The following is a 144179-nucleotide window of genomic DNA, read 5'->3' as shown; positions in this document are numbered from 1 at the left end:
AGGTATTGTCTCTAGAGACATCAATTAAACCAGGTGAGGTCACCGCATGTGTGGGGGGTGGGACAAGAGGGTTAGCTGAGGCATATTGAGCAGGGCTGGAGGCTCTACAGTGAAATAAGACAATAATCACAAAAAAAAACAGCAATGGACAAGGCATATTAACATTAGGGAGAGGCATGCGTAGCCGAGTGATCATAGGGTCCAGTGAGTAGCTGGACGGGCTGGAGACACGGCGATTCAGACAGCTAGCGGGCCTTGGCAAGCAGGCTAGCAGAAGGGCCTTAGAGGGATGTCGCGATGGAAGAAGTCAGTTGTTGTAGCCCCCTCATGCGTCGGTAGACCAGTCGTGCTGGATCAGCAGGTGTCCGTGTAGTAAAAGGGTCCAGGCCAGTTGGCAAAATAGGAATAGTAGCCCAAGAAATTGACTGATGGGCCACTACAGCTAACAGTCCGTTATGCTCTAGATAGCTAGCGGGCCGCGGCTAGCAGGCTAGCAGATGGGCATTCAGTGGACATCGCAACGAAGGAACCAGTTGAAAAAAACCCTTGGGCGAATTACGTCGGTAGTCCAGTCATGATGGGTCGGCGGGGCTCTGTATCGGCAATAAAATTAGTCCAGACCAATTGGCAAAATAGGTATTGTAGCCCAAGGAGTGGCTGATGGTCCTCTCAGCTAGCCGGGAGATGGGCTTAGCATAGGCTAGCTCCAGGCTAATTGGTGCTTGCTTCGGGACAGGGACGTTAGCCAGGAGAAGCCAATCGGATAGCAGCTAGCTAGCTGTGGTGATCCAGGTGAAGAGGTTCAGAGCACATTGGGTGAGGTGGGTTGCAGGAGAGTATGTTGCGAAGAAAAAATATATAAAAATATATATATAAAGATATATACACGGGACACGACAAGACGAATACAAAAGATGTCTGAATGCTACGCCATCTTGGATCTTGGAACTTGGAACATAATGCTGTGTTCATAACCAAGTTGGAAGGGGGTAATTACCAGTTGTGAAGTCGTCAATACCAGTTGGATGCATTCACATGCTTTGAACTCGTTGAGAAACATCAATTGCCTAATGACCAACAAGCTGTGCCAACCATAAACTAAAACTAAAGCTATCATTTTTTTTAACAATATTTTTAACTAGGCAAGTCAGTTAAGAACATATTCTTATTTACAATGGCCAAACCCTAACGACGCTGGGCCAGTTGTGCGCCGCCCTATGGGACTCCCAATCACGGCCGGTTGTGATACATCCTGGAATTGAACCAGGGTCTGTAGTGATGCCACTAACACTGAGATGCAGTGACTTAGACCGCTGCGCCACTCGGGAGCCCACAAATTATAGTGTTAAAAAAACCATGCAAATAGTTTGCTTTTCATAAATACTGTTTTGTTGTTAGATTTAACTGCTGAAAACGCTGTTATCAAGGTTATCAGAGGTCAGCATGTGGGAGAATTCAGAGCTCAGGGATGATTTCCCACTAGTAATTACAAGTTGGAGAGGCGTATAAGTGTATTTTTCCCAATTATATGTGGTAAATACCCCCTGGTACCACTTGGTAATGAACGCAGCATAAGGGCATTGCTAGCCTCTATCACAGGCTTTCACCAATTGTGAGTAAAGCCTGGGAGGCTAGGGCTTTGCTGTTCTTGGAAAATCTTCTGGGGAATTGAGAAAAGACCACACAATGGTAGCCTGTTGTAGTACAACTAGAATCGCATATACTGTAGTAATCTCATCACTGAAAATGGAGCTTGATTCATGAGCCTTTATGTACCTATCACATTAGAGAAGAATCATTTAAAATATGATTCCACAAAGAGAAACCATTGACATCCCTGTAGCATGGTGGTAACATCATTATGTGTGCACCCATACAGTACAGCAGTACCAATGAAGTTATACATCACTACGCTGTTGGAATGCCTTACAATGGGGACTGTCTGTATTGATGTTCATCAATTGGATTGCTTAAAATCTCACAAATGCAGAGTATGCTTATCCCGACACAAGGCGAGACCCAGAAGCAGACACAGGAGGCAGATGGTTTGAGCTCTGGTATTTATTATAATCCAAGGGATAGACAAAAGCCAGGTTGGGGACAGGCAAGTGTTCATAGCCAGAGCAGAGTCCAAAATGGTACAGGGCAGCAGGCAGGCTCGAGGTCAGGGGCAGGCAGAGTGGTAAGGCAGGCGGGCTCAGAGTCAGGACAGGCAAGGGTCAAAACCAGGAGAACGAGAAAAAGAGAGACTGGGAAAAACAGGAGCTGAGAGAAAAACGCTGGTTGACTTGGCAAACAAGACAAACTGGCACAGACAGACAGAAAACACAGGTATAAATACCCAGGGGATAAGTGGGGAAGATGGGCAACACCTGGGGGGGTGGGGCGTGGAGACAAGCACAAGGACAGGTGAAACAGATCAGGGTGTGATAATGCTGCTGTGTAATTAAGGTACCTCCATACAGTACAGTATGTCATTATCTTGAACAATGGTAGGTTTCATGATAATGTGAGCTTCTATTACTGTATCTCTATGAGCTATAGACAAATGTATCATTTGAGAGAAAATATTGAATTCATCTAACTACTATGCATAATCTTGGGGACATAATGGTGGTCATGAAATGTATGGTACATAATATTGCCTAGCCATTTGAAGAGAGTTCTATGGCTGCTCTGCCCTCGCCATGCTCACACACAGCCTATATTTTCTGATCACTGTTCTCTCTACTCCACCTCATCCTCTTTTAGAAGATGCCAATCCTGAATTCCATTCTCTCTCAAACAAACATGGTTATTGACTACTTAAATGACTACCGACCCGTAGCACTCACATCTGTAGCCATGAAGTGCTTTGAAAGGCTGGTAATGGCTCACATCAACACCATCATCCCAGAAACCCTAGACCCACTCCAATTCGCATACCACCCTCACAGATCCACAGATGACACAAATCTCTATTAGACTCCACACTGCTCCTTCCCACCTGGACAAAAGGAACACATTTACATTTAAGTCATTTAGCAGACGCTCTTATCCAGAGCGACTTACAGTACTGAATGCATACATTTCATACACACGTGAGAATGCTGTTCATTGACTACAGCTCAGCTTTCAACACCATAGTGTCCTCAAAGCTCATCACTAAGCTAAGGACACTGGGACTAAACACCTCCCTCTGCAACTAGATCCTGGACTTCCTGACAGGCCATCCCCAGGTGATAAGGGTAGGCAACAACACATCTGTCATGCTGATCCTCAACACGGGGGCCCCTCAGGGGTGCGTGCTTAGTCCCCTGCTGTACTCCCTGTTCACCCATGACTGCGGGGCCAAGCATGACTCCAACACCATCATTAAGTTTGCCGACGACATAATGGTGGTAGGCCTGATCACCAACAACGGTGAGACAGCCTATAGGGAGGAGGTCATAGACCTGGCCTAGTGGTGCCAGGACAACAACCTCTCCCTCAATGTGATCAAGACAAAGGAGATGATCATGTACTACAGGAAAAGGAGGGTGAGCACGCCCCAATTCTCATCGACGGGCTGTAGTGGAGCAGGTTGAGAGCGTCAAGTTCCATGGTGTCCACATCACCAACAAACTACCATGGTTCAAACATACCAAGACAGTTGTGAAAAATGTAGAAAATAGTAAAAATAAAGAAAAACCCTTGAATGAGTGGGTGTGTCCAAACTTTTGACTGGTACTGTATATTTTACGTCAATTACCTTGACTAACCTGTAGCCCCGCACATTGACTCTTTACCAGTACCACCTGTATATAGCCCCGTTATTGTTATTTTATTGTTACTCTTTGATTTTTGAACTTTATTTTATTTAGAAAATATTTTTTCAACTCTTATTTTTCTTGTAAGTAAGAATTTTACAGTAAGATCTACACCTGTTGCATTTGGTGCATGTGATAAATAAACTTTGATTTGAGTTATTGGGCTACTTTTTCCATTTTTGGCAAACATCTCTTTTCCATGAAAGAAAAATAAGTAATCTGTGCTAGAAGGTCATGACTGCTTGAAACACTTAAGCAAATCAATATGCTTATTAGTTTCTCCTATAGGAGGTAGAAGATTGAATCATATGAATTCTGTGACATTCAATGTTGGCACAATACAGGCATGTTACTGGCAAGCTGAAAAATGTCAAAGGCTCACAGCATAGGTAGAGGAAAACTAGATTATCCTGTTACCTCAGGGATGACGAAGGAAATCAAGGTTTATTGTAGCAGTATCCAGAAACAGAAAGAAACTCCTACTATCTGGTGTAGAATGTATAATGTAGCAGGTGAAAGAAGTAGAAGAATAACATTGTTAAGATAAGTTAAGAAACAAGGCAGGAAGCTCAGCCACAAGGGTGTAGTCCAAAAGTAATTATAGAAGATAATAAAACAACTATTCGGCATGTGAACCTACTCAACCTGAAACTATATTCAACCTGTGAAGACTTGTCAGCTCCATGACTGACTTGCCTGTTCTTCATACTCAATTTGAATCCTGAGCATTTGGAAAAGTAAAAGGCTAAGTGAGACACCGACAGGTTAAATTCCTCATAGATATGCAGCTCTCTTGTTTCATCATGGTCAGGCCTGTACAGCACAATCAGAGGCAAACCTCCATAGCCTGCAATCAGCTCCAAATTCCTCCATTCCATGCACCAACTACCATCCAAATCATGGTAAGAATAATATCTACACTGAGGGAAAGAGAAAGACTGCATCCCAAATTGCTCTCTATTCCATTTATAGTGCACAAATTCGGACCAGGGCTCTGGTCACAAGTAGTGCACTATATAGCACTAGGGCCTGGTCAAAAGTAGTGCGCTAGGGGATAGGGTGCCATTTCGGATGCAGACCATGTCGATCTTCTGCCCACTCAGTAAATGTTGCAGCATCATTATTTTGAGTGAGCTGTGGTCTCCGATGCCAGCAATGCAATTCTCTTCGAGGCAAATTAAATGTTCTGTAATGACACCTGTTGTGTTTTACAATGTTAAGTCATATTGGACGGCAATTAAGCATACGATTTTCACAGATTACAGACAACAAAGACACACAACAAGCAGTGGTGTAGTGGTGCCTGGAGAAGTGGGTATACTCAAATTTTGCCAAAACTTTACTGAACGGCCCGCCCGGCGAAGGAAAGGTGCCCGGTGTGAAAAAGTCTATGACAAACAGTAACACTCTGAATAACCTAAAATGATCAATCGCATATTGTTCTTTCAATCAGGCTAATCCAAGCTGCACTGTGCGAGTAGACTAATAGGAGGCCTACTATTGAAATAGATAAATGAGGCTGTCAACTGAGTCAGAGGTTTCAGGTTTTTCCCAAAATGTTCAGGTTTTCCCTCTCAAAGTCACACTTCTGTAATATATATATATAAAAATAAGTATGTTATAACTCCACAACAATGCTTAAACCACACCAGGAGACCACTTTTGAGGTCTGGGAAAAATCTAAGATAGATTAGATTTTTGTTGTGTTGTTACTCTTTAATTCAACTGAGCAGGCACCTACCACTGTTCAAATCAAATTCTAATCAAATCAAATTTTATTGGGTATATACACATGGTTAGCAGATGGTTAGCAGTTAATGCGAGTGTAGCGAAATGCTTGTGCTTCTAGTTCCGACCATGCAGTAATATCTAACAAGTAATTTAACAATTTCACAACAACTACCTTATACACACAAGTGTAAAGGAATGAATAAGAACATGTACATATAAATATATGGATGAGCGATGGCCGAACGGCTTAGGCAAGATGCAGTAGATGGTATACAGTACAGTATATACATATGAGATGAGTAATGTAGGGTATGTAAACATTATATAAAGTGCATTGTTTAAAGTGACTAGTGATACATTTATTACATCCAATTTTTTGTTATTAAAGTGGCTAGAGATTTGAGTCAGTATGTTGGCAGCAGCCACACAATGTTAGTGATGGCTGTTTAACAGTCTGATGGCCTTGAGATAGAAGCTGTTTTTCAGTCTCTCGGTCCCAGCTTTGATGCATCTGTACTGACCGCACCTTTTGGATGAAAGTGGGGTGAACAGGCAGTGGCTTGGGTGGTTGTTGTCCTTGATGATCTTTTTGGCCTTCCTGTGACATCGGGTGGTGTAGTTGTCCTGGAGGGCAGGTAGTTTGCCCCCGGTGATGCGTTGTGCAGACCTCACTACCATCTGGAGAGCCTTACGGTTGTGGGCGGAGCAGTTGCCGTACCAGGCGGTGATACAGCCCGACAGGAGGCTATCGATTGTGCATCTGTAGAAGTTTGTGAGTGTTTTTGGTGACAGGCCACACTGTCTGTGTGGGTGGACCATTTCAGTTTGTCTGTGATGTGTATGCTGAGGAACATAGAACTGTCCACCTTCTCCACTACTGTCCCGTCGATGTGGATAGGGGGGTGCTCCCTCTGCTGTTTCCTGAAGTCCTTTGTTTTGTTGACGTTGAGTGTGAGGTTATTTTCCTGACACCACACTCCGAGGGCCCTCACCTCCTCCCTGTAGGCCATCTCGTCATTGTTGGTAATCAAGCCTACCACTGTAGTGTCGTCTGCAAACTTTATGATTGAGTTGGAGGTGTTCATTGCCACGCAGTCAAGGGTGAACAGGGAGTATAGGAGGGGGCTGAGAACGCACCCTTGTGGGGCTGCAGTGTTGAGGATCAGCGGGGTGGAGATGTTGTTTCCTACCTTCACCACCTGGGGGCGGCCTGTCAGAAAGTCCAGGACCCAACTGCACAGGGCGGGGTCGAGACCCAGCGTCTCGAGCTTAATGACGAGTTTGGAGGGTACTATGGTGTTGAATGCTGAGCTGTAGTGAATTAACAGCATTCTTACATAGCTATTTCTCTTGGTGGGATAGGGCAGTGTGCAGTGTGATGGTGATTGCATCGTCTGTGGACCTGTTGAGGTGGTATGCAAACTGAAGTGGGTCTAGGGTGGCCAGTAAGGTGTAGGTGATATGATCCTTGACTAGTCTCTCAAAGCACTTCATGATGACAGAAGTGAGTGCTACGGGGCGGTAGTCATTTAGTTCAGTTATCTTTGCCTTCTTGGGTACAGGAACAATGGTGGCCATCTTGAAGCATGTGGGGACAGCAGCCTGGGATAGGGAGCAATTGAATATGTCCGTAAACACACCAGCCAGCTAGTCTGTGCATGCTCTGAAGACGCGGCTAGGGATATCATCTGGGCCAGCAGCCATGTGAGAATTAAAAATGTTTTACTCACGTCGGCCACGGAGAAGGGGGGGGGGGCAGTCCTTGTTAGCGCGCCATGACGGTGGCACTGTATTATCCTCAAATTGGGCAAAGAATGTGTTTAGTTTGTCTGGAAGAGTGACGTCAGTTCCCGTGACAGGGCTGGTTTTCTTTTTGTAGTCGTGATTTCCTGTAGACCTTGCCACATATGTCTCCTGTCTGAGCCTGTCATAGGGGTCGTGGAATGGAGACCAAGACGCAGCGTGGATAGTGCTCATTCTTAATTCTTTAATGAAAACACTTCAACAGCAAAACAAGAAAACGACCAACAACAGTCCCATCAGGTACACTTAGACTAAAACGGAAAACTACTACCCACAAACCCCAAAGGAAAACAGGCTGCCTAAGTATGGCTTCCAATCAGAGACAACGAAAGACACCTGCCTCTGATTGGAAACCATACCTGGCCCCACATGGAAAAACAACACATAGAAATAGAAAACTAGAACACTCCCACATAGAAACAGAAAACCCAAAAACCCACACAAAACAACCCCCTGCCACGCCCTGACCATTTTACTATGGCAAATGACCTCTTTACCTGGTTAGGACGTGACAGAGCCGTTGAATTGTGACTCCACTTTGTCTCTGTACCGGCATTTCGCTTGTTTGATTGTCTTGTGGAGGGAATAACTATACTGTTTATATTCAGCCATATTCCCAGACCTCTTTCCATGGTTAAATGCGGTGGTTCGTTCTTACAGTTTTGCGCGAATGCTGCGATCCATCCACAGATTCTGGTTAGGGTAGGTTTTAATAGTCACTGTGGGTACAACATCTCCAATGCACTTCAGCGTATAGATCGATGTTGTTCTCTGAGGCTGATCGGAACATATCCCAGTCCGTGTGATCAAAACAATCTTGAAGCGTGGATGCCGATTGGTCAGACCAGCGTTCAATGGTTCTAGTCACTGGTACATCCCGTTTGAGTTTCTGCCTATAAGACGGTAGGAGCAAGATGGCGTCGTTGTCAGATTTGCCGAAGGGAGGGCCGGGGAGGGCTTTGTATGCATCATGGAAGTTAGAGTAGAAGTGATTGAGTGTATGACCCCCGCACGTAGTGCAATCAATATGCTGATGGAATTTAGGTAGCCTTGTTCTAAAATTTGCTTTGTTAAAATCCCCAGTTACAATAAATGCAGCCTGAGGATATATGGTTTCCAGTTTACATGGAGTCCAGTGAAGTTCCTTGAGGGCCGCCTTGGTGTCTGCTTGAAGGGGATTGTACAAAGCTGTGACAATAATTACAGAGAATTCTCTTGGGAGGTAATATGGCCGCCATTTGATTGTAAGGAATTCTAGGTCGGGTGAGCAGAAGGACTTGAGTTCCTGTATGTTGTTATGATTACACCATGAGTCGTTAATCATGAAGCATACACTCCCACCCTTCCTCTTCCCAGAGAGGTGTTTATCTCTGTCGGCGCGATGCATGGAGAAGCCCGGTGTCTGAACCGATTCCGATTACATGTTTCTGTGAAAAAAATATTACAATCTCTGATGTCTCTCTGGAATTTCATCTACCTTGTTGTCAAGAGACTGGACATTGGCGAGTAGTATACTCGGGAGCGGAGGGCGATGTGCACGTCTACGGAGCCTGACCAGGAGGCCGCTCCGTCTGCCCCTTCTGCGGCGCCGTTGTTTGGGTCGGCTTCTGGGATTAGATCCATTGTCCTGGGTGGTGGTCCAAACAGAGGATCTGCTTCGGGAAAGTCGTGTACCTGGTCGTAACGTTGGTAAGTTGACGTTGCTCTTACATCCAATAGTTCTTCCCGGATGTATGTAATAAGTCTTAAGATTTCCTGGGCTAACAATGTAAGAAATAATACAGAAAAAAAAACAAAATACTGCATAGTTTCCTAAGGACTCGAAGCGAGGGGACTATCTATGTCGGCGCCATCTTGTTCCTTTGGGAACTTTACAGTCCTATTCGTCAAACAACAATGAAAAGGTAGGCTCTCTCACCCTCTGTTGCCTATGCACATCAGCAACAACAAGATCAATAGCTAATGTTAACCAGAGTGAGTTGAACTAAAATCTAACGATAGATTAACCCTCAAACTTTTTTGGGTTGGCCGTCAAAATTGCACTGATAAATGATGGGGAATAGTAGCCTGCTTGCTCTTCTGCAGCTTGCCTGTCATTGCATGCTTGTCCCAACCCACGTTTTGACAACCGAATGGGAACTTGCCTGCGTGCCTGCCCGCTAGTGATGTGAAGTTTGCGAACAATTCTTTATTTTTGAACGACCCTTTTTACTGACTCTAGAGACATGATTCATTTTTTTCAGAGTGACTCTTTCATTTTTGTATTTCATTTGACCTACTGGCCACAATGAATTCAATAGCAGGATTAAAAGCCAATTTATGCTTGCTCTGGCTGTCACAATCTTCACCTTCATCTGAAGATATCTCGAAATCACTGTCAGACCAATACGCAGCGGGTTGCGTGCTCCACATCATTTTATTTAAATATGATGTACATGAAAAAAAACAATAAACACGACAGATGACAGTTTCACAGGCTGAACAGACAGCAATGCAAAAGATAACTACCCACAAACTACAAACCAAACACACACCTACTTATAGGACTCTCAATCAGAGGCAACTAGAAACACCTGCCTCCAATTGAAAGTCCAGCACCCAAACCTACACATAGAAAAACTAACCTAGAACATACTAACCCAGAACATACACCCAAAACCCAGGAACACATAAATAAAACACCCCTCTACACCACACACAAAAAAACACCATACAAAACAAATATACCTCTGCCACGTCCTGACCAAATATAATACAAATAATACCTAAATACTGGTCAGGACGTGACACTGGCCATGCGATCTGGAGGCTCCTTATGGAGGGTGTGAAGCAATTTCAGAGCCTCCGGAGGTGGGGGCGGGAGGCACTGTATAAGCACAAACTCACTTCCTTGACAACTTCCTTTGCAACAGTTCTGCTCTGCGAAGCGCAAGAAGTATGACTGCCCTGACTTCTTCAGAGGTCGTATCGCTGTAAATGAGGTATGGTCAATGCAGACTCCGGATTTACCATGCAGAGCCTTTAAAAATGCACGACTACGGAGATGTGCTCCGACCAGCAACTGTCCATGTGTGCAAGGGAAAATAGATCATGCTGCAGCACAGAGAAGAAAACATACATATTTGGAACTAATAATTGATCACATGGTGCAAGAATGAATGCAATTAATTGATTATTGAATGTTATGATGGACACAGCTTTGTAGAACCACAACATACAAAGCCTCTGCTCAACAACTCGAACTCGAGAACAAATCGTTTGGGGGGGGCTGCAATTCGCAAAAAGTATTGTGCGTATCACTCAGTCAAGCAATGCCAAGTGTCGTTTAACAATCTAGTCCACAAATAGACCTAGACAAATAGACCTAGTTTAAACTGTGTCAAGTAGGGCTATCCCTGAGAAAAAAAAGAAGTTTTTTTTTTTTTTAAATGTGTATTTTTCCATATATCAAATCAAAATGTATTTGTCACATGCACCGAATACAACAAGTGTAGACCTTACTGTGAAATGCTTACTTACAAGCCCTTAACCAACAGTGCAGTTCAAGAAGAGTTAAGAAAATATTTACCAAATAAACTAAAGTAAAAAGTAATACAATAACATAATAATATCAAGGCTATATACAGGGGGTACCGGTACCGAGTCAGTGTGCGGGGGTACAGGTTAGTTGAGGTAATTTGTACATGTAGGTAGGGGTGAAGTAATAAACAGCGAGTAGCAGCAGTGTACAAAACAAATGGGGGGGGGTCAATGTAAATAGTCCGGCGGCCATTTGATTAGTCATTCAGCAGTCTTCTGGCTTGGGGGTGGAAGCTGTTAAGGAGCCTTTTGGTCCTGGCGCTCCGTTACCGGAGAGAAAACAGTCTATGACTTGGGTGACTGGAGTCTCTGACAATTTTATGGGCTTTCCTCTGACACTGCCTATAATATACACTTGAAGTTGGAAGTTTACATACACTTAGGTTGGAATCATTCAACCACTCCACAAATTTCTTGTTAACAAACTATCATTTTGGAAAGTCGGTTAGGACATCTACTTTGTGCATGACTGTCACAGGATCCAACGAAAGTAGCGCCCCTCCTCAGTCGGGCGGCGCTCAGCGGTCGTCGTCGCCGGCCTATTAGCTGCCACCTATCGTTGTTTCTGTGTCATTTAGTTTTGTCTGTCTGTTCCGCACCTGTTTTGTGTCTGTCATTAGTGGGGGCTTATTTAATGTGTGTTTTCAGTTGGGGTTTTGTGCGGGATTGTTTATTGTCCACTCAGGACGGTGGGACGTATTTTTGTACATTGTGTTTCCGACAGTTTTGTCAAAAGATTTACCGGTCTGCGCTCCTTGCCTTTTGTGCCGTGGAATATATACCTTTTTGTGTTTTATGGGAATGTGTTTTTCCCAGGCAAACTTTGTGTATCGCCCTGTGCTTTACGGCCTTTGTGTGTGTAATTTCATTAAAAGACACTCACCTCCAGCACCTCTGTCTCCTGCATCTGATTCCGCCTCTACACCAGTCCAAATCAGTCGTGACAATGACACAAGTAATTTTTCCAACAATTGTTTACAGACAGATTATTTCACTTATAATTCACTGTAATCACAATTCCAGTGGGTCAGAAGTTTACATACACTAAGTTGACTGTGTCTTTAAATGGCTTGGAACAGAAGATTCTGATAGGCTAATTGACATCATTTGAGTCAATTGGAGGTGTACCTGTGGATGTATTTCAAGGCATACCTTCAAACTCAGTGTCTCTTTGCTTGACATCATAGGAAAATCAAAAGAAATCAGCCAAGACCTCAGAAAAAAAATTGTAGACCTCCACAAGTCTGGTTCATCCTTGGGAGCAATTTCCAAATGCCTGAAGGTACCACGTTCATCTGTACAAACAATAGTACACAAGTATAAACACTATGGGACCACACAGCCGTCATACCGCTCAGGAAGGAGATGCGTTCTGTCTCCTAGAGATGAACGTATATTTTGGTGCGAAAAGTGCAAATCAATCCCAGAACAACAGCAAAGGACCTTGTGAAGATGCTGGAGGAAACAGGTACAAAAGTATCTATATCCACAGTAAAATGAGTCCTATATCGACATAACATGAAAGGCCGCTCAGCAAGGAAGAAGCCACTGCTCCAAAACCGCCATAAAAAAGCCAGACTATGGTTTGCAACTGCACATGGGGACAAAGATCGTACTTTTTGGAGAAATGTCCTCTGGTCTGATGAAACAAAAATAGAACTGTTTGGCCGTAATGACCATCGTTATGTTTGGAGGAAAAAAGGGGATGCTTGCAAGCCGAAGAACACCATCCCAACCGTGAAGCGTGGGGGTGCTTTGCTGCAGGAGGGACTGGTGCACTTAACAAAATAGATAGCATATTTCAGAATCTTCAAATAGCCACCCCTTGCCTTGATGACAGCTCCAAAGCACCTCTCATTCACATGGCTCTCCATCGCGTTATTGGGTCGTTCTCACAGGCTACAAGTGAAGACAGACACATCAGGGACACAACTGCGGGCGTCCTTATCCAATTCCGAGGTGCGTATTGAAGATGTTGGAAGAACTGTCCACATTTACTTTTCATCAGCCCACAAGATGAGTAGGCCTAACGAACAGCAAAAGCACTAGTCTATGCTATTCTATTCTGTGCGAGAAATACAAATATTCCAAACATAGTCTGGGACAGTTATGGGATGTGATAGATCCCAAAGTAATACATCCACTAGCATAAAAAAACTGTTTTAGACAATGAAGCTGAGGGCTAGGCTACATGAGGTGTGCGACAATGATTAGAAAAAGTCACAAAAAAAGTTGCTAGTCTAATATTGTCACCCATCAGACTATTATAGATTTAATCTTGTCTTTACATACACTACTGGTCAAAAGTTTAAGAACACCTACTCATTCAAGGGTTTTTCTTTATTTGTACTATTTTCTACATTGTAGAATAATAGTGAAGACATCACAACTATGAAATAAAACATATGAAATCATGTAAGTAACCAAAAAAGTGTTAAACAAATTACTTTAAGACATGAAGGTCAGTCAATACGAAACATTTCAAGAGCTTTGAAAGTTTCTTCAAGTGCGGTGTCCAAAATGTTGTGTGTGTGTGTGTTTTAGTCAAGCAGGAACAAATACACAAAATCTCGGTCGACCAACAGCCTAACGACCAAACAATTGACCAGTCGACTAATTGTATTTGTATGCCTAGCAATCAATCATTGTTTAAAGCACACTTTTACAAGTCTCAGTCACAAATGACAGCTCAAATAAACCCTCTATGGTGAAGGACGTGAAAGAGAGGCTTTGTAGAATCAATCAAGTTTTCAGTTCATCGTTAGCCGGTAGGGGGTGCTGCGTGCTCTGGGCATTACCGACTCAAATGAACAAAATAAGTCAAATGATTCGTTGTTTTCACAGCACATCTCAAAAAGATCGGTGTAAGTAAAAAGAACCAAACTGTCCATCACTACTGCCCTACAATTTCATCGATGCCAAATACCTTTGATTGACAATTAAGAGACATGCAAACAGTGGATAACAGTTGTTCAAGTTCAGCATAGCTAGCTATAAAAGTGATTCATATTTCTTGCTAGCTAACCAAATGACACCTGCAGTTCTAGCTGTAGTCACAGAAAAATAATATGGGGGAGAAAGTCTGCCACTCCAATAACAACATCCTCCCAGCAGTTAGCTAGCTAACATTAGGCTCTGTGTTTTCAGCTTGCTAAATAAAAAGCTACATAAATAAATAAGCTAGCCTATTAGCCACATTAAGACTAACTTGTCATCATTGCCCTTGCTAGGTTGATTGCATTGACATTCCCAGCCTTGGTTACTACATTTTGTTTTTGTCCAAAATATTGAGTAATTGAAACAGTGCATCCCGAATGGCTGGAGGAAGAAAACAATGTAACAGGTTGGCTGTGATTTGCAACCTGATAGAAATATTTGTTGGACTACCAAGACATACTGTATATTGCTGAATTGTATTAATCATGCATTGAACATCTATCTATTCAGCCAATAAAGCCTTACTCTACGTCATACATTTACTCTATGGCTACTTTTGACAAGGGCCCATAGGGCTGTGTTCAGTATGGGCCCTGGTCAAAAGTAGTGCACTATATCAGGAATAAGGTGCCATTTCGGAAGCAGCTGGTGTGTTAAGAGACGTATTTTGAGTCTCTTGAGACAGAGGCCTTGAGTGAGAGCAGTGGTCCTGAGAGGGATCAACTGTACACTCTGCTCTGTCTCTGCAGGTGATGCAGTATTAACTATGTCAGTCTCTACGGTCATCTCACCACCAGGCAGAGAGGAGTGATGCAGCCAATAACTATATATGAATGGACAAAGCCATTGATCACGTGACACCGTTCATTCCTATGTGAAGACTCAATAGCGCATTGAAGCCAAATGAAGTTGGTTAAGATAGAGACATAACATGCCCAGTTTAAGCTACTCCAGGAAGTGATGTTGCAGGCTAGCTCAGTGCTGCCCCCTCTCACTGAGAGGCAAATGTCTTCACTGACATTTTCAACCTCTCCCTGTCCGAGTCTGTAATGCCAACATGTTTTAAGCAGACCAACATAGTGCCTGTGCCCAAGAACACCAAGGTAACCTGCCTAAATGACTACTGACCTGTAGCACTCACGTCTGTAGCCATGAAGTGCTTTGAAAGGCTGGTCATGGGTCACAATCAACACCATTATCCTAGAAACCCTGGACCCACTCCAATTTGCATACTGCCCCAACAGATCCACAGATGATGCAATCTCTATTGCATTCCACACTGCCCTTTCCCACCTGGACAAAAGGAACACCTATGTGAGAATGCTATTCATTGACTACAGCTCAGCATTCAACACCATAGTGCCCTCAAAGCACTATGGTGGGGGGGTAGGCAGTTGTTTTCTATGGGGGGGGGGGGTAGGCAGTTGTTTTCCCCTGCATGCAGCTGAAAGAGAGGATGAAGGGAACTGGGGGAGATTGGATGAGATATGGATGAGTGACTTTGGCCATGACTTTCAAGTGGTTTTCTTGGCTATACATCACAGTATATGTTATAAAATTCCACCTAACCTTGAGTAGTGACTCAGTGTTTAGGCATATAGTGACGTCTTTATACATTTATATGTGTGCCTATGGGAAGATCGCCAATATCTGACTCACCGTAGACAACCTTTGAGTGCCATTGAATAATGACATTTTTTTTGGTGTTCTCATGTAGTTAACCTGGTTGGTGCGCTGCCTGGAAAGTGTTGAGACTAGAATGTCTAGTATAGGCTAGTGCTCTGACACTTTTGTTGTTGTTGTTGTTGTCATTTTTGAATTGCAAACCCTATCCTAGGCTAATGGATGAGTCAGCCAATTTTGATAATGAGTATTTTACTCATCCAGTTACTTTATCAGTTAAATGTAAACATGCCCCTTCCATCACTCTCTCTTTCCACCAGCATTTTTTGTGAATACTCGTCTTCCTGGAATCAATCAGTGGGTATAATGAATCCCTCGCTCTCTCTCTCTCACTCTCTGCTTTCTCACCCTCTCTCTCACTCCATGACTCTCCTTCTAACCTCAAAGGAAATTGCAGCCATTTTCATGTTCAATTTGCACACTCTTTCTCTCACTCTCAAGAAAGGATTTACCCCGGTGTTTTACCCAAAAGGCTCAGACTTTTCTGTTTCCATCTATGCAGGTCGGCACCCATGTCTCACTTGGCCATGGCTCCGGCGGACCTACTCGAATGTGGAGACTTTTCTCATTGACCAACATTTAAGGAATTGACATAATATGTACATAAACCTTTCAAATTACATTACATCCTTGCCTTACCTTTCATTGTGGTTGACAACAGTGACATTCTTGCTCTGCAAATTGCAAGACCGTAACACAGCTAGCCAGCTAACTGTGCTAGCTAGTAACGTTAGCATATCAAAGATGAATATAAAATCTATAACCCCTCCTATATAAATAGAAACGTACATTTTTTACTTATTAAAGTTATTTTTAAACAAACTAGGCTTCATTCGAACAATATCTTGGAATTCAGGTGATAAGGATCCAAGGCAAAGCCAAGGCAAGGCCCTGGTTACTTTTCAGATTGCATTTACATAACAATGCCTAACTTGAACACCTTATCACAAACCAACAATCTTGAATGATGCGGAGGTTGTTGGTTCTGCTCGCCACAAGTCTTTAGTGTCACTCTCCTGACGGAAACACAATAACACTAGACCTACATTAACATAAAACACTGGCGGCCCAGTGTCTCAATGGAAAAGCAGTGACTTCATTTGCTTGGATTTTTATTTTCTCTCCTTCTTTCCAGTCTTTCTCAATTCTTCTTTCTTCCTCTCACCTTCCTTTCAGCTCCCACTCTTCCGTGTTGAGATTTAGTGCCTTGGCTTGTGTTCTACCCAGAGCTTCCCTGGCCCACAGCCAGCCATGCAGGGGCTCTCGTAGTTAATTAATGCTATTTCTTCCCCTTGTCTCTTCAATCTGCTTAATGTAATTTCACACACAGTTTTGCGGGAATCCGTATGACGTGAATGCATAAGTGTGTGTGTGTAGGTTTTTTTGGGGGAAGGAGAGAGTCAGGCAACTCATCCTTTAAGAGTGTGTACCCAATTTGCATAGCTTCTTATCAGTCTGAGGTTTGGTCATTTTAGGATATTTGTCTCTCGGTCTCAGTGTGTCTAGCCTACTTCAGTCCACTTAGGCTACACTACAGTGGGAGACAGAATAAATAAGAAAGGAACTAAGGTTCCGCTGTAAGAGACTTGAATTAGGCCTATATCTTTGAAAATAGAGCCTTTAATACATTTTCCGATGTTGGGCGGGGTGGTGGTGGCTGTCAGTAGTGAATGGACTAAAGTAGGTAAAGAGCGAAGAGGCTTGCTCTCTTAGTGCAGAGTGCCTTTCTCTGTAATTGAGAATCAATAGGTAGGCCTAGGTGGTGGCAATTGTTGGTTGTTTTTCTTTTCTTTTTTGTGAGCGTTGCAGAAAGAAAGAACTATCATTGAGTCAAAGCTTGTGTTCCAAATGGCACCCTATTCCCTATGTTGCCTTTTATAGTTCCTTTAATTCACTATAAAGGGAATAGGGTGCCATTTGGGATGTAGCTTAAGTGAACTAGCAGCCCACCCTGCCCTGGTTTTGAAAGCTCTCAAATGGCACTCTAGGAGCTAGTCAAGTGGGTTGTTTTATACTAACGAGGGTGATGTCGCAGCAAGACAGGAGCTAGGCCCACCATTTTCTGTCCTCTCCTGTCTCCCTCATCTTCTGTTCCCTATTTGCCAACTTTATTTTGGGCAGCAGGGTGTGAGCAGGAGCACTAGCAATAAAGCCTGTCTTCGTGTTTCCTAACTGACTACAAGGAACAGGGAAATTACGCTACCACTAGAGACAAAGACATTGGTTCAGTTCCCTATATAGTGCAGTCATTTTGGCCAGGGTCTATAGGCTCTGGTCAAAGGTAGTGCACTATAGGGAATAGGGTACCATTTGGGGCTCATCGATGCTCTTTTAAAGATGTCCTTGTTATTTGAAATCAGCTACGGGTTTATAACGCAATCCAAGGCAAACGGTAGCTTTGAACATGACAGTTGGCGCTGAGCAATTAGTGCTTTTTGTGGTTGGTTCAATTTTTTTTTAAGTACTCACGTTTTTATATTTTAATTTTTTACATTAAATGCTCTATGCATTATGTGGGTTTAATTATGTAACAGAATAAAACAATGATTAAAAGTCCCATGAAGGTAGTGACTACCCATTACTGCTTATCACTTATTAACCATGATTTATTTATTTATTATTCACATTACTTTAATAAAATATGTGTTTTATTTGAGGACATTATTATTTCATTCCAAGTCATCATCTCATCTCTATGCTATGCTGTCTGACAAAATCAACATTTTGGTAGTTCTTCAAAGTAAATAAGGCATACTTTTATGACTGCTGAATACCAACTATCAATCACTTTGATCATGTATTTTCAGGTACGGATACCTCTCGAAGAAACAGCTTTCCATCCCTCTCAATCTTGCATTCTCTATTCTTTTCGTATCGTGTCTGCTCCACACAGAACAGACAAGTAGACAGACGCACAATGGATTATAAACTATTTAGAATATTAGCCTGTTGGAAACTCGCTACTACATCGCACAGTTCGGGCTTGATCGGATTTATCTCTACAGAAACTTCGCATCCAGCTCACAGGAAAAAACGAACTAAATGGAATTCAAATAATTGAACTGACGTTGGTCCAAAATTTGTTTAAAAAACGAAAATTAACAGACATTTCGTTTAATCGCTCAGCACTAATGGCAATAGCATTTAATGTTCCTCGCTTGGTTAGGCTATGCTTTCTATGCACACTGCTGTCATAAAATTCTGTTATTTGCAGTGATGCTAATTCAGAAAGATGGCACCCTGCAGCGTTCTGACCTTCTCACCCCAACCCCCTCTCCCTCTCTCCCATCTCCTTTCTCTCCCCTACTGCCCTCCCTCCTCCCTATCTCTCTCTGTCTTCCTCCTCTCTCCCTGCCTTACCCTCTCTTCTCTTACGACTCCCATCTCACTGTCTCACTGTCTTGCCGCTTCTACCCCCACCCTCTCTCCCTGTCTCCCCCTCTCTCTTCCTTCCCCTCTTACCCTGCCTCTCCACTCTCTCCCGGCCTCCCCTACCCCCTCTCCCCTCCTACAGCTCCTGGGCCTGTGTGTGCTGTGCGTGGGGGTGTACGCAGAGGTGGAACACCAGAATAACCGTACCCTGGAGGGGGTGTTCCTGGCCCCCGCTGTGGTGCTCATCCTGCTGGGCCTGGTGATGTTCACCGTCTCCCAGGTGGGCATGGTGGGCTCCCTCAGGGACAACAAGACCCTGCTACACATGGTGAGAGTGGGGAGGGATGGCGCAGTAGGGAGGAGAGAGATAAAGGGAGGGAGGAGAAAGGAGATCCTGCTACACATGGTTAGAGAGGGGAGCGGGTGGAGGTATGGAGAGGGAGATGAGAGCGGGAGGAAAGGAGGGAGGGGAAAGGTATGGAGGCAGAAGCACATGGTGAGAGTAAAGGGATGGGGATGGAGGGGTAGACGAGAGGGGGAGGACATGGTGGAGAAGAGTAGGGATAGAGACATAGCGAGGAGGAGAACCCCCTCACCAAGTCAGAGAGGAGGTGGTAGGAAGGGATGGAGAAGGTGAGGGGGTAGAGAGGGAGGAAGGGACTGACTGGGGTATGTCAGTAAGCCTGAGGACGGGTTGCCTGTCTCAGCCCAGCAAGCCATCTGCAGGTCACTTTGTTCTCAATCAGTTATCTCCCTCCCAACTTGGATATACAGATAGCAGCTAAAGTCCCTCTAAACTCTGTCCCTCTGGTTTGTGTCATACTAAACCCCCCCCCCCCCCCCACCCCTCTTCAAAGGGCTTTATTGGCATGGGAAACATATGTTTACATTGCCAAAGCAAATGAAATAGACAATAACCTAAAGGGAAATAAACAAGGGAAATTAACATCTCTTTTTCTCTCTCTCTCTCCTCTCCACCAGTTCTCGTGTGTTCTGTGTGTCCTACTGTTCCTGCAGGTAATGGCTCTCATCGTTGCGCTCATCTTTGAGAAGAAGGCCAGTTCTCTAATTTCTGGCACCTACACACATGCATGCACGCACAAGTCATCTGTAACATGTTCACATGGTACAGCAGTGTCCCCTCTGGCATAGCCTCCAGCCACGAAAAGATCACGTCACAGCAGCATTCAATGTGATGGATGATGACTTTCATCGCTCGTCATCCCCACTCCTCTCTCTTTACTCTTCGTTCTCGCTCTCTCCCTGTAGACATCAGCCTTGTTCCAAAGCAGCACACGAGAGGGAATTAAACACTATTACGATGATCTGGACTTCAAAAACATCTTGGACATTGTGCAACAGAAGGTAAGAGAGGACTCGCTTTACATTAACCTCTCTGGGACATGTGGGACGCTAGCGTCCCACCCGCGGGACACACTAGTCAACAGCCAGTGAAATAGCAGGGCGGCAAATTCAAAACAACAAAAATCTCATAATTCAAATTTCTCAAACATACAACTATTATATCCCATTTTAAAGATACAACCACATTGTCCGATTTCAAAAAGGCTTTACGGCGAAAGCATAACATTAGATTATGTTAGGACAGCGCCGAGACAAGAAAAACCACACAGCCATTTTCCAAGCAAGGAGAGGCGTCACAAAAACCAGAAATACAGCTAAAATTAATCACTAACCTTTGATGATCTTCATCAGATGACACTCCCAGGACTCAGTGTAACACAATACATGTATGTTTTGTTCGATAAAGTTCATATTTATATCCATAAACCCCATTTTATATTGGCGCGTGATGTTCAGAAATGTTTTGCCTCCCAAAACGTCCGGTGAATGAGCACATCAATTTACAAAAATACTCATCATAAAAGTTGATAAAATTTACAACAGTAATTGAAAGAATTATAGATACACTTCTCCTTAATGCAACCGCTGTGTCAGATTTCAAAATAGCTTTATGGTGAAAGCACATTGTTCAATATTCTGAGTACAGAGCTCAGCCATCAAAGCAAGCTATACAGTTACCTGCCAAGTTCTGGAGTCAACAAAACTCAGAAATAGTATTATAAATCTTCACTTACCTTTGCTGATCTTCATTGGAATGCACTCCCAGGACTCCCATTTCCACAAGAAATGTTCGTTTTGTTCGATAAACTCCATATTTATGTCCAAATACCTCCTTTTGTTCACGCGTTCAGATCACTATCCAAAGGCAAAATGCGCGAGCGCAAAACCCGAGACGAAAAGTCAAATAGTTCCATTACCGTTCATAGAAACATGTCAAACTATATTTACAATCAACCCTTAGGGTCTTTTTAACATAAATCTTCGATAATATTCCAACCGGACAATAGCGTATTCATTACAGAGGAAAAAGAAGGAACGGCATGCCTGTGTGCCCGCGCAGTAAACAACTCATTGCTCTCAGGCAGTCCACAGCTCTTATTCTCTCCCCAGTAACAGTAGAAGCAGTAGACTGTTGACATCTAGTGGAAGCCTTAGGAAGTGCAAAATGACGCCACAGACACTGTAGTTTGGATAGGCAATCACTTGAAACACTACAAACCACTTCCTGGTTGGCTTTTTTTCTCAGGTTTTTGCCTGCCATATGAGTTCTGTTATACTCACAGACATCATTCAAACAGTTTTAAAAACTTCAGAGTGTTTTCTATCCAAATCTACTAATAATATGCATATCCTACCTTCTGGGCAGGCAGTTTATTTTGGGCACGTCATTCATCTGAATTTCCGAATACTGCCCCCTGTCACTAAAGAGTTAATGGAAGCAACAGACAGGATATAGTGATGAGGGTCTGGGTGTGTGTGTGTGTGTGTGTGTGTGTGTGTGTGTGTGTGTGTGTGTGTGTGTGTGTGTGTGTGTGTGTGTGTGTGTGTGTGTGTGTGTGTGTGTGTGTGTGTGTGTGTGTGTGTGTGTGTGTGTGTGTGTTAGTGTTGAATGTAGGATACACTGAGATGGATAGAGTATGATTGATTGAAAAAACAACAGACTGAACCCTGTCATTATTAAATCCTCCCCCACTACACACACACACACACACACACTAGCCTTTTGAGAGGTTGGCTAATTTTAGATTTTATCTCTGCCATTCATCCTGGTTAATTAATTAACCAGACCACATATTTATTTATTTATTTAACCTTTATTTAACTAGGCAGCTAGACATAATACGCCTCACTGCTGCAGGCATTTAATCCTTTCATTTGCCACCATTGTTCACACCTCTCAAAGCTTTCATTTCCACCTGTGTAACAAATGGCACACACTATTCTCTACACAGTCTGCTACTTTCGACAGAGCCATATGATGCTTGGTCAAAAGTAGTGCTCTATATTGGGAATAGGGTGTCATTTGGGAAACAGCTGTTGTCATTTGCACACCTATTAGAGTGCCTCTATCTCAGTCAGCAGTGGAGTACAAAGCTGTTGAGCCCAACAAAGAGAACAAATACAATAACAAGCTGCTGCTGCCACTATAATACCAAAAGATACCAAAAGCGTTGACCTGCTGTCGTTTCTCTACTTTTCCCTCTATGCTGCTATCAACATGCTAGGTTATCCATCTGATTTCCTACAGCCTGCACGAGTTTAAAGTGTAGTCTTTATTTGTGTGTCTCAGTCCCGGTTTACCTGGGGCCCTCGCTCCCTATCTAGCAACCTCCACATCGATATCGATTTGCTGGGGGAAATGGGTTGTGAGATTAAAGTCAATGAATGAAGCCAGCCCTGCCCTGGGTTGAAGGGATAAAGAATAGGTGCTTCCCAAATGGCTATTATCTGCAGTTGAAGTCGGAAGTTTACATACACTTAGGTTGGAGTCATTAAAACTAGTTTTTAAACCACTCCACAAATTTAAAACTATAGTTTTGGCAAGTCGGTTTGGACCCCAAGCATACTTCCAAAGTTGTGGCAAAATGGCTTAACCAAGAAGGGCTTATTGAGATTTGATATCTCTTTTTCAAGAGCATCCTGGCCAAGATGGGCAGCACCAAGTCATTACACAATTACAGACAGACAGCATGAAAAACTACAGGTAATCTAGTAAAAACCATAGAAATCTCAGGAGTTTAACAAAATCATAAAACAGCTAATCAAAAACATTGACAGGTCAAGGAATCAGCCACAAAATCCTTCATCAATGACATGAAAAACACCAATCGGGACAAATTATTCCAGTTTGAAAGTATTTTGTAAGGTGCTCCAAACCGATGGCGCTGAGTACATAAAAGCCCTTTTACCAAATTTTTGTTCTGACATTTGGAACAGTTAGCATGATAAAATCCTGCAAACGAAGAGAGTACCCACCACATAATAAAAATGCCCAAATAGTAGGTAGTAAACCAAAATGACTGTATAAATAAAAGTATACCAGTGACTGAGCCTACGAGTTATTAGAGAAGGCCAGCCAACCCTGGTATATAAAGTGCAGTGGTGCGTAAGGATTTTGCAGTTTAAAATAAATCTCAATGCTCCATGGTAAAGGGTGTCAATTAACCTCAAACACTGAGTGGAAGCATTCATATATAAAATATCACCAAAAGTCTAGTATAGGCATAAATGTAGCTGATACCAGCCTCCTTCTGGTTTCAGAAGAAAAACAGGCCTTATTCCTAAAATTAAATCCCAACTTCAGCTTCAATTTTTTTGTAAGTTGTTGAATATGCAATTTAAAATAGAGGCCGTCATCCATTAAAATTCCAAGATACTTATATGAGTTTACAGCCTCAATCTCATTGCCCTGACAGGTAGTAATAGGTGAAAGGTTCAGAGGTCTATTTCTTGCTTTAGAAAACACCATTAGTTTAGTTTTGTCAGCAATGAGGATAAGCTTCAATTGACACAAGGTATGTTGAACAGTATAAAAAGCAGTTTGCAAGTTCTGGAAAGCTTTTGTGAGAGACGAGGCACAACAGTAAATAACAGTATCATTTTGCACATTTTTGTCTAAATTATTTATATAAATAGTGAATAAGAGGGGACCAAGTACAGAGCCCTGGGGCATACCATTACAGACAGACAATTTAACAGACATGAGCCCATCAAATTGAGTGCACTGAGTTCTATTAGACAGATAGTTAGCAAACCATACAACTGCATGCTCCGAAAGACCTACGCTCGACAATCTCTGCCTCAGTATAGCATGATCAACTGCATCAAAAGCTTTAGAGAGATCAATAAAAAGTGAGACACTGCTGTTTTTTGTCAAGGGCTTCAGTGATATCATTTAAAACTGCTGCTGTAGTTGTGCTATACTTCTTCCTGAAGCCCGATTGGTACATTGATAAAATAGAGTTAGTATATAAAAACTATTTTAGCTGTTCATTATCAAGGGTTTCAAGTATTTTCGCCAGGGGTGACAGCTTTGAGATTGGCCTATAATTATTTGAAAGAGTTGGATCTCCCCCTTTTAAAAGTGGTAGGACAAATGCTGATTTCCAGATCCTTGGAATTCCATTACATTCCAGGGTTAGATTGAACAGATATGTAAGTTGTTCAGCTATGAAATCAGCTGCCAGTTTTAAAAAGCGAGGCTCAAGAAGATCAGGACCTGCATGCTTTCTCTGATCTAAGGATTTCAGGGCTTTATGTGCCTCTTGCACTGATAATGGCAAAAAGCTAAAAGTTTGACCAGCTCTCACTGGTTCATCCAAACAGGGTTGTTCTGAGAAAGAGGATACTGAATCAAATAGCCTACCAGATGATGCAAAGTGCCCATTGAAACAATTCAGCATTTCAGTTTTGTCATATACAGCAACAGAGTCCTTCAATACACAATAACGGTAATTAATTAACATTACTGTTACCAGACATAGACTTAAATAAAGGTTAAATAAAAATAAAATGTCTTAAAAGTAATGACGGACTGTCGTTTTTCTTTGCTTATCTGAGCTGTTCTTGCCATAATATGGACTTGTATTTTACCAAATAGGGCTATCTTCTTCATACCACCCCTAGCTTATCACAACACAACTGATTGGCTCAAACGCATTAAGGAAAGAAATTCTCAAAATGTACTTTTAACAAGGCACACCTGTTAATTGAAATGCATTCCAGGTGGCTAGCTCATGAAGCTGGTTCAGAGAATGCCAAGAGTGTGCAAAGCTGTCATCAAGGCAAAGGGAGGCTACTTTGAAGAATCTCAAATATATTTTGATTTGTTTAACACTTTTTTGGTAACAACATGATTCCATATGTGTTATTTCATAGTTTTGATGTCTTCACTATTATTGTACAATTTAGTAAATAGTAAAAATAAAGAAAAACCCTTGAATGAGTAGGTGTCCAAACTTTTGACTGGTACTGTATATGAACCACAGGAGGTTGGTGGCACCTTAATTGGGGAGAACGGGCTTATGTTAATGACTGGAATGGTAACAAATACATCAAACAAATTGTTTCCAGGTGTTTGAAGCCATTCCAAACTTTTGACTGGTACTCACATTATATATATATATATGTATAGTATATGTCTACTTTACACGTTTGAAGACGTATACTGAAAGTTTTGGAAAAATAGGATACACATTTGCATATTGTTCCAACCCCAAATTTGTACCACTTCTGAAGAGCAACCCTATGGGCCCTGGTCAAAAGTATTGCACGGTATAGGGAATAGGGTGCCATTTGGCAAGCACACCCAGGAAATCCACCAACTATGTGACCATTACAGCATCGTTATAAGACAAGCTGTGTCTGAAATGGCACCCTATTCTCTATATAGTAGTGCACTACTTTTGATCAGAACCCATAGGGTTATAATGCCATATCAGACGCAGCCACACTTTTCATGGGAGACGTTTGCAGGCATCAAACGTTTACAGGCAGAATATAGATGACATTAGAGCAAAAAAATCTAATTCAAAACAGCTTTATTGACAATGACAGTAGTGTTTATACAAGGCCAGAGCTAAGATGAAGCTCAAACAGTGTAATAAATCAGATTAGATATGAAAAAGATCCTAGCTTTACATGGATTGATATTATTTGGACTGGATTTGTTGTATCCCTTATAACATTGGTTTTGTTTCAAAAAAGCTAAGTATATAAAAAAAATGGAAGAGACTGAAAACCCCTGATGAGACCCTAAAAGAGCTGTAAACAGTTTCCTTTTTTAACTTCATTAAAATACAACACACACACATGCTTTCCACTTTGTTCCTGAATAGGCAGTTCATACATACAAACATACAGTATATTCGCAAAGTATTCAGAGCCCTTGACTTTTTCCACATTTTGTTACGTTACAGCCTTATTCTAAAATCATTTCCCCCCCTCCTCAGTCTACACACAACACCCCATACTGACAAAGCAAAAACAGGTTTTTAGCCATTTTTGATAATTTATAGAAAAGTTAAAACTGGAATATCACATTTACATAAGTATTCAGACCCATTACTCAGTACTTTGTTGAAGCACCTTTGGCAGCGAGTACAGCCTCGAGTCTTCTTGAGTATGACGCTACAAGCTTGGCACACCTGTATTTGGGGAGTTTCTCTCATTTTTACCACAGATCCTCTCAAGCTCTGTCAGGTTAGATGGGGAGCATTGCAGCACAGCTATTTTCATGTCTCTCCAGAGATGTTTGATTGGGTTCAAGTCCGGGCTCTCGCTGGGTCACTCAAGTACATTCAGAGATTTGTCCCGGAGCCACTCCTGCGTTGTCTTGGCTGTGTGCTTAGGGTCGTTGTCCTGTTGGAAGATGAACCTTCACCATTGAGATGGTGCCAGGTTTCCTCCAGACGTGACGCTTGGCATTCAGGCCAAAATGTTCAATCTTGGTTTCATCAGACCAGAGAATCTTGTTTCTCATAGTCTGAGAGTCTTTACATGCCTTTTGGCAAACTCCAAGCAGGCTGTCATGTTCCTTTTACTGAGGAGTGGCTTCTGTCTTGCCACTCTACCATAAAGGCCTGATTGGTGGAGTGCTGCAGAGATGGTTGTCCCTCTGAAAGGTTCTCCCATCTCCATAGAGGAACTCTGGAGCTCTGTCAGTGACCATCAGGTTCTTGGTCACCTCCCTGAAACCCTGTCAGAGGGTTTCAATACTTACCGTATGTCCCGTTCAAATGTTTGGGGTCACTTAGAAATGTTCTTGTTTTTGAAAGAAAAGCACATTTTTTGTCCATTAAAATAACATAAAATTTATCAAAAATACAGTGTAGACATTGTTAATGTTGTAAATGACTATTGTAGCTGGAAACAGCAGATTTGATATGGAACGTCTTCATAGGCGTACAGAGGCCCATTATCAGCAACCATTAATCCTGTGTTCCAATGGCACGTTGTGTTAACTAATCCAAGTTTATCATTTCAAAAGGCTAATATTGATCATTAGAAAACCTTTTTGCAATTATGTTAGCACAGCTGAAAACTGTTGACCTGATTAAAGAAGCAATAAAACTGGCCTTCTTTAGACTAGCTGTAGTTTAACAAAATTGTGGAAAAAGTCAAGGGGTCTGAATACTTCCCGAAGGCACTGTACAAATGGAATCAAAGAGTTCATACAAAAAAGAAACAGGCTACACATCCTTCACAGACATTGCACTCGAAGCAAGACAAGATTGGCTACTCCCATTCCTCTGCTCTGACTAGAATGATCATCTCAAACAAAATAATGTCAAGTCGGTATAGTAAATAACATGATGTGAATTGTCTTCTGACTACTGGGCCATTTCAATACAGCCTGAGGTATGCTTTAGCACATGAGACACAGCTCAAAATAAAAGATTTATGAAATACCTGCAACAAATTTGAGGAAATGTCAAAGATAATGCAGAGACCGCAGCTCCATTTCAAAGCTCCATTTAGAAAAAGGTAAAAACAACTGTTAAATTAGTGTCTAAAAACCACTGCAGCATCTTGTTCTTTGAAAGACTAACAATTATAAAAAAACAGGATAACGATTGCTCCAATAATGGCTTTCCAAAGTGCTAAACCTCTGGTCGGGTTCCAGGCCAACTGCATGCATTGCATCAACCAATGGATGTGTGCCACGTCATCAACTGCGCAGTCAGGCATCAGATTGCTTTATCATATAATGTGGTTAGCTGATATGTTAAACACCTATCCAGGCATTGAGATCTGGCATTCGTATGCAATGTAGCCAGCTAGGAAAGTGGCCATTATAACCTGTGATCCTGTCAGTTAATGACCATTGATTGGTTTGACCACCAAATAGTGCAACAGGTCTAATCTGTCCTTCAACAAACACAGAGACGAAAACAACAACAAAACAACTCAGAGGAAATTCAAAAATGAATATTCCCTTCTATTCTGCTTCCGCCCAATGTCTACCTCGTCCAGTCTAAGCCCAGATAGCTTGAGGTCTTGGAGGGATTGGGCCAGGGGCCTATGGACCTGGACGGGCAGGGGCCGCTGGACTTAGATGGGGATGGACTTCAGGTCAGGGTCAGACAAGATGGGGTCTAAAGCTGGCAGGGGGAGGTAGCCTCCGTCTCTGGGCAGACATAGGCAGCAGCCAGCACCAGCCAGGTCCAGCTCGCTGTACTCAAAGCCAGCCCTCTTGAGGATCTTGAAGTCAACCATGTCCATAGACTCATTCATCTCCACCAGCAGGTTCCAGAACATACAGCTCAGCACGATGCCCATCAGCTGGAGAGACACACAGCCAACACAGCAGAGAGACCAGTTACATTTACTCTGACACTGGGACTAGTACACACAGCTCAGCAGGCTAGAGAGAGAGGCAGGGAACACAGCAGAGATGTAAGTAGCCTTGCAGGAGCCCATCTCCTGGTTCTGTAGCGTGTGTCAGCTTGATGTACAAGTTCACCTGTTCACCTCCTGGACAGGACGCTAGTCTATCGCAGGGCCTTACCCCTAATCTGTTTCCATAATGCTGAGTGCCAAGCAGAGACGCATTTGGTCCCATTTTTACAGTCTTTGATATCACTCGGCTGGGGATCGAACTCTGACACCCTTATTCCCTATATCCTTTTGACCAGGGCCCTTAGAGACTGGTACCCACAGCCAGGGGAAAATATTCCAGCTGGATATTCAAGGACCACCGCATAGAAACCAGTTTAGACCATGTAACTATGTATTTAAATATAATGCACTGTCATGTTCGTGTTTCATGTGCTTGCATGTACCTGACACCATAAAAGTTGCAGAGGCATACACATATCCAACTTTTCAATTAAGTAATATCTTACTTTGGTCCCAAGGTGGGTAATGCCTGGGCAAGCCAACTTGAGTGTGCAGCTGTCCACTCCCCCAGTGCTTTGAAATTAACTAGTTCCCACTTGAGCTTGCCTGATAAGAACCCTCAGTTTTCTTTTCAGTCTGTCTGCTACTGGACTGCACCTCATCCCCAAAGAATAGGCACATTTTATAATAGTGCAGCTGCTGCAGAATCAGTATGTGGTGTAATTGCACATCTCCAAGGGGGCTCGCATAGAAGTCTGGCTGCAAAATTGTCACAGCACAGGAGAGCGAGGACAAAAGTAAAAAGAGGCTGATAGGGTTGGGGAGACAAAAGATGTGAGAGGCAGACAGACGCTCTAAACTAGAACTAAAAACTAAGTGAATGGATAATAGTAAAAAACAAACTCGGATTTATTCTAATTGAGTTTATAACACAATAAAATCATCCAGCTCCTTGTTGGTTATGAAAGCGTTAATGTTACAGAGATACTGTATCATGCAGTGTAAACTGGCTAAGCTACGGTACATGTAGGCTAGGCCATGTTGCCAACAGAGAAGGGAGAGGGTTGCCTAGCGAAGCCCAAATTTACAGCTCTTCAGGGGGAGTGCTTTCTACAGACACCATTCACATTACATTATACATGTTCCAAATGGCACCCTATTCCCATTTTTTTTTTTTTTTGTACCTTTATTTAACTAGGCAAGTCAGTTAAGAACAAATTCTTATTTTCAATGATAGCCTAGGAACAGTGGGTTAACTGCCTTGTTCAGGGGCAGAACGACAGATTTTTACCTTGTCAGCTCGGGGATATCGATCTTGCAACCTTTCGTTTACCAGTACAATGCTCTAACCACTAGGCTACCTGCCGCCCCCCTATAGGGCCCTGGTCAAAAGTAGTGCACTATATTGGGGATAGTATGCCATTTGGACCACAGAAGTTTTTAGTTCTGTGTGTGAGGCAGACACAATATAATGAAGTGGTGGACAGACCGACAGAAACTGGTTAGGAGGCATTCAAAATGCAAATGTACTAGGAGAAACTTCCCGGGGATGGAAAGACTGAGTGGATAAATACACACGCAGTCTCTCACCTGGTGCAAGCGCGTGTGTGAGTCTGACTGACCTGTGGCAGACCTATGGCACAGCAGAGCCCAATAGTTGCTCCCACGTTGTCACCCAGCCACAGGTTGACAGAAAGGATACAGCTTCGCACATGAATCACCTCGTCTAGGACCTCACGCTGACAGAGAAAGCAAGCAAACAGGCAGAATGAAGGAGAGAGGGAGGAGAAGACAGGGAGGAAGAGAGAGAGACTAAATGAAATGCATTTGACTGAGTGTAATTCAGTTTGTATGCATGGCATTAAGGCAAAAACCAAGACAGTCATTTCACAATGATGAGGCACTAGAATGCTAACATGAACAATAGAAAAACAGTGGAAAAATATATAGCGTGCCTTTAAAAAAAAAAACAGTTCCAACTATTCCCCAAAAACACCTGTGATTTTCCAACATGCGGTACCAAAGACAATATGGCTCAAGGACAGAAAACAGAGACAGCTGAATCAATATCCCAACACCACCAGCCACTACCTGCAGGCACAATACAGTGACGCCCAATTACCTTATTTGCCAAATACTGCAGCTAGAGAGAACAACCATTTTGGGGCCATGAAAGTAAATTCTCCTGTTGCTGCTCTTTTCCCTGTTACCATCTTTGCATGCGTCCCAAATGGCACCCTATATAGTGCACTACCTATGCGGGCCTTGGTCAAAAGTAGTGCACATTATAGGGAATATGGTGCCATTTGAAACATAGCTTCTGTCTCTGTGCAGAATGACAAGCTCCACAGGCTAATGAAGGCCAACAAACAAGCAGCAGACTGAGGGGAAATGGAGGGGGTAAAGATTTCACAGCCTATTAGGACTGGGATATAACCACTTATCTTCCCCTTACCTGCTGGCTGAGAGTCTTGTAACCACAAAGAGTGTTGACAACCTCTCCCACCTGGGAAAACAAGACAGGGAGAGAATATGATTATGAAGATGAGTCATGTGCAAATAACTAACATTTATTTGTTTTGTTTTTTGAAGTCAAGTAAGTATGCTTGTTGTTAAAAGTACATTTATGCACATCGGACACATGTTGTGGAGCACATGGCAGAGAGCTGGACATTCCTTAATCAGTTTATAGCTTTGTGGTGCTTTGGAGTTACCCTGTGTGGGTACAGACCAGAGGAAGAGGCAAAGAAGAGAGACAGAGAGAGAAGAAAGACAAACAGACAAGGCATAGAGAGAGAGAGAGAGAGAGAGAAAGAGAGAGAAAGAGAGAGAGAGAAAGTGAAAAAGATGAAGTGATAAAGGAACAAGAGAGAGATAGCGAGAGGGTGAGTTAGACAGGGAGAGAGAAAATGAATCATGAGTTCAGTAAATGGATTTAATTATCTCCCACTCCCTCAACTGACGCCGAGGTCTCGGGGTCTCTTCCTGTGCCTGAGTGACTCCACACATTTCAATGTAACCAATTCAACCAGCGTTAATTGCCTAGTAATGCAGCATGAGGCCGGGGATGAGAGGCAGGTGGAGAGGGGCTGTACTGAGAGCAGAACATGGATCCCTTCACTCACACAACTCATGGCTAGAGGGCTGTATGGCTTTGTCTTTTAATTTCTCTCTCACAATATCTGACCTGTGCACGTAAAACACCAAAGATGAACAGTAGCGCTAGAACATGGTTAGCTTACTCATCAAAGCACAAGGAAAGGTCTCCCTGATGGGTGTGTGAATCCATGTGGTAGAATGACATTCACCCCCCCATTTCATCTGTGTGTGAAGATCACCTTTACAAATAACAGGGTCTTAGTATATGATTAAAAGGGAAGCGAATAGAGTATTGCTTTGGGGTTTAGAGACTTCTTCAGTTTCCAAGAACTGATATTTGTTTAAAATAAATGAGGATCCTTATTGCTACAGGCCACTGATGCTTCTCACTACCTCTGCAAGGCTCAGTGTGCTCAGTGGGTCTGTGTGTGGGTCTGGAGGAGAGCTAAATGAGATCCACAGAGACGTGAGCGGCTGATAGGGAGGGCAGTTATAATATTGGCTAAGGTTTATGTGGGCTCCCAAGTGGCGCAGCGGTCTAAGGCACTGCATCTCAGTGCTTGAAGTGTCACTACAGACACCCAGGTTTGAATCCAGGCTATATCCCAACCGGCTGTGATTGGGAGTCCCACAGGGCGGTGCACAATTGGCCCAGCGTCGTCCGGGTTTGGCCGGTGTAGGCCGTCATTGTAAATAACAATTTGTTCTTAACTGACTTGCCTGGTTAAATAAAAAATAAAAATCAATATGTGTTATCAGTTCCTACCTGACACACACACGTCACGGTCTAGATAACAGGTGACAGGCAGAGGAGCTGGAGAATGGTGCCAGCGGATGTTTAAAAAAAACCTAGTGTGTGCGTGTGTGCGTGTGCGCGTGTGCGTGCGTGTGTGTCCGACGACAACAACATTCACCTTGCGGCGGACACAACATGTATAAGGGACGCCACAGGCCAGCGGCCCAGTGCCATTGCAGAAATTATATTGATTGACACCCCAGTCCTTGTACTCGTCCCCACCACAACAAGAGAACTGGAGAGGAAAAGAAACAGAGACAAAGAGAGAGAGAACGAGGGGAGAGAGGGAGAGAAACAGCACAAAACACAGGCAGTAGGTATCTTAATGAAGTAAGGGTGGAAAAAACAACCCCAGTGAGTGACTGCTTCCCTGCTCAGGTCAGAACCTCCCTGTCACCTTGGACTGGAGCCCTGAGGACATTCTCCACTCTGCCTCGGTACCAAATGGCACCCTATTCTCTCTATAGTGCACTACTTTAGACCAGAGCTCAATGGGATTTTATAGATTATATACAGTTGAAGTCGGAAGTTACATAACACACACACACATACAGTTGAAGTCGGAAATTTACATACACCTTAGCCAAATACAATGGGGCAAAAAAGTATTTAGTCAGCCACCAATTGTGCAAGTTCTCCCACTTAAAAAGATGAGAGAGGCCTGTAATTTTCATCATAGGTACACTTCAACTATGACAGACAAAATGAGAAAAAAAATCCAGAAAATCACATTGTAGGATTTTTTATGAATTTATTTGCAAAATATGGTGGAAAATAAGTATTTGGTCAATAACAAAAGTTTATCTCAATACTTTGTTATATACCCTTTGTTGGCAATGACACAGGTCAAACGTTTTCTGTAAGTCTTCACAAGGTTTTCACACACTGTTGCTGGTATTTTGGCCCATTCCTCCATGCAGATCTCCTCTAGAGCAGTGATGTTTTGGGGCTGTCGCTGGGCAACACGGACTTTCAACTCCCTCCAAAGATTTTCTATGGGGTTGAGATCTGGAGACTGGCTAGGCCACTCCAGGACCTTGAAATGCTTCTTACGAAGCCACTCCTTCGTTGCCCGGGCGTTGTGTTTGGGATCATTGTCATGCTGAAAGACCCAGCCACGTTTCATCTTCAATGCCCTTGCTGATGGAAGGAGGTTTTCACTCAAAATCTCACAATACATGGCCCCATTCATTCTTTCCTTTACACGGATCAGTCGTCCTGGTCCATTTGCAGAAAAACAGCCCCAAAGCATGATGTTTCCACCCCCATGCTTCACAGTAGGTATGGTGTTCTTTGGATGCAACTCAGCATTCTTTGTCCTCCAAACACGACGAGTTGAGTTTTTACCAAAAAGTTATATTCTGGTTTCATCTGACCATATGACATTCTCCCAATCCTCTTCTGGATCATCCAAATGCTCTCTAGCAAACTTCAGACGGGCCTGGACATGTACTGGCTTAAGCAGGGGGACACGTCTGGCACTGCAGGATTTGAGTCCCTGGCGGCGTAGTGTGTTACTGATGTTAGGCTTTGTTACTTTGGTCCCAGCTCTCTGCAGGTCATTCACTAGGTCCCCCCGTGTGGTTTTGGGATTTTTGCTCACCGTTCTTGTGATCATTTTGACCCCACGGGGTGAGATCTTGCGTGGAGCCCCAGATCGAGGGAGATTATCAGTGGTCTTCCATTTCCTAATTATTGCTCCCACAGTTGATTTCTTCAAACCAAGCTGCTTACCTATTGCAGATTCAGTCTTCCCAGCCTGGTGCAGATCTACAATTTTGTTTCTGGTGTCCTTTGGCAGCTCTTTGGTCTTGGCCATAGTGGAGTTTGGAGTGTGACTGTTTGAGGTTGTGGACAGGTGTCTTTTATACTGATAACAAGTTCAAACAGGTGCCATTAATACAGGTAATGAGTGGAGGACAGAGGAGCCTCTTAAAGAAGAAGTTACAGGTTTGTGAGAGCCAGAAATCTTGCTTGTTTGTAGGTGACCAAATACTTATTTTCCACCATAATTTGCAAATAAATTCATTAAAAATCCTACAATGTGATTTTCTGGATATTTTTTTCTCATTTTGTCTGTCATAGTTGACATGTACCTATGATGAAAATTACAGGCCTCTCTCATCTTTCTAAGTGGGAGAACTTGCACAATTGGTGGCTGACTAAATACTTTTTTGCCCCACTGTACATTTAAACTCAGTTTCATAATTCCTGACATTTAATCCTAGTAAATATTCCCTGTCAGTTAGGATATTTTTACAATGTGAAACGTCAGAATACTGGTAGAGAGAATGATTTATTTTAGCTTTTATTTCTTTCATCACATTCCCAGTGGGTCACAAGTTTACATACACTCAATTAGTATTTGATAGCATTGCCTTTAAATTGTTTAACTTAGGTCAAACGCTTCGGGTAGCCTTCCACAAGCTTCCCACAATAAGTTGGGTGAATTTTGGCCCATTGCTCCTGACAGCTGGTGTAGCTGAGTCAGGTTTGTAGGCCTCCTTGCTCGCACACGCTTTTTCAGTTCTGCCCATACATTTTCTATAGGATTGAGGTCAGGGCTTTGTGATGGCCACTCCAATACCTTGACTTTGTTGTCCTTAAGAGGTTATCAGTGGTAAAAGATATAACATATTCAGACTTGGCCTTCCTGAGAAGAGAAGAACACTTGTTTTGTAGCTGCCTAAAAAGAAGCCAATCAGCATCAGAACATGTTCCTTACTTTAGCCACACCCCCACCTTTCTTAACTCGATCAGTGCGATACACATTGTAACCATTTATACAAATATCCTTATCAAGAACAGACTTGCTGAGCCAGGTTTCAGAGAACACAATTACATCAGCATCAGTTGATTAAGCCCAAATCCTAACCCAATCAATTTTAGACAACAGGCTACGTACATTTAAATGAAAAATACAAAACCAGATCATGAAGGTCAGTCAATCTGGAAAATTTCAAGAACTTTGAAAGTTTCTTCAAGTGCAGTTGCAAAAACCTTCAAGCGCTATGATGAAACTGGTTTCGTGAGGACCGCCACAGGAAAGGAAGATTTGCAGCCCAAATAAATGCTTCACAGAGTTCAAGTAACAGACACATCTAAACATCAACTGTTCAGAGGAGACTGCGTGAATCAGGCCTTCATGTTAAAATTGGTGCAAGAAACCAATAAGAAGAAGAAACTTGCTTGGGCCAAGATACACGAGCAATGGACATTAGGCGGGTGGAAATCTGTCCTTTGGTCTGATGAGTCCAAATTTGAGATTTTTGGTTCCAACCGCCGTGTCTTTGTGAGACGCAGAGTAGGTGAACGGATGATCTCCGCATGTATGGTTCCCACCTTAAAGCATAGAGGACGTGTGATGGTGTGGGGGTGCTTTGCTGGTGACACTATCAGTGATTTATTTAGAATTCAAGGCATACTTAACCAGCATGGCTACCACAGCATTCTGCAGAGATATGCCATCCCATCCCACTTTGTTTGTATTGCAGGGAGACACAGTAGTGATCATTTTGATTAACCTTCTATTACAGAAAAAATTCAAAACCTTTCAATTTAATTTAGAGAAATATAATCTCTATTGATCACTGTAAAATGTTCAAGGTTGATTGAATGAATCTGAAACTTTTTGATTGATTGAATTACTTATGCATCTAATTATTATGTTGTTAGATGTTTAAATTATCACTTTACCTATCTTTTGGTAAAATACCAGGTGTTTCAGTGTCAATCATAGAGAACTTTAGATTGATATAACTCATTTTAGTATAGACATTGCCATTGAGGGCTGGGCTTCCACCATTTTAAAGTAGTCAACTGGGTGGGGATTCCAATTTTATTTTATTTAACCTTCATTTAACTAGGCTAGTCAGTTACGAAAAAAATATTATTTACAATGTCAGCCTACCCCGATAAAACCCTCCCCTAACCTGGGCCAATTGTGCACCGCCCTATGGGACTCCTGATCACGGCCGATTGTGATACAGCCTGGGATCGAACCTGGGTCTGCAGTGACACCTCTAGCATTGCAATGCAGTGCCTTAGACCGCTGCGCCACTCGGGATCCCAATGGGTTGGGAGTGATCAGCCAATGATCAGATTGGGTTGCCTATGGTTTGTAAACCAAAGACTAAGGTACATTTCCAGGAGCCAAGACCAAGATTTATACTAGGACTTTGGTCCCAAGATGAAGACCCAGTGAGTTGTGACCAAATTTAAAGACCAAATGTATGTAGTCTTGAGTGGTCTCAAGACCACTAGATCAAGAGGCCATGGGCACTTGCTTCAATTGTAAGAAACTCAAGTAGAGAACTGGAGTACAGTAGTACAGTACAGTGGGACTGCAGTTTGCACCACTTCTGTAGAATCACCTATATAGGGAATAGGGTGTCATTTTAGACACACCCTGGGTCTGCAAAGCAGAGATTTTTTGGTGGTTGGCACGCAGGGCACATTGCAGTAGATGCTTGGGCACAGGCCAGAGATTAATGCTGTGTCTGTCTTACTTCCAGGGTTGGGTTTGATAGCACCACCACAAGTAGCCTGTGCTGCTGTGTGCTTTGAGTTAATATAAGGCCTATGCACTTTGAATTCAGTAAAAAGGGAAATGTAATTCCACTGATGCCTTTCTGAAATGGTGAACTACCAATGGCCTATCATATACTCGATTTGTTGGTGCTAATTGTCAGTCATAGGCTGTCAGTCATAGGTTTCAAAATGGCACCATATTCCAGGAACCGGGTTCAGGGACCCCCTCATAACTCAAGTGAGAGAAATAGTTTACAAGGAGTTTTACTTTGACTTCGGCACTGGGAAAGAACATTTTAAAGGCCCACCTCTTGGCTTTGGAGAGAACATTTTGCAGTTTTCAAACTAATTTCCTGCAATTTTACACGCCTCTGTTTTGGTAAAAAGCTGAGGGATAGGCCTGGAGAAATGTAACCACTCATAGACAGAGCTATGGATGCAAGGACTGACCATCCTTGATATCAAAATTATAGTTTTACTAATGTTTTGAGGCTATACAGTGTTTGTTTACATTTACATTGTTTAAAATGTTTTGAGTCAAAGAAACTGATATTTTGAACTAAGCTCATTAGGTATTTATAAGTTACAGTGCATTCGGAAAGTATTCAGACTCCATGACTTTTTCCTAATTTTGTTACATTACAGCCTTATTCTAAAATGGAGTAAATACATTTTTTTCCTTATCAATCTAAACTCAATAACCCATAATTACAAAGTGAAAACAGATTGTTAGAAATTTGTTCAAAAGTACTAAACATAAACAACTGAAATACCTTATTTACATAAGTATTCAGACCCTTTGAACACAGTGGCCTCAATCATTCTAAAATTAAATAAGTTTGTAACCACCAAGACTCTTCTTAGAGCTGGCCGCCCGGCCAAACTGAGCAATCGGGGGAGAAGGGCCTTGGTCAGGGAGGTGACTAAGAACCCGATGGTCACTCTGACAGAGCTCCAGAGTTCCTCTGTGGAGATGGGAGAACCTTCCAGAAGGACAACCATCTCTGCAACACTCCACCAATCACGCCTTTATGGTAGAGTGGCCAAACGGAAGCCACTCCTCAGTAAAAGGCACGACAGCCCGCTTGGAGTTTGCCAAAAGGCAACTAAAGACTCTCAGACCATGAGAAACAAGTTTCTCTGGTCTGATGAAACCAAGATTAAACTGTTTGGCCTGAATGCCAAACGTCATGTCTGGAGGAAACCTGGCAGCATCCCTACAGTGAAGCATGGTGGGGGCAGCATCATGCTGTGGGGATGAACAGGGCTCCGGGCAGCCGAGCGGAAATTGAGGAAAACTCGCCTCCCTGCGGACCTGGCATCCTTCCACTCCCTCCTCTCTACATTTTTCCTCTTCTGTTTCTGCTGCTAAACCCACTTTCTACCACCCTAAATTCCAAGCATCTGCCTCTAACCTAGGAAGCTCTTTGCCACCTTCTCCTCCCTCCTGAATCCTCCCCCCCCTCCTCCCTCTCTGCGGATGACTTCGTCAACCATTTTGAAAAGAAGGTTGACGACATCCGCTCCTCGTTTGTTAAGTCAAACGACACCGCTGGTCCACTTTCTACCACTGGTCCTGCTCACATTGCCCTACCCTATGCTTTGACTTCTTTCTCCCCTCTCTCTCCAGATGAAATCTTGCGACTTGTGACGGCTGGCCGCCCAACAACCTGCCCGCTTGACCCTATCCCCTCCTCTCTCCTCCAGACCATTTCCGGAGACCTTCTCCCTTATCTCACCTCGTTCATCAACTCATCCTTGACCACTGGATATGTCCCTTCCGTCCTCAAGAGAGCGAGAGTTGCACCCCTTCTCAAAAAACCTACACTCGATCCCTCCGATGTCAACAACTACAGACCAGTTTCCCTTCTTTCTTTTCTCTACAAAACTCTTGAGCGTGCCGTCCTTGGCCAGCTCTCTTGCTATCTCTCTCAGAATGACCTTCTTGATCCAAATCAGTCAGGTTTCAAGACTGGTCATTCAACTGAGACTGCTCTTCTCTGTGTCACGGAGGCTCTCCACACTGCTAAAGCTAACTCTCTCTCCTCTGCTCTCATCCTTTTAGACCTATCTGCTGCCTTTGATACTGTGAACCACCAGATCCTCCTCTCCACCCTCTCCGAGTTGGGCATCTCCGGCGTGGCCCACGCTTGGATTGTGTCCTACCTGACAGGTCGCTCCTACGAGGTGGCGTGGCGAGAATCTGTCTCCGCACCACGTGCTCTCACCACTGGTGTCCCCCAGGGCTCTGTTCTAGGCCCTCTCCTATTCTCACTATACACCAAGTCACTTGGCTCTGTCATATCCTCACATGGTCTCTCCTATCATTGCTATGCAGACGACACACAATTAATCTTCTCCTTTCCCCCTTCTGATAACCAGGTGGCGAATCGCATCTCTGCATGTCTGGCAGACATATCAGTGTGGATGACGGATCACCACCTTAAGCTGAACCTCCGCAAGACGGAGCTGCTTTTCCTCCCGGGGAAGGACTGCCCGTTCCATGATCTCGCCATCACGGTTGACAATTCAATTGTGTCCTCCTCCCAGAGTGCTAAGAACCTTGGCGTGACCCTGGACAACACCCTGTTGTTCTCCACTAACATCAAGGCGGTGACCCGATCCTGTAGGTTCATGCTCTACAACGTTCGCAGAGTACGACCCTGCCTCACACAGGAAGCGGCGCAGGTCCTAATCCAGGCACTTGTCATCTCACGTCTGGATTACTGCAACTCGCTGTTGGCTGGGCTCCCTTCCTGTGCCATTAAACCCCTACAACTCATCCAGAACGCCGCAGCCCGTCTGGTGTTCAACCTTCCCAAGTTCTCTCACGTCACCCCGCTCCTCCACTCTCTCCACTGGCTTCCAGTTGAAGCTCGCATCCGCTACAAGACCATGGTGCTTGCCTACGGAGGCGTGAGGGGAACGGCACCTCCGTACCTTCAGGCTCTGATCAGTCCAAACGAGGGCATTGCGCTCATCCACCTCTGGCCTGCTGGCCCCCCTACCTCTGAGGAAGCACAGTTCCCGCTCAGCCCAGTCAAAACTGTTCGCTGCTCTGGCACCCCTATGGTGGAACAAGCTCCCTCACGACACCAGGACAGCGGAGTCAATCACCACCTTCCGGAGACACCTGAAACCCCACCTCTTTAAGGAATACCTAGGATAGGATAAAGTAATCCTTCTAACCCCCCCCTAAAAGATTTAGATGCACTATTGTAAAGTGGTTGATCCACTGGATATCATAAGGTGAATGCACCAATTTGTAAGTCGCTCTGGATAAGAGCATCTGCTAAATGACTTAAATGTAAATGTAAAAATGTAATGTTTTTCAGCGGCAGGGACTGGAAGACTAGTCATGATCGAGGCAAAGATGAACGGAGCAAAGTATAGAGATCCTTGATGAAAACCTGCTCCAGAGTGCTCAGGACCTCCGACTGGGGCGAAGGTTCACCTTCCAACTGGACAACGACCCTAAACACACAGCCAAGACAACGCAGACGTGGCTTCGGGACAAGTCTCTGAATGTCCTTGAGTGGCCCAGCCAGAGCCTGGACTTGAACCGAATCTAATAACTCTGGAGAGACCTGAAAATAGCTCTGCAGCAACCTGTGCAGCATCCAACCTGACCGATCTTGAGAGGATTTGCAGAGAAGAATGGGAGAATCTCCTCGAATACAAGTGTGCTAAGTTTGTAGCGTCATACCCAAGAAGACTCAAGGCTGTAATTGCTGGCAAAGGTCCTTCAACCAAGTACTGAGTACGGTGTCTTAATACTTTTTTTATATATATAAATTAGCAAACATTTCTAAAAACCTGTTTTTGCTTTGTCATTATCGGGTATTGTGTGTAGATTGATGAAGAAAAAAAACAATCTACTCAATTTTAGAATGAGGCTGTAACCTAACAAAATGGGGAAAAAGTCAAGGGGTCTGAATACTTTCCAAAGGCACTCTACACACACTATATATATATATATATATATATATATATATATATAAACTCAGCAAAATAAGAAATGTCCTCTCACTGTCAACTGCGTTTATTTTCATCAAACTTAACATGTGTAAATATTTGTATGAACATAACAAAATTTAACAACTGAGACATAACCTGAACCAGTTCCACAGACATGTGACTAACAGAAATGGAATAATGTGTCCCTGAACAAAGGGGGGGGGGGGTCAAATTCAAAAGCAACAGTCAATATCTGGTGTGGCCACCAGCTGCATTAATTACTGCAGTGCATCTCCTCCTCATGGACTGCACCATATTTGCCAGCTCTTGCTGTGAGATGTTACCCCCTCTTCCACCAAGGCACCTGCAAGTTCCCAGACATTTCTGGGGGGGAACGGCCCTAGCCCTCACCCTCCGATCCAACAGGTTCCAGATGTGCTCAATGGGATTGGGATCCGGGCTCTTCGCTGGCCACAGCAGAACACTGACATTCCAGTCTTGCAGGAAATCACATACAGATCGAGCAGTATGGCTGGTGGCATTGTCATGGTGGAGGGTCATGTCAGGATGAGCCTGCAGGAAGGGTACCAGAATGAGGGAGGAGGATGTCTTCCCTGTAACGCACAGCGTTGAGATTGCCTGCAATGGCAACAAGCTCAGTCCGATGATGCTGTGATACACCGCCCCAGACCATGACAGACCCTCCACCTCCAAATCGATCCCACTCCAGAGTAAAGGCCTCGGTGTAACGCTCGTTCCTTCGAAGATAAACGGGAATCCGATCATCACCCCTGGTGAGACAAAACCGCAGCTCGTCAGTGAAGAGCACTTTTTGCCAGTCCTGTCTGGTCCAGCGACGGTGGGTTTGTGCCCATAGGCGAAATTGTTGCCGGTGATGTCTGGTGAGGACCTGCCTTACAACAGGCCTACAAGCCCTCAGTCCAGCCTCTCTCAGCCTATTGCGGACAGTCTGAACACTGATGTAGGGATTGCGCGTTCCTGGTGTAACTCGGGCAGTTGTTGTTGCCATCCTGTACCTGTCCCGCAGGTGTGATGTTCGGATGTACCGATCCTGTGCAGGTGTTGTTACACATGGTCTGCCACTGCGAGGATGATCAGCTGTCCGTCCTGTCTCCTTGTAGCGCTGTCTTAGGCGTCTCACAGTACGGACATTGCAATTCATTGCCCTGGCCACATCTGCAGTCCTCATGCCTCCTTGCAGCATGCCTAAGGCACGTTCACGCAGATGAGCAGGGATCCTGGGCATCTTTCTTTTGGTGTTTATCAGAGTCAACAGAAAGGCCTCTTTAGTGTCCTAAGTTTTCATAACTGTGACCTTAATTGCGTACCGTCTGTAAGCTGTTAGTGTCTTAATGACCGTTCCACAGGTGCATGTTCATTAATTGTTTATGGTTCATGGGAAGCAGTGTTTAAATCCTTGACAATGAAGATCTGTGAAGTTATTTGGATTAATCTTTGAAAAACAGGGTCCTGAAAAAGGGACATTTCTTTTTTTGCTGAGTTTATATATAAATATATATAATTCACATTTTCATTCTGTACCAAACTGGCTCGAATTATGATCCTACATCTGTAGTGCACTACTTTCGACCAAGGCCCATAGGGCTGTGGTCAAACGTAGTGCACTATGTAGGGCAGGGTTTCTCAAACTGGGGTCCAGGGCCCACGAGGTATATACACTCCTCAAAAAAATCATGGGAACACTAAAATAACACATCCTAGATCTGAATGAATGAAATAATCTTATTAAATACTTTTTTCTTTACATAGTTTAATGTGCTGACAACAAAATCACACAAAAATAATCAATGGAGATTCAATTTATCAACCCATGGAGGTCTGGATTTGGAGTCACACTCAAAATCAAAGTGGAAAATCACACTACAGGCTGATCAAACTTTGATGTAATGTCCTTAAAACAAGTCAAAATGAGGCTCAGTAGTGTGTGTGGCCTCCACGTGCCTGTATGACCTCCCTACAACGCCTGGGCATGCTCCTGATGAGGTGGCGGATGGTCTCCTGAGGGATCTCCTCCCAGACCTGGACTAAAGTATCCGCCAACTCCTGGACAGTCTGTGGTGCAACGTGGCGTTGGTGGATGGAGCGAGACATGATGTCCCAGATGTGCTCAATTGGATTCAGGTCTGGGGAACGGGCGGGCCAGTCCATAGCATCAATGCCTTCCTCTTGCAGGAACTGCTGACACACTCCAGCCACATGAGGTCTAGCATTGTCTTGCATTAGGAGGAACCCAGGGCCAACCGCACCAGCATATTGTCTCACAAGGGGTCTGAAGATCTCATCTCGGTACCTAATGGCAGACAAGCTACCTCTGGCGAGCACATGGAGGGCTGTGCGGCCACCCAAAGAAATGACACCCCACACCATGAATGACCCACCGCCAAACCGGTCATGCTGGAGGATGTTGCAGGCAGCAGAACGTTCTCCACGGCATCTCCAGACTCTTTCACGTCTGTCACATGTGCTCAGTGTGAACCTGCTTTCATCTGTGAAGAGCACAGGGTGCCAGTGGCGAATTTGCCAATCTTGGTGTTCTCTGGCAAATGCCAAACGTCCTGCACGGTGTTGGGCTGTAAGCACAACCCCCACCTGTGGACGTCGGGCCCTCATGCCACCCTCATGGAGTCTGTTTCTGACCGTTTGAGCAGACACATGCACATTTGTGGCCTGCTGGAGGTCATTTTGCAGGGCTCTGGCAGTGCTCCTCCTGCTCCTCCTTGCACAAAGGCGGAGGTAGCGGTCCTGCTGCTGGGTTGTTGCCCTCCTCCGGCCTCCTCCACGTCTCCTGATGTACTGGCCTGTCTCCTGGTAGCGCCTCCATGCTCTGGACACTACGCTGACAGACATAGCAAACCTTCTTGCCACAGCTTGCATTGATGTGCCATCCTGGATGAGCTGCACTACCTGAGCCACTTGTGTGGGTTGTAGACTCCGTCTCATGCTACCACTAGAGTGAAAGCACCGGCAGCATTCAAAAGTGACCAAAACATCAGCCAGGAAGCATAGGAACTGAGAAGTGGTCTGTGGTCACCACCTGCAGAACCACTCCTTTATTGGGGGTGTCTTGCTAATTGCCTATAATTTCCACCTGTTGTCTATTCCATTTGCACAACACCATGTGAAATGTATTGTCAATCAGTGTTGCTTCCTAAGTGGACAGTTTGATTTCACAGAAGTGTGATTGACGAGTTACATTGTGTTGTTTAAGTGTTCCCTTTATTTTTTTGAGCAGTGTATCTGCTTGTGGAACACCTGCTTGTGGAACACCTGCAGTACCTCGTGGAGATCTGCTCTTCTGAACGCCTGCTGTACCTGTTGGACCCTGGACCACAGTTTGAGAAACCCTGCCCTACATAGTGCACTACGTTTGACCACAGCCCTATGGGCCTTGGTCGAAAGTAGAGCACTACAGATGTTGGATCAAAATTTGAGTCAGTTTGATACAGAAGAATAATGTGAATTATTATGTGTATTATAATTCAAATAAATGTCTTGTCGGGGTTGATACATTTTTCTTTAGAACAAATCAAGTCTGACATTTTAAAGCTGAAATTACAAACTGGCTTTTTAAACCTTGAATACATTAAGTTTGTATTTCCTAATGTGCAGGAAAATTCTCAGCAACAAAAGAGGCATCAAATTAAGATCCTACATCTGTAACAGGCATCGTAAGGATTGGACCAAGGTGCAGCGGGAATGTGTATACTCATCTTATTTATTAATTTAAAAGAAGGAAAAACAAACAAATCACGTATAGAAAACAATGAACGACACTAACAGTCCTGTCAGGTGCACAGACACGAAACAGGAGACAACTACCCACAAACCCCCATAGTACAAACACCCCTATACATAGGACCTTCAATCAGAGGCAACGAGGAACAGCTGCCTCCAATTGAAGGTCAATCAACAAAGCCTAAACATAGAAGTAGAAAAACTAGACTGAACATAGAAAAACACTAACCTAGAACATAGACCAAAAACCCCGGAACACTCTAAACAAACACCCCTCTTACATAATAACATAGCCCAACAAACCCCGAAACACTCTAAACAAACACCCCCTGCCACGTCCTGACCAAACTACAATAACAAATAACCCCTTTACTGGTCAGGACGTGACAACATCTGTATATTGGGAATGGGATGCCATTTGGGACTTGGCCATATAGTGTTTGTTATTCCCTTTGACATTTCTGAATGTCTCCTGAGCTGGAGACACAAGGAGACACTTTACTCTCATGGTAGATTTCTGATAAACAGACTCCTTCAATTAAATGCACATGGGTCGTTCCACGAAAAGAGTGCCTTTTGTGTCTCTTTGATATTTTATGTAGAAATTAAAGCCTGTTATATTAAATGAAGTCCCCTTTAATATAGACCACATGGAGAATTCAATCAATCAGATATTTTATATGAATAAAGGCTAGCTAAAGTGCCAAAATTCTGCATTTTTACATGTTCCTCCGTCAACCATGTGTTATTTCCAGGAAGATTTTAACCCACTTAATCCAAACATTTATCCAAGTTTCACCATCATTGTAAAGCCCTAGTTATTTTGTTGCTTTGACAGTCATTTTGGATGATTATTTATTTAATGTGATTAGTGATTCATTTACTTCTGTCCCTCATTTTAAGGTCAACACTGTAACATGAACTGAACTCTTGTTTAATATGCAAAACTATTCCTTTTAAAATAAAACATTGAACTCTTCTTGGCCATTTTCTGGTGGAAAACTGAACGGGTCGAGCATAACACCCATAGATAGACAGGCTAGAAATGTTGTAACAATTTTATGTTTTTTTTTGTGAAGCGACCCTTCAATTGCCACTCCCTGTTGCACACAACAAGCTTTCATTCCTCTTATAACAAGGGGATGTATGGCTGATTTAAGAAGAAATTGAAATTTAAGAAGAAATCGTCAACCCTGGTTTGGTCAACCCTGTTACTTTATTTGGCACTTAATAGGCACTTACTATAGTAATTGTTTTATTTATTTAACCTCTTGAGATGGGAAAACATGTTTTTTTTATGTTAAAATTAGGTGAAATCGCCTCCCGAGTGGCGCAGTGGTCTAAGGCACTGCATCACAGTGCTAGATGTGCCACTAGAGATTCTGGGTTTGAGCCCAGGCTCTGTCGCAGCCTGTCACAACCGGGAGGCCCATGGGGCGGCGCACAATTGGGCCAGCGTCGTTAGGGAGGGTTTGGCCGGCAGGGATATCCTTGTCTCATCGTGCACTAGTGACTCCTGTGGTGGACCGGGCGCAATGCACACTGACATGGTCGCCAGGTGTACGGTGTTTCCTCCGACACATTGGTGCAGCTGGCTTCTGGGTTGGATGGGCATTGTGCGGCTTGGTTGGGTTGTGTTTCGGAGGACGCATGGCTCTCGACCTTTGCCTCTCCTGAGTCCGAACGGGAGTTGCAGCGATGAGACAAGACTGTAACTACTACCAATTAGATACCATGAAATTGGGCAGAAAAAAATTATAAGAATATTTTTTGGGGGGGTGAAATCGTTTTTTTTCTTACCAAGTTACACTTCTCAAAAGCCACTGAATTGGTGGAATGACCCACATACAGGTACGCAATAATTCATTTCCACAAACAAAACATGGTGAAGCATCTCTTGGACGCCCCCATCTCTCTCTCTCTCACTGTCTTTCTTCCCCTCCCTCAATGTCTACCGCCCCTCTCTCTATTCCCCCCCTCTCTCTCGCTCACTTTCTCTCTCTGTCTCTCTCTCTCTTCTAACCTCTCTACCGCCTTTGTGATGGCGATCAACAGCAGGAATGGAATAATTACATAGAGGCGAGAAGCACAACGGGAGGAAATTAACTGCGTCGACAAAATAACACACAGTGACCTGAGTGCAGGAACGTGACACATCCAAACAGTCATGATTATGATAATAACGACATGAATGCTGCTGTTGGTAATTACCAATAGCAGACAGGGAGCCTCTCAAGGACAAACCCCCCTGTCCCCCTCCCTCCACTCAGACTCACAGGCAGGCAGGGACAGAGTTGTCTACTGAACTTTGGGATTAAGATGTAACACAGATGCTAAATCAATGGCTGGTACAGATAGTGCCTGTTCAGACTCACAGGGTGGGTGGAAAGAAGGGGTTTGAGTCTATGGTAGTTATGAAGAGAAGACTATAAGAAAATGTGAGAAAGATGTCAGATGGGAAAATTGCATTAAACAATAATGAAAGGCCAAAATCACTTGTTTTCTCTTTTCTTACATGATTTGGGGAATTGATGGCATTGATGGCCATGATCATCACAGTGTGAAACAGTTCTATCTGCCTCCTGCTGGGCCCGATTTCCCAATAGCGATGGAACTTAGGCTTACAATTGTTTTAACGATGGATCTTTCCTACAACGGCTGAAGATGTAACATGCGTTTCCCAAAACACCATGCAGCGAGAACGGTTGCTAAATGCGTCATTGGAGCATGTGTCAATACTGATAGGATCGATAGAAAGGGAGGTCTTCTCTCGAATCAGCTTTCAAATCTCCATTCAAATCTTTCCTTAACATTAGAATTATTCCACAAGAGTTCTATCCCTACCCCAGAGTGTAATGTGGATTTTAGCAAACAAAAACAAAAAGCTAACACAAGCTAACACATCAAATATCACAGCTAACTTGCTCCTTTTTTATTTGTTTTAGCTATTTTTAATTGACATTTATATCCATATTAATGATACTGCTGGATGATTTCCCCTGTTCATGAAAATGGTTAGCTGACCTCCGACACAATTAACTCTCTATGACAGGCGGGAGATCGAATTAGCATTTTGCAACATTGTTGCTGAGATCTGAGTGGCAAACAGCAAGTTTCATACAAACCTGTGCTGTTGCAATCTAAATGTTAGCTAGAAGCAATAGGAAATAATGTGTTTAACCAAAGCATACACTATAGATAAAAAAGTGGGTTCTATATAGAACCTTTTGGTCAAACTCCCATTCCAGCATGATGATGAAAGAGGATGGTGGTTAAACTAGAAAATAGCCTACCAATAAGCAGGTTATTTTCCCATTTATTTAGGTGAGCAAAGTTGATTGTTTGATTCAAATATATGAAGCCAAAGTCATATAACTATAGCTGGGCTAGATAGATAAAGTTGTATTAGAATTTGAGCACCGTTTGTAAGCTAGCTAGCTAGACAGGAAAAAGCTAGGCTACTTTAATTATCCACATTACAAGTTAGCTATCTAACACTTACAAATACACTTTCTTTTTTATTATGGAATATGCCAAATATGGCTACAGACCCAGCCTGACATTGGCAATTAGCTAATTGTTAGTTTTATTTTAGTATTTCAGTGTGGAGTCAGATGAGGGGACAATGTTTCATGAAGCCATTAGAAGACCATTGCTGACCTCTGTTGAATGCAGGTGATGGGCAGTGGGCTGAAAGTGGTACAGTGCCTTCGGAAAGTATTCAGACCACTTGACTTTTTCCACATTTTATTACGTTACAGCCTTATTCTAAATTGATTAAATAAAGAAAAACCCTCAGCAATCTACACACAATACCCCATAATGACAAAGCGAAAACAGGTTTTTATACATTTTTGCAAATGTATAAATAATTTAAAAAACACCTTATTTACAAAAGTATTCAGACCCTTTGCTATGAGACTCGAAATTGAGCTCAGGTGCATCCTTTTTCCATTGATCATCCTTGAGATGTTTTTACAACTTCATTGGAGTCCACCTGTGGTAAATTCAATTGATTAGACATGATTTGGAAAGGCACACACCTGTCTATATAAGGTCTCACAGTTGACAGTGCATGTCAGAGCAAAAACCAAGACACGAGGTCGAAGGAATTGTCTGTAGAAAGCCAAGACAGGATTGTGTTGAGGCACAGATCTGGGGAAGGTTATCAAAAAATGTCTGCAGCATTGAAGGTCCCCAAGAACACAGTGGCCTCTATCATTCTTAAATGGAAGAAGTTTAGAAACACCAAGCCTCTTCTTAGAGCTGGCTTCCCGGCCAAACTGAGTAATCGGGGGGGAAGGGCCTTGGTCAGGGAGGTGTCCAAGAACCCGATGGTCACTCTGACAGAGCTCTAGAGTTCCTCTGTGGAGATGGGAGAACCTTCCAGAAGGACAACCATGTCTGCAGCACTCCACCCATCAGGCCTTTATGGTAGAGAGGCCAGACAGAATCCACTCCTTATTAAAAGGCACATGACAGCCCGCTTGGAGTTTGCCAAAAGGCACCTAAAGAATCTCAGACCATGAGAAACAACATCTGGTCTGATAAAACCAAGATTGAACCCTTTGGCCTGAATGCAAAGCGTCACGTCTGGAGGAAACCTGGCACCACCCCTACAGTGAAGTATGGTGGTGGCAGTATCATGCTGTGGAGATGTTTTCCAGCGGCAGGGACTGGGAGACTAGTCAGGATCGAGGCAAAGATCAACGGAGCAAAGTACAGAGAGATCCTAGTAGCCTAGTTAATCTTTAATCACTTTCAACACATTCTCTATGTTTTGCTCAGTTTGGCAGTAACCCAACTATCAGAGGTAGAGAATCTTGCTTTCGCTGCTGCTGACAACTACATGTAAGTTGTTCTTCTAATCTACATCATAATAATGATATGTCTGCATAGACTTTGGTCTTCATTTTGCAGATTAACTCATGCTCATTCCTGAAGATTAACTGTTTTTGCTCTTTTTTTCTTCTTCTCAGGAACCAGCCAGGCAACAAACCATACTGTACTGTTCCATAAAGAAGTCAGCCAGGTTGGTACCAAGATTGACGTGGGCCATCTTTCAAACAAAGCGAGGCCTCCCTGGCCACCAGTGCATATTTCTAAACTATGTTTGCATATAATGACAATAAAATCTCAAAACTATGCTGGTATTCTTTTGTCCATTATTTAATTGTTTGTTATATTATAAGCAAAAAATATAACTATTTATTAGTAGTAACTATAATTCCTAAATGACACCTTACAGGGTACTATATGGAACCAATTTTGGTTCATGAAGAATAACTCTTGGGGTTCTGATCAAAGGGTTCTATATAGAACTTTTAGGGGTTCCATATATAAAGTAAGCGATAGAACCCTTTTTGGTTCTACAAGGAACTTTTTTTGTGAGAGTGTATGGCTACAAATATTGTGGCAGCTTATTCTAATGCTTACCCTATAATAATGCACTAAATCAAAAGTTTACACATCATAAAATATATTGATGCAAAAATGACAGACACCTGGCTAGTGTACATATAGCTAAATAAAACTCAATTGAATTAACATGACATGTATTTCAATATCATGTAAATACTGTCATCAAGACAAAGGTTTGGCTACTTTGAAGAATCTCAAATACAAAATATATTTTGATTTGTTTAACACTTTTTTGGTTACTACATGATTCCATATGTGTTATTTCATAGTTTGATGTCTTCAATATTATTCTACAATGTAGAACATAGTAAAAATAAAGAAAAACTCTTGAATGAGTAGGTGTGTCCAAACGTTTGACTGGTACTGTAGGTCTATGTCGCCTTTTCTGTATTTAACTTTTAATACAGTCATCTCAGTTTTCATATGAAGTGTCTTTATATCATTCGCTTGTTATCCAAATAAATGGGTAACTTCGTATTTTTAATCACTAACCATGTTTCCATCGGTCTCACCCCTGGGGTGTTCATTCAACAATACCTTTGTTAAGGCTGCTGCGCATTTTCATGAGGACAAGGGCAAGCATTCCACTCAGCTCATTTTTGTGGAATGGCAGGCTTTTGCAATTTCCCCTTTGATCATTTAATTAGCCCTCTCTGTAAACCCCCGTTACTCCGGGGGTGAAAGATGGACACAAACTTCTGGTTAACACCCATCATTTTGGCCACTTGGGCAACCACATCTCCTATGAGATGGGTCCCATTGTCTGCCGACAAAACCTCAGGCACTCTGAACCTGGGTATGATTTCCCTGACTAGTAATTTTGCAACTGTTCACGCATAACAGTTGGTAGTGGGATGGTTCCACCCACCTGGTAAACCTGTCAATTATCACCAGGCAGTATCTCTTTTTTTCGTTTCGCTCTACCATGTCTATGAAATCCATAGCAAGGTGGACAAAAGGTCCTTTTGGAGTGGGGAACTTCCCTGGTTGCAGTGGAGTTCCCTTGTCTATGTTATATAACAAACATGTCGCACAACAATAAATACACAAATTTACATGCTGATTCAAATTTTGGCAAAATCATTGGGCCGAAATCTTCTCCTCCTAATATTCCCCCTTTGACGAATGGCTCACTCCATGAGCCAGTCTGCAAATATTAAAGATCATGGTTGATGGTAAACAGGGCATGCCAGACAAAAGATGTAGCCATAAGCCAGACCTAGGACAGAGAGCACACCCTCTCTCCCTCCACACTTGGTGATTGAGAATATCAGCCTGCTGCTGTTTCTCAAGATCAGTAGTTTCAGATGACACAAACAAAAAAAATAAAATGCATGTGTGTGACAACGGGAAACCACCAATTTGGCCGCCTCATCAGCTATGCTGTTACTAATTCTAGCACAATCACACCAACCTGTGTGTGCCTCAACCTTAACAATAGCCAATGTGTAAGGTTTTCACATAGCTTCAACCAACTGTTGAACATAAGGTCTGTTTTTAATAGGTGTGCCTGTGGTATTAGTAAACTCTCTTGCTCTCTAAACCCCACTTGCATATGCTGCATCTGAGTAGAAAGTAAGGGCCTTCCCTTCCCCCAATTCACAAGCTGTGTTCAGAGCTAATGAATCTGTCTGTTGCGCTGATAAATTGTCTGGTAGGGGCCGTATAACCTCAATATCACCTTCCACATCTACTGCAGCAAATCCTACAAGTTTCTACTCTGTGTTTTGATCTATATAGGCAGAATCATCAATGAACAGCACCATGTCAGAGTCAAGCAGTGGTACATCAAACAAGTCTTTGTCCGGTACACATTCCTGGGCTGTCCAGATGTCCCTGTTATTGTTACTGATGATTTGCTCAGGGAAGCTCTCCAACAACTTGTCCAGGTTTTTCTAATCAGGAACAGTAAGCTTTAGTGTCTATTATAAATGATATGTCATGTCCTTAAAATGAAGAGTATCCATTGGCTCTTCTCTTCCATCATTGAATTCATACTGGAGCAGGGGAGTCGGGCACCTTCATTGTTGATTCTGAGGGAAATAATAACTGTTGGTGTTCTGATTTCCCATTGGCCATGGCTATCCTCTGTCATTAACTTGTCCTCCTTGTCCATAGAGCATAAGTGGCACCGTGGAGCATTTCCAGCTCCGGGTGAGTGGTACTGTGGCTGAGTTTCCTCTTCCCCCTGTTGTAACCTCTTCCTCTTTCATTTCCCCCACACTGCAAACTCACATGCCCCAACTGCCCACAGGTCTAGCATTGAGTGTTGTTCTATTCACGAAGGGCTCTCGCGGGCCCACGTCCTCTTCCAGTCCATGTTTGTGGGTCACCATAATGTTGAGTGGTGAAAAGCACATACCCTTCAGGTACCAGGTTCACAGGTGTGACTAATCTGACTGTGGGGGAGCTGCAGGCTGTGGTTGTAGAAACAACTGTAGAAACAACTTGAGCAGATGTCTTTTTGATTTCCAGTCTGTTCCTTTTTGTGGAATGAGTTGGGGTGGCGAGGGAAACTCCCTCCAGGAACTGTGCCTCCTTTTTCTTCCAGCACCATCATCACCATCACAGTTTCTGAAACAAGGGCACTTCTTCTTCATCCCCTTCTCCTTGTCCATTCTTCCTGTCTGAATTATCTCCTTGACTAAATCCAACCTAGTCTTGTTGAATGAACCAGCCATTGGATACCTATGTTCTCCTGCCATCTCTATCCAAACATGCCATTTCATAAAAGTGAATGTAAATTCCACAGCAGGAAACTTCTTTTGCATATATTCAACAGGTGTGATAGGCTTCATTGCTCCTATCTCCTCATTCTGGTTTGACTGTGCCATGGTGCTCCGACTTTTTATTTAGATAGTCTGCGTGTAATGTGTTGTCCAATTTCTATAGGGTTATCCTAAAGTGGGTGTAATATGTATGAATATGCCTATATCAATTTTTCTCGATCTCCTTTCAGTGTGTGTTAAACAACAGTGTGTGATACTGTAATCCTAATTCTACTCTCACTTAATCCAGGCTATGGTAAATGGTTCTACTAAACTCAAATATATACTGCTCAAAAAAATAAAGGGAACACAAAAATAACACATCCTAGATCTGAATGAATGAAATAATCTTATTAAATACTTTTTTCTTTACATAGTTGAATGTGCTGACAACAAAATCACACAAAAATAATCAATGGAAATCAGTGTTGCTTCCTAAGTGGACAGTTTGATTTCACAGAAGTGTGATTGACTTGGAGTTACATTGTGTTGTTTATGTGTTCCCTTTATTTTTTTGAGCAGTGTATTTCACATACGGGCCTCACATAGACAATCGCATGCTAGACTTCAATTAACCTTTTATTCAAATAATTTCTGTCCTACTCCTAACTTCTTTTTATTCCACCATTGGGCCATTACCTAATAAAAAACCCTTTAGAGGCCTTTGCAGACATGGTGAGCGTCGGTTTGGTTTGATTTGACAGCCAGCCGTGTAATGATAATGGTGTAGGTGCCCTATGTTAGCCTTTCCGACCTATTAATTAACTTGCAATAATATCAGTAGTGGATGTTGTATCAGTTTTAACTTTATTCCCTCCACTGTCTTCTCAAATGCCCATAAAACACAACCTCCTCTCCACCAATTCCACTTAAAAGTCTACTTATCTATCCTCCTACAAGTAATTATAGGACGTATTTCAACTAATACAAAATATGTTGAGGGTATTACTAGTTCCTCAGGGTGTAGAGTAATATACGTCTTATATTTCAAATTTTCAAATTTCAAACTTGAAATATCAAGTTTATTTATAAAGCCCTTCTTACATCAGCTGATATCTCAAAGTTTTGAAGAGAAACCCACCCTAAAACCCCAAACAGCAAGCAATGCAGGTGTAGAAGCACGGTAGCTAGGAAAAACTCCCTAGAAAGGCAAAAACCTAGGAAGAAACCTAGAGAGGAACCAGGCTATGAGGGGTGGCCAGTCCTCTTCTGGCTGTGCCGGGTGGAGATTTTAACAGAACATGGCCAAGATGTTCAAATGTTCATAGATGACCAGCAGGGTCAAATAATAATAATCACAGTGGATGTCGAGGGTGCAACAGGTCAGCACCTCAGGATTAAATGTCACTTGTCACTTTTCATAGCCAATCATTCAGAGTATCTCTACCACTCCTGCTGTCTCTAGAGAGTTGAAAACAGCAGGTCTGAGACAGGTAGCACCTCCAGTGAACAGGTCAGGGTTCCATAGCCACAGCACAACAGTTGAAACTCGAGCAGCAGCACGGCCAGGAAGACTGGGGACAGCAAGGAGTCATCAGTCCAGGTAGTCCTACTGCATCATAAATACTGGAGGCTGAGACAGGAGGGGTCAGGAGACACTGTGGCCCCATCCGACGATACCCCGGACAGGGCCAAACAGACAGGATTTAACCCCACCCACTTTGCCAAAGCACAGCCCCCACACAACTAGAGGGATATCTTCAACCACCAACTTACCATCCTGAGACAAGGCCGAGTATAGCCCACAAAGATCTCCGCCAAGGGGGGGTGTCAACCCAGACAGGAAGATCACTTTAGTGACTCAAACCCACTCAAGTGACGCACAGCTGCTAGGGACGGCATGGAAGAGCACCAGTAAGCCAGTGACTCAGCCCCTGTAATAGGGTTAGAGGCAGAGAATCCCAGTGGAGAGAGGGGAACCGGCCAGGCAGAGATAGCAAGGGCGGTTCATTGCTCCAGTGCCTTTCCGTTCACCTTCACACTCCTGGGCCAGACTACACTCAATCATAGGGCCTACTGAAGAGATGAGTCTTCAATAAAGACTTCTCTAGGGTAGGGGGCAGTATTTTGACGTCCGGATGAAAGGCGTGCCCGTAGTAAACTGCCTGCTACTTAGGCTCAGAGGGTAGGATATGCATAGTATTAGTAGATTTGGATAGAAAACACTCTGAGGTTTCTAAAACTGTTTGAATGATGTCTGTGAGTATAACAGAACTCATATGGCAGGCAGAAACCTGAAAAAAATCCAACCAGGAAGTGTGGAAATCTGACGTTTGTAGTTTTTCAAGTGATTGCATATACAGTATACAGGGACTTAGGGTTCATTTTGCACTTCCTAAGGCTTCCACTAGATACAAACAGTCGTTAGAACGTTGTTTCATGCTTCTACTGTGAATGGGGAGAGAATAAGAGCTCCTGGAAGTAGATGAGTGAGAAAATTACATGAGCTCAGAGGCGCGCGCTCATATGAGAGTTAGCTGTGTTCCTTTTCTTTTTTGAAGACAAAGGAATCGTCTGGTTCGAATATTATGGAAGATTTATGATAAAAACCATCCTAAAGATTGATGCTATACATCGTTTGACATGTTTCTACAAACGTAAATATAACTTTTTTTGACTTTTCGTCATGACATTTTGCGCGTGCTTCCTGCATTTGGAGAAGTGGACTAAACGTGCGAACAAAAAGGAGGTATTTGGACATAAATGATGGACTTTATCGAACAAAACGAACATTTATCCTGGAACTGGGATCCCTGGGAGTGCATTCTGATGAAGATCAAGAAGGTAAGTGAATATTTATAATGTAATTTTTGTCATTTCTGTTGACTCCTAAATGGCGGGTATCTGTATTGCTTGTTTTGATATCTGAGCGCTGTACTCAGATTATTGCAAAATCTGCTTTCGCCGTAAAGCTTTTTTGAAATCTGACACAGCGGTTGCATTAAGGAGAAGTGTATCTATAATTCTTTCAATTACTGTTGAATATTTTCTCAACGTTTATGATGAGTATTTCTGTAAATTGATGTGCTCATTCACTGGACGTTTTGGGAGGCAAAACATTTCTGAACATTACGCGCCAATGTAAAATGGGGTTTTTGGATATAAATATGAACTTTATCGAGCAAAACATACATGTATTGTGTAACATGAAGTCTTATGAGTGCCATCTGATGAAGATCATCAAAGGTTAGTGATTAATTTTAGCTGTATTTCTGTTTATTGTGACGCCTCTCATTGCTTGGAAAATGGCTGTGTGGTTTTTCTTGTCTCGGTGCTGTCCTAACATAATCTAATGTTATGCTTTCGCCGTAAAGCCTTTTTGAAATCGGACAATGTGGTTGGATTAATGAGAAGTGTATCTTTAAAATGGGATATAATAGAATTATGAGATTTTTGTTGTTTTGAATTTGGCGCCCTGCTATTTCACTGGCTGTTGAATAGTGTGTCCCGCAGGTGGGACGCTAGCGTCACGGAGAGGTTAATGTAAAGCGAGTCCTCTCTTACCTTTTGTTGCACAAAGTTCAAGATGTTTTTGAAGTCCAGATCATCGTAATAGTGTTTAATTCCCTCTCATGTGCTGCTTTGGAACAAGGCTGATGTCTACAGGGAGAGAGAGAGCAGGAAGAGTAAAGAGAGAGGGGTGGGGATGACGAGCGATGAAAGTCATCATCCATCACATTGAATGCTGCAGTGACGTCATCTTTTCGTGACTGGAGGCTATGCCAGAGGGGACACTGCTGTACCATGTGAACATGTTACAGATGACTTGTGCGTCCCACATACCCCAGAGAGGTTAAAGGTTGAGACCGAGTCTGCGTCTCTCACATGGGTAGGCAGACCATTCCATAAAAATGGAGCTCTATTGGAGAAAGCCCTGCCTCCAGCTGTTTGCTTAGAAATTCTAGGGACAGTTAGGAAGCCTGCGTCTTGTGACCATAGCGTACGTGTAGGTATGTACGGCAGGAGCACATCGGAAAGATATGCAGGAGCAAGCACATGTAATGCTTTGTAGGTTAGCAGTAAAACCGTGAAATCAGCCCTTGCCTTAACAGGAAGCCAGTGTAGAGAGGCTAGCACTGGAGTAATATGATTAAAAAAATTGGTTCTAGTCAGGATTCTAGCAGCCGTATTTAGCACTAACTGAATTTATTTTGTGCTTTATCCGGGTAGCCGGAAAGTAGAGCATTGCAGTAGTCTAACCTAGAAGTGACAAAAGCATGGATACATTTTTCTGCATCATTTTTGGACAGAAAGTTTCTGATTTTTGCAATGTTATGTCGGTGGAAAAAAGGTGTCCTTGAAACAGTCTTGATATGTTCGTCAAAAGAGAGATCAGGGTCCAGAGTAACGCCGAGGTACTTCACAGTTTTATTTGAGACGACTGTACAACCATCAAGATGAATTGTCAGATTCAACAGAAGATCTATTTGTTTCTTGGGACCTAGAACAAGCATCTCTGTTTTGTCCGAGTTTAAAAGTAGAACATTTGCAGCCATCCACTTACTTATGTCTGAAACACAGGCTTCCAGCGAGGGCAATTTTTGGGTTTCACCATGTTTCATCGAAATGTACAGCTGTGTGTCATCTGTCTAGCAGTGAAAGCTGACATTATGTTTCCAAATAACATCACCAAGAGCTAAAATATATAGTGAAAACAATAGTGGTCCTAAAACGGAACCTTGAGGAACACCGAAATTTACAGTTGATTTGTCAGAGGACAAACCATCCACAGAGACAAACTGATATCTTTCCGACAGATAAGATCTAAAGCAGGCCAGAACTTGTCCATGTAGACCAATTTGGGTTTCCAATCTCTCCAAAAGAATGTGGTGATCGATGGTATCAAAAGCAGCACTAAGGTCTAGGAGCACGAGGACAGAGCCTCGGTCTGACACCATTAACTTCTATGGGCTACGTGGGACGCAAGCATCCCACCTGCGGGACACAACCAGTGAAATATCAGGGCGGCAAATTCAAAAACAACAAAATGTCATAATTCAACTTTCTTAAACATACAACTATTTTACACCATTTTTAAGATACACTTCTCCTTGATGTAACCACATTGTCCGATTTCAAAAAGGCTTTACAGCGAAAGCAAAACATTAGATTATGTTAGGAGAGTACATTGACAAAAAATAATCACACAGCCATTTTCCAAGCAAGGACATGTGTCAATAAAACCCAAAACACAGCTAAATGAAGCACTAACCTTTGACGATCTTCATCAGATGACACTCCTAGGACATTATGTTACACAATACATGTATGTTTTGTTCGATAAAGTTCATATTTATATCCAAAAACAGCATTTTACATTGGCGCGTGATGTTCAGAAAATGTATTCCCACCAAAACGGCCGGTGAATGTGCACATCAATTTACAAAAATACTCATCATAAACGTTGACAAAATATTTAACAATTATTTAAAGAATTATAGATAGACTACTCCTGGATGCAATCGCTTTGTCAGATTTTAGAATAGCTTTACGGAGAAAAGACATTTTTCAATATTCTGAGTACATAGCTCAGCCATCACGGCGAGCTATTCAGACACCCGCCAAGTTCGGGGCAACCTAAACTCAGAATTAGTATTACAAATATTCTCTTACCTTTGCTGATCTTCATCAGAATGCACTCCCAGGACTGCTACTTCCACAAGAAATGTTGTTTTTATTCCAACTAATCCATATTTATGTCCAAATACTTCCGTTTTGTTCGTGCGTTCAGAGCACTATCCAAAGGCATAATGCGCGAGCGCGGAACCAGAGACGAAAAGTCAAAATGTTCCATTACCGTACTTAGAAGCATGTCAAACGCTGTTTAAAATCAATCTTTATGGTATTCTTTATGTAAAATTGCGATAATATTCAAACCGGACAATAGCATATTCATTCAAGGAGAAATAGAAGGAACGGCGCGCTCGCGTGACTGCGCATATCCAATCCCTTTGTTTCCAGGCAGTCCACTCAGAAACTGAGCTCCTGTTATCTGCCCAGTGACAGGAGAATGCTCAAACCACTTTCTGAAGGCTTTAGACAGCCAATGGAAGCCTTTGGAAGTGCAACGTAACCCCACGGATACTGTAGTTTCGAAAGGGACTCGAAAGAAGAACTACAATTCTCAGATCCTCCACTTCCTGGTTGACTTTTCCTCAGGTTTTTGCCTGCCATATGAGTTCTGTTATACTCACAGACACCATTCAAACAGTTTTAGAAACTTCAGAGTGTTTTCTATCCAAATCTACTAATAATATGCATATTCTAGTTTCTGGGCCAGAGTAGTGACCTGTTTAAATTGGGTACATTTTTCATCCGGCTGTGAAAATACTGCCCCCTAGCCCAGACAGGTTAAAAGGTAATTTACCACCTTCACAAGCCCAGTCTCAGTGCTATGATGGGGTCTAAAACCAGACTGAAGCTTTTCGTATACATTGTTTGTCTTCAGGAAGGCAGCGAGTTGCTGCGCAAAGGCTTTCTCAAACATTTTTGAGAGGAATGGGAGATTCGATATTTACATTTTAGTAATTTAGCAGACGCTCTTATCCAGAGCGACTTACAGTAGTGAATGCATACATTTTTTTCCCCCGTACTGGTCCCCCGTGGGAATCGAACCCACAACCCTGGTGTTGCAAACACCATGCTCTACCAACTGAGCAACACGGGACCAGGCCGATATAGGCCGATAGTTTTTTATATTTTCTGGGTCAAGGTTTGGCTTTTTCAAGAGAGGCTTTATTACTGACACTTTTAGTGAGTTTGGTACACATCCTGTGGATAGAGAGCTGTTTATTATGTTCAACATAGGAGGGCCAAGCACAGGAAGCAGCTCTTTCAGTAGTTTAGTTGGAATAGGGTCCAGTATGCAGCTAGAAGGTTTAGAGACCATGATTATTTTCATCATTGTGTCAAGAGATATAGTACCAAAACACTTGAGTGTCTCCCTTGATCCTAGGTCCTGGCAGAGTTGTGCTGACTCAGGACAACTGAGCTTTGGAGGAATACGCAGATTTAAAGAGGAGTCTGTAATTTGCGTTCTAATGATCATGATCTTTTCCTCAAAGAAGTTCATGAATTTATCACTGCTGAAGTGAAAGCCATCCTCTCTTGGGGAATGCTGCTTTTTAGTTGGCTTTGCGACAGTATCAAAAATACATTTTGGATTGTTCTTCCTCAATTAAGTTGGAAAAATAGGATGATCGAGCAGCAGTGAGGGCTCTCTTCAATACTACACGGTACTGTCTTTCCAAGCTAGTCGGAAGACTTCCAGTTTGGTGTGGCGCCATTTCCGTTCCAATTTTCTGGAAGCTTGCTTCAGAGCTCGGGTATTTTCTGTATACCAGGGAGCTAGTTTCTTATGACAAATGTTTTTTGTTTTTAGGGGTGCGACTGCATCTAGGGTATTGCGCAAGGTTAAATTGAGTTCCTCAGTTAGGTGGTTAACTGATTTTTGTACTCTGACGTCCTTGGGTAGGCGGAGGGAGTCTGGAAGGGCATCTAGGAATCTTTGGGTTGTCCGAGAATTTATAGCACGACTTTTGATGATCCTTGGTTGGGGTCTGAGCAGATTGTTTTTTGCGATTGCAAATGTAATAAAATGGTGGTCTGATAGTCCAGGATTATGAGGAAAAACATTAAGATCCACAACATTTATTCCACGTGACACAACTAGGTCCAGAGTATGACTGTGGCAGTGAGTAGGTCCGGAGACATTTTGGACGAAACCCACTGAGTCGATGTTGGCTCCGAAAGCCTTTTGGAGTGGGTCTGTGGACTTTTCCATGTGGATATTAAAGTCATCAAAAATGTGAATATTATCTGCCATGACTACAAGGTCCGAAAGGAATTCAGGGAACTCAGTGATGAATGCTGTATATGGCCCAGGAGGCCTGTAAACAGTAGCAATAAAAAGTGATTGAGTAGGCTGCAAGGATTTCATGACTGGAAGCTCAATAGACGAAAACGTAATTTTTTTGTTGGTAAATTGAAATTTGCTATCATAAATGTTAGCAACACCTCCGCCTTTGCGGGATGAGCGGGGGATATGGTCACTAGTGTAACCAGGAGGTGAGGCCTCATTTAACATAGTAAATTCATCAGGCTTAAGCCATGTTTCAGTCAGGCCAATCACATTAAGATTATGATCAGTTATTTGACTATAACTGCCTTGGAAGTGAGGGATCTAACATTAAGTAGCCCTATTTTGAGATGTGAGGTACCACAATCTCTTTCAATAATGGCAGGAATGGAGGAGGTCTTTATTCCAGTGAGATTGCTAAGGCGAACACCGCCATGTTTAGTTTTGCCCAACCTAGGTCGAGGTACAGACACGGTCTCAATGGGGATAGCTGAGCTGACTACACTGACTGTGCTAGTGGCAGACTCCACCAAGCTGGCAGGCTGGCTAACAGCCTGCTGCCTGGCCTGCACCCTATTTCATTGTGGAGCTAGGGGAGTTAGAGCCCTGTCTATGTTCGTAGATAAGATGAGAGCACCCCTCCAGCTAGGATGGAGTCCGTCACTCCTCAACAAGCCAGGCTTGGTCCTGTTTGTGGGTGAGTCCCAGAAAGAGGGCCAATTATCTACAAATTCTATATTTTGGGAGGGGCAGAAAACAGTTTTCAACCAGCGATTGAGTTGTGAGACTCTGCAGTAGAGCTCATCACTCCCCCTAACTGGGAGGGGGCCAGAGACAATTACTCGATGCCGACACATCTTTGTAGCTGATTTACACGCTGAAGCTATGTTGCGCTTGGTGACCTCTGACTGTTTCATCCTAACATCATTGGTGCTGACGTGGATAATAATATCCCTATACTCTCTACACTCGCCAGTTTTAGCTTTAGCCAGCACCATCTTCAGATCAGATGATTCGTTTTAAGTCTAATACTGCGGGTAATGGAGTCGCCAATGACTAGGGTTTTCAATTTGTCAGAGCTAATGGTGGGAGGCTTCGGCATCTCAGACCCCGTAACGGGAGGAGTAGAGACCAGAGAAGGCTCAGCCTCTGACTCCGACCCGCTGCTTAATGGGGAGAACCGGTTAAAAGTTTCTGTCGGCTGAATGAGCGACACCGGTTGAGCATTCCTACCGCATTTCCCTCCGGAAGCCATGAGAAAGTTGTCCGGCTGCGGGGACAGTGCGAGGGGATTTATACTACTATCTTTACTTACTGGTGGCACAGATGCTGTTTCATCCTTTCCTACACTGAAATTTCCCTTTGCCTAACGATTGCGTCTGAAGCTGGGCTTGCAGCACAGCTATCCTCACCGTAAGGCAATCGTTCTCCTGTATATTATGAGTACAGCGACTGCAATTAGTAGGCATCATGTTAATGTTACTACTTAGCTTCGGCTGGTGGAGGTCCTGACGAACCACGTCCAGATAAAGCGTCCGGAGTGAAAAAGTTGAATGAATAAAAGTTGTGCGAGGGAAAAACTAAAAGTATAAACGGTAATTAAAAAGTAAAAACCGTCAAGTTGTCAGGTAGCAAAGTAAGGTTAGCAACAAAACGCACAGCAGCACGTCAACAAGTCTGCAAGTTGTGACTGGAAATTATAGTTCATTATCTTTATCAAACCCGCCTTTTCTTATACAGTGTCAGAACTCCTTCCTGCCGTCCTCACTTCCAAAAATCCCTTTCTTATATTATTCCAATTGAATGCCTTTATCTATATACTGCTCCTCGTCCTCCTCCTTATCAAAAATCCACTTATAAATGGCTCAGACCAAATAACCAATTCTCGATTCGTTTATGTCCTCACCCACTGCACATTTCACTCACACCAAACAAACACATAAGGACAGACAACAGATTATTTCTATTTTCCAGGTGTCCCATAGGTTATCGCCTGTGTCAGAACTGTTCTCTCAGATACAGCTTCCGTCCCTAACAAACAATCTACCTCAGGTGTCTCATGGGTTATCGCCTACTCAGAACTGTTCTCTCAGATACAGCTTCTGTCCCTAACTAAAAACTTATCTCAGGTGTCCCATAGGTTATCGCCTGTTTCAGAACTCTCACTCAGATACAGCTTCTGCTCCTAACTACTCTTGAGTACCCTTCCGGAAGTTACCCCAGCACCCCCAACACGCTAGAAGGCGAGCTACTGTTCTTAATACATATAACATATAACACACATTGACATACAACAATTACCACACATTCATTGACTTATACATTCACATTTTAGGTTCCTTTGTTTTTACAATTACAAGAGGGAGGCGGCGCTTTTACGTACCAGCGAAACACTGAACACCCACTTCTTTTAAATTATAGACTTCTATATAACAGGTGTCTGCTTACCTTACAATTTGGTGATCAGAGAAGGGGGTTCAGGTTCTGTCCAGTAGCGTTGCACTCACTCCCTCCTGGCAAGCTCGCCAAATGTTGGTTCCGTTTTTCTGTGCTCCGCTTTATTTACTTAACAAATAAGGAACACTCAAAATGTGCACTTATAAATCATAACAATTTTTATCAAAATACAGCTGTAGACAGAAGTCAAAGATAAAACATCACACATACAACTGATGTCTCTCATGAGTTCTGCCCCATAGGAAAAGTCCAAGTTGTTTTTATCATGCTTGTAGTCAACCCCCTGTGATGTCACTGCATACGTCATTACCTGCTACTCCTCAGACCAAGCCCATGCATACACAGCTATACTAACTTGCAAGAGATACAATAGTTCCAGTGTTTTCTAAGGCCTCAGCAGTAAATGTCCACTCCCCCAAGTTGATTTATAGAGGTATGTCTGACTAGCCTCTTATCTCTTCTACTCCCCTGCAGGGCTCTATGTTTATTTTTGAAGTGCTTTCTCACAGACCCCATGCAATAATTCACACATTTCTCAGACCATTTCTTTATAAGAGACAGAGACTTAGAAAAGACTGTGGAACAATTTTAAAACCTTATAATGAATATATATTGTTAATCAGTAGTCTAGGATCCTATAAATGTAAAGGAGGGGGGGTCCCATAGCCCCTCCCCTTCTATTAATACAACATAAGCATAATCAATTATTATAATACATCAAACATTTGGTGCAGCCCCTATCATGACCCCAATTTGACCCAATCAGGTCCTCAGTTTTCATCCCGATTCTGGAAGGCGTTCTGCACCCTTATCGGGTCATCGGCCAGCCTGTCCTCCGGGTTTTCATCCCCAATCCAATGGCCAGTCGGAGCGAGCCAATCAAGACATGGAGATGGCACTCCGGTGTCTCGTTGCCAGTAACCCCAGCATCTGGTCTGGGTGGAATATGCCAGGAACACTTTCTCCTGCTCGGCCACTGGACTCTCCCCCTTCGGATGTTCCATGGGGTATCAGCCTCTGCTCTTCCCAGAGCAAGAAGTTGAGGTCAACATACCTTCAGGCCAGATATTCGTAAAAGAGAAGAGCTCTTCTCAAGACCACTTCCAGGTATCATCGACAAGCGGATCACCACCGGACTCAGGCTCCCCGCTACAGTATTGGGCAGAGGGTATGGTTGTCCACTCGGCACCTACCCCTCCGAGTAGAATCCTGCAAACTTTCCCCCCGTTTCATTGGTCCTTTCCCCATTTCTAGAGTCCTTAGTCCCACTGCTGTCCGCCAGCTGTTGCCCCTTACCCTCCGTGTTCACCCTACTTTTCATGTGTCCAGGATTAAGCCCTTGTCTCACAGTCCTCTGTCTTCTGTTTCTAGGCCCATCCCTTCCCCCCGTGTCATCGATGGCCAGCCAGCGTATACGGTGAGACACCTCCTGAGGGTTCGACCACAGGGCAGGGGTTTCCAGTACCTGGTTGACTGAGAGGGTTATGGCCCGGGTGAGAGTTGCTGGGTTCCTGCTAAAGACATCCTGGACCTGGCCCTCATCGCCAATTTTCACCACCGATTCCCCGGTAAACCAGGTATGCGCCCTAGAGGGGGTGGTACTGTCACACCCTGATCTATTTCACCTGTTCTTGTGATTGTCTCCACCCCCTCCAGGTGTCGCTTATTTTCCCTGGTGTATTTATCTCTGTTTCCTGTCTCTCTGTGCCAGTTCATCTACAGTTATTGGCTGAGTGACTTGAGAGAGAGCAGCAGGCGTGCACTTTGTGACAACTTTTTACCAGTTGTAGGTAGGCTATTTAGATTGTCATTTTGGAGATACCTATTTCCAACCCTTTTTCCATAAAACATGTTATTACACTAGAACTGATGCACATCAAGAAATAATGGAGACAAAGAACTGGAAAAAGACTTTGGGCACAATACATTACATAAATCCGCTTGGAGGTGGTTTTAAACTGCATTCTAATGTTGACTGCTTCAAGAAAACTGTATCAAGCGAAGTGTTTTATGCATGCTTAGTTCTTGGGTCTCGGGGACTTCCCGAGTGGTATTTTGAAATGGAAGTTATGGAACTCCCTATGTGTGGTGCTTTTTATTTTGTCCTCAATGAAACTGACATTATTTGGCGAAATGTAGAGAATTATACATTTGTCTTTGTTGGCTATGAATTAGCCTTTTAATGTACATGTATATGCCATTGTTGGCTACCATTTGATACAATAAATATGTTGAAATAACAATATCACTGGAGTCATTGCAAATCAATTTTTGCCACTTGTGTTGCCTACCTGGAGCTGGCAACCAATTTATTAAATAGCTATGACTCCAGTTTGTTGTTGTAGCATTGTGTTATTATGAATTCATTAGATTGGCAGTAACAGTTTTCATATTGTACGTCAAAAAATGTAAATAAAAACACTGGCTGTTGTTGAAAAGCATACTCACTTCATATCACAGGAGGCTGCTGAGAGGAGAACGGCTCATAATAATGGCCGGAATTGAGCAAATGGAATGGCATCAAACACATGGAAACAATTTGTTTGATGTATTTGATACCAATGCAGACATTACCACAAGCCCGTTCTCCCCAATTAAGGTCTCACCAACATGCTGTGGTTCATATACAGTACCAGTCAAAAGTTTGGACACACCTACTCATTCAAGGGTTTTTCTGTATTTGTACTATTTTCTACATTGTAGAATAATAGTGAAGACATCAAAACTATGAAATAACACATATTGAATCATAATGCGGTAACCAAAAAAGTGTTAAACAAATCAAAATATATTTTAGATTTTAAATTCTTCAAAGTAGCCACCCTTTGCCTTGATGACAGCTTTGCACACGCTTGGCATTCTCTCAACCAGCTTCACCGGGAATGCTTTTCCAACAGTCTTGAAGGAGTTCCCTCATATGCTGAGCACTTGTTGGCTGTTTTTCCTTCACTCTGCTGTCCAACTCATCCCAAATTGTCTCAATTGGGTTGAGGTTGGGTGAATGTGGTTGCCAGGTCATCTGATGCAGCACTGCATCACTCTCCTTACTGGTCAAATAGCCCTTACACAGTGGGAACTACACATGCGGAGATCATCAGTTCATCTACTCTGCTTCTCACAAAGTCACGGCGGTTGCAACCAAAAATCTGAAATTTGGACTCATCATACTAAAGGACAGATTTCCACCGGTCTAATTCTTGTGTTTCTTGGCCCAAGCAAGTCTCTTCTTATTAGTAGTGTCATTTAGTAGTGCAGCAATTCCACCATGAAGTCCTGATTCACGCAGACTATTCTGAACAGTTGATGTTGAGATGTGTCTGTTACTTGAACACTGGCTGTTGTTGATGATCGCAGACTTCAGGGAACAGCAGAGGGAGCACCCCCCTATCCACATCGATGGTACAGCAGTGGAGAAGGTGGAAAGTTTTAAGTTCCTCAGCATACACATCATGGACAAACTGAAATGGTCCACCCACACAGACAGTGTGGTGAAGAAGGCGCAATAGCGCCTCTTCAGCCTAAGGAGGCTGAATAAATTTGGCTTGTCACCTAAAACCCTCACAAATGTTTACAGATGCACAATTGAGAGCATCCTGTCAGGCTGTATCCCCGCTTGGTATGGCAACTGCACCGCCCACAACCGCAGGGCTTTCCAGAGGGTGGTGCGCAATGCATTCCTCTGTCCAGTGTCTGTGTTCTTTTGCCCATCTTAATCTTTTATTTTTATTGGCCCGTCTGAGATATGGCTTTTTCTTTGCAACTGTGCCTAGAAGGCCAGCATCCCAGAGTCGCCTCTTCACTGTTGACATTGAGACTGGTGTTGTGTTGGTACTATTTAATGAAGCTGCCAGTTGAGGTCTTGTGAGGCATCTATTTCTCAAACTAGACCTTCTAATGTACTTGTCCTCTTGCTTAGTTGTGCACAACACAACACAACTGATTGGCTCAAACGCAGTAAGAAGGAAAGAAATTCCACAAATTAACTTTTAACAAGGCACACCTGTTAATTGAAATGCATTCCAGGTGACTACCTCATGAAGCTGGTTGAGAGAATGCCAAGTGTGTGCAAAGCTGCCATTAAGGCAAAGGGTGGCTACTTTGAAGAATCTCAAATATATCATATATTTTGATTTGTTTAACACTTTTTTGGTTACTACATGATTCCCTATGTGTTATTTCATAGTTTTGATGTCTTCACTATTATTCTATAATGTAGAAAATAGTACAAATAAAGAAAAACCCTTGAATGAGTATGTGTGTCCACACTTTTGACTGGTTGTGTATATCACAGAAGACTGAAATATAACAAAATTGTTTGACATAGAAACACCAGATTTTCATCAGTTAAAATAATAATAATATGAAATTATGAAAAATATTTATAACATTCAACCCATGAAGCCAAAGAGGGTGCTTTTGGTCATTGACTGCAAGTAAGGGCTATGCAAAGTGCAAGGACAAACACAGAATGCAACAAATAGTTCTGTGCACAAGCGTGCAACAAAAGTGACCAAGGTGAATCATAGCAACTTTGGAAAGTTGTTGGGAAATTACAGAAGATGCACTGTGATTTCGATGCTAAATATCATAACTTTGATTAAAGCGGAACTGCAGCCGATGATTTAGCCTTGTTTTTTGGCGTGCTCCTCAAGAAATGCTGGCGGCCATGACAGAAGTATAATGTGAGTTGGCTTGGGGGTGTGGTTTGATGTGGGTGTTTGTTGGGTGTGTCCTTGCCACCACTAAGACACACCCATCTGTCAGAACCTTTTCCGCAGCTGTTTCCCCCCACTCAAAATCAACAAACAAAACTCCTGCAGGTTGAGTTCAGTAAGTACCTGCATGTGCATGGTGAGATGTCGGAGTAAGCTTTGAATAGGTCAGTAGCCTACAGAGTAATATGAGAAGAATGCAATTGCTGAATTTATGTAGATATTCTAAACGAAGTGTTTTGATAACTTTCAAATGTTGTAACGGGTCAGTATAGAATAAACAACCATTTAAATAATACCATAGAAGTAGCCTTCTGCTAATATAACAATGTGCACCTTTCATATTTCATTGTCATTCCCAGCAGATAAAGTTACTGTGCCTTTCCAGCATGTTGTCTGGTGGTAATTGGGTTAAAATGGCAAACATATCAGAGTGGTCATACCTCCCTGTGTGATGTCCCGTATACAACAGGAGTTCCCTGATCATGCTGCAGAGAAACAAAGGGTTTCTCCATCCCATATTGACTGATACCATTCAATCCAATAATAAAAAGGCAATACAAGTAAAAGTTGTGTCTAGTAAAACGTTTGTTACAAGTGCCAGGTCTCTCTCCATTCAGAGACATCAATATCAAGCCCGTCTGTCAGTCTGGACTTCATCACATCAACTTTTCATTACATCATCTTGCAAGTCTCCATGTGCTGGCTCCATACATGTTTCTGTGAACAAATACCAATGGCATTTATGATAGGTAATATCTGACACACAAACAGATACTATGTTGAAGTTTGAACAGGTCAGACTAAACCTACCTAATTATTTTCTCCCTATTGATGACCGTTGATGAGCAGGCAAGAGGTGAGGCTGGAGGTGAGGTCTTTGCCAAAGCTAACTGGGAAAGACCTCAGCAGCATAGATCAGCTCCTGGCCCCTCATCAAAGATACTGGTTGCACACACACACACGCGCGCGCGCACACGCACACACACACACACACACACACACACACACACACACACACACACACACACACACACACACACACACACACAGAGCACTGATTGCATTATCAATCGTGATTATTATTAGCTTGGTGGAACCAACCTAATCCCTGTGTTCACCTTTCTATTTCACTTCAGATATCATACAATGTGAAGTGAAATAGAATGGTGAACACAGCGATCAGGCTGGTTCCACCAGACTAGGTTATGCCCTGGACATTATATGCATCTAAGAAGTAGAAAATAAACAGCAAATAATATCTGTTTACATAAATGAGGTTTCACAATTGGGTTATCAAATGTATCAAAGTAATGAAGTGGGTTGCCTTCTGTATTTGTACAAATGATGCGCTTGTGAAAGCTGTTGCCGCTGACAGGTGAAGGTTGCTTGCCGGATACTTGCCACCATGTGGCTGACTGTTCCATTCATAGGAATGCTCACAGCTAGGGCATGTCTGCATGATGCTGATGAGGGCCCCCCCCCTGCTGGTCTTATCTATGCTGCATGTTCGGCTGCAAACTGGACATCTCTCAAACATCTGCAGCAGGCAATCTTATGAAGTGGTGTTGACTGGGACGGCATGTGACACTGTGATATAATAGCATTTTGTTCTAAAGAAAGGACAAAGCTTTTTGATGATGATCTTCACAACCAAAATTACTCTACTAGTTGTATCTGCTTGGCTGGGGAATTTTCCTACTATTTTATCAAGTAGAGTATTTTTTAATACTTTTCACATTTCACCTAACACACATTACCTGTTGTTGTTGATGAAGCCATCTGTGTCCTCAGGGCAGTAACTCGGGTCACTATCAGAGGCCTCATGATGGCATGTCCTTTTCATAGGAGTCGAGGGAGACTGGCAACAACAGAGGAGGTTTAACACAGGTTCTTGTGTCGCATGACACACTTTTATTATGTGGTTTTGCCTGACAAGCTGTGAAAATAGCAAGTGAACAGTGAATAAAAATATTTTTGGAGGTTGCTAAACCATTGTAATCACATTGCTGGACATGTTATGAAACCCTCCTTTGCTCCTTCGGATAGGTCCCAGAAAAAAACGGGTCAATGATTGTCATCATCCCTCAATTATAATCATAGCTCGAGAAATAAGGTAATCTCGTTTGGAAGCTAATTCTATGCTTTACAGATGTAGACTGGCTGGCTCCAGATTGGATTAGATTCAGGCCGGTGACGCGTTACACTATGCAACCAACTGTGACATGTTTTGCTATGGTCTTGGGTTAGTTTGAGTTTGTTGCTGCTAGTTAGTACACTGTTGTAGTCAGACATGAGTTAGCTAGTACCATGATAGCTGCATCCTATATTTATTTGTGCCCTAGACATGGGTTGTACCTTTGAGGTTAGTGACTGTTTTGTCTAGATTACACTAATTTAGAGTGGCATGGAAATACGATTACATTGCTAAGGTAGGCAAAAAATTTGTAGGAAACAACTTTGCTATATTATGATGTCGTCAAATTTACTTTAGAGAGATGGCAATGTTCCCATTACTGCTAGCAATGCTAATGTTAGCTAGTTAAATACAGTGGTCCCCTCAATCTAAGTTAGCTGGCTAAAGTTATACTGCATCTAAAGTCAATCTGACGACATCACAATCATGGCAAAAGGTTTTCCTGCTAATTATTTGCCTTCTTTTGAAACACTCACACATTTCAGATACCTTATGTGTGTGGGAAATATTTGCTAATAACTTGAAAGAAAATAAAAGGCTGATACTGGCAAGAGCAATGTGTGGGTTTATCTTTTTCATTAGACAATTCCATGTTGAAGGATACCAGATTTTTTAACTTCTACAACTACTGTACATACCACCTTGAAATGGATTAGTGCAAGCCCTATCCTTGTAATGAAGGTAGGCCATAAAGGGTAGGTGTCACGCTCTGACCTAGGAGAGCTGTGCTTTCTCTGTTTAGTTAGGTCAGGGTGTGATAGGTGGGTGGGCATTCTATGTTTTGTGTTCTATGTTTTGGCCGGGTATGGTTTCCAATCAGAGGCAGCTGTCATTCGTTGTCTCTGATTGGAAGCCATACTTAGGCAGCCTGTTTTTCCCTGTGTTTTCGTGGGATCTTGTTTTTGTGCAGCTGTGTTTATTGCAGCCCCAGAACATCACGTTTGTTTCAGTTTCACCTGTTTCTTGTTTTGTTCGGGTTCACTAATAAAATATGTGGAACTACCGGTACGCAGCGCCTTGGCTGATTTATGACAGGGAATTCGAAGATAGCACTCGTGACAGAAGATCCCACCAAAAGAAAGCCAATCAGCGTGCGCTCACCAGGAAGACGAGCGGAACCAAGCAGTGTGGATCAGATGTCACGTCCTGACCCTAGTAAGATGTTATTTTCTATAGTAGAGTAGGTCAGGGCATGACAGGGGGTGTTTTGTGTTTTTCTATGTTTTCTATTTCTATGTTTAAGGTCTAGTTTTCTATTTCTATGTTGTTTTTTGGGGGGTTGATCTCCAAATGGAGGCAGCTGGTCCTCATTACCTCTGATTGGAGATCATAGTTAAGTAGGGGTTTTTCTTCCTGGGTTTTGTGGGTGATTCATTTTTGAGTAGTGTGTTTTCTCTCTGCATCACGGTTTATTGTTTTGTTGTTTCAAATTTCTGGTGTATTGCAAACGTTTCACGGTAATAATAAATATGTGGAACTACAAACACGCTGCTCCTTGGTCCGATCCTTTAGACAACCGTGACATCAGAGAACTGGACCTGGGAAGAGATCCTGGCTGGGGCAGGACCTTGGACAAGGCCGGGAGAGTATTGCCGCCCGCAGGAGGGGATAGAGGCAGCGAAGGCGGAACGGCTATACTGGGAAGAACGGCTAAGAGAGCTACAGGAGCCCGAGAGGCAGCGCCCCAAAAAATATTTGGGGGGGCACACGGGTAGATTGGCTAAAGCGGGTTTAAGACCTGAGCCAACTCCCCGTGCTTACCGTGGGGAGCGAGTGACTGTACAAGCACCGTGTTATGCGGTGGTACGCACGGTGTCGCCCATGCGCACTCCCAGCCCGGTGCACTCGGTGCAAGCTCCTCACCGTTGTCATGCTAAGGTTGGCACTCAGCCAGCTTGGAGTATGCCCGCTCAGCATTCCTGCCCTCCAGTGCGCCTGCAGAGCCCAGTATGTCCTGTGCCTGCTCCGCGCACTCTCCCTCCATTGTGCCACCATAGCCCATTACGTCCTGTGCCTGCTTCTCGCACTCTTTCTCCAGTGCGCCTCCATTGCCCAGTACGTCCTGTGCCTGCTCCGCGCACTCTCCCTCCAGTGCGCCTCCCTAGCCCAGTACGTCCTGTGCCTGCTCCTCGCACTCTTCCTCCAGTACGCCTCCATAGCCCAGTACGGCCGGTGCCTGCTTTGAGCACTCGGTCCTCAGTGCGTCTCCCCAGTCCGGTGTGACCTGTTCCAGCTCCACGAATAAAGCCTCCAGTGATAATCGATGGTCCGAAGCCTGTAGAGATGATCCATGGCACGAAGCCTCTAGTGATGATCCATGGCCCGAAGCCTGTAGGGATGTTCCATGGCATGAAGCCTCTAGAGGTAATCCATGGCCCGGAGCCTGTAGAGATAATCCATGGCCCGGAGCCTGTAGAGATAATCCATGGCAAGAAGCCTGTAGGCATTATCCATGGTCCGGAGCCTGTAGGGATAATCCATGGCACGAAGCCTGTAGGGATAATCCATAGCCCGGCACCTGTAGAGATGATCCATGGCACGTAGCCTCCAGTGATGATCCAGGGCACGGAACCTGTATTGATGATCCAAGGCATGGAGCCTGCAACAAGGCTCCTCAGTCTGGAGCCTCCAGCGACGCTCCTCAGTCCGGAGCCTCCAGCGACGCTCCTCAGTCCGGAGCCTCCAGCGACGCTCCCCAGTCCGGAACCTCCAGCGACGCTCCCCAGTCCAGAGCCTCCAGCGACGGTTTGCAGCCCCGAGTCTTCAGCGGCGGCCTTCAGCCCAGAGTCTTCAGCGGCGGCCTTCAGCCCAGAGTCTTCAGCGGCGGATGGCATTCCAGAGCCTCCGGCGATGATCCACAGTCTGGTTCCTCCGGGCACACAGAAGTGGGGGGAATCAGTGGATCAGTGGAAATGGATTAGTGCAAGCCCTATCCTTGTAATGAAGGTAGGCCATAAAGGGTAGGTGTCACGCTCTGACCTAGGAGAGATGTGTTTTCTCTGTTTAGTTAGGTCAGGGTGTGATAGGTGGGTGGGCATTCTATGTTTTGTGTTCTATGTTTTGGCCGGGTATGGTTTCATTCGTTGTCTCTGATTGGAAGCCATACTTAGGCAGCCTTTTTTCCCTGTGTTTTGGTGGGATCTTGTTTTTGTGCAGCTGTGTTAATGCAGCCACAGAACGTCACGTTTGTTTCAGTTTCACCTGTTTCTTGTTTTGTTCGGGTTCACTAATAAAATATGTGGAACTACTGGCACGCTGCGTCTTGGCTGATTTATGACAGGGAATTCAAAGATAGCACTCTTGACAGTAGGAAGCATGAGTTTTTACTCATCAATGTAACAACACAAAGTGGTCAAAGACTTAGTAATTTAGTTGTAGTCACGATCTGGTTACCTATAAGTAAAAATATAGTTATGTTTTGGGGTTATTACATATTTATGAACTTATTTCCAGATAACTTCTAAATTACCCACAATGCGCAATTTCTCAACGTCATATAGAGGATCTAATCTGTGCTACCGAGTTCGTATTCTAGCTCGCTTGGTAGCTAGCTCAAGCTGGCTAATGTTAGCCACACCTCATGCTATTCACAGACTTTGAGGCTGTGTTATCTAGTGGGAACCCGTTAGCACACCAGGCTCTGGTGCTTTCTTGCCATGAGCTCAAAATGTAAGACAAAATTATACCTGCATGCATGTATCCTTGTGTGTGTGTGTGTGTATCCTTGTGTTGGAGGAAAGGTTACAAGCCTATGATAATATTGTAATATAATGGTACTTCAATGGTAAAATAAAACCCATTAAAACACAAAAAAATTAAATCATACTTGCTTACTCTAATTGTGCAGTACCTCATTAGTTCTCCTTTTTGTTTAGTAAAGTTTTCTGCATGTTCTCTTTAAATGTAGTCATAGACTTTTGTAACTTTTTCCACCTTGGCTTAGTGCTAGCGCGTTAGCTGACGGATATCTGGAATCTATCTATTTTGGATTTCGGCCCTGTGAAGTGCCCACCTCCCCCTCGCTTTTGTAACTAACTCAGTCTGCACTATTTTAAAAAGTTTTACACCTGCCAAACTATTCCATTCCTACCAGCTCCAGGCCATCTGTGACCACAGATGGAAATTCATAGATACTGTATCTTTGTGGTGTTTACAGGCTCAGTATATGATGCCCATGTACTGAAGCATAGCCCTGTCTACCTCCACAGCCTCGATCCACCACCAGGCTGGTGTCTCCTCAGGGATGGAGGGTATCCCTGCCTGGCGGAGCACATCTGTCTGATGACACTCTACAGGCAGCTAGTGACGGGTGCAGTGGAGACCACTAACAATGTCAAGGATTCCAGGGCGAGGAGTGTGGTGGAGCAGTCCTTTCGGGATAATGAAGAAATATACATCTAAAAGAAGGATACAGTTGATATTAACTTCATGAACCACCGCTGTCACGAGGCATGAGGTCCAAGTCCCAAGTCAAGTCGTAAGTCAAACTGGTCATGTCTCAAGTCCCACTCCTAAGTCTCAAAATGGCAAGTCCCGTCAAGTCACGTCACAAGTCAAGTCACTAATAGAAAAGTAGTACATGGATCAAGAGAGTTGAAAGTCAACAGACAAGAACAAGCTTTGATTAAAATAAAATATAAACAATTCCACTATTTGTGTATTCTGGAAAAACCTTCTAGGATCTTAAGCAGCCTATGTTCTCTCTTTCTATTTTCTTCCTCTCTGCACTTGTTTTCTTCATCCCTCCACTGCTTTAATTTATTTCCTCTGCTCTCTCTTTAGGTTTTCCTCCTCTCACCTGTCCTTCCTCTTCCGGCTCTCCTTCTTTCGCTCATCCTTCTCTCTCTGCAGTGCATCTTGCTCCCTTTTTCCATCTCCTTGGTTGACAAATCTCCGTCTCCTCATCTCTGTCTTGCATATCCTTCAGCAGACCGATTCACTCCGGCTCCCTCTTCCTCTTTGAAGACAGGTCATCTCTCTCTCTCACGCTCTCCCTCTGCACCTTCAACTTCTCAGAGACCACTACTACCTACCTCCTAGCTGGCTGGCCGAGGCAAAGACGACACGCTGTGTAATGGAGGGCCTGCCGCCAATCACCTCGTCCATTTTAGCATACCATTTCCAGGAGACAGCAGTGGTCTCTCCTCCCTCTGTTTGGGGACATTTCAAATGGAACTCATACATGTTATGTGTTGCTCCCGTGTTTCATGAGCTGAAATAAAAGATCCCAGAATTTGTACATATGCACAAAAAGCTTATTTCTCTCAGATGTGCACAAATTTGTTTACATCCCCTATAGTGAACATTTCTCATTTGCCAAGAGAATCCATCCACCTGACAGGTGTGGCATATCAAGAAGCTGATTAAACAGCATGATCATTACACAGGTGCACCTTGTGCTGGGGACAATTTAAAAAAAAACATTAAAGCCATTTTTCTCAGTTTCACTGTTGGCGTGATTACTGCGTTTTGCCTTTGTAGGGCAGTATAGAAATGAGATTACTTTATTATTTCATTTCAATTTATCTCAATAAACAAATGTAATATACACAACAACTTAAATATTTAATTGATTAAATGTGAAAAAACGATGGTTAATAAGTGATAAGCAGTAATGGGTAGTCACTACCAACATGGGACTTTTATTGTTATATTTTGTGTTACAGCGATCAACCCACATAATGCATTTAATGTAAAGAAAAATTATTGAAACCAAAATCAAAAAACATGATTATTTTTTATAATTGAACTGAAACCGACCTCAAAAAGCACTAAATCGCTCAGCACTACTAGTGAGAATGCATGAGCAGTAAATAATGATGTACTGGGTGAAGTTGGAATCCTGTGTTGGCATTATGTACTACAGTAGATGATAGTTGAGTAGTTCAGTATCAGGTATGAATGTAAGACCCAGATGCAGACAACGTCGAATTAACAATGGTTTAATAATCCAACAGGGGCAGGCAATAGACAGGTCAAGGCAGGCTGGGGTCAGTAAACTAGAGGTGGGGCAACGGTACCGGATGGCAGGCAGGCTTAGGGTAGGCAGAGGTCAATAATCCAGAGGTGGGGCAAAGGTACAGGTCGGCAGGCAGGCTCAGGGGCAGGCAGAGTGGTCAGGCAGGCGGGCTCAGAGTCAGGACAGGCAAAGGTCAAAACCAGGAGGGCGAGAAAAGAGAGACTGGGAAAAGCAGGAGCTGAGAACAAAAACGCTGGTTAGGTTATGGGTTAACACATCCATAGACAACACATGAAAATATCCTGACAATGTTGTTTCAACCTCCTGATGTGGGGGGGTTGTCATAAAAGTCAACATGATGTAGGCTATTAGGCTAATTCGCTATAATTGAATCAAAAACATTGGACTACTTTAGTTTAACGATGATATTGTTGCCATGGTGCCGTGATGTAGCCTAGGCAGAATATATTGTAAATATTTAATTGTTTTTGAGTGTTTTTTTATTGCATTTTTCCACTTTTGTTTTTTGATAACTTCTTGATAGATTTACTGAAATATCTGGTGGTGACTCACAGAATTGCAGGACTGATTATGGCAAGTCAGTTTATATTTGATTATATGATTTGTATGATGCAGCAACACCAGATCAACATCATCGGCTTTTTGGCCCCCTGCCCCAGTTCCTAGAGGGAAGTGGACTGCCGTGTGAGGGGATGCAGAGGATCGCTTCGTAGGGAGCTTTTCTGGACCACTGCTGAGGTGTGGTGCTCTAACTGGTACTTTTACAGTCGCCGAAGCATCACAGAGGTAGGTGCTATATTTTAGGGGCTGTGACTATCAAAGATAACGAGGTGCCCGACAACGAGCTCCATGGCTTGTCTGTCAGATGTCTCTACCTCCCTGCCTGGCTGTACCATCTATGCTCCCTCCTCTCATCATCTTAAGCTGTGGAGGACTAAGAACAGCCAGATCTCTACATTTGTTTTGTTAAATCGTTTTGGTAATTTAGTTTTTTAAAGGAACTTAGAAATTGTACTTGTAATGAAAAGTGCTGTATAAAATACATCTATTATTATTAATATTATAACTGATGGTTTATTTGTGTGTGCATGGCCCAAGGGCAATTAGTGTTAGATAAAAGTACATCTCAATCATTGATGGTGGAATTGGCATCCAGTGTTCAATTAAATGTTATAGATTTATAACTGATGATATACATATGGTGCATTCGGGAAGTATTCAGACCCCTTGACTTTTTCCACATTTTGTTACGTTACAGCCTTATTCTGAAATTGATTCATTGTTTTTTCCCCTCATCAATGTACACACAATACCCTATAATGATAAAGCAAACCCAGAATTGCAGAAATGTTGCAAATGTGTTAAAAATAAAAAACTTATATCAAGTTTGCATAAGTTTTCAGACCCTTCACTCAGTACTTTGTTGAAGCACCTTTGGCAGGGATTACAGCTTCGAGTCTTCTTGGGTATGACGCTACAAAATTGTCACTCCTGTATTTGGGGAGTTTCTCCCATTCTTCTCTGGAGATTCTCTCAAGCTCTGTCAGGTTTGATGGGAAGCGTTGCTCCACAGCTATTTTCAGATCTCTCCAGAGATGTTCGATTGTCCGGGCTCTGGCTGGGCCACTCAAGAACATTCAGATACTTTTACCGAAGCCACTCCTGCGTTGTCTTGGCTGTTTTCTTAGGGTTGTTGTCCTGTTGGAAGGTGAACCTTTGCCCAGTCTGAGGTCCTGAGTGCTCTGGAGCAGGTTTTTAATCAAGGATCTCTCTGTACTTTGCTCCGTTCATCTTTGTCTCGATCCTGACTAGTCTACCAGTCCCTGCTGCTGAAAAACATCCTTCACCGTAGGGATGGTGCCAGTTTTCCTCCAGACGTGACATTTGGCATTCAGGCCAAAGAGTTCAATCTTGGTTTCATCAGACCAGAAAATCTTGGTCTGAGAGTCTTTAGGTACCTTTTGGCAAACTCCAAGCATCCTGTTATGTGCCTTTTACTTAGGAGAGGCTTCCGTCTGGCCACTCTACCATAAAGGCCTGATTTCCCCTTCCCCAGATCTGTGCCTGGACACAATCCTGTCTTGGAGCTCTACAGACAACTCCTTCGACCTCATGGCTTGGTTTTTGCTCTGACATGCACTGTCAACCGTGGGACCTTATATAGACAGGTGTGTGCTTTTCCAAATCATGTCACAATCAATTGAATTTACCAAAGGTGGACTCCAATCAAAGTGTAGAAATATCTCAAGGATGATCAATGGAAAGCTCAATTTTGAGTCTCATCGCAAAGAGTATGAATAATGATATTTTTATTCTTTATAAATTTGCGAACATTTTTAAAAACCTGTTTTTGCTTTGTCATTATGGGGTATTGCGTGTAGATTAAGGAGGAAATTTTATTTATTTAATCCAATTAGAATAATGCTGTAAAGTAACAAAATGTGGAAAAAGGGGTCTGAATTCTTTCCAAAGGCACTGTATGTTATGCTCTGGTCAGCAAAAAGGTACAGTATGTGTGTGAGTGAAGAAATTCCCATGGTCACATGTAGAATAGTCATATAACTGATGAATGTTGATTAGTCAACCCTATCACCACCCAACCAGCCCCAATACCAGTTGTCCTGTTATTGAGCCATCAGAGGGGGAGAGGGCAAGGTTTGAAAGAGAGAGAGGGGGGTACGAAGAGAGGGTCAGAGAGAGAGAGAGAGAGGGTGCAAACTGAGAACAACTTTTCCCCATTGTTCGGTTTGGTGTTGTCAATAGTTCATTCGAGATCCAGTGATAGGCTATGTTATCATTGATGCATTCCTGCAATTAACAGAAGACCTCTCTTTCTCTCCATTTGCTCATTTCAGGCCAGGAAACTACACCAGGTAAGACATCTTATTGTACATATATTAACCTGTCTTCCAGGTGTAGTTTAGTATGGTTCCATTTGCAGAATCAAGACTCCCCTGCTGGAGATGGCAAATAGAAACAAACGCAACTCGGGCTGTTACTACTTGCTGAAATATAGACAAGTGATGATTTCCTGAAGTCTGTATAAATTGTTGAAACTTGATGATTTTTTAAATGCATTTTGGAATAATGTTTAACTTGTAGACTGTGATTTCCCAGCATGTAAATATACACTGGCGTCTGTCAATGGATCACATCTTTTTAATGTTCTTTGGGAAATAATGTTTGAACAGAAACTTGTTCTGAAGCAAAACTTCTAAAGCAATTTGGTTTAATGGAATTGAATCGCTGCTAACTGATTAAGAATGTACTCAAAACCATTTTCATCTCAATTACTAAACAGGCCTTAGGAAGCAGATTTATTTATTATAATATTGTAAGCACTTCTCCTTATACTTTTATTTTAATGTTGTAAGCACTTCTCATGATTATTTTTCTACAGAATTTTTTGGGGTGATAGGTTTGTGATTGTTTCAGAAACAGACATTGTAATCTGTTAGGCAGATGTGACAATGGAATGTACACCAGAGAGAGGTGGGGTGAGATAGGAGGGGGGAACTGTACGTGACAGGACTGTTGTGTGTGTGTAGTGCACGTGTGAAAGAGAGAGGGAATGATAGAGAGACAACGATAGACAGAGAGCAGGAGGGTGATAGAGAGAGAGAGCGAGAGAGAGAGAAAAAAAGAGGGGGAGAGAGAGAAAGACACATCGTTACAACACTGTACATATGCATACTAATGTTTACTGTTCATTTTATTGTATATTTCACTTTTGTATATTATCTACTCCACTTGCTTTGGCAATGTTAACATATGTTTCCAATGCCAATAAAGCCCATTGAATTGAATTGAAAGAGAGACGAAGGGAAAGAGAGGCAGAGGGATCGAGAGAGAAACAGAGAGAGAAGGGGGGGGGGGCAAAGAGAGGGTGAGTGAGAGAGAGACCAAAGGCCTATTGTTTGTATCTATCAGTGTGGCTGCATGTCCACATTAAGTGGGTTTGCAGGCCCATCGATCAGGCTGGCAGAGCAAAGAGGTGATGGCCTGTAGGTCCCACTCATCCTGCCCACTGGGTGTGAAGGACACTGATGTGACAGAACTAATTACACACAGGAAGCCAGCAATAGCAAGAGCCACACAAGCTCAACACAGCCTCAACACAGCCTTAACCGCCTACAGCCATAACAAAGCTATTCCCCTAATCCACTTAAAAATTATCTTTTGGTATTTTTGGTATCTTTTGATATCTTTTGGTTTTTTTTTTGTCCACTGTTGTAACATTCCCAAACGGTTTTGCATGACAGCAATCAAGTTTAAGATAAAGGACTTTAAAAAAGCTAAATATAACTTGCCTTATCATCATGATAATGCAAAACGCATCATCATAATGATGTGGCATCATGATGATGTGTTCTCTGGCAATAGTATGCCACAGTAACATGAGTAGCCTAAGTATTGCAAATAGCTTTCCCAGTTTACCCAATATCTAGTGGTATGTCATGTGCTGAAGTACTCTGCTTATCTGTTTTAATTATGCATCTTTCCATTGAGTTAGCCTCCAATTTAATTATTTCCTCATTGATCTGTGATCATCAGCAGTCAATGCAGCTGGGTCTCTCTCTCTCACACACACACACACACATGCACGGGGACACACACAAACACAATAGTAGTATATAGTCAGTCACAACCAGACACTCTTCTACATATACAGTATCTACATTCCCCTCCATACGTATTTGGACAGTGAAAATATATTTGTTCCATTGTCTCTATACTCATTGGATGCATTTGCAGTTTGTTGTGGGTTATGTTTTCTGCAATAGGAGCTGAATGGTGAACGATGACTGAAGTAATTTTATTTTTAAGTAAGTAGATAAGATGTTTCTGAACACTTCTAAATGAATCCTGAGAATGCCATGATTAAGAAAAATCATGAATTAATAAAGATGTGTGAGAAGGTTACAGAGGCTACAACAAAACATGCTAACCTCTCACCATTACCAATAACAGGGGAGGTTAGCATTTTTGTGGGATATGATCTTGTGCCTCTAACTTTCTCATTCATCATTAATCACTATTCATTCTTGGTAATCCAAAATGTTCCAAAATATATTATATTCTTACTTCGAATAAAGGTGACTCCAAAATTAAACATTATTCACTATTCAGTCGCTATTGGGAAAAATATAATCTGAAACACAACCAAAACAAAATGCAAATGCATCCAACAAGTTTGTCGAGTCACAAGCTTGATTTAGTCATTGAGTGCAAGGAATATGGGACCAAATACTAAACGTTTGACTACTGTAATGCACTATAAGTGAATTTGTCCAAATACCTATGACTTCACATGGGGGACTAGATATTGTAATGTTTTCTTCACTGTCCAAATATATATGGAGGGGGGTGTAATTAAAAAAAATATATATATACACTGCTGAAAAAAATAAAGGGAACACTTAAACAACACATCCTAGATCTGAATGAAAGAAATAATCTTATTAAATACTTTTTTCTTTACATAGTTGAATGTGCTGACAACAAAATCACACAAAAATAATCAATGGAAATCCAATTTATCAACCCATGGAGGTCTGGATTTGGAGTCACACTCAAAATTAAAGTGGAAAACCACACTACAGGCTGATCCAACTTTGATGTAATGTCCTTAAAACAAGTCAAAATGAGGCTCAGTAGTGTGTGTGGCCTCCACGTGTCTGTATGACCTCCCTACAATGCCTGGGCATGCTCCTGGACAGTCTGTGGTGCAACGTGGCGTTGCTGGATGGAGCGAGACATGATGTCCCAGATGTGCTCAATTGGATTCAGGTCTGGGGAACGGGCGGGCCAGTCCATAGCATCAATGCCTTCCTCTTGCAGGAACTGCTGACATACTCCAGCCACATGAGGTCTAGCATTCTCTTGCATTAGGAGGAACCCAGGGCCAACCGCACCAGCATATGGTCTCACAAGGGGTCTGAGGATCTCATCTCGGTACCTAATGGCAGTCAGGCTACCTCTGGCGAGCACATGGAGGGCTGTGCGGCACCCCAAAGAAATGCCACCCCACACCATGACTGACCCACCGCCAAACCGGTCATGCTGGAGGATGTTGCAGGCAGCAGAACGTTTTCCACGGCATCTCCAGACTCTGTCACGTCTGTCACATGTGCTCAGTGTGAACCTGCTTTCATCTGTGAAGAGCACAGGGCGCCAGTGGAGAATTTGCCAATCTTGGTGTTCTCTGGCAAATGCCAAACGTCCTGCACGGTGTTGGGCTGTAAGCACAACCCCCCACCTGTGGACGTCGGGCCCTCATGCCACCCTCATGGAGTCTGTTTCTGACCGTTTGAGCAGACACATGCACATTTGTGGCCTGCTGGAGGTCATTTTGCAGGGCTCTGGCAGTGCTTCTCCTGCTCCTCCTTGCACAAAGGCGGAGGTAGCGGTCCTGCTGCTGGGTTGTTGCCCTCCTACGGCGTCCTCCACGTCACCTGATGTACTGGTCTGTCTCCTGGTAGCGCCTCCATGCTCTGGACACTACGCTGACAGACACAGCAAACCTTCTTGCCACAGCTGCATTGATGTGCCATCCTGGATGAGCTGCACTACCTGAGCCACTTGTGTGGGTTGTAGACTCCGTCTCATGCTACCACTAGAGTGAAAGCACCGCCAGCATTCAAAAGTGACCAAAACATCAGCCAGGAAGCATAGGAACTGAGAAGTGGTCTGTGGTCCCCACCTGCAGAACCACTCCTTTATTGGGGGTGTCTTGCTAATTGCCTATAATTTCCACCTGTTGTCTATTCCATTTGCACAACAGCATGTTAAATTTATTGTCAATCAGTGTTGCTTCATAAGTGGACAGTTTGATTTCACAGAAGTGTGATTGACTTGGAGTTACATTGTGTTGTTTAAGTGTTCCCTTTATTTTTTTGAGCAGTGTATATAAACTCATCAATAAAAGAAACATCCCTTTTTCAGGACCCTGTCTGTCACGTCCTGACCAGTAAAGGGCTTATTTGTTATTGTAGTTTGGTCAGGACGTGGCAGGGGGTATTTGTTTAGAGTGTTTAGGGGTTTGTTATATTATGTGTTTATGTAGAAGGGGTATATGTTTAGAGTGTGTCGGGTTTTTTTGGGCTATGTGTTTATGTAGAGGGGTGTTGGTTTAGAGGTTACCGGGGTTTTAGGTTTAAGTTCTAGGTTAGTGTATTCTATGTTAGTTCTAGGTTGTTTACGTCTATGTTCAGTTTATTGATTTGACCTTCAATTGGAGGCAGCTGTTTCTCGTTGCCTCTGATTGAAGGTCCTATGTATAGGGGTTGTTTTGTATGGGGTATTGTGGGTAGTTGTAGTTGCGTAGCTTTGTGTTTAGCCTGCATCATGTTCAGTCGTATGTTTTCTTGTTTTCGTGTTCAATAAAAGTAAATATGAGCACTCAACCCGCTGCGCCTTGGTCCAATACCTACAAAAGACGTGATACTGTCTTTCAAAGACAATTTGTAAAAATCCAAATAATAACACAGATCTTCATTGTAAATGGTTTAAACACTGTTTCTCATGCTTGTTCAATGAACCATAAACAATTAATGAACATGCACCTGTGGAACGGTCGTTAAGACACTAACAGCTTACAGACGGTACGCAATTAAGGTCACAGTTATGAAAACTTAGGACACTAAAAAAGCCTTTCTACTGACTCTGAAAAACACCAAAAGAAAGATGCCCAGGCTCCCTGCTCATCTACGTGCAGACATGGCCAGGGAAATAAATTGCAATGTCCGTACTGTGAGACAGCACTACAGGGAGACAGGACGGGCAGCTGATCATCCTCGCAGTGGCAGACCACGTGTAAAAACACCTGCACAGGATCGGAACATCCGAACATCACACCTGCGGGACAGGTACAGGATGGCAACAACAACTGCCAGAGTTACAACAGGAACGCACAATCCCTCCATCAGTGCTCAGACTGTCCGCAATAGGTTGAGAGAGGCTGGACTGAGGGCTTGTAGGTCTGTTGTAAGGCAGATCCTCACCAGACATCACCGGCAACAACGTCGCCTATGGGCACAAACCCACTGTCGCTGGACCAGACAGGACTGGCAAAAAGTGCTCTTCACAGACGAGTCGTGGTTTTGTCTCACCAGGGGTGATGGTTGGATTCCCGTTTATTGTCGAAGGAATGAGCGTTACACCGAGGCTTGTACTCTGGAGCGGGATCGATTTGGAGGTAGAGGGTCCATCATGGTCTGGGGCGGTGTGTCACAGCATCATCGGACTGAGCTTGTTGTCATTGCAGGCAATCTCAACACTGTGCGTTACAGGGAAGACATCCTCCTCCCTCATGTGGTACCCCTCCTGCAGGTTCATCCTGACATGACCCTCCACCATGACAATGCCACCAGCCATACTGCTCGTTCAGTGCGTGATTTCCTGCAAGACAGGAATGTCAGTGTTCTGCCATGGCCAGCGAAGATCCCGGATCTCAGTCCCATTGAGCACATCTGGGACCTGTTGGATCGGAGGGCCATTCCCCCCATAAATGTCTGGGAAGTTGCAGGTGCCTTGGTGGAAGAGTGGGGTAACATCTCACAGCAAGAACTGGCAAAACTGGTGTAGTCCATGAGGAGGAGATGCACTGCAGTACTTAATGCAGCTGGTGGCCACACCAGATACTGACTGTTACTTTTGATTTTGACCCTCCCTTTGTTCAGGGACACATTATTCCATTTCTGTTAGTCACATGTCTGTGGAACTTGTTCAGGTTATGTCTCAGTTGTTGAATTTTGTTATGTTCATACAAATATTTACCGGTGTTAAGTTTGCTGAAAATCAATGCAGTTGACAGTGAGAGGACTTTTCTTTTTTTGTTGAGTTTATGTATAAAAGAAAATAACGTAATGGTTGTATAAGCTGTGCTTAATATACACTGTTATTTTGCACATCTTTCCCTTAGTCTTTTTTGTCCTCCAGGATGGACCATGAGCGAATGGGAGACCGGGGAATGGGGGGCGTTCACCATCGATATGAGGAGGAGGGTGAGTGAGATACAGTACATCAGGCTTTCATCCTAATCTAAAAATGCATTGCTGTTCCTCTTTAAAGCAAACATTATGTATATTGTACAATAGGCCTATCATGATGGAATAGGTCAAACTTTTTCTTGCTTACAAGAAGACATGAGAGATGTTTTAAAATAATCGACAAGACAGTTCAGATCAGTTACAATTTGTTTTTAATTGCATAGCATTCATCATTTTACTGTATTTAAATATCTAATGTATATTTATTAGATCAATCATGTGTGTAAATGTGCAATTCATCTCAATGAAGAATTAATTATGTTCTATGTGATGATAATTGGCGATAACAAAGATTAAAGATCAACATGATTGGGATCGGCATTGGATACCATTTTATATGCAAACATGAGTTTGCATGTGTGTCTGTGCGTCTGTGTGTGTGTGTGTGCATGCGCGCGTGTGTATGTGTGTGAAAGATTGTGTCTAAACCTGTGTGTGTGTTTGCATGTACTTTCAGTTTGGGACACCGTGTCCTGAGCAGACCCATGTCTATCAATTTGCCAGCAGGGATGTGTGTTGTTCCAGCAATGATTTCTCTGTATTTAGCATTGCACTGAGGAGGATGTCACCGCGTTAGTTAAGACTAGGCCTCGCATGCTAGGATCATTTTTATCTAGCTTCCGGGCTCCTTCAGGCAAATAATATTCCATTATTTGAACAGTTTTTTTTTTTTTCACCATTGGTTTAGAACAATGTTCTAATTGCCAATAATGTTTTATTGTAGTTGTTGCCTCAAATGAACTTGATCATGCACTGATATTCAAAAAAGCAGCCCATTGGAAAGCTATCAAAGTAATATACAACAACACAAAAGTTGACATGGTTGTGGTTTGTAGCTGACAGGAAAACATGGCAAAGTATGTCACTTAGGAAAGATCATGTGCAGAAGAAGAGTGATCTTTTACAGTATGCAAATCATGAATAACAATGCATTTGAGTTGTCATTCATTATGTAAGTGAGTGGCTTTTTCATTAGAGAAACATACACGAACACTGTATCATCATTTATTCATTGTTTGTTTCAATGACTGAACATTAATGGAAATGTTCCTTTGTGTACCAGGGGTTAATGAATGATGTGATGGGACTCAGTTATAATGTGTTGGTTGTTGCTGGGCTTTTCTAGGTATTGTACTGTACAACTATTATTAGGCCTTGTTTGATGGATTTTTAATGATGTTCTGTTTCATGTTTTGCAGTACATTTCCCTCAATGACATGTTAATGTAACTTTAATACCATTTGTTTCCAGACCAATAGTCCAACTGCATTGGTGTCCCAGTACCCAACTTTGTTGTTAACTTAACTTTGCATTACCGTTTGTCCACAGACCAGCAGAACATCTACATCGGTGTCCCGGTGCCTCGTGGGTACAGACGGAAGCGCCGGCGAAGACGTTCTGCAGGGGGCCATGAGGCGGGGAACATGGAGAGGAGGGACAGTCACTATGACCAGCACAAACAACATGACCACGAGCATGATGACAGGGACAGATATAGAGACATAGACATTGAGGAGGGACTCGTGGACCCACACGACATCCAAGTCCCTCAAGACATCAACCGCACAGGTAAGTCATGGTCTGCATCTCAAATGGCAACCCTATTTGCTATGTAGTGCACTTATTTTGATCAGGGCCACAATCACATTACACTCCAGTGCCTATGCACCATAACAACCAATGGTCAGAGGTGATTTTAGCATGTAAATCTTGGTGGGGCAAACTCAACTTTTTTATTATCATGCAAAGCCACAACACAACACTAAACAATACATGAATTGCACCATAATGGTGACAAACGGTGCCCACAAACTGTTAGGGCCTACATAAAGCTGTCCCAAAAGCAAAGCTTTCTTTTCAGCACCATGGAGTGAATCCTTACCACCGCCACACCCGACGATCAGCAGAGCCTTGTCAGGCAGCGAAACAGTTAATTCAGCCTCATTTAGTGCATTTTTATAAAAACATAACTGACTTTTTTTTTCATTTTTTTTTCACGTTTATTTAACCAGGTAGGCTATCTGAGAACAAGTTCTCATTTACAACTGCGACCTGGCCAAGATAAAGCAAAGCAGTGAGACACAAACAACAACACAGAGTTACACATGGAATAAACAAAACATACAGTCAATAACCCAATAGAAAAAAGTATATATACAGTGTGTGCAAATGAGGTAAGATAAGGGAGGTAAGGCAATAAATAGGCCATAGTGGCAAAATAATTACAATTTAGCAATTAAACACTGGAGTGATAGAGACTGGAGTGATAGATGTGCAGAAGATGAATGTGCAAGTAGAGATACTGGGGTACAAAGGAGCAAAAAAATAAAATAATTAACAGTATGGGGATGAGGTAGTTGGATGGGCTATTTACAGATTGGCTATGTACAGGTGCAGTGATCTGTGAGCTGCTCTGACAGCTGGTACTTAAAGTTAGTGAGGGAGATATGAGTCTCCATGTTCAGTGATTTTTGCAATTTGTTCCAGTCATTGGCAGCAGAGAACTGGAAGGAAAGGCGGCCAAAGTAGGAATTGGCTTTGGGGGTGAACAGTGAAATATACCTGCTGGAGCGCGTGCTACGGGTGCTGCTATGGTGACCAGTGAGCTGAGAAAAGGCGGGGCCAGTGGGTTTGGCGACGAATATGAAGCGAGGGCCAGCCAATGAGAGCAGTGGTGGGTAGTATATGGGGCTTTGGTGACAAAACGGATGGCACTGTGATAGACTGCATCCAATTTGCTGAGTAGAATGTTGGAGGCTATTTTGTAAATGACATCACCGAAGTCAAGGATCGGTAGGATAGTCAGTTTTAAGAGGGTACGTTTGACAGCCTGAGTGAAGGATGCTTTGTTGCGAAATAGGAAGACGATTCTAGATTAATTTTGGATTGGAGATGCTTAATATGAGTCTGGAAGGAGAGTTTACAGTCTAACCAGACACGTAGGTATTTGTAGTTGTCCACATATTCTAAGTCAGAACCATCCAGAGTAGCGATGCTGGATGGGCGGGCAGGTGATGGTAGCGATTGGTTGAAGAGCATGCATTTAGTTTTCCATGGTTGACTTGATTTAAACAAATGTGGTTTCTACTGACAATTGAGATCTACAAACTATGGCATAAGGGAACAATGAGCAGATAAGAGGCCATCTGTAATTTCGATTAAGACATTAATGAGTGAGCTAAGACGGACGTAGTCAACACAACTATTTGTTCAGCACTTTGAAATGTACAGCAACAGAATTCAGAACATGGGCCATTCTTACAGAATTCTCCCTGTACATTAAGTCAGAACAGTAGGATAAATAAAGGTGGCATAAAAGCAGTGAAATGAAAGTTCTTACAATATTCAATGATTACATTTCTCTAAAACAGGCTGTAGGCTACATTCGCACCGCCAAGTCAGAACAGTAGGCTAAGTTATGAGGGGGAAAGGGACCTGTTGGTAGCACATGGGCTGCTAACAGCTTACTACACAACATTCACTTAGTGTTACTTTCTTAGCTACAGTATACATATCTCCCTGGCGTATTACAACATTTCTGGAGTCACCTTGTTGTGCTGTGCCCACTTGAACAGGAAGGTGGCGTGGCGGTCCTTCTTGTGGGCAAATTTTGTCATCAAAGTATGGCATTCTCTGGATTTATGGTGCTTTCAAGATTTAATTTTGGATTGGAGATGCTTAATGTGAGTCTGGAAGGAGAGTATACAGTCTAACTAGACACCTAGGTATTTGTAGATGTCCACATATTCTAAGTCAGAACCGTCCAAAGTAGTGATGCTGGATGGGCGGGCAGGTGATGGTAGTTTTCCATGGTTGACTTGATTAAACCTCTTAAGAATCCGCCACTTTTTATCAATTCTTGCCTAAAATGACATACCCAAATCTAACTGCCTGTAGCTCAGGCCCTGAGGCAAGGATATACATATTATTGGTACCATTTGAAAGGAAACACTTTGAAGTTCGTGGAAATGTGAAAGGAATGTAGGAGAATATAACACAATAGATCTGGTAAAAGATAATACAAAGAAAGAAGAAAAAAAACGTTCTTTTGTATTTTTTTGGTACCATTATCTTTGAAATGCAAGAGAAAGGCTATAATGTATTATTCCAGCCCAGGTGCACCAACTGGGAACTCTGGTAAAAAACAAGGTTGAATCATGACGTCAGTGATCCCAGTTCTTTCCCAGTTCTGATGGACTGTCGTTTCTATTTGCTTATTTGAGCTGTTCTTGCCATAATATGGATTCACTGAACTCTAAAAATCATCAAGCGCTATGGTGAAACTGGCTCTCATGAGAACCGCCAGAGGAAAGGAAGACCCAGAGTTACCTCTGCTGCAGAGAATAAGTTCATTAGAGTTAACTGCAATTCAGATTGCAGCCCAAATAAATGCTTCACAAAGTTCAAGTAACAGACATCTCAACATCAACTGTTCAGAGGAGACTGTGTGAATCAGGCACTCATGGTCGAATTGCTGCAAAGAAACCACTTCTAAAGGACACCAATAAGAAGAGACACAAGCAATGGACATTAGTAGCGGTTCCAACCGCCATGTCTTCGTGAGACGCAGAGTAGGTGAACGGATGATCTCCGCATGTGTGATTCCCACTGTGAAGCATGGAGGAGATGGTGTGGGGGTGCTTTGCTGGTGACACTGTCAGTGATTTATTTAGAATTCTAGGCACACTTAACCAGCATGGCAACCACAGCATTCTGCAGCAATACGCCATCCCATATTTTTTGCGCTTAGGGGGACTATCATTTGTTTTTCAACAGGACAATGACCCAAAACGCACCTCCCGACTGTGTAAGGGCTATTTGACCAAGAAGGAGAGTGATGGAGTGCTGCATCAGATGTCCAAACCTCCACAATCACCCAATTGAGATGGTTTGGGATGAGTTGGACAGCAGAGTGAAATAAAAGCAGCAAACAAGTGCTCAGCATATGTGGGATCTCCTTCAAGACTGCTGGAAAAGCATTCCTAATGAAGCTGGTTGAGAGAATGCCAAGCGTGTACAAAAGCTGTCATCAAGGCAAAGGGTGGCGACTTTGAAGAATCTCAAATATAAAATATATTTTGATTTGTTAACACTTTTTTGGTTACTACATGATTCTATATGTGTTATTACATAGTTTTGATGTCTTCACTATTATTCTACAATGTAAACTTTTGACCGGTACTGTATATATAGTTAATAAAACACTAGGCCTATAGGCTATGCCTACACTGCGTTGTATGCTTTGAGTAAATCTGACCTGAAAGACATTGTAGGCTATTCCATTAAAATAAACTAGAGCTTATGAACACGTTGTAATAAAAATTCTTATCTTAATTGGCACATTTCAAACTATCCTTTTGTGAAGCGCAGCAAGGGAACTAGTCCTGTATGATGGCAAGTGGTGGGGTTGATAAAACAGAATTGGAGGATCCTCTATCATCCTTTAAATCTCCAGTTTGGGAAACAATAGCAGCCAAAATGGATTGAATTTAGGAGGTAATCAACTAAATGTTTAGAATTTATTAGAACGTGATAAGATGATAGGACATGAATGAACAATATGTATAAATTCTTTGTATTTTGTTCTACCTTCTGAAGAGGCAACAGCGCGGGAATGACCCATCTGTGTGTGATTGTTAGACTGCCACTACAGTGCATTTGGAAAGTATTCAGACCCCTTGACTTTTTCCACATTTTGTTACATTACAGCCTTATACTAAAATTGATTAAATAAAACATTTTCCTCATCAATCTACACACAATACCCCATAATGACAAAGAGATAACAGGTTTTTAGAAATGTTTGCAAATGTATTAAAAATACTAATGTATTCATAAGTATTCCGACCCTTTCCTATGAGACTTGAAATTGAGATCAGGTGCACCTTGTTTCCATTTATCATCCTTGAGATGATTCTACAACTTGATTGGAGTCCACCTGTGATACATTTAATTGATTGGACATGACTTGGAAAGTCACACACACGTCTATGTAATGTCCCACAGTTGCCAGTGCATGTCACAGCAAAAAACAAGCCATGAGGTCGAAGGAATTGTCCGTAGAGCTCTGAGACAGGATTGTGTCGAGGCACAGATCTGGGGAAGGGTACTAAAACATTTCTGCAGCATTGAAGGTCCCCAAGAACACAGTGGCCTCCATCATTATTAAATGGAAGAAGTTTGAAACCACCAAGACTAGAGCTGGCTTCCCGGCCAAACTGAGCAATCAGGGAGAAGGACCTTGGTCAGGGAGGTGACCAAGAACCTGATGGTCACTAACAGAGCTCCAGAGTTCATCTATGGCGATGGGAGAACCTTTCAGAGAGACAACCATCTCTGCAGCACTCCACCAATCAGGTCTTTATGGTATAGTGGCCAGACGGAAGCCACCCCTCAGTAAAAGGCACATGTCATCCCGCTTGGAGTTTGCCAAAAGACATCTAAAGATTCTCAGACCATAAGAAACAAGATTCTCTGGTCTGATGAAACCAAGATTAAACTGTTTGGCCTGAATGCCAAGCCTCATGTGTGGAGGAAATCTTGCACCATCCCTACAGTGAAGCATGGTGGTGGCAGCATCATGCTGTGGGGATGTTTTTCAGTGGCAGGGACTGGGAGACTAGTCAGGAACGAGGTAAAGATGAACGGAGCAAAGTACAGAGCGATCCTTGATAAAATCCTGCTCCAGAGCGCTCAGGACCTCCGACTGGGGCGAAGGTTCACCTTCCAACAAGAGAACAACCCTCAGCACACAGCTAAGACAATGCAGGAGTGGCTTTGGAACAAGTCTCTGAATGTCCTTGATTGGCCCAGCCAGAGCCCGGACTTGAAACATATCTGGAAAGACCTGACAATAGCTGTACAGCAACGCTCCCCATCCAGCTTGACAGAGCTTGAGAGGATCTGCAGAGAAGGATGGGAGAAACTCTCCAAATACAGGTTTGCCAAGCTTGTAGCTTCATACCCAAGAAAACGTGAGGCTGTAATCGCTGCCAAAGGTGCTTCATAAAGTACTGAGTAAAGGGTCTGAATACTTATGTAAATGTAATATTTCATTTCTAAAATCCGGTTTTTGTTTTGTCATTATGGGGTATTGTGTGTAGATTGATGATGCTCATGACAACGCCTTCTGGTAGGTGAAAGGCTTTCCCAAAAAACGTCTAAATTATATGTTTACTACAAAGTAGTCTATGCATACCTGGCTGAATGATATCATGATTATTTACAGCAATCCAGTGGTGATTTGTTCAGCAAACTCTGCAAATCACGTGTGCTTCAGAAACATCACTAACCAAGCAAGGCTCTTGCCTTGGTAGCACCTAAATTAAAAGTTATCTACACCCATAAATCTACATTTCTGAGATTCTTCCCAGACCACCTGATGTGGTTTAATCATTGTTGTGGACTTAGAACCTCCAAATTAGTTGTTTTTCTTTTCTAAACAGTGTGAATTTGAGAGTGAAAACAGAAAATCTGAAACCTGGAAAACCAAAATGGAGAAAATGGAATAACACCAAAAATACAAGCGATTTTATAGGGCCCTACATCATATGGCTCAAGATCTATTCCTGTGTTAGTTTGAAATATTTTGCCAAAACAAAAATGAACTACAGTAACTGTTGGCATTTCATTTTCCCACTGTATCGAAACCGAACAGTAACCCCAAAACCACAATACGTACTGAACGTTCAGTTTGGTGAACAGTTACACCCCTAGTACTGAACCAACTTTACTGTACTGTACTCTTCTGTGCTGTGCTATGCTGTACTGTACTATACTCTACTTTTCTTTATTGTATTCTATTTTACTGTCCTGTACTGCACTGTATGGTACTGTACTGTGCTGTCCAAACTTGTGAACCCAACTGTGGTTTGTGACTACAATGATTTTCCATTGTAGCCAATTCAATTGCAAAAAATTCCGTTACCAATTTGTTTTAATCACTTAATAGTTCATAAACACAATTTATGTCAGTAAAAGCACTAACTAATTGATATGTCTACCTTTACTTGGTACTTCTGTGAACTTTCATTATCCTTCTTTCTCATGACGAAGAGAAATCAGACAATATCATAAAGATATGTGGGTTTCTGGTAACGGAATTGTAAGGCCCACGGCAATGTTTGTTAAACTTACAGAAGGCAGAAAATGTATCCAAAACTAAATCTAAGTGTTGATATTAGTTGTTTTCTAAGACCCCTTTTCCATCTGTTTTACCAGAAATCAAAGCCTTTGTTCATTTCAAATTTTTTGGATGGAATATAGTTGAAAGAGTTATGTATGCCTTACTTTCTCAAAAATATAGACTATTAGCTTTTTCATTTGACACCCAATTTGACATGCTCCTATGAACTTCACGTTGGTGCTCTTGGGTACTTTTACATGGAAATGTCTGTATGTCTAATCACACATCACATTAGAAATGAACAAAGGCTTTGATCACATCAAACACATGGTTTCCATTTGCTTGATACCATTCCATTCACTCCACAAATGAGTCACAGCACACTCCAGTGACGCTGAGTGCATCATAACAACGCTAGCCAGATGTTATCTCCCTTGAGAAAACTGCATATGTTGTCTTGTTTGGGGGAGTGGATCTGTGACTCTTACGGTAACCAAAATAGAGAGAATAAAATATAAAATAAATCAGGTGGAGCTGGAATTGCATTCCTTACCCAGAACACTCACCTAGTTGAATGGAATTGAGGTCGTTTTTACTATGTGAGGATGTCCACATTGCTCAATGTGGTGTAATTGAGTTCAATGCAGCACAATAGCTTGAATACACAGTTGTTATTTTCAGTCAGCTTGTTAGCTGATTTAAGAGGGCACCTACACAGCTGCAATCTTAGCAGAGGGCTATTATACATACAATAATAATAGGAACACTAAGTTTGAATATTTGAGAGAGGAAATACGAAGACCTTCAGGACAATAAAGTGTTAGGAGATTACATTTTATTTAACTAGGCAAGTCAGTTAAGAACAAATTCTTATTTACAATGACAGCCTAGGAACAGTGGGTTCAGGGGCAGAACAACATATTTTTACCTTATCAGCTCAGGGATTTTATCTAGCAACTTTTTGGTTACTGGCCCAATGCTCTAACCACTACACTACCTGCCACCCCTCAATGAAAGCTTAGAAACCTTAAATAAAGAAAAGTAAAATAATTTTGGGAAATAAAGAAACGTTTTAAGAACTAGACCCTTTGATGTCCCCAATCTCCCTTGTGTGAATTAAACTACTATTTTATATTTTTTTATATGTTTTTTTATTTAACCTTTACTTAACTAGGCAAGTTAGTTAAGAACAAATTCTTATTTACAATGACGGTCTACCAAAAGGCAAAAGGCGTCCTGCGGGGACGGGAGTTGGGATTAAAAATTAAATTAAATTAAAATATAAGACAAAACACACATCACGACAAGAGAGAAAACACAACACTACATAAAGACAGACCTAAGACAACAACATAGCATGGCAGCAACACATTACAACACAGCATGGTAGCAACACAACATGACAACAACATGGTAGCAACACAACATGGCAGCAGCACAACATGATAGCAGCACAAAACAGGGTACAAACATTATTGGGCACAGACAATAGCACAAAGGCCAAGAAGGTAGAGAGCCCCATACATCACGCAAAGCAGTCACACACTGTGTTTGTAAACTGTTTGTGTCAACAAGTTTCTTAGAGTTGCTTACAGTTGGTTAGGGTTTTTCAAAGTAATATATGAAATTAATTTGACTTTGTTGTATCAAATGTCAGTAGCCTACTTTGTTCTGCCTAATAATCGTACCTAACCACTTTGTTAAATGAGCCCTCTAACTTCTCAACCTTGTCCAATGCAAGTGAATAGAGAACAGAGCACACATCCAGGACCTCTATACCAGGCGGTGTCAGAAGAAGGCCCTAAAAATTGTCTAAGACTCCAGCCACCCAAGTCATAGACTGTTCTCTCTGCTATCGCATGGCAAGTGTTACCGATGCACCAAGTCTGGGACCAACAGGACACTGAACAGCTTCTACCCCCAAACCATAAGACTGATAAATGGCTTGTTAAATAGCTACCCGGACTATCTGCATTGACCCTTTTTCACTAACTTTTATGACTCATCACATATGCTGCTGCTAATGTTTTTCATTTATCCTGCTACCTAGTCACTCTATTCCTAGTTATATGTATATATCAGTGGCGGTTGGTGCCGTTTAAGATTTTATTTTAATTCATGAGCATGGCCTTATTTCTATTACAGCATATTGGACTGTCATTCCTATTCCATTCACCCAGCTCAATGTAACATCAGTAGGTTTAGGCTACTACATGATACTTGAATTTTCCCGATACCCATCAAGAGGTTGCTACAATCTAGCATATGAATGAAAGTTTACAATGTAGGTGCACAAGTCGAGTGAAATTTGAGTAATCAAGTTGACAGATTCAATACCGCATTGCACACTCTTGCCTGCATCTAGCTGATCTAGGGTCTAATCATTCATTGAACGGTCTAATCATCCCGTTCAAATTAGATTTTCAATTGGACAAATTCAGGTATGTTTATCCCCGTTTCGTTCAGTTTGCTTCCGTTTAAGAAACGTTTTAACAGAATCTGCAGAATGAATACATGATCACACGCAAACACAGTTCACTTTCATAGCAGCCACATGCAAACAACATGATCCCTTTAATTGTTATATAATTCCTTCTGATATCTACCTGCTCTCCTCCTCTCTCCTTTTCCCTTCACTTGTGGACTTCAGTGCACAACACCTCAGCTGTCAGTGACCAGGTGAAAAAAAACTTTCCAAGCCAAACCTTCATATCATAATCGTTAACCGCTACACACAGCCTACATCGTTGTCACCATATTAGCAAACGTGATAGTCAACATAGCTACTAGAACTAATGCATTAGTAAACCCGCTACAATCATGCAGTACAGTCAGCATGCAGTTTAGCAGTTACACCGGTGGGCCCTGGAAGCAATAAATGTAGATGGGTAAAATAAAAAGGAGCAGACATTGAATATCCCTTTGAGCACAGTGAAGTTATTAATTACACTTTGGATGGTGTATCTGTCATAGGCGTCGTAAGGATTGGACCAAGGCGCAGCGGGTAAAGTGCTCATCTTTTTAATTTATTAAAGAAAACAAACAAAATAAACAGACGATGAAAACAGTTCCATAAGGCTCACAGGCTATACAGAAAATAACCACCCACAAAACACAAGTGAAAACAAACCCAACTAAATATGGCCTCCAATTAGAGACAACGACAACCAGCTGCCTCTAATTGGAGGTCATTGCCAAAAACCCAACATAGAAAGGGAAAACTAGATAAACACATAGAAATAGAAAATATAGAACCTAAACCAAAAACACCGAAACACACAAAACAAACACCCCCTGCCATGCCCTGACCAAACTACAATGACAAATAACCCCATTTACTGGTCAGGACGTGACAGTATCAATACACCCAGTCACTACAAAGATACAGGCATCCCTACTAACTCATTTGCCAGAGAGGAAGGAAACTGCTCAGGGATTTCACCATGAGGCCAATGGTGATTTTAAAACAGTTACAGAGTTTAATGGCTGTGCTAGGAGAAAACTGAGGATAGATCATCAACATTGAAGTTACACCATGCCCAAACCGGATGTGCGCGTGTGTGTGTGCGCGCCATCGTGCGCAAATTTATTTTGTCCCCCCAAACCAAACGCGATCACGACCAAAACAAACTCTGAACCAATTATATTTATTTCGGGACAGGTCGAAAAGCATGAAACATTATGGCAATTTAGCTAGCTTGCTGTTGCCAGCTAATTTGACCTGGAAGATACAAGAAAGTACTGCATAAAGGGTCTGAATACTTATGTAAATGTGACATTTCCGTTTTTTTATACAGTTGCAAAAATGTCTATAAACCATTTTTTTGCTTTGTTATTATGGGGTATTGTGTGTCGGCAGTTTCCGAATGCACTATATATTTAGAGTTATTTGGCAACGTTAGTTGTGAAAAACAAAACATATATGGGCTGCATGATGCGACTATGGGCTATTGATAATTTGAGAAAGTCAGAAAAAAAAGCTTGTGCTTTGTTCCTTGCCTCAGGCTGCACAGCTGTTCTCTCATCAAGTGATCATATTTTCACCCATCAGACTATTCTGAATTTAATCTTGTCTTTGCTAATATGTCAAATTAGTTTAGATTTAGAATGGCCCATTATCAAATGGGCAGGAACAGGGGCGGAAATATTTCATCTGTATGCACTCCAACATCAAATGGGGGCCGCGCGCTTTCCCGACGGTCCGTTTTTCTATGATGCCAGATAGGCTACTTCGGTTTTATAGCGGAGCTATATATGAGCAGCTGATAAATATAACAACACTTATTTCACTTCACACATGAGCATGCTCTGGCTGTCCGAGAGGTGATATTCCGCCCAAACTCTGTATGCCATTGGCTCTCCAACCCTGTTCCTGCAGCTTAATTTGCAGCTTAATTTGGGAAACCAAGTGAAATCTGTTCGGGAACATCGATAGTAACATGTTTTCGCAATGAAAATATTTCACTAAACTGTTGACTGCCCCTCTGCGTGCTCGTGAAAGGAATAAAAGAGAGAGAGCGAAGGAATAATGTAAAGGAGAGAGAGGAGGAGATAAAACGCACGGTGGTGCGATATTCAGTGGCTAAAGGTGTCCGCCTATTAATTATGAAAATATACACATTTCCCTATTAGGCTATTCAAAATCAAATTCACTATAATTGGTCATTGTAAGCCGCCCTACACGATAAATGAACTAACAGCATTCCCTAGGCCTGGCTGTTCTCTCCCAGACTCGTGGATAGAAATGTTGGAGTATAGCGTAAGGTAACCAATCCATCCAATGTGCATAATAATACAGTCCACACACAAAGGCGAATACTCAAATTTGTTTACTTTTGGAGTAAAGGCTAGACCAAGTTTGTAGCAAAGACATCTTAAATCAGTTTTGTTGTATGCTTTTCTGCTATGCGTAATATGTTGTAGGTTATGTATTGTGTAACAGCATCACAATAATACTTTGAATTCACGTTTTTCTTTCGTGCTTGAGCTCACAAGTCTATGCATATGCATAAGCTCCAATAGGCTGTGCATACGGTGTATTTAATTAATCATCACCTTAGAAAGCGCTGTCCATTTCGTTTCGTTGTGTTAGACTTTGAAAGAACATCCGCAACGACCATGTTTTTCACTCAGTTTCAACCTGCTTTCGAACTTTCTTCAAATTGAACATCACAGTGAGGTGAGTTTTTAAAGCATGATACTTTTTCATTGATGTCAGAGTGGTTAGAGGAACAATAGAGCCCTGAGTACCAGGCCATTAACAACCTGATGGTGGTTAGGGTGCTACCGATGCATGTCCTGAGTGCGTAAGAGATTACCGTGACCACGGTCATGACTGCCGATGTGACGGTAATACTGTCACTGCAACAGCCCTATTCTTGAGTGGCCTAGTTACAGTTTTGACTTAAATCGGCTTGAAAATCAATGGCAAGACTTGAAAATGCCTGTCTAGCAATGATCAACAACGAACTTCACAGATCTTGAAGAATTTTTTAAGAATAATGTGCAAATATTGTACAATCCAGGTGGCTCCCTGTGGCTCAGTTGGTACAGCATGGTGTTTGCAACGACAGCATGGTGTGTGCAACGCCAGGGTTGTGGGTTCAATTCCCATGGGGGGCCAGTACAAAAAATGAAATGTATGCATTCACTACTGTAAGTTGCTCTGGATAAGAGTGTCTGCTAGATGACTAAAATGTAAATGCAAAGCTCATAAGAGACTTACCCAGAAAGACTCACAGCTGTAATTGCTGCCAAATGTAGTGGCTAGGGTTCATTATTCTAAATTGCCACTTCGATAAACACCTAAATACAGGTTTGGTTCCTTATGGGTTTCCATAGATGTGGCATTTTATCATCTGGAACCTTAGTTACTACATAAGTAGAAAACTATAGCTCTACTAGGTGTCTTCCATCAAGTGCAATACCCTGTCCTAATGAGTTACTGACACCATTTTTACCCATAACCCCTGATTCTCTATTCTTACAGGTGTCACAATAACATCCATAAAAGGCTTCTAATATACATACGGTATTTAACATAATGAACAGTTTACAGACATTCCTCTACAATAATATGCATTCTCAATAGATTTCTAGATCTTTCATAAATCAACCCAAATAAGTCTCTAACATAGAAATGGCTCTAACACTTACGTAAATGAGATATTTCTGTATTTCATTTTCAATAAATATGCTAACATTTCATTACGGGGTAATGTGTGTAGATGGGTGAGGAACAAAATCTATGTAATCCATTTTTAATTCAGGCTGTAACTCAACAAAATGTGGAATAAGTAAAGGGTATTTGAATACTTTCTGAAGGCACTGTATGTCAGGTCGCTGAGTTCGCCTAAGCATTGACACCTCGTGGTAGAGATCAAGCCCTCTGGTCACAGATGTTCCTGTAGGATTGATAGAAATGCTGTCAAGCTCAAGATCAGATCATTGCCATTGAAGTGAAGGGTAAGACAGAACGACAAGTTTTCACACTTGCTGATCCTATTGATCAGCTTCATTTTTCAGTTTACCATCCATCCCTGTCTGTGAGGATTTATAACAACCCAGTAAAAATGCAAATATTCAGCTTGACCTTTTAAATATTAGGAAATGTAATCATCACCATCTGTTGTTGCACCATTGCTTGAAACTCCCCCCTTAATAAGTGGGCTCACAGGGAAGAGATTAAGCATGTTTCTATTTCAGATCCATAAAAGTAAAAAAATCTCCAGAGTAAATATGAGTCTGTCAAGCAGTGATGATGTCTGTTGTGTGTGTGTTTGTCCCAGTGTCCCCTGCAGCGGAGCGTCTCCGCTATATCCTGGGAGAGGATGATGACATGCCCAACCCCACCCTCTTCACTGAGATGGACACGCTGCAGCAGGACGGAGATGAGCTGGAGTGGAAAGAGTCTGCTAGGTGACTTCTGACCCATAGATTACACACACACAGACATACAGAAACGTAATAGAAACATATGGTAAAAGCCAGCCTTGATATCAAGTCTGTCAAGTTCATGCCAAGAAGTTGACGGTCTATGTTATAGTTATAGCTATGAACTTCTGAGTCACCTGTAGTGTAGGCTCATTTATATTTTAACGTGCGTATGGTGATACCAAAAATGCATTTCATAGATCAAATGATCCCATTCCTTTAGCATAGACGGATGTCATTCCAGAACCCACCAATTTTGTCATGCATTTCATGTTTATTATGGCATGCATGATGAATGAATGTCTGATTGTTAACATGTGTCATTCCCAAGACAAGCAGTCAGTGTTTACATCATACCAGTTTCGACGTGAGTGATTTGTCCCTTCCAACTCATGCCCTCTTTCTGTCCCTGTACTGGGGTCCAGGTGGGTGAAGTTTGAGGAGAAGGTGGAGGACGGAGGAGAGAGGTGGAGCAAGCCCCATGTGTCCACCCTGTCCCTGCACAGTCTGTTTGAGCTCAGGACCTGTCTACAGACCGGCACTGTGGTGCTGGATCTGGAGGGATACTCACTGCCTCAGATAGTTGGTGAGCATCACAAATTCCCCTTTACAGAGCGCTAATGCATGCCAAATAAGTGTTGTGTGATTCTTACCTAATGCTTTGAGATAGTACTGTTAACAATTTCAAGTCTCTGTCACAAATGACAAGCAGAGTTTTTATCCCTTCTAAGAACAGTTAGCCTAGTGTGTGCAGTGTATTTCAGTGATGCTAGCAGCATCCAGTAGTTGACAGGAAAGGCGTTATGGTACCAACAAGGAAATTAACTGTTGATTGTGAGTGATACTACAAACAGTACTAAGACAACGTTCTCCTGCAGATGAAATCATTGAGCGGCAGATAGACGAGGGCATGTTGTCTCCTGACCTGAGAGAGAAGATCAGCTTTGTCCTCCTGAGGAAGCACAGGCACCAGACCAAAAAGCCCATCCACCGCTCTCTGGCTGACATGGGCAAGGCCAGCGGCGGTGGTGCCCGTGAGTGTCCCTCTGCTCTATGGTCAAGAATGGCCATCGGTATCCCTGTACACATTATAGTACTTCCAATGTTTTACATTTGTAGCCTACTTATACACATAAATATATATATATTATGCCCACTGCACAGGCTTTCTTACACTTTCTTTAATTGCAAATGATCAACAACAAAAAATGTATGCAGTCCTTTCAGTTTTATTCAATTGAATTAAATAAACTTTATCCCCATATAGTCTATCTCCTTAAACAGTCTCCTGTCTTCCTTACTTGAATTTCCTCCTCAGCTCGTAGTCCAGGTGCAGCGGCCGCATTCAACCGCTCCACAGAGGACCTCCGCATGAAATCAGGAGGCTACGGTCGTCTGCGTGAGTCTCTCTCTCATCATCTCTCTAGAGCCTGTCTGTTTCTTCTTCTCTTTCTTTCACGCTCTCTTCCTGTATCGCTCTTAAAGATGCACTCTGCAGAAATCGCTCCTCCATTTCCTAGTTGCTAAAATTCTAATAGTTTGCTTAATTTCAGTTTATATGACAAAACAATCAAGTAGAGTGTAGAGAATCATTGTACCATCTAAACACTATTAAATATATTTTCCATAACAGAAAATATTGTATTTTCACCTGTTTGAAGCTGGTGTACTAAACCAAAAGTAAAAGATGCAAAAACAAAACTTAAGAATGGGAAGCATATAGCATATAGAAACTTGCTTTCAATGAGAATGACAGATCTAGAACATACATTTCTATGTGAATTTGGTCGGTCACCCAAAAAGTGACATATTGCAGCTTTAAATATCAAATTATTTGCCGCTCTCTTTTTAGATTTGTGTTTGAAGCGATATAGAATACTACAGGGTTCTCCCCAAAGAATGTAAGAGAGGCGCTGCGCACTATGTAAAATAAGTAAAAAATATACAGTACCAGTCAAAAGTTTGGACACACCTACTCATTCAAGGGTTTTTCTTTATTTTTACTATTTTTTACATTGTAGATTAATAGTGAAGACATCAAAACTATGAAATAACACGAAATCAAGTAGTACCCAAGAACATGTTAAACAAATCAAAATATCTGTTATATTTTATATTCTTCAAAGTAGCCACCCTTTGCCTTGATGACAGCTTTGCACACTCTTGGCATTCTTTCTCTTAACCAGCTTCATGAAGTAGTCACCTGGAATGCATTTCAATTAACAGGTGTGCCTTGTTAAAAGTTAATTTGCGGAATTTCTTTCCTTAATGCGTTTGAGCCAATCAGTTGTGTTGTGACAAGGTAGGATTGTCACAACACAACAACACACAAATAGATAGCCCTATTTGGTAAAGACCAAGTCCATATTATGGCAAGAACAGCTGAAATAAGCAAAGAGAAACGACAGTCCATCATTACTTTAAGACATGAAGGTCAGTCAATGCGGAAAATTTCAAGAACAGTTTTTTCTAGTGCAGTCGGAAAAAACATCAAGCGCTATGATGAAACTGGCTCTCATGAGGACCGCCACAGGAAAGGAAGACACATAAGTTCATTAGAATAACTGCACCTCAGATTGCAGCCCAAATAAACGCTTCACAGAGTTCAAGTAACAGACAAATCTCAACATCAACTGTTCAGAGGAGACTGTGTGAATCAGACCTTCATGGTCAAATTGCTGCAAAGAAACCACTACTAAAGGACACCAATAAGAAGAACAGACTTGCTTGGGCCAAGAAACACGATCAATGGACATTAGATCGGTGGAAATCTGTCCTTTGGTCTTATGAGTCCAAATTTGAGATATTTGGTTCCAATCGCCGTGTCTTTGTGAGACGCGGAGTAGGATGATCTCCGCATGTGTGATTCCCACTGTGAAGCATGGAGGAGGAGGTGTGATGGTGTGGGGGTGCTTTGCTGGTGACACTGTCAGTGATTTATTTAGAATTCAAGGCACACTTAACCAGCATGGCTACCACAGCATTCTGCAGCAATACGTCATCCAATCTAGTTTGCACTTAGTTGGACTATCATTTGTTTTTCAACAGGACAATGACCCAAATCACACCTGAAGACTTTGTAAGGGCATTTTGACCAAGAAGGAGAGTGATAGAGTGCTGCATCAGATCACCTGGCCGCAATCACCCGACCTAACCCAATTGATATGGTTTGGGATGAGTTAGACCGCAGAGTGAAGGAAATGCAGCCAACAAGTGCTCAGCATATGTGGGAACTCCTTCAAGACCTTTGGAAAAGCATTCCAGGTGAAGCTGGTTGAGAGAATGCCAAGAGTGTGCAAAGCTGTCATCAAGGCAAAGTGTGGCTACTTTGAAGAATCTGAAATATAACAGATATTTTGATTTGTTTAACCATTTTTTTGGTTACAACATGATTCCATATGTGTTATTTCATAGTTTTGATGTCTTCACTATTATTCTACAATGTAGAAAATAGTAAAAATTAAGAAAAACCCTTGAATGAGTAAGTGTGTCCAAACTTTTGACTGGTGCTGTAATTTTTTTTTTTACATATGTTGCTCTAGATTGCAGGAAATTGCAGTTACAGGTGTTAAAAAATGAACAAATCTCAGAGTCCAAAGGGGGGCACTGACCCCTCCTGGCCTCCCCCCCGGCCATACTCAGCAGCATCTGTTTGTTAAAAAATCCTGAGGAGAAGTGATAATATTTAATCCTCTTCAGGTCATGAATTCATTTCATTTGAAGAAGAAAAACTCACATGTGTCTTTGATACATAGAACACTCTCCATATCCTCAACATTGATATGATCAATTGTTCACATGCATTGTGTTGCTTTACAGGTCATGCCCATAGTAGGAGTATGAATGACATTGCAGACACTCTGAGCACAGACCAGGTGACCGACTAATACAACATTACAACTCAACAGGCTCAATTCAATCAAACATCCTTGCAGAGCGAAACTGCAGTTTTTACAGAATTATTGTCATAATATAATTTAGGTTTTCTAATCTAAGTTAATTTAGGGTAGTGACATTACTTAAAATGTGCACTTCCTCTGTGCAGAAATTATATAAGTTTTCCGCAACGATGTTTGATTGAATTGCAACCAGAGTGTTTGTAGGAATTCATATTCCTTCTTTTGCAATGGCAAAACGTGTTGAGTTTGTGTATACATACAGTATGTGTTTGAGCCGAATTTTCAATATCCATTTAACCAGTAAATGTGCTGAATTTTAAATGTACATTTTAATTAAGTTTGGCAAGCAGCTGTATGCTGCAGAGGATTTGTATTGCAGTTGTATTTCACTGTTGCCATGGGAGACTGATGAGAGTCAGCATTGTTATAATTCTCATAAAATATTTGATTGGGTTCGTTTTAGTGTTGGTGTCACAGAGCAGTTGGGAGCAGGCTGCTTCACAATTCAGTCTTTTCTAAGGGTGATTTAAAAGAAGAATTTAAACCCAGTGAGACAGACGGTCTCTCTTTAAATCCAGGAGAATCCCATTGTTAGCAGGGTTATTATGCTGTGAATGATGGAGGATGGGTCAGGCGTGTTGTGCTAAGCATTGGGTTGAAACAGATTCCTCTTTGACAATTTTATGCCCAAATAATTGTCTTGAGATAATGTTCTGGACAAATACATCGGGTTTAACTCAGTAGATATGTGAATGAATACATCGCTGGGTACTTGACTGTTTCTGCATCTATTTGGCTAGCATAAAGCAAAAACAGATTGGCTTCCAGGCTATCCCAATGTTTTTAAACTGCCCTCACTGTTTAGTCTATGGTTGAGTGGTTTATACTACACGTAGGGGCATACATACATACATACATACATCATACATACATACATACATACATACATACATACATACATACATACATACATACATACATACATACATACATACATACATACATACATACATACATACATACAGTAAATCATGTACCAGTGTTCTAGTGATACCGTTGGCCACATTTCTTTCACGCATTCAAGTCCCAGGCTACATTGGACTTTTGATTTTTTTTCTTTTACATTCATTCGAATTGACGCTCAGAGACCAGTTTTGTTATCCAGCAAAAACATATGCTGCCAGAAGAGTAGTGAGGTGAAATGTAATTATGTTTTTTAAACAGATCATTGAGTGGATAGATAGAAGCCTAAAGGCATTGTTAGAACACAATGACAATGTCAAGAAGGAGAAATCTATTATATGCACATATTGTATGGTTTCACTGTCATATTTGAATAATTTATTAGTGTCATATAGTGATATTTATGTGGGTATATAAAAAAACTAGGACTTGAACTTGAAAATATGTTGCAATTTCACCTCAGATTTGTTTTGTCAGTTATGCTGACAAGAAGTCCAGTGTCCATACCATACAGTATATGCCATGATGTATCAACTATTTTTGACTCCCTCCCTCCCTCCATAGCTAAGGAATAAGTTCATGAAAAAGATCCCTAGAGATGCTGAGGCATCAAATGTGCTAGTGGGTGAGGTGGACTTCCTGGATAAACCCTTTGTAGCCTTTGTCCGCCTGGCACAGGCCACCACTCTGGGAGGACTTACAGAGGTTCCTGTGCCCACCAGGTAATGGCTGTCTGCCTGCCTGTATGATACATTACCATGTCTATTCATATGACCCCTTACTCCTCTCTGTCTGTCTATCTGTGTGTTTCTCTCGCTCTCTCCCTCTTTTTTTCTGTCTCTCGTCTTTTTTTCCGTATCGGTTCTTATACCCATGCAAATGTATTTTTTGAGCCCTAAACCATTTTTGAGGTGTCTATTTTATCCACACTAGCTAACCTAACCTTAGTTGAACACACATACTGTAAATAATTGCTGCCTTACTTTCTCCTTTGCGTCTGTTCTTATGCCCAAGCGAGCACATCTTTTGACATTTTGTGAGCTGTTGTTGAGGTACCTTTTTCCCCACACTACCACAGGTTCCTGTTTATTCTGTTGGGGCCCACAGGAAAAGCCAAGTCCTATAATCAGATCGGTCGAGCCATAGCTACTCTAATGGTGGATGATGTAAGTGTCTATCAATGTTTCCTTTTGTTCTTGAATGCAGATGACATGGAAATACAGGCTTGATTGTCTAGGCAACTTGAGTCAGCCAAAAATGTGTGGACTTCACATACTGGTAATGAGGCCACCATGGTTTGCTGTTGGTAACGGTCAGCCTCTCCTGTCACTATCATGGGAAAAAAACATTCAATGTCAGACAGTCAACGGACTGTTATTTCACCATAAAAGACAGGTGTTTTAAACAGAGTCCCACCACGGTCATATGTTAGGAATAGTTCCCAGGGTTGGCATCCCATTACTTTATGAGGGGACAAGACAGGTCCTAATATCAGATACGTTGTCCCCCAGCTCTTTAGTGATGTGGCGTACAAGGCTAGAGATCGAGAGGATCTGATTGCAGGTATAGATGAGTTCTTGGATGAGGTGATCGTGCTGCCGCCCGGCGAGTGGGACCCCAAAATCCGTATCGAGCCACCTAAGAAGGTGCCCACGGCTGACAAGAGGTTGGAGTCATATTTAGGTTTTATAATCTAGTTTAATCTAGGTTAGTTCCATTACCTAATCATTTCCCCACACTTTAAAAAAGTCACCTCCAAGACCCAGATATGAGGTCCTTCTCAGTATTTCTGTCATCAACACTTCCCTTCCCTCTCTTCCTGTGTGTATTCCCTCTGTTTACAGGAAGTCAGTGTACTCTCTGAATGAGCTGGGTCAGCCGAACGGTACGGCGGGAGGAAGTGGAGGCCACGCTGAGGATGAGGAGATGCCAGTGGCTCACGAACTGGGAGAGGAGCTGGCACACACTGGGAGGTAGGCTACTGGTTGAGGACTGGGAATGACACCGTTTACATGTTCTTTAGGAGAATAGGAAGAATGATAACATGAAAGGAACTGGGTCTGAACTGGGATAAGAGGGAAATGCTACTGAGTGAATTGAGATATGAGGTAGAGTACTTGAGTGGAACTGATACTAGAGCTGGCCTTTAAAGAGACATTGGGACATCTAAATGTGCGTGAAAACGTCCTGTCTCTTGTTCATTCACATTGGGAACATTCACCCAGTGGATGGATTAGGGACAGATCACAATTTACTGGGGGGGGGGTCCAAAATAGGGGAGGGTTGTCAAACCTTTTTTTTTGCTTTGGGGAGGGTTGTGTATTTTTTTCGATTGGGCACAGGGGAGGGTAGTGTGTTTTTCCCAGGTTTACATTTGCTCCTTTGGAGGTTTTACTATATAATTTATTCCATCATAGACACATTTCCTCATCCGCTTGCATGCGCCTCCCCAATAGAAAGGAAGGTGTTTTGGTACTTCCCATATGCATTGTGCTTTTCCGTGTGCAAATCTTTACTATACCACAGGTCAGTATATTCTAACAGTCTAACGGTCTATCCTGCCCTCTATCCAAAATTCATAGTGACAATAGTGGTAGGTGGATATTTGTCCAGATCTGAAATAGGCCAACTAGCAATCATAACACAAATAAAAACATTAAAATCTGCATCAATTTTTTATATGAATCGACAGGAACAAATAGGAATACAGTGAGGGAGAAAAGTATTTGCCAAATGGCAGCCTCAAAACCTTAATGACTTGGAGAAGATCTGCAAAGAGGAATGGGACAAAATCCCTCCTGAGATGTGTGCAAACCTGGTGGCCAACTACAAGAAACGTCTGACCTCTGTGATTGCCAACAAGGGTTATGCCACCAAGCACTAAGTCATGTTTTGCAGAGGGGTCAAATACTTATTTCCCTCATTAAAATGCTAATCAATTTATACAATTTTTGACAATGCGTTTTTCTGGATTTTTTTGTTGTTGTTATTCTATCTCTCACTGTTCAAATAAACCTACCATTAAAATTATAGACTGATCCTTTCTTTGTCAGTGGGCAAACATACAAAATCAGCAGGGGATCAAATACTTTTTTCCCTCACTGTAGCTGATAGGCAGTGGAGAGGCCAGGTGCATCATTGCGCATGAAAGAACAGTGAAGACATGACACAGCTAAAATATTTCCCCTATTGATCTTGTTTAGGGACAATTCAATTATTCTACCTAGACTAGCCTACAACACCACAATGCAATGAATAATTGCATTATTGTTTAAAAGTGAGTACAACATTCTATAGCCTACTCTAGGCTGCAGTGAAAATGGAATTTGAATAACAGACCAGTTGTGGGTCCACTCAACAGTTTATAAGGTCTAGAAAGACACAGTAGCAGGCCAGTCTGGCTGTATTTTTACTTCTGATACTGAATATGCTGTCTGTTGCACATCATCATTCTCCCAAGTTGTCCTATAATAATGTGGCCACATATACTCCCAGCAGACCCAATTATTCAGGAAAGCTTAACGCATGCTCTGCCTCCTCTCCAATCCGAGCGGCTATTCCTCGCACACCTAGAACCTAACACTTCAATATAGCCTAAATATTTATCATTTCACTTTTAAAATGTATGACTTTTTATATGTGGCATAAACACAGCCAGTCACAATGTTTTAATCCAAGTAGGCTACTTCAAAAGTCTCCTGTCGGCATGTCCACAATCGACCAAAATATAATTCCAGCGTCCTCAAAATGGCTTGACATTAACCAGGTTTCCATCCAACCTTTTAATGCGAGTAAAGTAGCCTACGTGTCTGATAAATGTCACTACGCCATGGGAAATCATGCAGTTTATTAGGCTACAGATTAAATCAATTATGATGAACTTCACAAGGTGGTGAAAGTGCACAGTGATGAGGTTGATGCTCCTTTCAATAAATATTGAGGGTCTTATTTTATGTGCACTATGTATTTACACTCAGACTTTTATCTGCAACAAGTCAATTTGATGGAAACACAAGTCTGATGGGAAAATGCTCCAGGGTTTCCCTTAGCTGGTAATTGGTGGCATTTGGCTGATAAAAAATAAAAAGCTGATAAATAACATTGTGGCGGGCCAAATTGCCCAGGAGAGGTTGTCTATCATAGCCGACACCTCGAATTTGCTCTTCAGCACCATTCTCTCACGCCTTACGTGCACATGTGCCTGCTTCTGAGGAGAGAGAGAGAGCAAGAGAGGAGCCTTGGCCTAGGCCACTGTTGATTGCAAAGATGGAGGCCTTTTTCATTGAAGTAAAACCAAAGTTAGAGGAAAAAGAGTATGCTTATAGTGAAAAGAGGGGAATATAATATGTTTTAATATTGTAGTGGACTAAGATGAGAAGAATGCAGGGTACTGTACAACTCCTTATTTAGGTAGGATTCAATAATAAAACGTACAATTATTTATAATAAATATTTTTTTATCCTTTTTATTATTATCATTGTATGTCATTGTTATTATTGTAAGCCTATTTACTAAACAAAAATATAAACGCAACATGGAACAATTTCAATGATTTTACTGAGTTACAGTTCATATAAGGAAATCAGTCAATTTAAATAAAGTAATTAGGCCGTAATCTATGGATGTCACATGACTGGGCAGGGGAGCAGCCATGGGTGGGCCTGGGAGGGCATAGACTCACCCACTTGGGAGCCAGACAGTTTTTCCCCACAAAAGGTCTTTATTACAGACATAAATACTCCTCAAATTCATCAGCTGTCCAGGTGGCTGGTCTCAGATGATCCCGCAGGTGAAGAAGCCAGATGTGGAGGTCCTGCGCTGGTGTGGTTACACGTGATCTGCGGATGTGAGGCCAGTTGGACATACTGACAAGTTCTCTAAAACAATGTTAGAAGGCAGTTTATGGTAGACAAATGATCATTCAATTATGTGGCAACAGTTCTGGTGGACATTCCTGCAGTCAGCATGCCAATTGCACGCTCCCTCAAAACTTGAGACATCTGTTGTAAAACTGCACATTTTAGAGTGACCTTTTATTGTCCCCAGCACAAGGTGCACCTGTGTAGTGAACATGCTGTTTAATTAGCTTCTTGATATGCCACACCTATCAGATGGATGGATTATCTTGGCAAAGGAGAAATGCTCACTAATAGGGATGCAAACAAATTTGTGCACAAAATTTGAGAGAAATAAGCTTTTTGTGCATATGGAACATTTCTGGGATATTTTATTTCAGCACATGAACCATTGGACCAACACTTTATATGTTGTGTTTATATTTTTGTTCAGAATATTAATTGAAACCAGTTCTTTAAATATGCGAAACCTGTTTTGTTTAATTCTGTTTAAACATTTTAATTGGCTAAATTACATTTGATCTGTCTTTTTTAATTGTGTGCCTCATATATAGTTTAAGATAAGTTATTAGTAGCCTATGTCTGTCATTTCTTGGGTATGGTAGGCACTTGCCTTTGTTGGTAGCCTAATTGCTGCAATATAGCCTGTTCAAAACTTTTGTGAAGGTTTAAATCAGTTCGCAAGTGTTTTGTTTCATTCTGTTGAGGCATTTTCTTTGGCCAAATTAAGTTGCAACTGTAATGCTGTGTTTGCCACAATATAATAGCCTACTCCTATTTTCCCAAAAACAATGGCTTAACTTACATTTGATATTACCCTAATCAAGTTTAGAAACTTTTGTGAAGGTTTGTTGTGGCTATTATTAAGCTTTAGCTACTGCAAGCCTATGATATGAAGACAGTGTGCAGCAGCGCTCCAACTGACTCCGACAGTTGAACTTGAGGTGAGGAAGACTGTGTCAGACATACCAGAGTTACTACTATAATAAAGAAATATAATGCTTATCTTTATACAAAATATTCTGATAGAAAATATACGAATTAGCCTCCTTCTGTACATCTCTATCTGTATAGCAGATGCAGTAGCCATCTCACCTAAAGAAATGTATGTCGGTGTCAAAGCATGCTGCCGGCATATCTCTATTTCTCTGGTGCTAGGCCTAAGCTTCTCTTCCTTTATATGGGCTAGATTTTTTTTTAAAGATTAATATCTTACATTGGACACATCAGCCTATATAAAAATTTGCCTCTGACATGTTGCATATGCTACTCATGGAAACACAAGGAATGTTTTTGTAATTTGTTATAGGAGGTTTGTAAGTACATGTAGCCTAAATGTGGCTCATTTGACCAATATCCCTCGTTTATTGATGGATGGCACTGGCTGCACCAAGTCGGATCTGAATGCATATGGATGTCTGGTAAAGTTCTCAAATGTCTGGTAAATTAAAATTTGCTGATCACGTTGTCTGACGCCAAATTTTCCCAAAGGAAACCCTGAAATGTGCATATTATTTTTATGCTGATTTTAGAATATTTTCATGAAATTCTCTGGACAACACCCTGTCGTTCTCTGCAAACATCAAAGCGGTGACCCACTCCTGCAGGTTCATGCTCTACAACAGCCGTAGAGTGCGACCCTACCTCACACAGGAAGCGGAGCAGGTCCTAATCCAGGCACTTGTCCTCTCTTGTCTGGACTACTGAAACTCACTGTTGGCTGGGCTACCCGTTTGTCCCTGCAACTCTCATGTCACCCCGTTCCTCCGCACACTCCACTGGCTTCCAGTCGAAGCTAGCATCCACTACAATACAATGGTGCTGACCTACAGAACAGCAAGATGAACTGTCCCTCCCTACTTTCAGACTATGCTCAAACCCTACACCCCAACCCGAGCACTCCGTCTGCGAACCTCAGGTCTCTTTGCCCTCCCACCCGTACGAGAGGGCAGCTCCCGCTCAGCCTAGTCCAAGCTCTTCTCTGTCCTGGCACCCCTATGGTGGAACCAGCTTCCAAAAACATCTGAACAGTATCTTCAAACATAATCTTAAATAATCCTCCTCCTCCTTAGCCTCTGCTAAATGACTAAAATGTAAATGTGAAATCTGTTGCCAATTGGATGGAAACCTATAGACAACCTATTATGGTGAACCTAAAGACTCTGGCAAGTTCGCTAGTTCTGTGTGACTTTGATTATGCTTGCAATGCACATCATGGTTCACCAGCAGCCCCAAACATTTAAAGAATAAGCTACAGACTAGGGTTGACTATTTTCGTGGTATTTTACAAGAATAATCCAAGAATAATCACTTTTCTCCCTGTAACCCGGTATTTCCCGCCCAAACCGGAAGTGTCATTCATATAAAGCATATTCATATTTTAATACGTCTGGATTTGATTAGAGCTTTGATTGGCATGAACATTCAAATCTAATGCTACCTGAGCCTGATGAGCCATACATTAAATATATTTTATGAGCCCAAGTCCAAATCATTGTGCCATTATCCAATACATAGCGTATGAAATAGGCTACCACATATTACGCACGACAGAAAAACATAAAAGCCCATAGATGTAGCTACTGTATGTTAAAAAATTATGTAACCCCCGAAAGCCAGATGGTGATGTGTAAATTAGACGTGCATTCAGCCCTTATATTACTGTTGCATATGCTGCAGCAAATGTAGGGACCACAATGGAATTATGTCCCTGACTTTATTGTGCCGTCCAGGTCACTTTTTAAATTAATTATGTATATATGTGTCATAAGCGTCGTAAGGGACAGACCAAGGCGCAGCGGGTATAGTGCTCATCTTCTTTCTTTATTTAGAGAGAACACTCAAACAAAATAAACGACGAAACAGTTCCGTAAGGCACACGGCTAACAGAAAACAACCACCCACAAACCCAAAGGAAAAAAGAGCTGCCTAAGTATGGCTTCTAATCAGAGACAACGAAAGACACTAACGGGTGTCGTGTGTGGAGGACCAAGACGCAACAGGGAAGTGTATACTCATCTTCTTTTTAATATTGAAGAAGGTGAAACAAAATGAAACACGTATACAATTACGAAAACGACACTAACAGTTCTGTCAGGTGAAGAACACAAAACAGAATACAACTACCCACAATCCACAATACAAACACGCCCCTAATTATAGGACCTTCAATGAGAGGCAACGGTAGACAGCTGCCGCCAACTGAAGGCCCCAACACCAATTAACTAAACATTGAAATACAAATGACTAGACAGAACATAGAAATAAACTAACATAGAACAATAACCAAAACCCTGGACTAATAAATCAAATACCCCTCTCTACATGGACACATACACACAACCACCCTGAACCACATAAAACAAATACCCCCTGCCACGTCCTGACCAAACTAAACACTAACAAATAACACCTTTACAGGTCAGAACGTGACAGACACCTGCCTCTGATTGGAAACCATACTCGGCCACACATAGAAAACGAACATAGAAAATGGGGGGGGGGGGTGCATTTTTTTTTTTTTATGACACCTTGAGTTGGACCCCTCCTGGTCAGGCGTTCAGTAATATACTATTGGAAAAAAGGGTTCCAAAGAGGTTCTTCGGCTGTCCCCATAGGAGAAACATTTTTTTGGGGGTTCCAGGCAGAACCCTTTTTGGTTCCATGTAGAGCCCTCTGTGGAAAGGGTTCTACATGGAACCCAAAAGAGTTCTACCTGGAACCGAAAGGGTTGTACCTGGAACCAAAAAGGGTTCTTCAGTGTTTTCCGACGGGTACAGTCGAATAACCCTTTTAGGTTCTAGATAGCAAAATCTAAGAGTGTAGCCAAGATAATCTCGTCTCCATTCCTCATCGGCCTGATATTACAGTTTTAAATCATCATCGGTTCAATTGGCCCATCCTGTCACACTGTGAAACGACAGACACACTGAAATGAAGTGAGTCCGTGTGATGCATAAAACAGGGGATAATGCATTTTAAACAGAGTATGTGCACCATCATTACCAAAGTGTTTGTGTCTGTGACAAGGACTTTGTGACAATTGCTGATATATAAAGGGCTTTATAAAATATATTTGATTGATTGACTGTGTCTGTGGCAGGTTCTGCATTATAACCAGAGGGTTTGTGTCTGTGGCTGTGTCTGTGGCAGGTTATGTGGAGACCACAGTGTTTGTAGCTGTGTCAGGTTCTGCATCGTTACCAGAGTGTCTGTGTTTTTGTCAGGTTCTGTGGAGGTCTGTTCCTGGACATCAAGAGAAAGCTGCCCTGGTTTCCTAGTGACTTCTACGAAGGCTTCCACATCCAGTCCATCTCTGCAGTCCTCTTCATCTACCTGGGCTGCATAACCAATGCCATCACCTTTGGAGGCCTGCTGGGGGATGCCACAGACAACTATCAGGTAGAGCTGATGTAGCCTGAAATCCAGAACTGTTGTGTTAACATTCTACCCCTTGTAATCATATGCCAATACGTTTGCCATATTTAAGGAGTAAAATGAGTGAAATGTTAGCACAAACAGACTGGAACCCAAGTTAGGGCTGATGACCATTGAATGAATTTATATTTAGTTAATTTACTGATTCAAATAAAAAAAATATGAGTCTGTGATTTGCTAAAGAATGTTTTTAGTATGGAACATGACCCCAAAAAATGATATGGTAGCTAACTCACTCTAGGTGATATATGTGTGTGAGGGATGGGAACAGTGACTGCACTAAATCCATTTGTTCAGCTCAACACATACCGAAACCATTTAGGATAAGTGCTCTGGCTGGCTGCTGCTGATGATTCGCAGACTGTCTGTCAGATTGAAATATAGCAGGCTCATACTGCCTTTCTCTAACACATTCACAACCACTTCTCTCTGTCTGTCTCTCTTCATTTTCCCTCTCCATCGCTCTCTCCCTACTCTCTCCCCTACCCTGTTTCTCCCCCTGCCCTCCCTTCTCTCTCTCCTCTATATATCAGGGTGTGATGGAGAGTTTCCTGGGCACAGCGTTGTCAGGAACAGTGTTCTGTATGTTTAGTGGTCAGCCCCTCATCATCCTTAGCTCCACTGGACCCATCCTCATCTTCGAGAAACTGCTCTTCGAATTCAGCAAGTGAGTGAGAGCTCAACCCCACTTCAAAGTCAGACACTGTAGCCAAGGGGTGTCGAACTCATTTTGCCCTGGTGGCCGCATTCAGTCTTCCACGAGGTCTGGAATGCCGCACTGCCATTTTTTAAAATATTTCCTTGCTGTCAAAATTTTCAAAACATTGTCCTCTATCCATCGTTTTTTACATTTTCGATCCTCCCTGAATGTTTATTGACTATTAGTGAGCTGGACAGTCAAGAAACTGTATGAACATAGGTCCATTATCATTTCTACACAGTTTTAATTTGTTTAGTCAATATAAAATATATTGAGTTCTACCTCCCACCCCAAAAAACACCCCTGCTGTAGCCTATACAGTATATAATATCATTATACATATGGTTCCTCCCTTTGATTTGAAAGACAATTCAAACACCCACATCAGACATGATATACTATGAAAGGCACAATGGTGAGATTTGATATGCCATATTGGAGAGCGTGTCCGTTCCAGCTTTATAAAAGGACGGTCTTACCTTTCACTTTCTGCCCTATATCAATGTTCTTATTTCTAAGGAACAACGGTATAGACTACATGGAACTGCGTCTGTGGATAGGGATCCACTCCTGTATCCAGTGCTTCCTCCTGGTCGCCACGGACGCCAGCTACATCATCAAGTACATGACCCGCTTCACAGAGGAGGGCTTCTCCAGCCTCATCTCCTTCATCTTCATCTCTGACGCCATCAAGAAGATGGTGAGTCACACGCAGGCACGCGGCCGCACACAGACGCAGTCACGCTCATACTTAGGCACACACGCACACAGGCACACGCTTAACTGTTGATGTAATGTGCTGCTACAGATGGGCTCTTTCAAGTACTATCCCATCAACACCGACTTCAAGCCAGACTACGTCACTGCCTACAAGTGCGAGTGCCTGGCCCCAGACCCCAGTGAGTCCATCCTTGGCTGTATAGTATATCATTATAGTACAGTAACAATCAAGTTAGCCAGAATTCCCAACAGGGGTCATAGTGGTTGTCATATGGTTGGAGAGGGTAGTAATGGGGAATCAGGGCCTAGTAGCTTGGGTGCCAATCTGTTTCTGCTCTCATGTCAACTCCTTATGGAATTGTCATGCCAAACATGGCAAAAGTTTGACTTGACACTGACAGAAATGGAGTTGGCAAGAGCACAAACAGATAGGAGTATAAACAGGACCTGGCTACCTAAGGGATTTGGGGGCATAAAGATTATAGTATGGTTTGGTAATATAAGGATGTATTATACCTTTATGCCTCTCTGGAGATGTTCATTGCATTGGGAAATCGTTATGAGAATTGACATAAGATATTTGAATAATGTAACTGATTTGTCTTATATTTGTTTTTGCTGCACTCACAAATGGCTGCTGTCTGATGCGAGTGAGTAACACTTTGTATGCATGAGCTTCAACTAGTTACTTTCTCTGTTCAAGGTTTCCAAGTCAACCCGATGAATTCGTATTCCATTTTGCATTTCTCTTGTCCTTTGACTCTGCCCCTCTCACTGTTTTCACTCTCTGCATCTCAATTTTTAATTCATAACCCTCCTCTTTCCGTCTGTCTGCCTTCTTTTCACTTATTAAACAGTGGCTTCAATGATCTTCAATGGTTTAGTGCCAGTGCCAACTGATAACACCTCTAGTCTCTTTGGAGTAAGTGATTTTTTTAATTTACATTTTTTCTTTGTCATGTCTAGCGACAACAACTAGCAACAGCAACTGGGACCTAAGACACCCACCACAAGGCCCCTAAATTTGCCCAAGAAAGGCAAACAAATTTCAAACCCACAACAAACTTAAAGACAGGAAGCAAACCAAAAAGTGGAGAAAAGCAAAAAACAAGGAAGATCAGATAAACGCCAACGAAATGAGTTAACCCTCCACATCTGTCAAGCCAACTTGTGCACTGGGCCAGCTGATCTTAAATATCACCTGACTAACTAATATCACCTGAAATACCTTCTGACTAACGAGGTGACTCCCGTCGGTGTGCCGACCGTGCTAACGTGCTAACAAAATATAAATGGAAAACCAAAACCTGTAACACCTTCCCCCTTAAGGCAACAAATCTACCCTATATTTACACTACTGTTCAAAAGTTTGGGGTCACTTAGAAATGTCCTTGTTTTTGAAAGAAAAGCACTTTTTATGTCCATTAAAATAACATAAAACTGATCAGAAATACAGTGTAGACATTGTTCATGTTGTAAATGACTATTGTATGACTATATATTTTTTTAATGGAATATCTACATTAGAGTGTCAAGTTTGACAAACAGACGCCTCACAAGTCCTCAACTGGCAGCTTCATTAAATAGTACCCGCAAAATACCAGTCTCAACGTTAACAGTGACGAGGCGACTCCGGGATGCTGGCCTTCTAGGCAGAGTTCCTCTGTCCAGTGTCTGTGTTCTTTTGCCCATCTTAATCTTTTATTTTTATTGGCCAGTTGTCACGTCCTGGCCAGTATAAGGGTTAATTGTTATTGTAGTTTGGTCAGGACGTGGCAGAGGGTATTTGTTTTATGTGGTTCGGGGTGGTGTTTTGGTAAAAGGGCGTTTGATTTAGTATTTCCGGGTTTTTGGTTTATGATCTATGTTTATGTAATTCTATGTTTAGTCTAGGTAGTCTATTTCTATGTAGAGTTAATTGGGGTGGACTTCCAATTGAAGGCAGCTGTGTGGTGTTGCCTTTGAATGGAAGTCCTATATTAGTTGGGTGTGTTTGTCTGTTTAATTGTGGGAGATTGTTCTGAGTTTAGCCTTGTGCCTTGCCAGGCTGTTGCCAGGCTGTTGCTGTGTTCGTTTTGTTGTTTTGGTGTTCATTAAGTTTGTAAATAAATACACACGATGAGCATACACATACCTGCTGCGTTTTGGTCCTCCATTACTGACGACAATCGTGACACCAGTCTGAGATATAGCTTTTTCTTTGTAACTCTGCCTAGAAGGCCAGCATCTCAGAGTTGCCTCTTCACTGTTGACGTTGAGACTGTGTTTTGCGTGTACTATTTAATGATGCTGCCAGTTGAGGACTTGTGAGGCGTCTGTGTCTCAAACTAGACACTCTAATGTACTTGTCCTCTTGCTTAGTTGTGCACCGGGGCCTCCCACTCTTCTTTCTATTCTGGTTAGAGCCAGTTTGCGCTGTTCTGTGAAGGGAGTAGTACACAGCATTTTACGAGATCTTCAGTTTCTTGGCAATTTTTCATGGAATAGCCTTCATTTCTAAGAACAGGAATAGACTGACCAGTTTCAGAAGAAAGTCTTTGTTTCTGGCCATTTTGAGCCTGTAATCGAACCCAGAAATGCAGATGCTCCAGATACTCAACTAGTCTAAAGAAGGCCAGTTTTATTGCTTCTTTAATCAGAACAAAAGTTTTCAGCTGTGCTAACATAATTGCAAAAGGGTTTTCTAATGATCAATTAGCCTTATAAAATGATAAACTTGGATTAGCTAACACAACATGCCATTGGAACACAGGAGTGATGGTTGCTGATAATGGGCCTATGTAGATATGCCTATGTAGATATTCCATAAAAGAATCTGCCATTTCCAGCTACAATAGTCATTTACAACATTAGCAATGTCTACACTGTATTTCTGATCATTTTGATGTTATTTTAATGGACAGAAAATGTGGTTTTCTTTCAAAACAAGGACACTTTATCATGTAGACACTTTATCATCCAATTGGGAATTTTTTGTTTACAGCAAATGGCTTTCCTTTGAGGAGTCAATTAGTTCACATATTATTATTTTAGCCGCCCTTATGTTCTCTTGCACTCTCTTTCCTTTTATCCTTCTCTCTCTCTCTCTCTCTCTCTCTCTCTCTCTCTCTCTCTCTCTTTCAATTCAATTAAATTTGCTTTATTGCCATGACGTAACAATGTACATATTGCCAAAGCTTATTTTGGATATTTACAATATGAAAAAAAAAAAGAGAATCAAAATTGTCAACGGGACAACAGTAACAACAATAACCAAGGGTCAAAATAACCATACATTCAACAATAACAAAAAGCATACAGTAGAGTACATGTGCAGGTTGATTGGTCTGTCAGACACTGTCCCTCAATTTATGGCAGGCAGCAATTCTCTCTCTCTCTCTCTCTCTCTCTCCCAAGAAACCTCACATCCTCACAGCCATGTCTCTCCCCTTCACCTTATTCTTCGACCTCTAAAACTGTGTCCTACTCCCTGCCCCTCTACATCCCTCTCTCCTCTTAGTTGAACATCACAGACCTGGACTGGAGCCAGCTCAGTAAGAAGGAGTGTGTGAAGTATGGAGGCTCTCTGGTGGGCAACACCTGTAAGTACGTCCCTGACCTGGCCCTCATGTCCTTCATCCTGTTCTTCGGGACCTACTCCATGACCGTCTCCCTCAAGAAGTTCAAGTTTAGCCGCTACTTTCCTACCAAGGTGAGACTAGAACGAACTGAAGAGGAGCTGGATGTTTATTCATTGACATAGAGACTGCATCGCAAATAGCAGCCTGATTCAGCCACAGTTTCATATTTTTCAAGACAAAGATTATCAATTTAAAACACTTGAGGCAGATATGATTAGGTGTAATCTGTGGTGATTTGGTGTAATCTCCATGGAGATATGGTGTAAATAAGAGCAATGACCGAAACATGCTTAGATCTAAACTTTTGTATACATTTGTCTCCCCAAACTCCTCAATGTACATACTACAGTATATCCCATGGTATCCTGAAACTGCATATTCTATTTCACTTATATTACAGCTGAATACAGCTTCAAATCAAATCAAATCAAATATTATTTGTCACATGCGCCAAATGCAACAGGTGTAGACCTTACTGTGAAATGCTGACTTACAAGCCCTTAACCAACAATGCAGTTTTAAGAAAATACCTTAAAAAAGGGGGGTATCGGTACAGAGTCAATGTGTCAATGTGCCGGGGCACCGGTGTTGTCGAGGTAATTGAGGTAATTATGTACATGTAGGTAGAGTTATTAAAGTGGCTATGCATAGATAATAACAGAGAGTAGCAGCAGTGTGGGGGGGGGGGGCATTGCAAATAGTCTGGGTAGCCATTTGATTAGCTGTTCAGGAGTCTTATGGCTTGGGGGTAGAAGCTGTTTAGAAGCCTCTCGGACCTAGACTTGGTGCTCCGGTACCGCTTGCTGTGCATTAGCTGAGAGAACAGTCTATGACTAGGGTGGCTAGAGTCTTTGACAATTTTTAGGGCCTTCCTCTGACACCGCATGGGTAAAGGTCCTGGATGGCAGGAAGCTTGGCCCCAGGGATGTACTGGGCCGTACGCATTACCCTCTGTAGTGCCTTGCGGTTGGAGGCCTGAGCAGTTTCCATACCAGGCAGTGATGCAACCCGTCAGGATGCTCTCGATGGTGCAGCTGTAAAACCTTTTGAGGATCTAAGGACCCTTGTCAAACCTTTTCAGTCTCCTGAGGGGGAATAGGCTTTGTCGTGCCCTCTTCACGACTGTCTTGGTGTGCTTGGACCATGTTAGTTTGTTGGTGATGTGGACGCCAAGGAACTTGAAGCTCTCAACCTGCTCCAATACAGCCCCGTCGATGAGAATGGGTGTGTGCTCGGTCCTCCATTTCCTGTAGTCCACAATCATCTCCTTAGTCTTGGTTACGTTGAGTGATAGGTTGTTGTCCTTGCACCACATGGTGAGTTCTCTGACCTCCTCCCTATAGGCTGTCTCATCGTTGTCGGTGATCAGGCCTACAACTGTTGTGTAGTCAGCAAACTTAATGATGGTGTTGCAGTTGTGTCTGGCCATGCAGTCATGAGTGAACAGAGAGTATAGGTGGGGACTGAGCACACACCCCTGAGGGGCCCCCGTGTTGAGGATCAGTGTGGCGGATGTGTTGTTACCTACTCTTACCACCTGGGGGTGGCCCATCAGGAAGTCCAGGATCCAGTTGCAGAGGGAGGTGTTTAGTCCCATGGTCCTTAGCTTAGTGTTGAGCTTTGAGGGCACTATGGTGTTGAATGCTGAGCTGTAGTCAATGAATAGCATTCTCACATAGGTGTTAATTTTGTCCAGGTGGGAAAGGGCAGTGTAGAGTGAAATAGAGATTGCATCATCTGTGGATCAGTTGGTACGGTATGCAAATTGGAGTCGGTCTAGGATTTCTGGGATAATGGTGTTGATGTGAGCCATGACCAGCCTTTCGAAAGCACTTCATGGCTACAGACGTGAGTGCTACGGTTCGGTAGTCATTTAGGCAGGTTACCTTAGTGTTCTTGGGCACAGGCCCTATGGTGGTCTGCTTAAAACATGTTGGTATTACAGACTCGGACAGGGAGAGGTTGAAAATGTCAGTGAAGACACTTGCCAGTTGGTCAGCGCATGCTCAGAGTACACATCCTGGTAATACGTCTGGCCCAGCGACCTTGTGAATGTTGACCTGTTTAAAGGTCTAACTCACATCGGTTGTGGACAGCGTAATCCCTCAGTCGTCTGGAACAGCTGATGCGCCCATGCATGTTTCAGTGTTACTTGCCTCGAAGCGAGCATAGAAGTTGTTTAGCTTGTCTGGTAGGCTCGTGTCACTGGGCAGCTCTCACTGTGCTTCCCTTTGTAGTCTGTAATGGTTTGCAAGCCCTGCCACAACCGACGTGCCTCTGAGCCGGTGTAGTACGATTCGATCTTAGTCCTGTATTGACGCTTTGCCTGTTTGATGGTTCGTCAGAGGGCATAGCGGGATTTCTTATAAGCTTCCGGGTTAGAGTCCCGCATCTTGAATGCGGCAGCTCTACCCTTAAGCTCAGTGTGAATGTTGCCTGTAATCCATGGCTTCTGGTTCGGTTATGTATGTACAGTCACTGTGGGGACGATGTCCTCTATGCACTTATTGATAAAGCCAGTGACTGATATGGTGTACTCCTCAATGCCATCGGATAAATCCCAGAACATATTCCAGTTTGTGCTAGCAAAACAGTCCTGTAGTTTAGCATCTGCTTCATTTGACCAATTTTTTATAGACCTGGTGCTTCCTGCTTTAATTTTTGCTTGTAAGCAGGTATCAGGAGGATAGAGTTATGGTCAGATTTGCCAAATGGAGGGTGAGGGAGAGCTTTGTACGCGTGTGTGGAGTAAAGGTGGTCTAGAATTTTTTTCCCTCTGGTTGCACATTTAACATGCTGATAGAACTTAGGTAAAACTGATTTAAGTTTCCCTGCATTAAAGTCCCCAGCCACTAGGAGTGCCGCCTCTGGATGAGCATTTTCCTGATTGCTTATGGCGGAATATAGCTCACTGAGTGTGGTTTTAGTGCCAGCATTGGTCTGTGGTGGTATGTAGACAGCTACAAAAAATACAGATGAAAACTCTCTAGGTAGATAGTGTGGTCTACAGCTTATTATGAAATACTCTACTTTAGGCGAGCAAAACCTTGAGACTTCCTTAGATATCGTGCACCAGCTATTGTTTACAAATATGCATAGGCCCCCACCCCGTGTCTTACCAGAGGCTGCTGTTCTGTCCTGCCGTGTATAACCCGCCAGCTGTATGTTCTTAATGTCGTTGTTCAGCCATGACTCGGTGAAACATAGGATATTACAGTTTAATGTCCCGTACAGTCGTCCCATTTATTTTCCAGTGATTGAACGTTAGCTAGCAGAACGGAAGGCAAGGGCAGATTAGCCACTCGTCACCTGATCCTCAGAAGGCATCCTGATCTCTTTCCGCGAAACCTACATTTCCTTTTCCAGCGAATCACGGGGATCTGGGCCTGGTCGGGTGTCTGTAGTATATCCCTCGCGTCCGACTCACTGAAGAAGAACTCCTCGTCCAATTTGAGGTGAGTAATCCCAGTTCTGATGTCCAAAAGCTCTTTTCGGTCATAAGAGACGGTTGCAGCAACATTATGTACAAAACGAGTTACGAACAACGCAAAAAAACAAAAGAATTGCATGGTTGGTTAAGATCCGATAAGACGGCAGTCCTCTCCTCCGGCGCCATCTTGAACTAGCTTACGACTTTCAATGCATTGTGTTGAGATGTGTTTTTTTATGTGTTTGTGTCTCTGCATTTAAAGAGTTTAATTCCAAGACACTATATATCCATTTTCAGAAATGTTGGTAAATTAGCTTTTATTTTTTAAAGAAATGATCAAAGAGATTGGTGTGTTTTTTCACTATCTAATCATGGCATATTCAATGACAGACATGTATTTGTTTAAAATCCAGCACTTGATTGTTTCATTTCAGACAGACAAATATGTTTTTTTGCTAAATGCAATATATCCGCCTCTCTCAGAGAAATAAGTAGTACTGCTATGTTTTACAGTCAAATGTAGCAAATAACTACATTTTCTATAAAGAAATGTACAAATGGTACATTTGTGACGTCAATATTTTTATAATTCAATACAGTAATATGAGATATACATGTACATTTTAGTCATTTAGCTGATGCTCTTATCCAGAGCATCTTAAGCTAGCTAGGTGAGACAACTACATATTACAGTCAAATATACAGGATATGCACATTCCATTCCAGCTAATCAATGGATATAGCGTTTTGCAAAAAAACATATTTTCATAAAGATCTATAATCTCTGAATTGAGAACAGAAATATTTGACAGACATGAAGGTAAGCAATCATTTCTGATGAAAAAAACACAAATGTGAAAAATGTGTGAACATAGTGTTTTGCAAATAAACTCTTCGTGTTTTTCTTTGAGAGATGATTTATGTATCTCGCTACACTTATATTGTTTTGTGTCTTGTTCTGTGTCTGTCCGTGTCTCTGTTCTTGTCTCTGTCTATTGTGTCTGTCTGTGTTTCTGTCTCTTGCTCTGTCTGTGGCTTCTGTAAACAGCTGCGGAAGCTCATCAGTGACTTCTCCATCTTCATGGCCATTATGACCTTTGTGGGTCTGGACAGATTGATCGGGCTCAAAACCCCCAAGCTCATCGTTCCCACAGAGTTTAAGGTAAAGGAACGGGTTCAGAATAGCCACTCTTTTTATTAGTTATATTCCTGACCGTACCCTGGAACAGTTGTGTATCATTATACATGTATGTTTTTGTCCTTTAATCAATGAATGGTCACTTGGACACTGTCCCTTACTGACTCCCTTTAGCCCACACGTCCAGACCGGGGTTGGATAGTGCTGCCGTTTGGGAAGAACCCATGGTGGGTGTATTTGGCCAGCTTTGTCCCTGCTCTCCTGGTCACCATCCTCATCTTCATGGACCAGCAGATTAGTGCTGTCATTGTCAACCGGAAGGAAAACAAACTGAGGGTACTTTGAGGGGTGTTTTTATTGATTGATTTAACCTTTATTTATCCTGGAAGTCCCATTGAGTTCAGGAGACCTCTTTTAGAAGGGACACCTGGATGTGCTCTATTATATACACAGCCAAGCCTGTTATAGTGAAGACATTGAAAACAAGTTTAACATCAGCTTTTTGGAAATCACAATGCGCATCACACATGTTGTTTGCCATAATCTCGGTTAACCCAGAACTAAAATCTTGTGTAATTTGTGCAGAATCTGTCCATGAGAGAGGATGTTTGCCACAATGAGCAATTTATATTGTAGATAAGAGATGTACTTGTAGGGGTAAAATATAGTTCCTAGAACCTTAATTGGGATTTGGTGTCATGTTGAGGCCGACATAATGCATAGGACAATTACCTCAATGACATCCCCCAGTGTGAGTTTGTCCTACTCTGCTCTGTGTGTCCCTCCACCTGTGTGTCCCTCCCTGGCAGAAAGGGTGTGGCTACCACCTGGACCTGTTCTGGGTGGGGGTGCTGATGGCTGTCTGCTCCTTCTTGGGCCTGCCCTGGTATGTGGCTGCCACTGTCATCTCCATCGCACACATCGACTCGCTGAAGATGGAAAGTGAGTCCAGCGCCCCTGGAGAGCAGCCCCAGTTCCTGGGTGTCAGGTGAGGGAGCACTGAGCAGTGACCGTAGACTGTGACTATGGAGGATGTACTGGACAGTATAGTCCAGGCAGGGCTTGTCTCTTGTCTGCTGTCTATTATAGATGGAAAGGTTTGCTGGTAGTCATCCTCTCTCTGTTTCTCTCTCGCTCTTTCTCTAATGAACAGGGAGCAGAGACTGACGGGGATTCTGGTGTTTGTTCTCACTGGAGTCTCTATCTTCCTGGCTCCCATTCTACAGGTCAGTAAAATGTATTCATTTCCTCTGACCTAAACAAGTATTATGGATGAAGGATAGCAGTATCTGCGCCCCAAATGGCACCCTATTCCCTATGGGCCTTGGTCAAAACTAGTGCACTGAATAGTAGTGCACTGGCCATTTGGGGTGCAATCAGTGTGTTTTCTATACCACCACATGACATTATTAAAGGGGATCAACAAGATAATGTGCTGATGTTGTCTGTGTGTTTAAGATGTGTGTTCTCCCTCTCTTTCACCCACAGTTCATACCCATGCCAGTACTTTACGGTGTGTTTCTCTACATGGGCGTGGCATCTCTTAGCGGCATTCAGGTATGTATAGACCAGTAAACAAAGTAGACAGCCAGTGGTTGTGTCAATTGAAAGTCTCATGGTATGCGGTTCTTCTTCTGACATGAATTCAAATCTCCAAATGAAGATACATTCTCTGTGATGTGGTTATTTTCCTTATCGGAAACCGTGTGTCTGGAGGGAAGGTCACTGTATTCTAGCCGCGTCTAAAGCAATTTGGAGATGCATTCTGATGAGGGTGTTAGCTAAGCTGCTCAGAGCAGAGCTAGGATTTCAGTGAAGGCTCAGTGAGTCTGTTTGCGCTCTGTGTGTGGGTGCTGTTTGACTGCACCCTGCCAATCAAAGGGAAATGTCACAGACGAAAGAGTAAAATGTCAACAGCAAGATGAACAAACATTAGACAGGGTCCATGAAAGTTTACATGGAAATACAGTATGTCACAAGCCTATTTCCCACAATCCATAAACAATTGTGTGTGGCTCAGTTGGTAGAGCATGGAGCTTCCAATGCTTTGGTTGTTGGTTTGATTCCTGCTGGGACCACCCATATGAAAATGTATATAAATGTATATATATGTATATATCTGCTAAATTGCATATATTACATAGATAAAACCTTGGAAATGGGAATAATGCAGGCAGTGATGAGTGTGTGTTCTCATTGTCACTCCCCTGTAGTTCTGGGAGAGGATCAAGTTGTACATGATGCCGTCCAAGTACCAGCCTGACTTCCCTTTCCTGCGTCATGTGCCTCTGAGGAGGGTCCACCTCTTCACTCTGGTCCAGATAATCTGTCTGACTGTCCTTTGGGTTCTCAAGTCCACCGTCCTGGCCATCCTCTTCCCTGTCATGGTATTATTCATTACTCGCTTTTGATTGGAACAAGCATTAATACAGGGCTGTCAAACCCATTCCAGAGTGTCTGCTGTTTTTGTTCTTTCCTTTCAATTTGTGTCCAATTAAGACCTAGACAACCAGCTGAGGGGAGTTCTTACTAATAAATGAGCTTAACTGATCAATCAAGTACAGTACATGGGAGGAGCAAAACCTGCAGACACTTGCCCCTCAATGGAATGAGTATGAAACCCCTGCATTAATGCATAAAAAAAGATGGTCAGCTCTCACAAGATAAAGTTTTACTTAGATTTATAACCAGAAATCACAACGGACATACATTCAAGCACACTTCAACATACAAATGACCTGATGTGATGTAAATGCTGGTTACTTATGAAGAGTTTAACTTGCATCTTCTTTCCTGTTGATGTTATTTTCTTGTCGTGGAAGTTATGTAAGATAGGATAATGTATTTGTGTGGTTAACAGATCCTGGGGTTGCTGGTGGTGCGTAAGATGCTGGACATGGTGTTCTCTCAACACGACCTGGCCTGGGTAGATGATATCCTGCCTGGGAAAGACAAGAAGGATAAGAAGAAGAAGGGCGATAAAGATGACACGAAGAAGAAAGACAAGAAGAAAGGCAGAGCAGACGACAGCAAAGACAAGGTGAGAAACGTTAAGATTTACTGCCACCAACTGGCTGATTTAGAGCAAAAAAACCTTGCTAAATAATGTATTTCTGATGGCTGTGTTTTGTGTGTGTGTGTTTTGTGTGTGTGTTTGTATGCACGAGAAGTACCACGCTTACTCCAACTGCTCGCCCAACTCTGAGTCTGACCTGGACCGCAGGTACTGTGTGCTTAAACTACACGTCCCCTACAGTGACCTCCTTCAGCCCGCTGACGCCCAGTCACAGTGGGCCGCTCACTGCCAGCCAGGCAAATACATCCCCTGATACATAGATTACATAAACATGAAACATCAGCCTGGCAGATATACACAGACCCAAAACATGGACGCACACAGACACACACACATGGGCGCCTGACTTTGTCTTAAAGTTAAAAAAATAATAAAAAGAGTTAAACATTTTAAAAACATTTCCTACAATTGTACACTTTCTTTACAGGTGGAGTCTATATTTATGAACAGAACACAACATTTTTTCTTAAGTTCTGCCACAAATTATATTGAGGTCGAGTACTCAAGTGTTTTTAGAACACAAGGCCAGAAAGACATATGTGCACATTTATCTAGGCCTATATGCCAACAGTGCACAACTTATCATAATCATTACAGATAGCAAATCCTAATTGCTAAATTGCTCCATAGTAAAAAAAAACAAGTGCCATTTAAGATTTTTTTTGAAACCGCAATATCAACTGGTTATATTATATCATGGAATACAATCTTCAAAAGGCAGTAACCTCAGCAGTGGAGCTTGCTTGTAGAAGCAAGTTTTGTTAATTTAGCAGACAAGACGCTCTTATTTCCCTGAGCCATTATAACAGTCACGACCCCTATTTTGTAGTAAAAAAACAGAATGTTTTTTAACAGAATAAAATACAACAGAATATTTTTCCAAATGAAAAAAAGTGTGAAGTGAATCTCATCTCGCGACTCAATTTGGCGAGTTGAAATTCGATTGAGTTTATTCTGCCTGTTTGGAATGTTCAACATGGACACTTCCACGTGACGAATTACGCCCACAACATATGTTTACAGTAGGCATAGGCCTAATGATTCTGATGAAAATACGGTCTTTGTCAAACTAATGTTTTTGCATATTTTCAGTGTGGAACCTGTGTAGCCTAGCCCTAGAATAACCAATTCAAAGGGCACTAGCAGATCACAAAGTAACCAAAGATGGAAATAGAAGGAACGCAACTGTCATCATTTGGCAACGAATGTAGCTTGTGCGTCTCATCATGTAGATACATTTTTATAGGCATGTATTTCTAGGCCTAATGGGAGCTTGTGTGCGCACTCAGGACGCCTGTGTAGAGGGAGCGGTCAGAATGCAAATGAGTGTCACGGCTGTCGAAATGATCGGACCAAAGTGCAGCGTGGTTGTAGTTCCACATTTTATTAAATCCGTGAAACTTTGCAAAACATAAATAACTGAATTACAAAACAACAAACCGTGACGCAGAGAGAAACAAACACTACTCAAAAGATAATCACCCACAAAAACCAGGAAGAAAACCCCCCTACTTAAATATGATCTCCAATCAGAGGTAACGAGGACCAGCTGCCTCCAATTGGAGATCAACCCAAAAACAACAACATAGAAATAGAAAAACTAGAACTTAAACATAGAAATAGAAAACATAGAAAAACACAAAACACCCCTGTCACGCCCTGACCTACTCTACCATAGAAAATCACATCTTACTATGGTCAGGATGTGACAATGAGTGAGTGAAACATGGAGTGGAAAGGGAATTTAGGGAGAAGAACTGCTTGATGCTTGGCTTAGTTTATTTTTAGTTGTGCCCCGCAAATGCACACATAGGCCTATGGAACACGAGTGTCAAAGCAAATTAACATTGTCTTCAAGACAAAAATGACAATTTTTTTTCAAATCACATTCCACTAAATAGTACTGTTTTTAATTATTTTTTATCTGGTTAAATTCTTTGGGCAAGTGGGACACTAGCGTTTCACAGCCAGTGAAATATCAGGGCGGCAAATTCAAAAACAACAAAATGTCATAATTCGACTTTCTCAAACATACAACTATTTTACACCATTTTAAAAATACACTTCTCCTTGATGTAACCACATTGTCCAATTTCAAAAAGGCTTTACAGCGAAAGCAAAACATTAGATTATGTTAGGAGAGTACATAGACAAAAATAATCACACAGCCATTTTCCAAGCAAGGACATGTGTCAATAAAACCCAAAACACAGCTAAATGAAGCACTAACCTTTGACAATCTTCATCAGATGACACTCCTAGGACATTGTTACACAATACATGTATGTTTTGTTAGATAAAGTTCATATTTATATCCAAAAACAGCATTTTACATTGGCGCGTGATGTTCAGAAAATGTATTCCCACCAAAACGTCCGGTGAATGTGCACATCAATTTACAAAAATACTCATCATAAATGTTGACAAAATATATAACAATTATTTAAAGAATTATAGATGGACTACCCCTGGATGCAACCGCTGTGTCAGATTTTCAAATAGCTTTACGGAGAAAGCACATTTTTCAATATTCTGAGTACATAGTTCAGCCATCACGGCGAGCTATTCAGACACCCGCCAAGTTCGGGGCAACCTAAACTCAGAATTAGTATTAGAAATATTCTCTTACTTTTGCTGATCTTCGTCAGAATGCACTCCCAGGACTGCTACTTCCACAAGAAATGTTGTTTTTGTTCCAAATAATCCATATTTATGTACAAATACCTCCGTTTTGTTTGTGCGTTCAGATCACTTATCCAAACTCATAAAGCGCGAGCGCGGAACGAGAGACGAAAAGTCAAAATGTTCCATTACCGTACTTAGAAGCATGTCAAACGCTGTTTAAAATCAATCTTTATGGTATTTTTAACATAGAATTGCGATAATATTCCAACCGGACAATAGCATATTAATTCAAGAAGAAAAAGAAGGAACGGCGTGCTCGCTTGACTGCGCATATCCAATCCTTTGGTTGCCAGGCAGACCACTCAGTGAATGAGCTCCTATTATCTGCCCAGTTACAGGAAAATGCTCAAACCACTTTCTAAAGGCTTTAGACAGCCAATGGAAGCCTTAGGAAGTGCAACGTCACCCCACAGACACTGTAGCTTCGATAGAGAATTAATAGAAGAACTACAATTCTCAGACTTTCCACATCCTGCTTGAATTTTTCTCAGGTTTTTGCCTGTCATATGAGTTCTGTTATACTCACAGACACCATTCAAACAGTTTTAGAAAATTCAGAGTGTTTTCTATCCAAATCTACTAATAATATGCATATTCTAGTTTCTGGGCCAGAGTAGTAACCTGTTTAAATTGGGTACGTTTTTCATCCGGCCGTGAAAATGCTGCCCCCTAGCCCAGACAGGTTAAAGATGGAGAGACTCATGCCCATCCATCCCTACCTCCGACATAGAGTTTTTTTTAAGCGCTGTCACAGTGTCACCATGACAATGTTTAAAACTTGTCTCAGCAGCATATATATTCTATGCAACGAGGGTCAATTTTACTTACCAAGCAGAGCTGTTTTATCGGGGTACAAATATTATGTGCTTTTTAATTTTGCATTGTAACTGAAGCGGCCACGTGTGCTCGGTGCACCGAGCACTCAACCAGGACTGTTACTTTTGTAGCTGAATTAAAACATTTTATCTATGTGATTTAACCGATTGATGTTGGGGAAATAGATGGCAAAAATGCAGAATGGTGTTAAATATCTGTAAACAGCTTGGGGAGAAAAATTCTTTCACACATTTAATCATGTAATATGTGCCATTGCTCAGGCGCCTATGCACACACACACACACACACACACACACACACACACACACACACACACGGTCTTATACAAATAACTTTGTAGACACACACTATTAAGTCCCATTCAAAATCCTATTTTCACTAACCCCTAACTGTAACCCTAACCCTAACCTTAACCCTAAAACTAACCCTAGCTCCTAACCCTCATTCTAACCCTAACACTATTTCTAACCTTAACCCTAAACCCCCTAGATATAGCATTTGACCTTGTAGGGACTAACAAAATGTCCCCAGCTGGTCAGATTTTTGTTTGTTTACTTTTCTTGTGGGGGCTTTTGGTCCCCACAAGTATAGTTAAACATGTCCACGCGCACACACACAGCTATAAATATACACATCTATAAATACACACATAATTTATCACAGACAGTGTTCCATATTGTTCTCAGAGAATATACCTTCATAACCTTCTCTCCATGCACTTTGATACAATGCAGATAGTTTTTGCACATGTTTTTTCCCCCTAGTGCTAAGGAAAAACAAAACGTCCACCAAGGGGCAGCCCCAGGACCGAGTTTGGGGAAATCCTGTGCTAAGCAACCTTTGCTGCTATTTTTAAGGCACTCGTATATGCTGCGTTATGAAAACTAGTTGTGTCATTTTGGGTCAGTGTCTCTCTATGTGTACAAACATCACAGGCACATGCATGTGCATAATTCCAACATGCTAGCCAATAGCCATACACTATCTCCAATGTATTTTCACTTTCTAAGGCACTGGCTTGGTTTATATTCTGTAGAAATGTTTGACATATTGGATAGATTAATAAAAGTTTACAATTATATTTGAATGTAGTGGATACACAGTATTTGAGAGTGAACAGTGTTTGGCCCACTGTATGTGTGCATCCACATGCATCAGGCTTTTCTCAGAGTGTTGGTTATTTATTTTACCTTCATGTGTTGTATAGTCTAGTAGCCTATCTATGGGTCCCATTCACAAACACAAATGTTTAGTTTAGTTGTGTCGTTATCCCATATAGTTGCATATTCTTCCCTGTCTCTATCCTTTTAGTCATGCCTACCTCTGCATGTTATTTTTGAATGGGAACTATGATAACAATTAATGTCTGCATTACGTTTAAGGAAGCATAGTTCAGAATAGATTTATTGAAGATTAAGATCAAGGTCCAACTGAAATTTGACTTCTGCTTTATCCCAACCCCTCCGAAAGACACACAGGTTATAGATGTTGAACCAGGGGGCTGCCACACTGGGCGCACGTGGAGCAGTTGTTCTGGGGGTTAAGTGCCTTGCTCAAGGGCACAACGGTAGGCAATGGCATCTAGGGTTTGATACCAGCAACCCTCCAGTTGCCAGCTCACTTCCTGACACATTTTTCCCATTAGACATGGGATTCGAACTGGCAACCCTCCGGTCGCTGGCTCGACTCTAACCGTTAGGCTACCTGCCGCCCTTGGTTAGACCTACGTCTTTGCTTGTGGTTTTTCTAAATACATTTGGAAAGGGAAAACTGCAAAGTAAGGACAAACTTTCATTAAGTGAAGTTTCGCATTTATTCTTCACAAACTGTATATTGCATTCATTCCCACCCCTCACATTCCACATAGGGTGTGAACTGATCAAGAAGGGTGCAATTGCAGACCGCAATTAGAAGCGTTGTCTGATATAGGCGTTTCTTGATATCAGGTTACACCCATTGATGCTCGCCATTGGTCCGTGGCCATTTTTCACGCCGAGGACAACAGTTGTTGGCAACTGTAGCATTGTTGCTAACCCTAACCCCTTTTCTAACCTTAACCTCATTCTCATAACCTTCCACGTTAATTCACCTAACCTGCCACGCTAAATCGCCTAACCTGCCACGTTAATTATCCTAACCTGCCACGTTAGTTATCCTAACCTGTTATGTAAACAAATCATCTGTGTTGAGAAATCATCAGTCTCACAACACCAGAACTAACCAATGGCAGGTATCAATGGCCGTTTCCTGATATTAGGGAACTAATATCAGTTTGCAGTTTGCAATTGCACCAAATTCAGCTGATCCACAGAAAGGCTTGAAACACTATGGCATAAAGAACAGACATGAATCACAGTTGACAGCCAGCCTAACTCTCTGTCACATTGTTTCACATTAGTTTGCCCAACCTCTCCTCTAGTCTAATTTAGTCTCTGGTACTATGCATCAGACCCATATTACATCTAACAACTGACTACCTCCCTGTCTTGCCCAAGGTTACCTTACCCCTCTCCAGTCCCTCCTTCCTTCTGTGTTTCTTGCCTCTCGCTGTGTATGTCATATATTTAATTTGACAGAATATTTTATCCAAAGCGACTTACAGTAGTGCATGCATACATTCTTGTATGTGTGGCACAGCGGTAATCGAACCAATCTGAGCCACACAGGACCACATGTATGTATGATAACTGGAACTTGCCGTTCCTCAGCATCACCCTGCATCTGAAGATCTCCTGTCCCTCGTCCCCGACGGTCCCTATGGCCCATGGCCGTGGCATGGCCTTCCCCGTGCCCCAGGTGAAGATCGAGATGGAGTCGGACTAGGACACGGACACTGATCACCCCCGCCACAGGGACTTGGTCAGCGAAAACAACGCTTTAGGCGATTGACAGACAGAGTTGTCACCTGTAGGCACTGACTGCAGTGTGACAGAGCACAGGCAAACGTGGGTCCACAGCGGACTCTGTACATTACATAGACGTAAAATGCTGACCCACTTACACACCAAGACTCGTCTAGAATGCCTGCAAGGTGGCGTGGACTAACAGCTGACAGCATATGACACCTAACATAAATAAATGAACTGGGAATACAACATGCACATGGAGCAGTACATTTCACATAGCTGTCAATTTCAATGTGTCCAAAATCCCAGCAACAGTTTCTGCTTTTAAACTAGGAGGCTCTTTGCTGAACTGTCATGGACATCTCTGTTGAGAACATGTTGACTGTATAATTTTCAGGATATGCATAAGTTTAGAAACACAATGGAGGGATATAGGAGAAAGGTGAGTGAAGGATCTTGTCTGTGCTGTATATGAGAGTATTTTGTGTCAAGATATTTATTTAGATTATAAAAGTATATAGTATGTATTTTTCACTGTTCATACAGATATATATATATATAGTAAGTATGAAATGTGAGGTCCAGAATAACTTGAAGTGAAATCCAGAATTTCAATGTCAGTAAAAATGGCCTGCCTTTTCATGTGATAAATGAGTTCTTGAATATCCTTCTTCAGCAAATAATTGTGTTTTGGTGTGTGTGTGTGTGTATGTGTGTTGTGAGGTTGTATGGTGCCTCTTCTTGTATCAAACTAGCTTGCCTATTCCCTCGTTCCTATTCCCTCGTATGTTTTAAAGCCACTGGGGAAAAAAGAAACAGACAAAAAATTTGAATAGCCTACTAGACTGAATATTGTTGTTTTTGAAAAATGATTGATTTGTTAATAACATGGTTGAATACAGTGTTTTCCAATCGTGCTATTATCCCCTACTGCAGGGGTCATCAACTAGATTCAGCTGTGGGATGATCTTTTTCTTGAGTGGATAGTGGGGGAGGGTTATACATTTGTACTATGCAAATTGAAAAAATACTCTGCAGGATGAAGCAAGAAGCCCAAACCAGGGTTCATACACATTTTGACAGATGGAATTTCATGACTTTTCCAGGACTTCTCCATGACATTTAAACAAATTTCCATGACAAAAAATTGGTGGTGTCTCAATTGGTGGTATGCTTAAATGGTATCGACACTGGGAGGCACTTACACCCCCACCCCCCATGTGTGCATGCTTTTGATCAAGCCCTGCTCAAACACATCAGAGTCAGTTGATCAAGGTCCGATTGAGCAGCTCATGTCTAAAATGTGGTTAGTTAGAGGGGGACTGGAATAAAAGCCTGCACACCCAGTAGCTCTCCTGGAAGATGGTTTACCACCCTTGATGTAAAACATTGCAACTTTACAACCAAATACATTTATGCCTTAATAAAACAATTCACTCATTCAATATATCAAAGATCAAATGGCTATGATAGGCCACACATCTTTTGAGCTGTGCTCTTGGCTTAGCCCACATATTTCTTCAGGAAATGTACTTTTTTAGTTTAGTCATATTTATCTTAGCGAGGCCTAAGAACTGTTTACTTTGCAGGCTGACAAGCATCTATTGAGTTGCAATGTCCCAATACATTTGATGCCCAAATCCACTGGAAGTACAGTTGAAGTCGGAAGTTGACATACACTGAGGTTGGAGTCATTAAAACTCATTTTTCAACCACTCCACAAATTTCTTGTTAACAAACTATAGTTTTGGCAAGTCGGTTAGGACATCTTCTTTGTGCATGACACAAATCATTTTTCCAACAATTGTTTACAGACAGATTATGGCACTTATAATTCACTGTATCACAATTCCAGTGGGTCAGACGTTTACATACACTAAGTTGACTGTGCCTTTAAACAGCTTGGAAAAGTCCAGAAAATGATGTCATGACTTTAGAAGCTTCTGATAGGCTAATTGACATCATTTGAGTCAATTGGAGGTGTACCTGTGGATGTATTTCAAGGCCTACCTTCCAACTCAGTGCCTCTTTGCTTGACATCATAGGAAAATCAAAAGAAATCAGCCAAGACCTCAGAAAAAAATGGTAGACCTCCACAAGTCTGGTTCATTCTTGGGAGCAATTTCCAAATGCCTGAAGGTACCACGTTCATCTGTACAAACAATAGTACGCAAGTATAAACACCATGTGACCACGCAGCCGTCATACCGTCATACCGCTCAGGAAGGAGACGCGTTCTGTCTCCTAGAGATGAGCATACTTTGCTACTAAAAGTGCAAATCAATCCCAGAACAACAGCAAAGGACCTTGTGAAGATGCTGGAGGAAACAGGTACAAAAGTATTTATAACCACAGTAAAACGAGTCCTATATCGACATAACCTGAAAGGCCACTTCTCCAAAACCGCCATAAAAAAGCCAGACAGGAAAATGATGTGGATATATTGAAGCAACATCTCAAGACATCAGTCAGGAAGTTAAAGCTTGGTCGCAAATGGGTCTTCCAAATGGACAATGACCCCAAGCATACTTCCAAACCTGACTCCATTACACCAACTCTGTCAGGAGGAATGGGCCAAAATTCACCCAACTTATTGTGGGAAGCTTGTGGAAGGGTACCCGAAATGTTTGACCCAAGTTAAGCAATTTAAAGGCAATGCTACCAAATACTAATTGAGTGTTTGTAAACTTCTGACCCACTGGGAATGTGATGAAAGAAATAAAAGCTGAAATAAATCATTCTCTCTACTATTATTCTGACATTTCACATTCTTAAAATAAAGTGGTAATCCTAACTGACCTAAAACAGGGAATTGTTACTAGGATTAAATGTCAGGAATTGTGAAAAACTGAGTTTAAATGTATTTGGCCAAGGTGTAGGTAAACTTCCAACTTAAACTGTATCTACAAAAACAAGTTTTGCAGCCACATAATCCAAAATGAAGACTAAATCTAATATTTTTTCCTAAAATTTGTTTTCACGATTCACAAATGATTATTTTGATTCACATGTCTCAATTCACAACGATTGAACAGAATCCCAACTAACACAATGAGGAATTAGTGAATCGTTCATTTTGTCAATAACAGTTTCAAATATTCATTTGTGTGGCACTTTCTATGGCTTTTTTCACAATCCTGGCTGATATGTTCATTTATATATATATATATATATATATATATAATTGATCAAATATTTTATAACTGCCTAAATAAAGTACCTTAACAGAAATTATTAAATTCATTTCCATTACTTTTTCATTACTTTCCGGATTTTATCATTTTTCTAAACTTTTCCAGGCCTGGAAAACACAATATTAAAATTCCATGACTTTTTCATGACTTTCATGATGTACAAACCCTGTCAAGCAAAAATTGTATTTGACAAAAACAATCATTTCAAAACTTGATTACATTGGAACATGATCGTACATGTCTCTGTTTATGAGTGGAAATACATGGGAATAGATGTACTAAATTCAAACAATTTTACAGTCTTTTATGTCCAAAAAGGGAAATTTAACAAAATAATTAGTAATAATTTTGTCCGCAGGCCGCCAGTTGACGATCCTTGCCCTATTGTGTGTAAATGACTGTGGACACTTACTGAGCAGACACCTAACAATAACCCAAAGACGATGTACAAACTGTATTCTTGTGATATTTTCTTTGTTGTTAAATGTTGATCCTTTCAATATGATAGATTTTATCAACAGAGAAATGCCTGTGCATTATTTTATTTTTTATGTATTATTACAGAATTAGTAAGACCATAACGACAGTTATGTATTTATTATTATACAAAAAAAATATTTAAACACAACATGTAACAATTTCTATTTTACTGAGTTACAGTTCATAGAAGGAAATCAGTCAATTCAAATCAATTCATTAGCCCCTAATCTATGGATTTCACGACTGGGCAGGGGTGCACTCATGGGTGGGTCTGGGAGGGTGTAGGCCCAACCCTTGGGAGCCAGGCCCAGCCAATCAGAATTAGATTTTCCCCACAAAAGGGCTTTATTACACAGAAATACTCCTCAGTTTCATCAGCTGTCCAGGTGGCTGGTCTCAGACAATCCCGCAGGTGAAGAAGCTGGATGTGGAGGTCCTGGGCTGGTGTGGTTGTACGTGGTCTGCGGTTGTGCGGCCGGTTGTACGTACTGCCAAATTCTCTAAAACGACGTTGGAGGCGGCCTATGGTAGAGTAACTAGCATTCAATTCTATGGTGGACATTCTTGCAGTTAGCATGCCAATTGCACACTCCCTCAAAACTTGAGACATCTTTGGCCCAGCACAAGGTGCACCTGTGCAATGATCATGCTGTTTAATCACCTTCTTGATATGCCACACCTGTCAGGTGGATGGATCATCTTGGCAAAGAAGAAATGCTCACTAACAGGGATGTAAACAAATGTTGTGCACAAAACTTGAGTAATAAGCTTTTTGTGCATATGGAACATTTCTGGGATATTTTCAGCTCATGAAACATGGGGCAAACACTTTACATGTCATTTTTGTTCAGTATATTTACATGATTTATAAACTGTACAGATTAAAAATCTTGTCAACTTTCTGTGAACAAGGAACAGGAGCAAGGCCACTAAAAGTAAGCTATAAAGGGGAAGGCAAAAGCTCAGGTTCTCCCCCAGTGTCTATAAACACTAGCTTTTGGATATGAAATACCCCTACCTGGACAAAATACCATTCAATTCACTAGCTCCACATTTTTTGTATGGACATGATGTTTTTGGAAATATAGGAATAAATGTGACACTGCATAATGAAGTTTGTAGTGAGGTGTTTTGTAGAAGTAATGATGAGCTTCCCTATGTTCCTAGTGTCTATCACGTTTCCTCTCCACAACTCTTCTTTGGCACATGCGATAATCTCTACGATAAGTAAACATCCAGACAATAGTTACACTAACATACACAAATACACATGGACCAGCAGCATTAAGTTAATGCAGGACACATTATACATTCTGTAGAAGAGACATCCCTAAGTCACTCGTGAAGCCGTCTGCGAAACCCTCTCCTTCGACCAGGGTGGGCCTCTTGTTGCACATGGGGCACAGTTTGTTCCTCTCCTGTGAGGCTCTCATCCAGACGATGAGGTTCCAGCGCTGGCCAGAGGAGATGGGCAGGGCACCGTGCATGTGTTGTCCTCTGTGGAGGATACCCTCCGTCACTTTGTGCTCTACCTCTGTACATGCTGTCTCACTCAGAGGCACCTGCAGGGGCAGCAAAAACACCATCAGCCACTGAGCCACACTAGACTAACAATGAGAATGTTTACTAAAGTGCTGTGGTGACTTTTGTTCATGCAACTAATAAATCTGTGCGATTTCACAACCTAAAATGTAACAGTGTGTAACCTGGCATGGTTTTAAACCACAGTGTGTGTGGAATTAATGAGAGATAGTATGAATCTAAAGCAAGAGCACAGCTCCATTTGTTATTTCATTCTATATAACACTATTGTGTTATCACACTTCCCCATCTGGCTCTAACGAGGCACCTGTCTCATGTCACCGAAGTAGAGATTCCCCTCCGTGAACTCTTTCCCCAGAGACACGTTGAGAGTGACCTCTGCGTTGTCGTAGTGGTAGCTGAGGTCCAAGTCTTCATGCATGTCATATTTCACCATGAAGGCCTTGTGGCTGTCCAGGTAGCATCCCCCACAGTCATGGTAGAGCAGAGATGTGAGAGGCTGCAGATACTGCTCACGGAGAGGGATGATGAAGCCTTCGTCAAACCCTAACTCGTTCAGGAGGATCTGTGTGGACAAAAGAACATCACCAACAAAAAGAACATGAGTTACCACAGGTAACACTTGATACATTGAGCATTTTGCCTGAAGTCTCCAAATCTAATATTCTACAGATTTCTCTCATATATAAGAGGACATGTACCCCATAGTTATTCATGGTATTCGGTCTGCCCTTGGGCGATCTAGATTGTTCAAAGTGTTCCATCTCTTCTATCAGCTCATCACAGAAGATTTTCTTGAACACAGGAAAGCGGAAGACCCTTGCCGCTTTAGAAAATAAAAAATTATGAGTTAGGCCCTAATGTGGACAATGGAATAAAAATGTCTATGAAGTTGAACAGTCATGACAGGCACCACCTATGTCAAATATGAACTCTAAGGAAAACTCACCTGCTTCTGTCTGCATTAAACTCAACAGTCCCTCTTTACTGGCCTCATCACTTCGACAATAATCCACCATCTGTTTAAACTCTGGGGCCATATAGGACTCCTAAAGAGATAGACAATCTAAGTAAATTACACTGTACAGTAATACCACAGATCAAAGGGTTAATTAACAGTATCTGTGTATGGATTTGAAGACTGCAGTATTGTATGTTTCCTACATGGAGATGGTAGACATGGTCATGGAGTGGTTTATAAATCTCCTTAATGGCTGCAGCTCTCTCAGCTGACTTCACACCAAGGCTCCTGCGCCTTTCAACTTCTTTCTCAATCTAGATAAGAAACATTCAACCCATACATTAAAATATAATGATAATTCAGTCCGGTTTTCACAAAATACTTCAAATACATGGGTCTACTTGCCTTTTTCAGGATGTCCTTGAATTCTGCGTCAGTGGAGCAGCCAAGATTTCTTAACACCTGGAATGTAAACAGAAGTAAGGTTACTAACTTTACACTTATCTAACAAGATGCTGTAACGTGACAACCGTCTGTAGATCTTCTGCCTAGCTAGGCCAGATACCCACCGCTTGATAATCAGATCTAAACTGGTGCTCGGATAGAAATCTGACATGAAGTTTGAACTCCTCGAGGAAAATATTGTCAGTGCTAAAACAACTACAAGTGTAAAATGTTGCCTTGGAATCCTTGTCGTGTTGCATGACTTGTCATATAAAGATAATACAAATCAACGTATTATAGGACACTTCATAATAATATTGGCTAATATAGCAGTTAAACGTTGGGGATATCGCCCACGGAACTGTAGTTGTTTGTTGTGATCCAACTATGTTATGTCTCCGATGTGAAATGATACTCTCAGCATTTAGTTTCCATGATTTCTAATCAACAAAAGAGCTCAAGAGACACACTGCTGTATATAAAATATACAAATATCAAACGGTACTCTATTATTTAAATATGTGGCCATTTTTCTATCTGTTGGTGTAAAATGGATTCAAGATGAAAGTTAAACTTCGAGTTGCGTTTCCGGGTCCGTCAACATAAATCGTCCGTTCGCAGGATACTAAGGAAACATACGAATCTCTCATCCGTTGATTCATTATTTAGTTGTTATTTTGTCATGTTAATATTTGTTTGCTCGTACATCGATTTCTCCTTGTAATATATCATTTGGCTCGCATATTTACCGTGGTTTTAGGTCCCTTTTTAGCTGCTGAGATGTTGAGTGTGGATTCGTTGCAAGTGGTGGCTGAAGAGGAGGTGGTGGAGTCGAGCTCAAACCGACTGGGTGACATCTACACGTTTGTGGCCGAGGGCTGCTACCCCCAGACTATGAATCCTATACGAAAGAAGAATCTCAAAAGATATGCTCAGAAATTCATAATTGATGGTAAGAGAGTGAATAGATAACAAATAACAACAAGAAAATTCTTAATATGTAGAGAGGGCGGTTGAAATGTGTGTTGTTGACCAGAATAGCATCTCTTTCTAATTGCATGTTGTCTGTGTGGTTTTGTTGTTCTAGAGGGTCGACTGTATTATGTGGGGCCCAAGAAGGAAGAGAAGCGAGAGGTGGTGATTGAAGCGGAACGTAAGAGGCATATATTCCTAGAGTGCCACTTCAATGACATCGGTCATCACTTGGGACAAAAGAAGACTGTTCACAAGATCCAAAGCAAGTATTACTGGCTGGGCATTGTGAAGGACGTCGTGGACTGGGTATGTGCGTCTCTTTGGACTTCAGTGTAATGCAATAATGCAACTTGGAGGCATATCATTCATTTATTCTTCTTACAAATTGTGTTTGTGCATTTGTCTGCCTTAGATAAAGGTATGTGAAACCTGTCAACACACGGAGAGGAACAAAAACATGACAAGGACTGTTCGGCCAATCAAAGTGGAAGCTCCCTGGGAAATTCTAGGGATTGATATATTTGGTAAATAAACTTCTCTGAAAATTAAACTACTCATCTAGTGTAACTGGTGTAAAATCACTAGCTAGTTAGCTGTGCACGGTAGTAGTAGCGTTTCAATTGGTGTCGTCACTTGAGCTGAGAAATTGAAGTAGTTGTTTCCCTGTTTCGCGCGGCTTTTGTGGAGCGATTGGTGATGATGCTTCGTGGGAGGCAGTTGTCGATGTGGTGAGAGGGTGCCTGGTTCAAGCCAAGGGTGTGGCGAGGAGCGGGACAGAAGAAACACTATTACACTAGTCTCAGAATAATAGATAAAGAGTTCAAATGTTTGTCTGACTTTGTTGAATTTGTTCTTCTTTAGAAGAAAAGGAAAAGCCACACACTAATAGCGCCAAATGGCAAATAAAATGTGGCAATATTTTTGACAGCAAGCTGTCTTCATCAGGGTTTCATGTCAAGCACTGCAGGTCACCAGTGTGTATATAGAGGTTTCCATTGGACACACGCAGGTGTTTGCAATCATGGCTGGCTATGGCATGACATCATTGGTCAATTTTCACGTAACAATAATATTGAGAAAAGCATGAATGGATACACAATGATCATAGCCTACAGTTACATCATAAGTAGCCTAGAGTACACAATTTAATTTACAATCAATGGAAAAATCACAAATAGCCTACATCATAAAAAGCCTATACAATTTTATTTCAAATGGATAGAAAAATCACAGGAGTTTCTGATCAAACTCAATGTTCAGACCAAAGGAAGCGAAGGTCTTTTAAATTAAAGAATTTGTTCTTCTTTTCACCAGGACCCTTCCCAGAAACCCAGCAAGGTAATTCAAGCGTGGTAATCGTCACAGATTACTTCAGCAAGTGGGTAGAGGCATTCCCCATTCAAAAGAGAGATTGCCTCTCTGTTGCCAGATGTATTTCTACATCCATTTACAGGTAGCCTAATTAAACACACACACATTTCAATAGTAATTTTAATATTATCTGCAAGATATAACAATCATCAACAACATGAGTGGACATGAGATGGCGCTCAATTACCATATTTTTCCCTCCCTACCAGGTTTGGGGCAGCAAAAACAATTATCTCCACTCAAAGCGTTGACTTTTGTGATGAGGTGAGAAATTATTAGCCTGTGTCTATTTACAAACTTAACGAAGTGGATAGGCCGATATCAACATTTCTCCCGTAATGTTACTTCCAGGTGACCAAGCACCTGTGTGACAGGTGGAACATAGTGCAGAGTGTGTCTGCTGTGGAGCTGAACCCGCTACATGACCGCAGCAGTGGCCTACTGAAGGAGGCCATCACTCAGGTGGTGGCAGAAAAGCAGGCAGAGTGGGACGATTTCCTGGACCCTGTTTTATATCTGTTTAGGATGACCATCGACCCCACAACCAAGTTCACACCCTATTCACTCATGTTCAGCAGGGAAGCCATTTTGCCCAGTGAGGTGATATGTTTTTTTTTGTGTCACTTTGTTTGGTTTAAAAATGCATCAAATTGTGTTATTACTATGTAATTGTTAATGTTTAGTTACTAATTCTCTTTCTTTTGTCAAGACCAAAGCTGCTCCTTTCAGTTACGACCAAGAGACGGATTTGTATCACTCAAAGAAAGAGGCCTCTGCTTGTATGACAGTGATGCAGGAGCAGCAGATCTCTGTCAAGCAGCTGGTGAGTTTGAATTGGAAATGCAATATCTTCACTTTTGGGAGATGCTGTGCTACACCACTAAAGAGAGCCTGATGAGCTTGTTTCATGGCTGACACTTAATTTCTACTTCACTGCTGACTTACTTGACTTCAACCCTCTTGCTCTTTGGGAAGCATAGTTCATCAGGACATACTGTAGGTCATGTGTGAAATTCCCAAGTGAGCTTTCTCTGGATTCCATTGGAAATGGTAAATAATTGTTTGTGTTTACAGGTGATCGCCAACATGAATGCGGCCTACAAACAGGAGAAGAAGAATGCCAAGAGAAGATCTCGGAACATGCCCTCCATCACTTTCAAAGTCACTGACCCAATGTTTTGCTCGGGAGAGTCACCCTCCCAGAAGAAACTGAAACCAAGCATTTACTTGTCTTTCCCTGTAGAAACAGTCCTCGCCACTAAGCAAAGCTGCTCTGATGACAAAAAAAGTGACTTGGAATACCCCCTAGTTTCTGATGTTCATTGAGGCCTGCTATGCTGGGGTTATGGTATACAGGGTACAGAATTGAGACTCATACAGTGACTGTATTGATGGCTCAACTATTTGTCTTGCTTCAGTGCTGCGATGGGAGACATTATGTCCACATAGCTAAGCAGCTTCACCTCTGAGAGAAGATTGGTAAACATAGAGGCACCAACATCAAGAATCCTGACCAAAAATATTGATGAATTATTGGGTTGGTCACGTGTCCAAATACATAGGATCTCTCTAGCAGTGCCTGGTGGATTTGTGGTCTTGTCATTGCTATTGTGATGCCTGTAGGTGCTAAAAGCCCATTTGTTTTCAGCAAGAGGTGGACGAAATTAATACTTTTACACTAGATAATGTAGAATACACCTAGATCTCCACCTCTGTTCAAAATCAGATATGAAGTCGCATTGATGT

At 42.2% G+C, this 144179-nt stretch overlaps 2 protein-coding genes across 3 annotated transcripts; one reads left to right on the top strand and one right to left on the bottom strand.

Annotated features, from left to right (window-relative positions):
• Positions 1-78819: 78819 nt before the first annotated feature.
• LOC106585121 (electrogenic sodium bicarbonate cotransporter 4) lies at positions 78820-134133 on the top strand. 2 transcript variants are annotated; one of them, XM_014170972.2, is made up of 27 exons: positions 78820-79023; positions 85074-85155; positions 86530-86769; positions 100114-100243; positions 100684-100844; positions 101137-101292; positions 101577-101657; positions 104078-104133; positions 105685-105842; positions 106199-106286; positions 106632-106786; positions 106965-107093; positions 114204-114378; positions 114948-115081; positions 115634-115814; positions 115923-116013; positions 116719-116756; positions 119334-119525; positions 123933-124046; positions 124197-124358; positions 124832-125010; positions 125176-125248; positions 125511-125579; positions 126236-126409; positions 126883-127062; positions 127193-127245; positions 133329-134133. In XM_014170972.2, exons 2-27 carry the CDS (start codon positions 85092-85094, stop codon positions 133441-133443), a joined length of 3348 nt encoding a protein of 1115 aa, XP_014026447.1. In that variant the 5' UTR covers positions 78820-79023; positions 85074-85091; the 3' UTR covers positions 133444-134133. The 2 variants fall into 2 exon arrangements, with proteins under 2 accessions (XP_014026447.1, XP_014026445.1); XM_014170970.2 differs by having other exon boundaries at positions 116692-116756.
• Positions 134134-137977: 3844 nt separating this feature from the next.
• On the bottom strand, positions 137978-140636 carry ogfod2 (2-oxoglutarate and iron-dependent oxygenase domain containing 2). Its single transcript, XM_014170974.2, has 7 exons — positions 140213-140636; positions 140049-140105; positions 139847-139957; positions 139632-139731; positions 139384-139508; positions 138990-139247; positions 137978-138702 (listed from the first exon to the last, which is right to left on the bottom strand). The coding sequence occupies exons 1-7, from the start codon at positions 140345-140347 to the stop codon at positions 138445-138447; spliced, it is 1044 nt and encodes a 347-aa protein (XP_014026449.1). The 5' UTR covers positions 140348-140636; the 3' UTR covers positions 137978-138444.
• Between the last annotated feature and the right edge of the window lie 3543 nt (positions 140637-144179).

The sequence above is a fragment of the Salmo salar genome, chromosome ssa24, assembly GCF_905237065.1.
Source record: "Salmo salar chromosome ssa24, Ssal_v3.1, whole genome shotgun sequence".
Classification (NCBI taxonomy): domain Eukaryota; kingdom Metazoa; phylum Chordata; class Actinopteri; order Salmoniformes; family Salmonidae; genus Salmo; species Salmo salar.
The sequence above is the reverse complement of the archived record's forward strand: the minus strand, read 5'-3'. Positions and strand labels throughout refer to the sequence as shown.

Coding starts and splice junctions, on each gene's coding strand:
- LOC106585121 (XM_014170970.2), top strand. CDS start 85,092: ATGGACCATGAGCGAATGGGAGACCGGGGAATGGGGGGCGTTCACCAT. Junction 124,047..124,196: donor TCGTTCCCACAGAGTTTAAG/GTAAAGGAACGG, acceptor GACTCCCTTTAG/CCCACACGTCCAGACCGGGG. Junction 125,580..126,235: donor CATCTCTTAGCGGCATTCAG/GTATGTATAGAC, acceptor ACTCCCCTGTAG/TTCTGGGAGAGGATCAAGTT.
- ogfod2 (XM_014170974.2), bottom strand. CDS start 140,347: ATGCAACACGACAAGGATTCCAAGGCAACATTTTACACTTGTAGTTGT. Junction 139,248..139,383: donor ATACCATGAATAACTATGGG/GTACATGTCCTC, acceptor TTGTCCACACAG/ATCCTCCTGAACGAGTTAGG. Junction 138,703..138,989: donor ACTTCGGTGACATGAGACAG/GTGCCTCGTTAG, acceptor CTGCCCCTGCAG/GTGCCTCTGAGTGAGACAGC.